The 127,357-nt window shown below is 50.0% G+C and overlaps 1 protein-coding gene across 1 annotated transcript; it reads right to left on the reverse strand.

Annotated features, from left to right (window-relative positions):
- Positions 1-1,517: 1,517 nt before the first annotated feature.
- Foxk1 (forkhead box K1) lies at positions 1,518-59,931 on the reverse strand. Its single transcript, XM_032886726.1, is given in 10 exon segments — positions 1,518-2,006; positions 3,140-3,364; positions 4,643-4,927; positions 5,011-5,177; positions 7,337-7,530; positions 9,044-9,190; positions 10,541-10,697; positions 23,545-23,730; positions 59,366-59,808; positions 59,810-59,931. Coding segments are annotated over 10 exon segments (2,163 nt in total). The 5' UTR covers positions 59,888-59,931; the 3' UTR covers positions 1,518-1,725.
- Between the last annotated feature and the right edge of the window lie 67,426 nt (positions 59,932-127,357).

The following is a 127,357-nucleotide window of genomic DNA, read 5'->3' on the forward strand; positions in this document are numbered from 1 at the left end:
CTCAGGCAACAGGCAGGAGGTCTTCAAATGCAGCTTACTTCTGGCTTGGAGCTTAGTACTACGGACATGACTGTCTGGGGAGCCGGGAAGATAGTTTAGGAGAGGAGGCGGGCACTCCGCACTGGTCCCTGATGTGTGCTGGGGACTGGTGGCTTCAACAGCAGCAGCCATACAGTGTAGCTTGGACGTAACCAACCTGATCACCTGTCTCCTCTGACTAAGGCCAAAGCCCGCTCTTCACTCACAGGGCCCTCTGGGCTCTTCCGACTGGCACCCGGCAGAGAAAGGCGGCTGGTTTTGTATCAAGGACAGGGCCTTCTCTTCTGGGGCTCTCTGTCCAAGCTGTTGCCAGTTGCCGGACCACCCTCCAGGAGGACCAGCACTGAGGCTCTGGCCGCCTAGAGGTCTCCTGTCGCACAGCCCCCATGACTGCTTCTGCAAAACCAACTCTCATTCCCACAGAGGGAAACAGTCAATGGCTCCTGCTCATGTGACCTGGTGTGGCGTATGCTAAAGTGCTGCTGGTCGCTGGTCTGGCATGCCAAGGGGGTCCTCAGCTGACACCCATGCTTTGGTTCTTGCCGCACTGTAATCAAACTTGGCACCAACTGCTGTCTGGAGACTGTCTCCTTTCCAGTGGAGAAGGGCCAGGGACCCCAGTTTCAGGTAGAAGAGCGGGTTTCCATTTTCAAACTGGACAGATCTTGGGGTTCTCAGGAAACTGAAGTGGGGGAATGGGAGGGAGAAGCCGGTGTGAGCACAGGTCCTCTGCTGCCTGCCAGGAACACAGGACACGTCCCGTGCCATCTTCTGCTGGCACAAACCATCATCCTCCCTGCTGAGCGAGTGGCTGACTGACTTCCCTTGGAGCTGGCTCAGGTCTCCTCCGATATCCGTTTGTAGCTTGCAGCTCTGGACTCGCCCAGTGCTGTGGGCACTGGCGCTGGGCTGACTTTCAACCCGAAGCACTTTGATACATCAACGTGGGAGCCGCCCATCCTTCTTGGAGTTATCGGGGACAGTGGCATGTTCAACGGGGGCTGTATGCGGGCAAGTGCCCCAGCCTGTTGTTGCTTGGCTGACTACAAAAGGGAACCTTAAAGACACGTGGCCCCTCCTGTGTGTCTCAGGTTTGAGATGAGCCCAGATTCCATATTTAGCTGAGAAAAATATTTAGGGTCCAAAGCCAAAGTAGACCTCCCTGACCCCAATTAATGCCACGACCTCTGTCGCCTTTGGGGAGAGGGTTCTGTACCCCAGCCTGTGGCTGGGAAGTTCTCGCCATTCTGTTTTTCTGGTCTATACCGGATCAGTCACAAACAGGAAGTCCGTGGACCAGCTCTCCAGGAGAGGAGCCTGGGTTTGCACTGTGCTTCTGTCCAGTCCTGGGGCTCGGGCTCTTGTTGTGGTGCTGCCTGGGATCCGTTCCTGAGGAGCTGGGCTAGACCTTCTCCCCCAAGAGCTGGGGAGAGGTGATGGCATGAGAGAGGGGTAAATAAACACACAGAACCCCCAGATTCATACAATCAAGTTGTCTGAACACGTTTATGTGTTTGTTTCAAACCATGGGAGGACAGAGATAAAAAGGAAATTGTCCGAGTGCGGCGGCCACCTGCACGAGGGCTGCAGGCAGTTGTGAGCTTTTCGACTCGGTCCTTGAATGCAGCTGCTGGCCACTAGGGCTCCTGTGGCGTGAGTTTCACTCCACCTTCCTGTAGGTGACATTCATTCGCCGGTCCCTGGGCCCTGAGGGCCGGTGGCTGCCATAGCTGTGGGCTGTGTGGTGGCTGTCCCACTGGGCTCCTCTACCCGGGACCTCTTGAGCTCGGGCTCCCCGCTGGAAGAGGCAGATGTGGTAGTGGAGATGGCTGGGGTCGGCGCAGCACTAGCTGCCACGGAGACGGCTGCTGTTGGCTCCTCAGGCCCTACCTCGCACACCCGGGTGATGACCACTGGCGTGGATGAACTCGCCTGGGCTGCCAGGAGCTGCAAGGGGCTGGTGAGGGCTGGGGTAGGAAGAAGAGGTTATTTAAGGGTCACCACTCATTGACCACTAACTGACCCGAGCAGTAAAGCCAGAGCCACAGTCCTTTCTCTGCCCGTTCCTCACACAAGCTTCTTTCCCTGCCCGCAGCAAGCTTGAGTCACACACCCAACACCCAACTGACTCAGGGCCCTTTCTCCTGCTGCCTCCGTCGCCCTGAGGATGTCCCCCTCCCCTCGTGTGCCCCTGTGATCCTAATGTTTTTATCACCTCGGTGGAATTTAGAATGGTAATGGAAACAAACCTCTGGGCATGTCTGTGAGGGGCTTCTAGATCAGGGGTCACAAAGAGGAAAGACCTATCCTGGCTGTGGTGACACCATCCTGGCTTCCTCTCCCTCTGCTTCCTGACTGCTGCCATGCCTTCCAGCCATGCTGGACTGAACCTTCAAAGTGAGAAACCCCTCTCCCTCTCTCCCTCCCTCTCTCTCCCCTCTCTCCCTCCCTCCCTCTCTCCCTCCCTCTCTCCCTCTCTCTCTCCTTCTGTCCCTCTCTCCCTCCCTTCCTTCCTTCTGTTGCTTTGGTATCTGGTATTTTATTATAGCAACAAAAAAAGTAACCACTATACCTGTGCACAAAGAAGCCCAGCCACCAACACCCACCCCGTGGGCTGCCTGACCTCCTCCTCTCCAGCCACCAGCACCCACCCCGTGGGCTGCCTGACCTCCTCCTCTCCAGCCACCAGCACCCACCCCGTGGGCTGCCTGACCTCCTCCTCTCCAGCCACCAGCACCCACCCCGTGGGCTGCCTGACCTCCTCCTCTCCAGCCACCAGCACCCACCCCGTGGGCTGCCTGACCTCCTCCTCTCCAGCCACCAGCACCCACCCCGTGGGCTGCCTGACCTCCTCCTCTCCAGCCACCAGCACCCACCCCGTGGGCTGCCTGACCTCCTCCTCTGACCTACACTGCCACCCTAACTGACATAGGGTCACCCTGCGGTGCTCTTTCTCATGCATGGTCTCAGTGCCTAGCACACAACAGGTGCACAGGACACTGAGCTGAGTGGATGGAAAAGCAGGCGCTCCCCTGAGCTGCACTGCCTCAGGGCAGGTCCCCGGTGCTGGGTTCAGGCTGAAGACAGGCTGGGGCCTCACCATAAGCATTGCCAGTCAAGCTATTCGTGGGTACAGCATGCTTCCCATTCTGAGTGACAGCCCGGACTGGAAGGTGGTGCTGCCCGATAGTCACTGGTGTAGCCGGCTGAAGGATGGTGACTGTGTGTCCAGGGACTCCTGGGGCCATCTGGCTGGCGACCGTCTGGATAACTCGGCTGGCTGCAGGGATTGTGGCAAATGCTATGGTGGGCTTCTCTTCCAAACCTGTGGGGCAGGCATCCAGTCAGAACCACGCATGGCCCCAGCCACCGAGTGCCACCAATGCTCAGCATGAGATTGGCTGAGGAGCCAGGGAATGGGGTGACACTGGGGGAGGGCTTCCCACAAAAACCCTTGGAAATAGGTTTAAGTTAACAGGGATTTAGAACATGCTGGGACTGGAGGTGGGGGACCAAGAATTTTAAGTCATCCTTGGTTACAGAGTGAGTTCAAGGTCAGTATGGGCTTCACAAGACTGTCACAAACAGCAAAAACAAAATGAAAATAAATAAAACCACAATTATACCTTCAACTATAACCAACGCAAAGCTAATCTGTCTGGTTGAGTCAGTCTGCTGTTAGGACTGCGACTGTCTCTTCTACCAAGATGTCATTTCTGCGAATGCAATGACTATTGCTCCGCTGTCCCTAGTGGTGCTGGGGACTGCATCTAAGGCTACACGCATGCTGGGTCTCTGCCACTGAGCCTCAGCCCCAGCCCCACTCCACTCCCTCTAAGTTTTTAAAGACGAAATCTAGTTAAGTGACCCAGGCTGGCCCTGAGCTGGCCTCCACCTCCCTAGGAGCTGGGAAAACAGGCCTATGCTACCAGGCCAAGCCGGTCTCCTTGATGGCGACATTAAAACACAAAGATGACACCGAAGCCGAGTACCCAGTGGGATGATGACCAGGAGATGCCACTTCCCACAAAACTGAGTGCACCACCAATGTCTACGCCATAGCTCCCTAGGACCAGAGTTTTTGGAAGTAGACAAGAGAAGCCTGCCTGTAACCTCAGCACTGCTGAGGCAAGGTGAGTCTGAAGCCAGCCCAGCCAGGGATACATATTGAGACGTTGTTTAAAAAACGAATAAACCGCCTCAGAGATAGCCCAGGGGTTAAGCTCATCCACACAGTGGCTCACAACTGTCAGCTCGAGTTTGAGGGTCTCTGAAGCCCCCTTCTGGCCTCTTCAGGCACTGTGGTACAGACACAACACACCCATACACACAAAATAATAATAAAAACAATCTTATAAATAGGTAAATTAGGACCGCATCCTGAGTGCCACCTTGGATGGAGATGACATTTAAATAAACAGCCTTGTGCCTCTGAAGGCTCTGTCAGTGAAGAAAGAACGAAGTCTGCAGAGAGAGCCCCGCTGTCCTAAACCGTCTAGGAAGACAGTAACCCAAGACCACCTCCCTGCTGGCCCAGGCTCACACTGCCTAACAGTGACGACCGTGCTGGGCCCCTGCTGGAACCCAGCTGTGGCCACATTACCTCTAGCCTCATTGCCCAGGTCCAGCACGGCTGTGCCTGCGGTGTCGTGGGAGGTCGCGGTCGAGCCTTGGCTCGCCAGGATGTACCCGTTGGCTGAGTTGGCAGAGGTGGTAACCACCCTCACCATGGTGACGGTGGGAGCCTGCTGGACCACGTGGATGGCGTGGCCTGAGGGCTGCTGTGAGGTCACTATGGAAGCTGGCATGTAGGCAACAGGCTTAGCCACTAAGTTGGAAGGTCGGGGAGGGACAGCCATAATCACCGGCTGGGCGCTGACAGGGGAGCCTGCAGGATGACAGAGAGGACAGTGATGTGGGTGGGTGGCACACAGTCTGTCACACTGTGGAGAGAATGAACCTGTGTCTCACCTGGGGCACTCTGGGAATAGCGGTACTCTGGAACAGAGGCTAACTTTGACCCCAAGTCGGGATCATGTGGAATGGGGGAGCCCTCTCGAGACAGGCACTCTGGGGTCTGCAGGCCACTGGAACGAGGGGACATCAGTCCAGGGTGGGTGGGGGAGGCTGGAGCACTCCTAAGAAGAGAAAGGGACACACCGACGTGGTACATCAGAACGGTTGAGGTGGTAAGGCACGTCCACCCCACGCCCTGTTCAACAATGAAGACACATCTTATGTCTGCCCTACATTTAATCCAATGATTCTATGAAGACAGACCACCCCACCGTCACCTCTGCCCAGCAGTTTCCAAGGTGCTCCTCACACGTCTGCCCTGTACTTCCTGGGATCTTCCCCATGTCTCCACGCCAAACTTGCAGGGGTGTCTCTCTTACCTCCCTACGGTTTTCCCTGGGATGAAGACCTAGCATTGCTATTTCCGCTCAGTGGGGAGCTGGGTAGGTAGGTAGGTGCCCGCCCCATTAAACAGGCTGAGGGGTGGAGGACCAACTGCTTCCTAGCAACCGCACACTCTGCAGCACACGCTGCCGAAAAGGTCCTGCCACCCTCCAGGAACAGCTCAGCCTACATCAGAAGAAAAAGCTCGTAGCCAGATGCGACAATGCTGGCCTGTCATCCTTGCTACTTGGAATGCAGAGGCTGGAGGATCTGAAGCTCAACGTCCGCTTGGGCTAGAGTGAGTTCAAGGCCAGTCTGGACAACGTTGACTCAGAGTGAAAAGTGAAACAAACAGGGCTGGGGTGCAGCTCCGCAGTAGGATGCCAGCCTTGTATCCTCCAGCAAGGTTCACAGCTTGTGGATCAATGGTAAAGCCCTGACTACCAGGATGAGGCTGTTGACTGAACCCCAGTACCACAAAAAACCCAGACTGTTATTGGACTACCACAGCGATGACTATGATATCTAAGAACTACCAAAGGGCAGTGTGGACAGCCATGACCACTAGCCAGGGGGCGTTGACAGGGGAGCCTGCAGGATGATGGGTGGGTGGCATGCAGTCTATCACACTGTGGAGAGACTGAACCTGGGTCTTACCTGGGACACTCTGGGAACAGGCATTCCTACCCAAGAAACCCCTCCCAAGCTCAGTGTGACACTGGGACAGAAGTACTAGGCTCTGCTCCCCTGTAGTCCTCAGAGTGCCTGCCACTTGCTGGCCACCTGACCAATGCTAGTGAGGAGTCTCTCATCTGCTGGTGACCACAGGCAAACTCAACAGCTGTCCTTAGAAGTACCGGCTCCTGTGGACTACACGTGGTCAGAAAGAACTGTCCAAATGGCCTTTACCTACCAGGCGGGTATAGCCCAGTGGAGTTGGTCTATCCAATTCTGCTGCCGCAGACAAGTTATGCTCCCAACACGGCTCCATTAATAGTAGAGGGAGCTCAAGGTCCCAATGTCAGCAGGGGAGCCTCTGGCCACTCAGTGAAAGCTCAGGTACCCTGCCCTTTGAACCAGTTATGGCTGGCTCAGCCTCCTACACACACGACAGAAGCAGCCAGCGGCCACCTCACTGACTGAATCAAGAAGCAATGAAGTCTGAGAGCTGGGCATCATGCTGGGCGTCACTGTGCGTGGCTGCACAGGCACCGCAGTACAGGCCTGCAAGGCCATCATGGATATGACAAGTTCCAGGCCAACCTGCCTGCAAAGTGAGACCTTGTCTTCAAATTAGAAAGAACCCAGCAAAGAGGGAGGGAAAGTATTGAAGGAGCCAGCGTGTCAAGGACACCACAAGGAAACCTACAGAGTCAACTAACGTAGGTGCTTAGGGGCTCACGGAGACTGAACCATCAACAGCCAGCAGCATGGACAGACCTAGCGCCCGTACACATGTAACGGATATATATGCAGCTAGGTCTTCACGCGCACTCCAGCATCAGGAGCCGGGCTGTCTCTGACTCCTGCCCACCTCTGGAGCCTTTCCCCTAACTGGGCTGCCTGGCCAAGCCTCAACAGGAGAGGATGCACCTAGTCCCGCTGCACCTAGATAACGCCAAGGTGGGCTGAGATCCACGGGAGGCCTCCCCCTCTCTGAGGTGAAAGGGAGGGGAGTATGAGAGGACATGGGGGGAGAGGGAGGGACTGGGAGGAGAGGAGGGAGGGGAAGCTGTGATCAACATGTAAAGTAAATATATAAATTAAAGAAGAGAAGGAAAGCTTAAGAGTCAGAGAGAAGCCATCCTCCAAGGAACAGAGCACGGTCCTAAGTACCGAGTCTCCCCAACTACTGGGACCCAGGGGTCTAGCCTGTAGACGGTGACAGGGAGCTTACCGTGAGGACAGAGGCCCAAAGGGGGTGCGGAAGCAGGAGACGCCTCTCTGCCTCCGCTTTCGGAATGCTTGTTCCACGAGCTTGGCTTCGGAGGCAGGGTCTATTCGCCAAAAGGAGCCCTTCCCAGGCTCCTCCTGGGACCGAGGGACTTTGATGAAGTAGCGGTTAAGAGAGAGGTTGTGTCGGATAGAGTTCTGTAGGAGACACAGAGAGACATCTGTGGGTCACAGCCACCAGGGGACAGATCTGGTGACAGCAGCAGGAACTGGTGACAGGCACCTGGCTGCAAGCAACCACTGCTGCTAGGGAATGAAACCCTTCGCTGCTCTTTGTAGAAGAAACGGACAGGTGAGTCCGGAATGGAGGAGCAGAGACAAGGCTGGCCCGGCTCAACCACATGAAAGCTGGGTATAGAAGCTCATGCCTGTCACCTCAGGGCTCGGAAGACCAAGGCGTGAGAATCATGAGTTCAAGGTCAGCCTGGGCTATACAGTGAGCCCATGGCTCAAAAAGGCTCCTTGCTAAGCTGGGGTTGTGGTTCAGTTGGGGCAGTGCTGGCCTAGCTCAAAAGAAGCCCTGGGCTCTGCCCCCGGCACCACATAAAATGGGCATGGTGAGTGTGCTCTAATGTCAGCACTCAGGAAGTAGATGCAGGAGGTTCACTGATGGCTGCACACACAGTTCAGAGTCAGCCTGGGCTACACAAGACCTTGTCTCAAAAGAAAAGAAACAAAAGACTCTCCTGGATAAGTTAGCCAGCAGAGAACACTAATTACAAAGAAAAGAATCAAATGGTTTAATCCGTGCCAATTATGTGAATGCAGGGCCTCACCGCCTCTTCGGAAGACAAAATGCACAGAAGCCGCGTGTGGACGCTGCATGTAATGGTGTGTGTGCTGCTACAGTCATGGGGTATTGTTAGACTGTGCAGGAAACACAGACACTACCAGTGACAGGCCACAGTGATGGCTCCCAGCACGAGAGGCTGAGGCAGGAGGACTGCCTAAGCTATAGTATGAGATGTTGCCTCAAAACAGCTTAAAGAAAAAAATTGCAGGCTGGAGAGATGGCTCAGTGGTTAAGAGCACTGACTGCTCTTCAAGAGGTCCTGAGTTCAATCCCAGCAACCACATGGTGGCTCACGACCATCTGTAATAGGATCTGATGCCCTCTCTTCTGCGGTGTCTGAGGACAGCGACAGTGTACTTATATATAATAAATAAATCTTTTAAAAAATTGCAATCAGGCATGGAGGGAAAGCAGTAAAACAGACCATTCACGTTAGGGCAGGATGAGGCTCAGTTGGTAGTGCACGCTTAGCATGCATGAAGCCCATCCCAGCACGGCACAATCTCGGCATGGTGGTGCACGCCTGCCGTCCTAGCACTGTGGGAACAGAAGATCATCCTTAAGAGGTTTGAGGCAGGGGTTGGGGGATTTAGCTCAGTGGTAGAGCGCTTGCCTAGCAAGTGCAAGGCCCTGTTGGTCCCCAGCTCGAAAAAAAAAAAAAAAAGAAAAAAAGAGGTTTGAGGCAAGCCTGGGCTCCATGAGACCTTTTCACAGAAATAAAATGAAGACAGCTCTGTAACGGCTCTGGTGCACACAGAAGTGCCCTGATACTGCACGTCACCTGCATACAGTCCCGGGTGTCTCCTGACTGTGGGTAAATGTGAAGCACTGAGTCTGCCCAGGCTCCCGGGGCCTCACCTGCCAGCCCTTGTCGGCAGTCCTGTAGTAAGGGTAATGTTTGGTGATGTGGGCGTAGATGCCACTTAGTGTTAGCTGCCTGTCCTGGGCCGAGGAGATGGCTTGCACGATCAGCTGCGCATAGGAGTACGGTGGCTTCGACTCGTCCTGGAAGGTAGAGTTCACATAAGACAGAGCGATGGGGGAGCAGGACAGAATCTCCCCACCCAGGCCACCCACTCCCAACGCAGACCAAAGTGGCTGCATTGAGTCACCCTGGAAGCTCGCCCGCCTCACCCACCAGCGTGCTTGTTGAACAACGAACGATGGCTGACTGCATCTGTTCCCAGCTATTGGAAGGCTGAGGCAGGGGGACCTGGATTTTGAGGTTAGCCTGTGTTATGGTTGAGGCCTTGTCTCAAAAACCCCAAACAACAACAAAAGGAATTCAGAATAGTGCCCTGACACCATGTGATACACGGCTGTACTCCCGCACCTCTGAGTGTCAGGCCGGCCTCAGCTACAGGGGTCTCTCAAAACAAGGGAAAACACAAACCGAGGGCCTGGGGAATGGCTGAGTGTACAGAGATCCTGCCATGCCAGTGAAGACCCGAGTTCGGATCCCAGCACTTGTGAAAACGGAAAGACGTGATGTCACACACTGTAATCCCCGTGACTCACTGGCCACCCTGCCTAGTGAGCGCCAGGTTCAGTGAGACCCTGCCTGAAAAGATAAGGTGGGAAAGAGTTGAGAAAGACACGGTGTGGGCCAGCACAGCTGCACATGTGTAACTGTATGTAAACAGACACAGAGGAAGCAAAGGAGAGAAAACAGGTTCCGACTCACTGAATTCTCAAGTTTCTTACTCCCCAGCACACTGCCAGCCACCAGAGGGAAGGGAACAGAGACACGCAGTTAAAGAAAATATGGCTGGTCTGGTGGCACAGGCTGGCCACTGTAACTACGAAGGAGGTGGAGGCAGGACAGCCAAGTTCAAAACCTGCCGGGGCTACTTAGTCAGACTCTGCCCCAAAATAAAAAGCAAAAAGGGTTGGCGGCATAGCGCGCTGAAGAATCACTCCTGGGTTCGATTCCCAGTGCCATCAAAAGAGGGCGGTGAGTGGGGCAGGTGGTGGCGGCGCGGCCTCTTAGTCTCTGCATCTGGGAGGCAGAGGCTCAGTGAGTTCGAGGCCAGCCTGGACAGAGCAAGTGCCGGAACAGCCAGAGTAACACAGAGAAACCTGTCTGGAAAAACGTAAAAAAGAGGGTAGGTACAAAAGAAAGACAAATGTGTCATTTTAAAGGCTGCTACTAAACTCTGAAAATGTCTCACTAGTAGTGGACGGAACAAGGAGGACCTGGGTGGGGGACAGGATTCTGGTTCGCTACAGTGACAAAGCTCACGTTTGAGAACTGACGTGAGTAGAAGGGTCCTTCAACACAGCCATGGGCTGCAACTTTGAGTGCCCCAGCTGAGCCACCCTCAGGACCCCTAACAGCGTGTCTGGGGTTCAGACCTTGGGGCTGTCCCCACCAGACGTGTCTGCCTGCTGCTCGGAGGCTGCCTTCGCGGCGAACTCTGCGGCCAGCTGAAGGTCGGAGGTCACATTCTGGACGAAGCGGTAACTGGACGACCCAGCCCCTCGAGGACTTGCTGGACAGGAGTTGGGGACACTAAAGAGAAGAAAAAACACAGTCAGTCTGTGACCCTGGGAAGAAGGACTTTGGGTGGGGACACTGTCTCCAAATCACTATGGATGATGGATGGAGGGTGTTATTTCTGCCCTACTGGCCACATCACTGGGCAACCAGCTTCAGAAACTGGAGAAATACAACCAAAGAACCCAAGAGGGGACAGACGTGCTTTACTCCCCTGAGGCCAAGGCCAAAGCTGCAGGAAGCCGAGTCCCCAGGCCAAGAGGATCCAATAAGCAAACCCAGGCTGCTCCGAGCCGTAAAGGGATGGCTAGTGAGAAAGTGACCACAAGAGGGCGCCCTAAGAACAGGCTGGATGGCTAGTAAGGCCACACAAGGGAGCTTAAAACATGCTGTGGAGGTGAAGGGGGGTGGTGGTGAGGTGGGTTCTGCTGGCTGGCAGAAAAGGAGGCACATAGAATTCTCTGCCACAGGCCATCAGCTCCTCCACCGTGACCTGCCACCGGTAATGGTAGCACAGCTGTGGGCTGTGCAGAAGAAGATACGGCCAGCACTGCCCGGAACCCAGGGTTGGGCTGGTTGGCTGATCAGCGAGCTAACTGACGAAGAGAGGTTCTAGCAGGCCTGTGAGACGGCTCAGCATGTGGAGAGGCTTGCTGCCAAAGAAGACCACCTGAGTCCAACCCCAGGGATCCACACGGTGAAAGACTGACTCCCACGGGTTGTCCTCCAACCTCCATGTGTATACTGTGGCACAGACAGACAGACACACACACACACACACCACCACCACCACCACCACCAAATAAAAATAATGTAATGTAAAGGTTAAAAATAAAAGAAACAACTTTTCCTTTAAACAGGGAAAAGTAATCAAACTCTGGAGAGGATGGGGGTCCCGTCACTGTCCTGCCCCCTGCCCCCTGCCCCTGCCCTCACGGCAGAAAACCTGTCACATCATTCCACCAACACCCATGGCTGCAAATGACAAGTGTCAGGCCACACTCTCTGGCATGGCTGCTCCCTGCCTCTCCTCAGGGAGGCCTGCACAGTGTGCCTCAGGCCTGGGATGTGACCCTCTGAGTGGCTGCTGGCTTGATTACCTCTTTCTGAGAGCTGCTCAGGACTGAGCAAGGGACAGCAAAAGCTCCCTGGGGCATGATGGGAGGATGAATTCCTCCTGGGGTCACGACCCTTCTGTAGGAAGGAGGGGCGCGCACTGCACAGAATCCTAGAGTCTCTAGTTTAAGGATTCATATTCTCTCCTTCTGAGCACCTCAGGCATCTGGTCATTTCTGAGCTTGCACAGCTCTTCCGGTGGCCTGCTGGCTTCCTCCCCGCACCTGTATTAGCAAGCTAGGAGAGGCCCTGAGAGGAGGGAAACAAAAACTTTCTCTGCTGTTCTCTTTCTTTTTAATTAAAGGGGGTCTTGATATATAGCTCAGGCTGGTCTCAAACTCACCATCCTTCTGCCTCACTCTTCTAAGCACTAGAAATATGATAGGCATGGGTCACACGCCTGGCTTGCATCTCTCTTTTCCTTGAGACAAGATCCCAGTGAGGTCTAGGATGGACTGGGATGTCTATTGTGGCCACGTGGGGATGCCCAGGCATGCACACCACACTAGTCCGAATTTAATTCTGAATCAAAAATATACACCCAAGTACAAGGTGGGGAAGCTGAGGGGATTTTACTCCAACATCCACACACTCAAAAATCAGGTTTCTCTGTGCATAGTACTCCTTTAATGTCAGCAATCAGGAGGCAGAAGCAGGCAGAGCTCTGTGAGTTCGAGACCAGCCTGAGCATAACGGTAAGAACCTAGCTTAAAACCAACCAAATGGAGATTTTTAGGAGCCAGGTTTCAAAACCAGACTTGGAGCAAAGCATGGTCAGGAGAAATGTGGCATCAGGGTGAGAGCTCATCACTGAAGAGCCACCAAGCAGTGCCGCCCTGCACCAGGCATGGCATGGTGGACCTGGGCCCATTAATGACCTCAGAGTTTACCCCAGTGACAAGAAACATCCACAAGACTGAGAAGTCACTGGGGAACACACCTCCTAGTGACAGGCCATGGCCACCCAACATGGGTGGAGGTCGGGGGCTGGGAGGGGAAGCTTGTCCTTGTGTGAAGCCAAGGAGATGGTGGAGCATCAATCCTGGGTCTATGCAGTCTCCCTGCCCGTTCTAAGGGCACAGAGAACAAGGCTGTGTCATTTTCTCCCAAGGAAGTGTCCTGTACACCTTTACTTCCAAGGGCAAGTTCCAGAGTCAAGGTCTTCGTGGCCCACAGGATGGGTTTAGGGGAAGAGTCACACAGGGTGTGGCAAAAGCCCACCTTAGAGACAGGAAAAGTCAAGACAGACCTGATGGTTGTAGGCCTGTCGTCCCAGCTACTAGGGAAGCTGAGGCAGGAGGATTATAGCTCAAGGTTGGTCTGAGATAAGAAATGAGTTCAAGTCCAGCCTGGGAGACTGAGTGAGACTCAGTCCCGTCCTGGTCCTGTTCCTACTGACCCCTGTCCTCCCCCTCAAAAAAAAAAAAAAAAAAAAAGAGTCTGAGACTGAGAATACAGTTCAGTGGCAGAGCACTTATCTAGAAGTGAGGGGCTGGGCTCTGGTCAGTGGCACAGTGTTTCTCTAGCATGTGAGCCTCTGGGCTATCACGGTATGCATTTATGTCCCCCAATACTTCCCCGACACCCCCCAGAAGGCAGCCTTAGCTGATTGAGCCTGGCTCCCGCCAGTGAGTGATCCCTGTGTACTCACTGCTGGGATGTGTGGTGAGTGCCCCCGACTGTAATGACAGTTTCCCAGCAGCTTCTGCAGGGCAGATGTGCTTCTGATCACTCTTTTCCTGACCTCAGAACAGCATGTTTTCTCAATACACCCCACTGAACCATCCTTGCAAGCAGGCTACCAGGAGAGAGCTGCGCCTGAGGCAGGGCAACCCTGATGCTGGGGCTCAGGTCTCAGCCCACTGGGACCACCGGGAGTCAGGTGGATCCCTGACCCGAGTGAGCGGATATTTACAAGGGTGAACGGCCTGTGTTTAGGAGATGGAAGCTAGAGAGTCGGAGCCTATAGATCAGCCTATTGTAGCAAGACCAACTCTGCCTTTAAAACCCAAACAAGGGGCTGGAGAGATGGCTCAGCGGTTAAGAGCACCCGACTACTCTTCCAGAGGTCCTGAGTTCAATTCCCAGCAACCACATGGTGGCTCACAACCATCTGTAAAGAGATCTGATGCCCTCTTCTGGTGTGTCTGAAGACAGCTACAGTGTACTAAATGAATAAATCTTTAAAAAAAAAACAAAAAACAAAAACCCAAACAAACCCACCTCAAAAAGCTGTCCTCACCCCCCCCCCTTACACACACACACACACACACACACAAACACACACACACACACACACACACACACACACACACACACACACACACACACGTTGTGGGCCTGGTGGTGTGCACACTTTGGAGGCAATGAGAAAGCCTGAAGGCTCTGAGTGCCTTGCAGCTCCTGGGGACTGGCCTGGCCCTGGTCCGTTCCAGCAGCAACCTTGATAATCTCATGCTGGCCCTGGGACAGCCTGGGCCACACCCTGGAACCTGGCTTGCGTGACTCCCCAGACACGCCGCCAGACACCCCTGCCTGGCTCAGGTGTCCAGGGCCCCTGACAGGCACAGGCAGCTGTTCAAACAGTCACTTCTCCTTCCTTTACTTCTCTCTTCTGTCTTTCGTTTATATAGGGGAGGGAATGTGCTAATCTTCTCTGTATTATTCCCATTTTAGAAGCGTGCCACAGAACCTAGGCCTCAGTTTATTTCTTTGGCTGAAGGAGGTCTTGAACTCCACTGCACTTCGGCATGCTACTGTGAGCAGATTTCAAACTGAGAACTCTGAAGAAGACGTACTCCACATCCCACCCCACCCCATCTACCGCTGTTCCTCAAGCCAACACCTTGACAATGTTGGTAGCAGGGCCTCTCTGGTCACTTTCTTCCAGTGCCAGCCAGTGTGGGGACCCTAGAATTGCTGGGTACAGGGGAATAGTACTGGGGGTTGAGGGTTATAGTCTGTAAGGGCTGCCAGGGCCAGGGCGTGAACCTATCACAGATGGTAAAATGCTGGCCACAGAAGTATGAAGATCTGAATTTGATGTCCAGAACCCATGTCGAAAAGCTGGGTGCGGTGGCTGGCACTTGTAATCCCGGCAAGAGGAAGGCAGAAACAGGAGGATCCCTAGGACTTACTGGCCAGCCAACCTAGACTACTTGGTGAGTTCTAGGTCAGGGAGAGCACCCTATGGACACTGGAGAGAGTTGGTACCGAAGGTTGAAGTCTGCTCCCTACACACATGGGTTTGGTCACAGGCTTGTCATGCCCGCTACTCAGGAAGCTGAAGTGCATGAAGTACACTGAGAACTGCAGTGATGTGAACTCAAGACCAGCCTACATCAAGTACTTGCCTAACGTGCTAACTCCTGGGTTCAAGTTCCAGTTCCCCAACAGTTTTTTAAGAGGGACCAAATCACCATGCTGGCTAGGTGGTCTTTTTAAAAATACCTCTCCCTTTCTCAGGAAGTAAATGAAGAATGTTCCTTAATAATTAATAATTCAGGACGGAGAAAGGCATGTATGAGTCCAGGATGAGGAGGAAGATCACTCGTGGGTCAGGAGGGCCTACCTAGAGCTAGGGCCAGGCTGGGGAGGCAGCATCCTGCCAAGAAGGGTGCAGGACACAGAGCTGAACCAAACAGAAAAGAGGAATTACAAACTCGAAGAAGGGGAAAAACGAGACACAGTACAAGGAAGGAAATGGCTGGGCCCCATAATTATGACACAGATACAATAGGAAGTGCTGACAGGAGCTGAATCAAAGATGATGTAATTTTATTGGGGAGAGGGAGGAAAAGTGAAATCCAAATGTCCCTCTAGGAAGTCCAAACATGAGAGCTAGAACCAAAGAAGAGGCAGGCAGCCACCCACACCCATGACTCAGGAGGAGACTGGCAAAGGGCAGACGATGCGGGAGAGGCCAGAGGGGTCTTGGGGGAGTCCCTCCACTGTAGGAACCACACAACCACCATTGTTTACTGCTGTGTTTGAACAAAACAAAAAGGACAGAGAAGGAAGATCTTCAGAGGCAAACAGTATAGACTTATCTTCAAGAATGTTTGTGCTGGAGAGATGGCTCAGTGGTTAAGAGCACTGATTGTTCTTCCAGAGGTCCTGAGTTCAAATCCCAGCAACCACATGGTGGTGGGATCTGGTGCCCTCTTCTGGGTGTCTGAAGACAGCTACAGTGTACTCATATATAATAAATTAAGAAATCTTAGAGAGAAGAGAGAGAGAGAGAGAGAGAGAGAGAGAGAGAGAGAGAGAGAGAGAGAGTGTGTGTGTGTGTGTGTGTGTGTGTGTGTGCTCTGTGCAGGTGATTGCAGGCAAGCCTGACAGACAACCCAAGTTCAATTCCCTGAACCTGATGGTAAAAGGGCACACCATTGTGTGTGTACATACCCACACTAATAAATACGTGTTTAAAAAAGACTATGCTCTCCTAAGGTAAGTGTCACGAGCCACTTCAGACCAAGTGGAAACACCCTAATATTAGGTACTCTTTTAAAAAAATGTGTATATGATATGTGTATATGTAATTATATATATGTATGCATTCATGTGTGCATATCCATGCTCATGTGTGTGAGTACAGGAATGTGTATGCCATAGTGCATGTGTGGAGGTCACAAGATGGCTCAGCTAGCTGGCTCATACAGTGTCTATCTTTGCGTGGGTTCTGGAGATCTGAACTCAGGGCCTCACCAATGACCACCCCAGCCCAGTGTTAGCTACTTTTATGCAGTCTTAAGACAGGAGAGGAGAGGGAGCAAGTGCCATACATTTGTGAGGTGTCTGATACTGGATCTGGGCTCTTTGGCCTCTGCCAGATCAGTTCTGTTTTTCAAAGGCTTCAACAATGGGACATCTGGAGAGGGAGGGCTGTCCAGTGCAGACACAGTGACCACACAAAATCACTCAGCAGGCTGATCAGACAGAGCCCAGGTGGTGCTACCCAGGTACGCCTCAGATGCAGCCGCTGGGATTCCAGGAGAACTGGGATGGTTCCCATCAAGCTTGACTCAAACTCAATGTTGCAGCACCCCAGGTGGCCTGAGAGGGCACACAGACAGTAGGGACAGGCCAAAGGAACATGGGAGGCCCTAAATCCTCTGGTGGGGAAACCAACAAGTTGTCAGACAAAAAAGAAATCAAGGCCTGTTGGTGCAGACGGGGACAGGAAACAGCAGACCTCAGTGTCCATAAATGCCCAGAACACTCAATGTCACCTTGAAGTTCTAATGAGAACACAGGAAGCTTAAACACCCCGAGGAAGCATCAAAGTTTGCCAGAAAGACAAGCATTCGGGAGGCTTCTTTTCCAGAGGCAAATGTGCAGAGACCTCCATGAGTACCTGAAAGCCCTAGACAGCACAGAGCCAGATACACACCGTTGCTTCCTACATCCCTACACACATGCGCGCGTGTGTGCATGCACACACACACACACACACACACACACACACACACACACACACACACACACACACACACACACACACACACTGTACTGATGGAGCACAGACTCTTGTGCATGTCAGGTTAAGTGATCCCCCATGGAGCTTCATCCAGAGCCCCAGTGCAGACTGGGTAATCGAGCCGCCCACCGGATACACTGGGCAGAGTCACTCACAGGGGAGGAGCTATGCAGCGCTGCGCTCGATTGAAAACTTGTAATTTGTTCATTTTCTGCAGTTTTCCACTTGATATTTTTGGACTGTGTGTAACTGAAAACCACAAGCAAGTGAAACTAAGGCTGGGTGTGGGGGTGGGGAGGCATGGGGCGGGGCGCGGTGGAGTGCTAGACTTCTGATGCAGACTGGGGTGCCCTCCAAACGCAAATCTCCGAGAGCACAGGAGACTGGAGCTAGCCTGTCATGAAGTAGAAGTGCACTAAAGATCCGAGATTTAAGGGGCCAGCTCTGCAGTTTGATGCGGACATTTCCTTCATTCCGGGCACTTCTGTTAACTTCTGCATCTGTGTATATGTAGGGGGAGGGGAGGGCACAGTACCGCACAACACGGATGTGGAAGACGGCAACTATAGGGACTTTGCTTTCCCCTTCCACCATGTGGCTTCTGGGACTCCAAATTCAGGTCTTCAGGCTCAGCAGCGAGCACCTTTACTCACTGAGCCATCTCACCAGCCTTTTCACCTTAATTTTGAGACAGGGTCTGTCACAAGACCGAACCCTGAGCTCCTAGTTTCAGCTAGACAGACTGGCCTCAAATTTGCAATCTTCCAGCCTCAGCCGCCAGAGTACAGGGAATACCGGCAACGCCGGGTGCGGCTACTCTCATGGCTGCTATAGCAGTTTGCTTCAGTGTAGTCCCATGGAGCCTGCTTTAGCCTGAGTACCCTCAGCAAATGATTAACCAGCTCCCTGCTTTCCTAAAAAAATCACTTGCTCTTCACAGAAAGGAAGGTCAAAACACTGCCGAAGCTGCAGTTTCTTTCAAAGAGCTCATTCATTTGCTGGGCGGAGCCCCCGGGCAGGGACAGCCCCCCTCCCCCCTGCCCCCCAAAAAACCCAAAAAACCCAACGTACTCACAACTCAAAACCACAGCGGAACAACCCGCCCTGGGAAATAAGGTGCCGCCCAGCTAAGTGAAGCCGGCCTGGTGGGGGTGGAGTGGAGGCAAAGGGACGTGGGGCAGGTACCAAGCCTTGGGATCTGCTCCATAAAGGGAGGAGTCTCAATTGGGAGGTCCCGAGCCTTCGGTGCCCAGGTTGGCCAATAGGGACCCGCTAGCAAAGCTCACCAAATTAGGCAAGCTGATCGCGCAGGGCGGGGCCCACGGCTGCGGGCTGGGAAGTCAAACCCTTTCCCCAAGCCTGCCCCACCCTGGCTCTCCCTGCCTGGGAGAGGAAGGGCAGGGCGTGTTTGTAAACATGTGGGCTCCACCCCTACATAGAAACTCAAACTGAGAAAGTCTTGGCAGGCGAATCTTCTGCGGCTGCGGGCCGCCCGGCTTTACAAAAGCTCAATGGAATTCCTCAGTGTGGAGATAAACGGATGTCAACAGAGATCTTTTGTTGCGATACTTAAAGGCCCAGGGAGTCCAGAGCAGGTCCCAAGCCACCATCAACAGCGACCACAGACCCGAGTGACCAAGGGCCCGTGGGAACTCTGAGGAGCCAAGGGCTTGCTTCCTCCCAGCAGTACCAGGAATGTGGCAGACACAAAATTGGGTCTCCAAGGAAGCACTGGGGACACTAAAGCACTGGGCAGGCGGTGGGGTGGGGTGAGGGTCTTTATGGCCACTGTGCTACCCGACCTCCTCCCAGTGTCTTAACCCGCTGGCTGCTGTGCTGTTTTTGAGAGAGCCTCACGTGGCTGGGGATGACAGGCAGCTTTGGATCCCCCAGCCACCACCTGCCCAGAGCTGGGGCTGGCATGGTGTTACCCGTGCTCGAGGGCTTCTTGGCCAGACACACTCTACCCGACCAGCCCCTCACTACTCTTTTTATCTGTACTGTTAATGAAAACACTCTATGAAGCCTGGCGTGCTAGCTTGTGCCTTTAGCCCCAGCTCTGGGGAGGCACATGCACACAGGACGATTGAGGCCAGCTTAGGTAGTGAATTCCAGAGTTAACAAAGTGAGGTCCTGTCTCAAAATCAAACAACACTAAAAATTAGCCTATTCAACCCCACAATTATGTACACTAGTACTGGATGTTGAACTGGGAGCCTTTTCTTTCTTTCTTTTTTTTTAGTTTTGAGATGAGCCTCACTATGTAGGCCTGGTGTTTCTACAACACATAATGTAGACCAGGCTGGCCTTGATGTGATCCTCTGGCCTCTGCTCCCAAGTGCTGGGACTCCAGGTGTGGGCTGCCGTGCCAGCCTGGCTAACCCAGGACCCCATCCGGGCTCCTTAAGTGCCTGTCCTACCCTGAACTCATCCCAGTCCTCCTCTTATTACAGGAGAGCAGGGTACCAATGAGTTTTGGCCCTACTCAGTAGCCCAGGCTGGCCCTGAACATATGCTTTCAGGGCTGCCCCACCTGTTCCTCATGTAAGCATCATGTGCTTGTTCAAAACCACCGGGATTTCCCATGTCAATAACAGGCTACAGTTTCCTTAACTGTTGGGGAGCCATGGCCCTGGCGGGAGGGGCTTTGTGAGGAACTTGTCTCTCGCAGGGACAGAATCTTTACCACACAAACACCTGCAATCCCAGCATTTGGGAGGCTGAGGCAGGAGAATTTCTGCAAGTTTCTGGGAAGCCTGGGTAACAATGAGTTATGAAGCAGCCTAGCTGCAGTGAGACCCTGTCTCAAAAACCAAATCAGGGCTCTGATGGTGGTGGTGGTGGTGGGAGAGGTCCCTGCCATCAAGCCCGGCTACCTGAGCTTGACTGAGCCCCAGGATCCACATGGCAGGAGCGGACCAAAGACTCCCACAGTTGTCCTCTGACCGTCACACGCCCCTCCCAACAAATGAATACATAAAGAAAGCAATATCATTTTAAAAAGAAACAACATCAGAACAAGTCACACACATGGGGCTCCCCGCTGCTCTGACCAGCCCTGAGCTCTAAGAGGAAGCCCGGAGCCACATCCAAGTTCAACACTGGGAGACAACGGATCGTGTGCACGGAATGTGGGTGTTAGGAACAGGGCAGCCCCCGGCCTGAGAAGAGGCTGGGGAAAAGCAGTCTCTGATGAAGTAACATGGCGGAAGGACAGCTAGTGGGGGCTGAGCACAGGCCCCTTGTCAACTCTCACCACTCCCTTCCCCAGGCCGCTGCCCTTACACGGCTTCTCAGCCGTGAAGACGGATGAGGCTGCTGTGATGGGACCTACCCAAAAGAGACACAACCCATCGTCCACATGTCTAGAACCATGATGGGGTTTGCGAGCTCCCAGGCTGTACCGCTCGCTGGTGTTAGGAAAGAGGACAGACAAAGGACCTGTGTACATACATTACGTGGTAGGAAACAAAGTTCACAAAGGCAAACCAAGGGAGACACACACACACACACACACACACACACACACACGCCTGTGCTCAAGTGCTCGCACTTATTCCTGCTAACACTCTTAACCAGCTTGGATTTCCACCAGGAGGAAGGACATCTTCAGATGTCATCCCTGACCTTCAACCTCCAGAACTGAAAACCAAAATCTCCCTTATATCTAAACTTAAAAAGGAGTCAACTCCAGCCAGGTATGGTGCTGCACACCTGTGATCCCAGCTTACCAAGGAAGGAGGAGCAAGAGTTTCAGGCCAGCTTGAATATCCAGAAGCTTCAGCATCAACTAACTGGGGGGCTAGGCTATGGATGTGGCTCAGTGGCAGAGCCCTAACCCAGTGTGGCGCTTGAATAAGAATGGCCCCTAGAGACAGGCTCACGTATTGGAATCCTTGGTCCAGGCGGTGCAATGTTTAGGGAAGATTAGGAAGGATGCCACTAGGCATGGGCTTCAAGGCTGCAAAGGCAACATCAGGTCCAGCTGTCCCCCATCCCCACCTCTGCCTCTGCCTGCACATCTAGCTACTGCCCCAGTGCCATGCCAGTCTGCTGCCCCTCAGCCATGACACCTGCGGAGTCACCCTCTAGGACTGTAAGCAAGCCCCTAAGTAAATTCTTTCTTATATAAGTTGCCTTGGCCATGGCGTCTCGTTACAGACAGAGAAAAGTGTCTTAGCGTCTTAGTTAGGGTTACCATTGGTACTACAAACACCATGACCAAAAAAGCAAGTTCAGGGGCTGGGGATTTAGCTCAGTGGTAGGCGCTTACCTAGGAAGCGCAAGGCCCTGGGTTGGTCCCCAGCTCGAAAAAAAAAAAAAAAAAAAAAAAAAAAAGCAAGTTCAGGCCAAAAGGGTTTACTTGGTGTACACTTTCATATTGCTGTTCACTACTGAAGGGCGTCAGGCAGGAACTCAAAGAAGGAAGGATCCTAGAGGCGGGAGCTGATGCAGAAGCCAGAGGGGTGCTGCTTACTGGCTTACTCCCCATGGCTTATTCATCCTGCTTTCTTATAGAACCCAGGACCATCAGCCTAAGGGTAGCCCCACCCACCATGGGCTGGGCCCTCCCCCATCGATCACTCATTGAGAAAATGCCTTACAGCTGGATCTCATGGAGGCATTTCCCCAACAGAGGCTCCTTCCTCTCTAATATAGTGTGTGTCAAGTTGACACAAAACCAGTCACTTGTCACACAAACATCATTACTAAGCCACAATCCTTCCTTTCTTATTCATGCCCAAGATATCACATTAAAAATAAAAACATAAATAACTTTAAAAGTCCCACTGTCGGGGCTGGGGATTTAGCTCAGTGGTAGAGCGCTTACCTAGGAAGCGCAAGGCCCTGGGTTCGGTCCCCAGCTCCGAAAAAAAAAAGAACAAAAAAAAAAAAAAAAGTCCCACTGTCTTTACAACCTCAAGCATAATCAAACTTCACTCTCTTGAAAATATTCAGTTTCTCTAAAAATCCAAAATATCTTTTTAAACTTTCAGATCAAAACTTTCAGCTGTGATCTCCTGTAAAACTAAAAAGGAAATTAAATCCCCTCTTAAAAAGGGAAGCCCCAGGACACAGTCACAACCTGAACAAAGCACAACCAACTCCAAGAGTATAAATAACTCGGTGTTTGGTTCCAGGGATCCCCATGATCTTCTGGGGTCCTCCAGGGAGCCTGGGTCACTTGTCTGAGTGCCCTCTGCACAGCCTGTCTTCTAGGCTCTGGCTGGCTTCACTTGGTGCTGCTGATCTTGGGGGTCATCCCATGGCACTGGCATCTCTAAAACTGCCGGGGTCCCTGCTGCGTGTGACTGGGCTGCACTTTCACCTCTCACAGGCTCTCTTCATGGTGCCAAGTCTCAACTTCTTTGCATGACCCCTTCAGTCCTGGGCCTTCAGCTGTCACTGAGGCTGCACCTTCACCAATGGCCTCTCCTGGCCTCTCACAGGGCCCAGCCTCAGCTGCTCTCCATGACCCCTTCACGTTTTCAAAACCAGTAGCACTGGGTGACTCTTACACAAAGTACAACCTTGGTTACCTCTGCAACACAGAAGCACTCAGTCTACTGACACAAAACCAGTCACTACACCTGGGACGCGTAAAAGTGTGGATCCCTAGCACTAGCATCAAGCATTGCCCAGGAGAAGTAGGAGGTCCCCTTTGGGGACCAAGTGAGGGTGCCTACAGGAGTGACCCGTGGCCAGGGCTCAGGGACAGCACAACTTTGGCTTTGCTGGAGAGTAACTCTCAGGTTTTGTGGGTTCCCACAGTCCTGACCCCCAAGGAGTGTACCACTCCTGTTACTGTCACGAGAGTACTGGCCACCTCTGCCATATTTACAAGGCTGGCCTGCGTCATGAGTGGGGGATGGAAGCCACAGAGCTCAGGGGCATCATGGCCCCAAACCTGACGTGTGGCACAACACTTTCAGAAGCATCACTGACACGTGAGGGGTGAACCCAGGGCTCACATAAGCACTCTACCAACTGAGCTACATCCCAGCCTATGTGCTCTGGAGACAAGGTCTCTCTCACGGAGGGGCCAGGATGTCCTTGAATGTAGCCCTGGCTGGCCATGCACTGACGAGCCCCACAGTCTTTGGAGTGCTATGTCCACAGGACTGGGCCACACACCTATTCTTCTACTTGCTTTAGGCGACCCCTAACTCACAATCTGCAACCTGGACAGGTGGTGACTCAAGGGTGACTTTCCCCTGCAGGAACCCGCTGCCCCCCTCCACTGTGCACTCAAAAGAGCCTGCTCACCTGATGGTGCCGGTAGGGGAAGGGATGGGGCTAACAAGGCTCCGGAGATCCGGCTCCGGAATGTGGATCTTCAGTGGGGAGATCTGCGGGTAGAGTGGCCGCAGTGGGGATGCTGGGGCCTCCTCTTTATGGTACAGGGATGTGAACTGGATCTTGATGGCCGTGCTCGGGAACCGGAAGGTGCATCTGTAAAGGGAGGACAGCAGCTGGTCAGGTACAAGGTCACTGGGTACAGGGACTGAAGTCCCACCACCCACAGGGCAGGGGCACCCCCATAAGCTTGCGGGGGCTCCTGCTGGCATCAGAATGGTACTCCTGAAACACTGTGGCGTCAGCTGGGTTCCCTGTGAGCAGAAGATAAATACCCCTAGACAGACACCAGGGAGACAGACACACGCCCCTGGAGCTTCCATGTGCCAGGACTGCAGAGGTGACAATGACTGTGGCTCCGACCACAGCGGCAAAGAACTAAATGGATCTTGCCCATTTGTGTGGATTTCACTCAGTCATTCATTTGTTCACTCATTCATTAATTCACCAGAAGACTAGGTCTCACTGTGTACTCCAGACTGGCCTGGAACTTGAGATCCTCCCGTCCCTGCCTCCTGAGTGCTGGGATGACAGACACATACCACCATGTTCAGTTTATGCCAAGATTTTGAAGGCAGATTCCTTCAAAGTATAAACAAATGCCACCTTACAAAAGGAGAGTGTGAGTGTGCACACAAACATATGCATGTGTGTATCTGTGTTCTTTAACTGGCTTCTCACTAAACTAAGCTTACAAGCCTAGAGCCTGGTATAGCTATTGAGTGACAGACAGACAGACAGACAGACCTGACTCTGGGCAGCAAGGGAGGTCCCTCCCATCCCAAAGATCATACCATATGCGCAGACAAGGCGGGCAACCTTCTCCATCTCTGAGGCAGGCATGATTTGCTGAGCACACCTCTTAATTTCTAACCTTGTGTGTGCCTAAGCATGTGGGCGCCAGGGGCTCGTGCTGAGCCAGACTGGCTGGCGGGCTCGCTCAGGATCTGCCTGCCTCTGTGCTCCCGCACATATGAAATAAATATATACAACGTGAAACAAAGAGAGACAAAAGAAAAAAGAATTTGAGGCCTGCATAAGGCACAGAATGAGTTCACAATAGCCTGGGGTACACAGCAAACCCCACGCTAAAGCCCACGTCCAATATCACCCCTACCCTAGCTCAGCAGCCCACAGCCCAGGAACACTTGGACTGTCACAATGGGCTTGTGTGTATGCTCGTGCATGGGGGTAGCCGCATACACGTGCGGGATGGACAGACGTCAACCTGGAATATCATTCCTCAGGCACTCCCCTCCTTATTTTAGGGAATCTAGGCTTGCGTATAGGCTAAGCTGCCTGCCAGTGAGGCTGGGGGATCTTTCTGACTCTAGCTCCCCAGGGCTGTGATCACAAGTATATGCCACCATGCCTGGCTTGTATGCGTGCATGCGTGGGTGTGTGCATGTGTGTGTGTACGCGCATGCGCCATGTGTGTTCTGAAGATCAAACCCAGGCCCGTGTGCCTACTTGTACAGCGAGCACTTTACCCACCAGGCTGTCTACCCCAGCTCCTCCATCAGCATTTGGACTTGGAATCCATCAGTCGTTTTTTCTAAGCCTTCTCGTGCCTGTGCACCATCAGTTCTACATGGAAGTGTTTACAAGCTTCTCGCACATGTCTGATGACAGCTGTGGTATCCAGAATGGGTGCCTAAGGAAGGGGCCTGACTGGGAGATGCTGGTGGGTAAGCTGAGCTGGTAACTTGAGAATGCCTGCACTGAACGAGCGGGGAGCACACAGTGCATGTGTGCATGTGTGTGTGCACACGACACACCTGCTCAACTCATGTTCTGCACGAAGGTTGTCATGGTAACAGATCTCTGGTTCTTTGCCACATGTCTCTTCCTCCCTCTCAGCCCACTGGGAACAGGGATGACACCATGCTACACCTTGCTCTGCTGGGAGTGCTCTGCAAGGAGCCTCCAGCCTGCACTTTAGAATCATCATGGTTACCAAGCAGAGCCTGTGCTGTGGCCGATGCCTGTGGTTGAGCAGGCTGTGGATGCGAAGGAGCCTGGGAACCTGGGCCGGGCTGAGCTCAGCCTGAAGAACTGCGGTGTGTGATCCTGGAGCAGTGGAAGGGTTTCCCTGGCTCACCATTTGGGTACAACAGACGGACAAACGCTCTGAGTGGGGCTTACTCTGCAGACAGGACCCACCAGAGAAAATGGGGCAGCACCACCCCTAAGTCTCGCCCACTCCTGTGCAGCGCCACGCCCTACCACAAGCCAAAGCAGCCCTTGGTGACAAACATCTTCAGGTTACTTGTTGGAACAGCTCCTGACTCACTCTCCCAAAATTCAACCCAAGGCAGCCACCCTGTCACCAGGAGCCAGTGAGGAAAGTGCCAGGCAGCTCTGTGGCTTGGCAGTGCGTCCCTAGGGCACTCAAACGGTGTCTCCCATCACACCTCTCCCCATAAGAGTCCTGCCTGTCCAGGAGCCTTGTCCGCCCACTTGTTTGATGCCGTTTCTTTCTTTGTTTTTGAGACAAGGTCTTGCTATATACAACTGGCCTGAACCTCATGGCAATCCTCCTGCTGCAGTCTTCCAAGCAGCTGTGATTTACAGATGTGAGCCACCATATCTACCTCCTATCTTGGATCCTGGGGGGGGGGGGCTGTTTGCAATTAAAGAAGGTACCCCACAGCGTCCTGACCTTCCACTCACAAAGCCTATCCTACCCTGCTGAGGTCAGAAAGCCTGTCAGGTAAGGATCCCTTCCCATCATGGAGGCAGCCTCTCAGCCCAGCTCCCACCTCGGGGAGATCTTGCTGTCCTGGGGGGTTTTATTTGTTTGTTTCATTTTTATTTATTTATTTTTAAACAGGGTCTCTCTTATAGCTTGGCTGGTTTTAGACTCACAGCAATCCTCCTGCCTTAGCCTCTTTGCTGCTGGGCTCACAAGCTTATATCACCATTCTTAGCGGAGTAGTCTTGCTAAAAGATTCTCGCCTGGGGCCTTCAATATGGCTCACAGGGCAAACAATACAAACCAAACCCAAAACAACATGCTTGCTCCTCGAATCCCACAGGATGAAGGAGAACCAGCTCCTCTAAGTTCCCCCCCACCTCTAAACGTGTGTTATGGCACTAGGGAACTGACAGGCGGAAAGAAGGTTGACTGGGTTGGCTGGGTTGGGGACAGGGCCTGTTTGCAGAGAGGAGTGGCTTCTTGGAAGTGAACAAGAACTCTATTCTAGCACCAGTCACTCAATGGGGGAGACCTAAATGACTAGCTATTCGGCTGGTAAATTATACCAAAGTTCTTGCCTGAAGGCTCAGAAGGTGAACACAGAGGTCCGCCCTGTCTGCAGGCAGGGGCTGGGCTGACTGGGGATGATGCTGTCAGGAGGTGAGAACACTGTATCTAGCGTCAGATCTCAGTGCAAGGCTGGCTTAACCATTACAGCCCTGGTTGGTGCTAGGGAGGCAGCTCAGAGGGAAGGGCACTTGCACGGCTGGCACAGAGCGCAAGTTCAAATCTCTAGAACCCACATAAAAGCAGACACTGCAACGTGTCTGTCATTCCCGTGTCCCTGTGGGGAAGAGGGGGAGTGCAGCCCAATGGCCAGAGGCATGGAGAAGTGACCGAACAGTGGGAGGAGGGGACTGGCACTGAGGCTGTCCCGATTCCCGCACACATGGCATGGTGCGCACGCCTGCAATCACATGTGGACACTGGCGCACACACAGATAAAAAACCAAACCAAATACAAACAGCCCTAGTTACTAAGGCGCTGAGTTCTCTCCAGCCCGGGCAGACATTGAGCTTTATTCAGTCCTCCTACTTCAGCCTCCCGGGTCAGCCTGGCTCCCAAGTCATTTTCAACTCCATCACTCCTGTCAGAATCCCTTATTCAGGAGGCTGAGGCAGGAGGATCAGGGCTATAGAGTGACTTCAAGACTAACCTGGACTGCAGAGAGAATTCAAGGCCAGGCTGGCCTACAGAGTAAACCTGTGGAGTAAACCTGTCTCAGAAAACAAAACAAAATTTAACCTTCCTTTTTTATTTTCTTGCTTTTTGTTGAGTCTTCTGTTTCAGAGTTTTGCCTGAGCGTATGTCTGGGTGCACTAATGTGTCTGGTGCTTCTAGAGGCCAGAAGAGAGCATTGTATTCCCTGAGACAAAGGTTATAGCCAATTGTGAGCTGCCATGTGAGTGCTGGGAACTGAACCCGGGTCCTCTGGAAGGGCAGCGGGGGTATTAACCACTGAGCCATCCCTCCTGTCTCTAACTTGTTTTTCCTCTTTGTTTTGCCGAGACAAAGTTTTTCTGTGTAGCCCTGGCTATCCCGGAACTCAATGATCTGCTCCCTCTGCCTCTCGAGGGCTGGGAATAAAGGCTGTACCACCAACCCCGGCCTTAAGTTTTTTAAAAAATAATAAAAAATGTGGCAATTGACACATCAATTTTCTAAAGCCAATGCCTTCATGAGAAGACCGGAACCTGTCCAGGGAACACGGAATCAGTGACCGACAGAGGCCTCAGGAACTAAACCAAAACCCACCTGGCTGGGGGGTTTCCAGAACCCCAGCTTTTCCTTCAAATACAAATTGGACCTGGAGGGGTGGTGCGCAACTATAATTCCAGCTCTTGAGAGGTGGAGGCAGGAGGGCCAACAGTTCAAAGGTCAGCCTCGGCTGTGGAGTCCCAGTCTCAAAAAGACAACAAAACAAAACCATCAAAGGGGATGCCAAGATGGCTCAGTAGATAAAGGTGACTGCTGCCAAGCTGGACAGCCTGAGTTTGATTCCTGGAACCCATGTTGTAGAAGGAGAAAACCCATTCTCGAAGGTTATTCTCTGACCTCTTTATGCCATGCGTGCACACACACTAAACAAACAAATATTTAAAAATCAATACAATACACACCGCTTGAGGAACTATATGTTTAGAGAAGCCCTTGTGGGAGCAAGGTGGCTAAAAAAAAAAAAACATTTTCTAGAACAATGTCACCATGTCATTTTAAACACCTCCCAGCAGCTAGACTGATCACAGTGAGTATCTTACGAAGGACTTGTAAGTGAGAAAGATCTCAGACCGTGGAAGGAAGTGCTCGGTCCCACCAAGGAATATGGCAGCAAGATTGATTTGCCACAGGCCGGATGAAATAAAGGGCGGACAATGACAAATAGGGAGCAGGCGAGAGCTGGGATCTGACGTCGTCAGGCAAACCTTGCTTGAAAAAGAGCCGAAACCCTGGGTTTGCTCTCCAGTGCTATGTACATGCTGTGTGTGGTGCATGCTGGGAATCCCAGAACTGAGGTGAGGGCAGGAGGATCAGTAGTTCAAGGTCATCCTCAGCTATGTGAATTCATTCAGGGGACACACACACACACACACACACACACACACACACACACACACAAAGTTGAGGCCCTTCCCAGGCATTGGGCCTCTGGGTGGTTACAGGTCCCCTTGCCACAGACAGGAGCCTAAGTCTCCACCAGTAAATGTCAATCAATTAATCTCTTGAAGTGACAATCAGGGAGGGGCATGGTCACGGCCTGCAGAGTGGGCATCCTGGTGGTCTCTGCTGTTACAGCCTGTCCTTCTAACATTTCCTGTAAGGAACAAATGACTCTGGAGGGGATAAGGAGCAGTGCTCGGTTACAAGCTCTCGGTCTGCTTGGGGCCAAAAGCCTTTAGACCCAGTGAGCACTGGCTGGCCCAGTTCTGTGGGGGGAGAGTCCCGAGGGCCTAGGGTTCAGTAAGAGGGAGGAAGGAGCTCTGCAGGGGGCTGGACATGTGACCAAGACTACACAGGAAGCTCCCTCCACTTCCTGTGTTCCACGGCCCTCACACGTGGCAGGGCCCTCCCCAGGAGGTCCGTTCCCAAGAGGTCAGAGGTAAAGAGGCTTTTTCCGTATGGGTGTGTGGGTGAGTGTGTGTTTGTGTGTGTGTGTGTGTGTGTGTGTGTGTGTGTGTGTGTGTGTTTGCATCAAGGAAGACCACAGCTGCATCAGGAAGTGGCTTTTTTATTTTGAGACAGAGCCTCAGGAAATCTAGGTTGGCCTTGAACTCTGAGTCTCGAGGATGACCTTGGACTCCTGGTCCACCTTCTTAGTGCTGAGATTACAGCTGTGCACCTCCATGTAAGCTTATGAAACACCGGGTTGGAACCCAGGGCTTCAGGCATGTTGGTAAGCAGGCTACCAACTATGCCAAATCCCCAGCCATGGGTAGCAGTGCTTAAGTACCAAGTCCCAAAGCGAAGAATTCGCACAACTTCTAGAGTATTCCATTTAAAATATCTTCTTTCAGCCGAGGCTGGTGAGGTGGCTCAGTGGCTAGTGTTTGCTGTGCAAGCATGAGGATGCAGAAAAGCCAGGCACGGGCCTGGGATCACAGTACTGGGTCGGTGGAAACGAAGGGACAAACCGGCCAGCTCAGGTCCCCATGAAAACACGAATGTGGAGAGTACAGAGGATACCTGATGCCAACCTGTAGTCTCTGCACATGTCCACACACATGTGCATGTGCACCCTTCATGCTTGTGCACACAACACAGAAGGCAACCCATTTTGCCAGAACTCCTGAAAGATGAATCGAGGTTCCTGTGGCCATGGGTGCCATGGTGTCCTGGTGCTGAGTCAGGACATGTGAGGGTTCGGGAAGACTAGAACCAGAGGGACCTATGCGTCAAGAGTGATGACAATGCAGTCTCAGATCAGGGGGAACAAGAGTCCTCCTGGGTGCAGGCTCTGGGATGGGGTCACAACCCCCAGCTACTGGTCTCCGGCGGTCGGCAGCTGGCTCTTCTACTGAGATAGTAGAAGTCTATGCCAGCCCTCCCTAGAACACCACATCACCCAGCTGACCAGAGGCAGGCAAAGAAAGCATCGGCAAATGAAAGGCCTGCTGAGCAAACATGGAGGCCCAAGCTCAGTTCCTAAAACCCACCACATAAAGTGCGAGGAAGAAACTGGCCTCTGACCTCCACATGTGTGCTGTGGCACGCGAGTGCGCACACACACACACACACACACACACAGGGGAGGACGGGGAGATCGGCCCAGCGGTTTTACACACACACACACACACACACACACACACACACACACACACACACACACACACACACACACACAACACACACACACAACACACACACACACCACACACAACACACACACAACACACACACACACACACACACACACACACACACACACACACACACACACACACCGGAGGACGGGGAGATCGGCCCAGCGGTTTTACCCTGGCAGGTCACTGGGACACAATGGAGCTCACTCTGGTGTGAGGCGTCTTGTGCCACTTTCCTGGGGGATTTGTGCTCACACCAAGCAGCTTCACTCTTGTTACCCAGGCGACTGGCAGGCCCTGGGCATCTGTGGCTTTTTTTTTTATTTTAGCAGGTGTCCCCTCTCACCCCCACCCCCTTGTCCCCTGGAAGGGAAACTCCTCCAGAGAGATGCTCTCAGGAATGTTTACAAAACTGCAGGAGGGGGTGGCACCCTGAAGGTCAAAGGCTGGCATGGTGGTCTGTGCCTGCCTCTGCCTCCAAGTGCTGGGATCAAAGGTGTGCGCCATCACGCCGGCTTCATACATGTAATACAGTACCTAACCCAAGCGCCCAACACACACGAATGCAGGCTAACCTAGAATGAACATGGGAAGGTTTAGTGGGCTCAGTTAACATCTGGTAGACAGAGAGAATCTGGTTCCAGCTACACTGTGGCAGCCTCAATCCTTCCACGCAGATCTGAGACTCAGATCCAGGTCTCAGGAGGGCTCAAAGAACCCTGTGACAACAGAGCATTCCAGCTAATGTCCCCTCACTGAAGCATGGCTGCCTCACGGAGCAGCTTCCTCGAGAGGAGGATGAGCCACGGTGGCAGAGCCTGGCCTTTGCCCTCCGTCCTCAGCACGGAATGAAGTCAAGTGCATTGTGTTCTACAACAATTACCAAAATCAAGGGTCTTTTTAGCAAACCTTGAATTCATATAATAATAATAGTTCAAAATTAGTATTTAGTTGGGCCTCATGGTGCAGGCTGGTCATTCCAAGTACTTGGGATTCTGAAAAGGGAGAATGGTCAATTCCAAGCGGTCAATTCCAAGGGCTGCCTGGGCTTCCAGCTGTTGAGTTTAAGGGCAGCCTGTGTGAAGTGAGATCTTATCTCAGAACAAAAGATGGAGGGGAGGGAGAGGCTGGCCAATTACACAGAGCTTACACAGGCACACGAGAAGCCTCCAGTTCAACCTTCAGTCCTATAAAAGCAAAACTAATATCTGCTAATATTTGAATGTAATATCTGATGTAAACACACACACATGTTCTTGGAACCCCGTGGTTGTATTTCCTAGGTAAACATGTATTTCAGAATATTGCAGAAAAAGCCACTACTCTTGTAAAGCCAAGTCACCAGAGAGGGGACTAGGACAAAGTATCAGTGAAACCCTGAATGGAGGAGCTGGGGCAGAGACAGGCTTTCTCCATTCTGGCAACTTCCACAGGCCTGGGACCAATCTATCCAACTTGGCTCAGGAAACCCTTTCGGGAGCTGAAGGTAGGGCCAGGAAGGGCCTCCCGGAAAGGGCCAGGCATCTTCCACACACAACCAGCCCAGAGGGCAGCCAGTGGCTGAGCCTGTCAGTCTTCAATGAGAGCAGCGTTTCCTGGAACAGTGATGTTGCAGGCCGGCCATGTGACAGCCTCAGCCTTTACCTCAGCATCCCAGGCCAGACGCAGCCCTTGGCTGGAGACTCCTGCTATCTCCCTGTGTCCCATCTAAAGAGCAACAAGGCTCTGTCATTTCAAAAACAGCAGCTCCATTGGTCCAAACAAGGCAGAGCCTCCTAGTGCACTTCCTCTCTGCAGCCCTGGGCCAGCCAAGCTTGCCTTCCTAATAAGGAGAGGCCAACCAGGCCTAACACACTATCCAGAGCCCGACTTGGCTTGGCCCAGCCCAGCCCAGCCTGGGAGCTGCAACCCAGGTGGGTGGGACAGGGCCGGCTATGACGGGCAGCTCCCAGGCTTACAGCCCCACCCAGTCCTATCTGGCATCAGTAGGTACAGTTGGCTAAGTCCACAGCATGGAAGAAGTTGAGGCCAGGAAGCAGAGAGAGCAACCGTGTTCCTGGGAGGCGGCATCACCCCGCTGGCGGAGGTCCACCGACAATAAGGAAATGAGTTGCCCTTCGTGGAAACAAATCTCATCCCTTTGCTGCACACCAGCAGAGGCAGGACCTGCCGATCTTGGGTGAGCTAAAGCTTCCGAGGCCATGTGTATATGTGCACATGTATGTGCGTGGTGTGTGCACATGTGTGTGCAAAAGACGAGAGGGGAATAATGAGTGTCCTGCTCCATCTCTCACCTTCTTATTCCCAGGACACAGGGTCTCTCACAGAACCTGCAGCTAGGCTAGCAGCCACGGCCCACATGGCTGGGGCACAGGGACAGGCAACCAGGCCTAGCTTTTACACTGGAGGGTGCAGAGGACTCAAATACAGTTCCCCACTGAGCCACCTCCCCAGGCCCAAGATCTCCTTTTGATTCCGCCTCAGTGAAGAGCAGGAACGGAGTCTGCAGTCTCCGCGTGCTCCTCGGCAAGGGGGAAAGCAGCAGCCAACTTCCATCACGTTCCAGCTTTCCACAGAGGGAAACTGAGTCAGAGACAGCAAATGCTCACATAAAAGCCAGGGGGAAGCTGTCTGTATGCCTGTGGCCAGCATTTGGGAGGTAGAGGCAGGAGGAGCAGATGCTTAAAGTCATCCTTTGACAACACAGCAAGTTCAAGGTCAGCCTGGGCTACATGAGACCCTGTCTGAAAAAAGAAAACATAAACTCACAAGTCCTAAGAGACCGCACACTACTTCTGCCAAGTCCCGCCATCCAGTCCCGCCCTGACTCTTATGCTCGGCCTTTCTGGTTCTTTTTTCTTCTTGTCATACTGCACCCACATGTGTGTTAATTTACATGTATGAATATGCTGATGAGATACAGCACATGACAGAGAGCATGAAATTCTGAAAGTCTGTGGCCTTGATTAAGGGTCCATATTCTGAGTCCATTCATTTACCTGCCAATGTCTTCAATTTTATTTTCCTTGAGAGAAGAAGAGTATTCCAGTGTGTTTGTGTGTCTAGCAGATTTCATTATCCAGTCATCTCCTGATGGACAACTATGTTGGGTCCAGCTCTTTGCTATCGCGAACAAAGCAGCAAAAAACATGGGTTACGATTTCTCTGTGGTGGAGTGTGAAGGTCTCTGGGTACATGCCCAGCAGTGAGAAAGCTGGTGCTAATTTTTAAAGGAACCTCCAAATTGATTTCCACTGTGCTGCACTCATTTCACCCCCACCAAATATGAATTGTTAAGAAAGGTTCACGGTGTCACTTAATGGTTAATGACAGCTGAAAGTGTGAAAGTAGGACTAAAGCCTTATAATCTAGCCATGGTGTACATCCGTAAGCAGGCTAGGAGGAGGCAGGGAGCTTTACCTCCTCATGGGCTAAGCGGGGACCTTGGCAGATTCTGGTGCGGCTGTCCAGCATGGGCACCTGCTATGGCAGCAACGATAACCAGGCCGGCTCAGGCTACAATAAACCACACACAACAGACACAGACAAACTTCACAGCAGTGGCCAGGCGCCAACCAGCACGCAGGGCAGAAGCAAGAGACAGCAAGGGAACCGCAGTGGCTGGTGTGTGGGGAGCTCCATCTCTCCAACGCTTTGTCTTACTTTGACCCCGCACCTCGAGGGACCCTGTGCCCAGCTGGCTTGATTGATAATAAAGAATTGTCATACAGCCAATGGCTGGGCAGAACGATGGAGGCGGGACTTTTAGATTGCAGGGTTGACAGGGCCGTGCGAGAGAGAGGGCGGACACAAAGAATCAACAAGAAGGATAAAACCTAAAGGCCCACCAGCATGGAAGAATCCCAGAGAGTGCCCTCATGGCCATTTCCCCAGTTGGCTCTTGAGTAGCAGAGATGAAATAGAGATTTTAAAAGATGTTTGCTCAGGAATACCAGAGGGGAGTGTTTGCCAGCTGCAGGGAGGTTTAGAAGTGCCCGGCCATTGAGTTAGTCAAAGTATATCAAAATAAGCCTCTGTGTGTGTGTGTGTGTGTGCGCGCGCGCGCACGCGTTTTTCATTCAAGAATCCAGAGAGCTCTTGGGTGGGTGCACGCATTCGACCAGCCAGGAGCCAAAGCGGTTTAACTAATTCACCACTACACATCTCTACCTCTCCTGTCCCAACACAGCTCAGCCCAAGCTAGGCCTGGGGGGTGGATGCCCATCTTCCCAGTGACCCAGGAAATTGATACAGGAGGACAGAAAGAAAGCTGAAGGTCCGGGTTGGGGATTTAGCTCAGTGGTAGAGCGCTTGCCTAGCGGCGCAAGGCCTTGGGTTGGTCCCCAGCAAAAAAAAAAGAAAAAAAAAAAAAAAAAAAAAAAAAAAGAAAGCTGAAGGTCTGCCTGGGCTACAGTGCAAGTTCAAGGCCAGCCTCAGCAGTCTTAGTGATACCCTGCCTCAAAATGAAAGGTGAGGAGAATGCTGGGGGTGTAACTCACAGCAGCACAGAGTTTGCTAGAATCCTCAGTGAGGGCTGGGGGCGTGGCTCAGTGGTAGAGCCTCTGCCTAGAATCCCCCAGTGAGGGGCGGGGGGTGTGGCTCAGTGGTAGAGCCCCTGCCTAGAATCCCCCAGTGAGGGGCTGGGGGTGTGGCTCAGTGGTAGAGCCCCTGCCTAGAATCCCCCAGTGAGGGGCTGGGGAGTGGCTCAGTGGTAGAGCCCCTGCCTAGAATCCCCCAGGGAGGGGCTGGGGATGACTCAGCAGCACAGCTTGCCTGGCGTCTAGGAGGCCCTGGGTTCAGTCCTTAGGACTATAGACAAATAACCTCTGCAGACCATCAGCAGGCTGGGAAGGTGTGCCCAGTTAGGAAGCTTTGGAGGATTCAGTGTCTGTGCAGGGTCACAGGTGGAGCGTCCCCTTGGATGGAGAGCACAGAGTGAGGCGCAGAGACTAGCTGTGGGGTCCCAGGGAAGCACGCAGCAGGATGAAGCAGGTCATCAAGATGGCTGCCGGTGCATAACACCCAATAGGGTCCAAAGTCTTGGGCATCAGATAGCGCCCTTCATCCTTCCAAGGAGGAAGAAAGAACTTGGAAAAACGAGAGGTGGCCAGTACACCAGGCCCACTGGCAAGGCCAAGGATGGAGCCTCAAGGTAGCCACTGTGAATTCTGCAGATCTCTGAGATGCAACACCGGGGGAGATATGCACGCAAATGCATGGAATCTGTAAGGACAACTTTTAAATCTCAGTGAAGAACTAGGAAGACCTGTGGGGAATCTTACAATCAGACAATTATGGTGACCTGACATATGACCCCAAGTAGAATGAACAGCTCGGAGGAGACCTGGGAGTGTGGCTCAGTGGTAAGGGCACTCACCTAGCATGGGAGAGCCTTGGGTTCCCAAACCACCGAAAGCAAAACACAAAACTGCAAGGTTGCTGAGCACATAGGGAGGCGTTCAGCCAGGCCTAATGACCTGCGCTCGGTCCCTAAGTCACCCAGTGGAAGGAGAGCCAATGCCCTCAGGCTGTCCTCTCACTGCACATATACACTGAGGCATGTGTACATCTGTGAGATAAATGAACGCTGAAAAGAAGGGGAAAGGGGGGAGGGGGAGGAGGAGGAACTAAAGAAAAGAAACTGAAAGTGAGTGCCAAGAGCCCAGAGGGACTTAGCCCCAGGGACCTGCCATTCACAGTCAGATCTCAGCAGAACAGAAAGGAGGGAAAAGCAGTCAAAGAAATGGTGGCTAAAAACTTTCCAAAGCTGACCACAGCGACAGAAAAGGCCGACCTACAGACAGAAGACCGTAAGTGGATAAACCCCAAATGACCCAGGCAAGGAGGACAACTCCAAGCCATCCTGGGCCTGTGGCTTTAGGAGGTGCCTGTGGGCTGATGTCAGTCACTCCGTCAGCCACTCAAGAAGCAGAGAACGAAAGCTGCGGCTGAGTTCTGTTCTCATCCCGCCTGGAGCCTATGGAATGATGCCGCCCATAGTCACTGCAGGAACTCCCCTGTGGACAAGCCTGGTCTGTTTCCATGGTGATTCTATTGTCCTAGTTTAATTTGTTTTGTTTTGTTTTTTTTTTAGGGTCTCCTGTAGCTTAGGCTGGTCTTTAACTCTCCATATAGCCAAGAATGATGTTACAATCCTGACCCTCATGACCACCTCCCAAGCGCTGAGATGACCTACATGTACCAACACGGGTTTAAGTGGTGAGGGACTGGGAATTCCAGGCAAGCCCTCTACCAACTGAGCCCAGCCCCGGCCCTCCAGGGCTTCTAAATCCCACTCCACTGACATCCAAGATTAACCATCTAGATTCCAGGTCACTTTCAGACATGGGGCTGGCACCCAGTCCAGCACCACCCACCCCAAGGCCATCTACCTCCACACCCACTCACACCTCCCGCAGGCGTACGGCTGCCTGCCGATGACTGGCTCTCCATGGGGAAGGTGGGAAGCCGGAATCTGATTCTCTGAGGAAGGCAAGTGGGATGAAGTGAGAAGAAGCCTGTACTGTTTATGCACGGCTTCAGACCGAGGGGAGGGTGACAGAGTCAGAAAGTGCCCTGGCTGCTGCATGTGAGGTCTGCCTACTGAACACTCCACAGCCAGGCAGGCAAGCTGGAAGGCCTGAAATCCCAGCACCTAAAAGACAAGGCTGGAGAACGCTGGCCAACCTGGGCTCCAGGGTATGGCCTTACCTCAAAGCAAAATGGAGGCCCTCAAGTGGGCTTAGGGGATAAAAAACACTTGTTATACAAACCTGGTGACTTGGGTTCTGTCCTGGAACTCAACAGAAGAGGAGAGACTCAACCGACTCCAGAAAGCTGTCCTCTGAACCCCTACCCTCAAGTGATGATGATGATAAAATTAAAAACCTCTCAAGCCAAAAGCACATTGCTAGGAGACAGTTCCATCAGTCACGTGAGCACAAGTACCCAAGACCCTCAGAACTCTTAAAAAGAACTTAGGTGCAGCAGGCTCATGCCTGTAATCCCAGCCCTGGAGACAGGAGGGTTCCTGGGATTTGCTAGCTAGCCAGCCTCGGTGAACATGCGAGTCTCAGGTTTGGTAGAACCCCACCCCTCCCCGAAAAGGCAGAGGACCGGGAGAGGTCTGAACAGTCAAGAGTGCTCAAGGCTCCTGAGACAGCCCAAGTACAGCTCCTGGTACCCAGGTCAGACGACTCACAACCACCTGTAATTACAGCTATGGGGGAACTGACATCTTTTTGGGGCCTCCATGAGCACCAGGCAGACACAGTGTACAGACACACATGCAGGGGAAACAACTGTACACATAAAACAAAACGAAATGAAATAAACTGAAATGGCCAGCTTCAGAAGAAAGGACAGCGGCCATGAGACTGCCTCTCTAGCTGAGTGATCCTGGTGTCACTAAAATCAATGTGTGTGATTGGGGTGACTGGGGGTTGGAGGGAGGGAGAAAAACTGACTAGCCCAGGCTGCCTTCAAACTCACAATCTCCTGCCTCATCCTCCTCTGTCAACCACTGGGAGGACAGGTGTGTGCCGTGGCGCCTGGCTCCCTGCTCTAGTTCTTCTCTATCTTAGTTTTTCCATACAGTACCGGGGGGGGGGGGCTGTACACAACAGAACAGAGATAGCCTTTCTCACTGGCTGTGCTGAGACGTGCATGCAATCCCAGCGTTGGAGGCTGAGACAAGAGGACTGCAGTGAATCTGAGCACAGGGCTATCTAGTGACTTCCAGGGTAGCATGGGCTACAAATGAGACTCTGGCTCAATGCAGGGGAATGGCTCAATGGACGAAGTGACTGCTGCCAGGCCTGATGACCTGAGTCTGATTCTCGGGTCCCATATGGTAGGAGGAGGAAGCTGTGTTCTAATCTCCATCCACAGTGTGGTATACATAGCCCTGCCACAAATGCTCAACAGCCTGTGAGACGGTGGCGCCCACCATTAGTCCCAGCACTGGAGTGGCAGAGGCAGGCAGATCTCTGAGTTTGAGGTCAGCCTGGTCTATAGGAGTTCCAAGACAGCCAGGGATACACAGAGAAACCCTGTCTCAAAAAACAATAAACAACAAACAAACTATACACATTCAACAAAATAAGAAACTGTGTTTTTAAGAACCCCACATGGACTAGAGGCAGGGTCACTAGTAGGACTCAGTTTGCTAGGCAAGCCAGAGGACCTCAGTTTGGATTCAAGCACCCACATAAAATGCTGGGCAAGGCCATGACCTGTGGCTGGAACCCCAGCACTGCAGGAGGCAGAGGCAGGGGCATGGCTGGACTTCCTAACTCCCAGTCTAGTGAGAGACCCTGTCTCAAAGCAATGACCAAAGATGCTATGGCAGGGTACCCAAGGTCCTTCTCTGGCCTCTGTGAATGTACTCACATGTACGCTCACACCCCTGTGTGCCTGTCCACACTCACATGTACACTCACACTCCACTCTGTGTGCCTGTCCACACACACATGTACACTCACACTCCACTCTGTGTGCTGTCCACACTCACATGTACACTCATATTCTTGTGTGCCTGTCCACACTCACATGTACACATACACCAGGCACAGAGACGTAAAATAAAATATAAAGTAAGACAAAAAGAAACTCTGTTTTCATTACTTTAAAGTTACCAAATTAACTGTATGGTGGTTACTTTTCCCTGTCCCTAGGGGCGGGGGAGATGGAGGAGGAGGGTATCTGGGACAACCCACAGCAGGCAAAGCGCTCAGCACACAGGCATTAGGATCAGAGTTTAGGTCCTTGACATCTGAAGTCAACGCCAAGCGTGGCAGCCCAAGCCTGCAGTGGCAGTGCTGGAGACAGAGACAGGAGCCCTTGGGCTCACGGGCCAGCTACTCTACCCTACCCCGCAAGTTCCAGGGCACTGGGCGAGCCAGGCAAGCACTGTACCAACTCAGGTCCATCCAAAAGGGCCCGGTTCTGTTTTTCTGAGGCTGGGTCTCACTCTGTAGACAGGGTGGTGTTGTACCTGTGACCATACTGCCTCGGCCATCTGAGTCCCAGGATGAAGGCATGTGCCTGCCAGTTTGTCTCTAAAGAGCAGCTCTCATCCCCTTGACATAAACAGAACAACAGAAAGGAAGAAGCCACCTGCCACACTCCCAAAGCTGCAGCAGGGCTGGCAGTAACCTGACCCCAGCTGTTTGTACAGGGTTTAATCATCAATGGATCTGAAGGTCTACACAGTGCGAAGTCCCCAACCTGATAGCAACGGGAAAGGGCAGCTGGCCCTGGGGTGGATGGCTCCTCTCACCTAGGAGAGACCAGAACACTCTCAACACCACAGCAACCAACCAGGGACTCGGGAGACAATCTTACTCTTTTTCCAAGTTGGGCCTGGTGGCAGAGGCTGGTAATTCTCTGTTTTCAACTACACTAGAGCCCAGGAGCTCTGAGGCAGGAGGATCACTTGGTACAATGCTGGCCCAGCATGCACCAAGCCCTGCGTCCCACACATCTCCTGTGAAGCCCCACCACCACCACTCCCCCCACAACACCCCACAGGACTGTACAGATTGAGTGTGGTAGCTCACGCCTATGAGGCCGGCAAAATTTGGGTTATACTTGGCTATTGTGAGTCTGAGGCCAGATCCCAAAATAAGGGTGAGAGGGGGACTGGTGAGATGGCCCAGTGGGAGAAGATGCTCCCCACCAAGCCTGACAACCTGAGTTCAGTCCCCTAGTCCACACGGTGGAAGGAGAGAACCAACTCCTGAAAGTTTTCCTGACGTCTGCATCTGACATCTGCCACACGCACCCACCCCAATCCCTCAACACAGGATGACGAATGAATGAATGAATGAACGAATGAAAAACCAAGCCAGGAGTGACACAGAGCCACTGTCCCACAAGCCCCAGGCTGTAGAAAGAAAGCCAAGCTGTGGACCTGCTAGGACGCCATTTGTGGCCTCAACCTGTGTGTGCACAGTGACCTGGACCCTCCTTCACGGCAGTCAGGCAGCTCTGCCCATGGCCCCTCGGTTTCCTCCTCCTAGAAGCATGGTGGGTGCCTCTGCTGTAGCACAAAGCACACCCAGCAGGGCCCTGGTAGGGCTGCTTTCTCTGAAGGAGAGGCAGCGGTATGGTTTGGGGGCTAAGGTTCCTGTCATCAAAGCTGATGACCTGAACTCCATCCCCAGCACCCAGATGGCAGAAGGAGAGAACGACTCCCACAGGGTGTCCTCTGACGGCTACGTATGTGCTGTGTTACGTGCACACGCAAACACACAGTAAACAAATGGAATGTTCAAAGAAATTAAATACTCCATTCCTAACTCAAGGACTCATTGAAAGAGAACCTGAAGTCAGATTCAGGGTGTTTATGGACAGACAGACAGACAGGCATGAAGACCCAGGCTCACGAGAAACAGCAGCTGCCTCTTGCTCAGAGGGATCAAGCTTAAGGGTGACGGAGCTTCAGTCCTAGGTCAGCACTCAACCACAGCCCTTGACACATTTCAGAACTGTAACCTCCTAACTCCTCCCACTGGGAAACAAAGACTTCTGAACGTGTGCTGCTTTCTCTTTATTGTGCTTCAATGACATAGCTACCGGCTGGCCTCAGAGTTATTACGTAGTCCAGGCTAGTCTTAAATCTGAGATACTCTTCCGCTTCCCCAGTGCGAGGAGGTGGGGTGGGGTGGGGTGGGGGTGGGGATTACAGACCTGCCTACCAGGCATGCCCCAGTGTAACCTAGTTTTAGAGTCAGTCAGTTTAACCGGGCCTCTCCCGAGGGAGCTGCTTTCTTCCAGGTCTATTCTGCCTTGGGGCAGACGGCTCACACCAGCAGCCACGGATAAGATTTGATCAAAGGCAGGGGAAGCCTCCAGTCCTCCAGAGAGAGAAGAGCAGCTGGCTAGAGATGTTTACAAAGCAGCAGGGGACTCCAGCTTAGAGACCTCTACACCGGCCCAGATAAGAACCCAAACAAAACAAAGGAGCCTCTGATCGCAGGAGGCATTTGTAAGGGCCTTTATTTGGTTTAAACCTCTGCTCTCCTACTGCACCAACAGCGCACTCCTGGGAATGACAGCTGGTCCCAGAGGGGACCTCTTGGCCTCTGCTGGTCTCCCTGTACCCAAATTTAGAAGAGGCCTGCGCCTGAGAACCAGTCCCAAGCCACAGCTCTGCAATCTTAGTAAGACAGGATGCCACTCGGGGCCGAGTGGCCTAGACAGATCCGAGGTGGGTGAGATGGCTCAGCCAGATGAGTGAACAATCCAACGTGACTCTCCAAATTGTCCTCTGATCTCTATACCCTAGTTATGGTGGCCCTCCCCTCCCCAGACAGTAAGTAAATAAAATGTAAACATAAAATAGTTTTCTTTATTTTGAGAGACAAGAAGAATCGGGAAAGAAGCTGGCAGAAAAGGCACAAGGAATAAATGGATACCCAGCTGGGGTGATGCCCTGTGTGGGAGGCTGAGGCAGGAGGATTGCAGTCAGTTGGAGGCTAGCTTGGGCTAAATGAGACCCTGTAGCCGAGAAAAGAACTCCTTTTTCAACAGCTGTCAGGCTATTTCCCTCTCCTGCATGTACCTAGGTTTCTAAATAAATTTTAATACTTTGAAGGAGCAATTACCCATTTGGGGGAACAGGGCCATAAAGCAGATTAATAATGCTGAATAATCGCTTGGGGAGGAGCTGGCTCCCTCCTCTGGATACACTGAACTGCTTTAACCGTTATGTAAATCGCATCCTTGGTCCTGGGATTTATCCCTGATGGCCCATTAGTCCGGATGGTTTGCTCTGCAATAAAAACAGCTCCAGGAGTCCACAGGGCTACTTAGAGGAGCCTGAGGGATGAGGACCAAGAGTTCAAGGCCAGTCTGAGCAACTTAATAAAATCCTATCTCAAAATAGTACAAGGGCTGGGAGCTGGGGGCATGGCTCAGTGGTAGAGCCCCTGCCTAGAATCCTCCAATGGGAAGCTGGGGGCGTGGCTCAAGGGTAGGGTACTGGCCTGGAATCCCCTCCCACCCCATTAATACTGGTGTGAAAAACCCTAGCCAGAGACCAGTGCCCACCCCTAGTTCCTCCAAATGTTCAATACAGCTGAGGACCCTCCTGTCCCTTAGCATCTGTTCCTACCTCCCTAAGTGGTCTTGAACAAAGTGGGTACCTGGACATCACAGCCCAGAAGATCATGACTCCCCCAAAGCCTATCAGGTCCTAACCTGCTCCAGTCTTGCAGTATCACATCTCCTAGAGACCCCAGGTCTCCACGTGGCGTCTCCGCGGGCGGAGGCAGAAAGCCGGTAGGTGTGTTTTAAATGTCAAGCGAGTTTGCTGGCCTCTGAAGCAGCCTACTTACTACCTCGGCAACTCCTCCCCACACACAGAAGCACAGGGGTGGATGCCACTGTCTTCCTTCCAAAGAGCAGCAGGAGGACAGGGGCCAGGTATGGTGGCACTTCTTATGATCCCGGCATGGGGTGGGGGCTGAGGCAGGAGGATTATGAGATGTTCAAGGACAGCCTGGGCTATACAAGGAGACATTGTTGAAAAACAGAAAAACAGAACAGTGTGGAGGGATGCAGTTCAGTGATAAAATTGTGTGTTTAGCACTAGGTTCAGTCACAAGCAATGCACACGCATGCGCACACACACAACTCAAATGTTTGTGACTCAGTGGGTAGAGGTGCCTGCTGCCAAGACTGACACCCTAGTGTGAGCCCTAGGTCTCACACGGTGGGAGGAGGGAACTGACACCAGTAAGTTGTCCTCTGACTTCCACACGCTCGTCCCCCCATCCCCACAAGAGTTAATTAATTGATTAATTGATTAATTAAATGTAAAACAACAAAACCAAAAAAGCACAAGGGAACCAAACCCAGCCACACTCAGACTGGCCAGGAGAGTCAATGACTTGTGGGGATGCAGAGTGACTGAGGGGACAGTCCCAGGGAAGGGTATGGACTGCTCCCCCAGCCCCACCCCCCTGCACAGCACTCTAGCTGCTCCTGGACACAGGGCGGGCTGCCAACACTCTACCACCGCCGTGACGCTGCCTCGGAAACAACCGTTTTGCTCTCTGCTGAGGGCTGCGTTGGCTGAGCCAGTGTGAGGGGTTGTAGTTGGTGAGAAGGGAATCACAGAAACAGATTGTGTGTGTGTGTGTGTGTGTGTGTGTGTGTGTGTGTGTGTGTGAGAATGGTGTGATTTGAACTCAAGGCCTTATGCATGCTAGGTAGACACTCTACCACCGAGCCACGCCCCTGACCTTGGCACTCTCTTCTGATGCCTTTACCGACGGCTCAGGATGGTGACTAAAATCTCAGTCGAAGTACCACTTCCTTAAAGATGCCTACCCTATCCACCCTGAAATCCCTATAAAGAGCACGTGGTATTCCCTGTCCCGGGAGCACAGGCTGGGGAGGACTCAGCTGTCCATGTGCTGTGCCTACTTGGGGGTGGAGTGCGTGCTGGGAGGAGGAGAACAGGAAGGTTTCAGTGTCTGCTCAGTCAGTTCCTACAGAGAGGTATCTGGGGGCCGCCACACTCAGAAGATGGAGACAAAGGACTCTGAGTCTGACCTGGAAGAGGGCAGATGGTCTCAACCCCAGAAGACGCAGGCCTGCGACGTCAAGATGGCTCGGCTGGTAGGGGTGCTGGCTATGCCACTTGAGCTGTATCCCCGAAACTCACATAGGGTGGAAGGAAAACCGTCTGCAAGACCATCCTTGATTCCCAGATGTACACCATGGCACAGCCAGGCCCCCACACACAGGCAGACAGTCGAACGCAGGAAGGCACTCTGTAGCACCTGCCTTCTGCCTCCATTCCTCAGTCCCACAAATCCAGGAAGCCTTGAAAAGCTCTTCAAGAGAGTCAAGGGTAAGCCCACGACTGTCTTCTCAACTTCTCTGCACTCTTAAGTCCCCGCTCCAGAAATGCCAGGAAGGAACCAGCCTCTGTGGCTTTGAAATGCTTCCAGGCCAGCAGGGAACTTGGAGAGGCCCATCCCATCCTCCAAGTAGTCCAAAACTCTGACCCAACCCGGGACAGACACCTTGTCAGCTGACTGGTGGTCTCCCATGGGGACACATGGACGTGGCTCCATGTCCCTTACTCTAGACCAGCACGCACAGAGCTCAGCTCCTGGTTCATTACAACAAGGCTGGCCAGAGTGTATACCAGACACCGACCCTTCATAGCAGGTGCCGTGCCCATTCTACAGATGGAGAAATTGAGGTTCTGAGGTTAGGATACCTGCCCCAGTTTACCCACCTAAGCCAAATCCTTCTATTTATCCATCCTTCTATTCCTTTTCCCTTCCTTTCCTTTTGTCACAGGGTGTCACGTATGCCAGGCTGGCCTTGAACTATGTTGATGAAGATGAGCTGATCCTCCTGTCTTCACCGCCCAAGTGCTGGGATAGCAGCAGCATGCTCTCAGCCCAGCTGCGACTGACCCCAGAGCCTACTGCACACTAGACAGGCTCTCTACGAACTAAACTGCATCTTCAGCCCACAGACTTTTTAATTTCCCCATTTTTTTAACTTGTTTGTTTTAACTGTACATAGCCCAGGCTCTGCCTCTAACCTCCGGAAGCCTGGGATTATGGGCATGCACCACCACGACACCTGGGCTGAGTCTGGATTGTTTTTGGTTTTTTGGAGATATGGTCTTGCTACACCTGGCTCTGGCTGGTCTGGTGCACACTGAGCCATCCAAGTTGGCCTCCAACCCAGGATCCCTTTCCTTCCTAGATGTTCCCTGATCGGCGGGGCTTTGCAAACATTAAGGGAAGCCAGTGGGGTTATGAATGCCTGTAATCTCAGAACTTGGGATCAGGACGTCAAGGACAGCCTTGGGTTACAATGGGGTCTGAGGGCAGCCTAGACTACCAGACCATCCATGCCTGGAAGGAAGGAAGGAAGGAAGGAAGGAAGGAAGGAAGGAAGGAAGGAAGGAAGGAAGGAAGGAAGGAAGGAAGGAAGTTTAAAGGAAAGGGAGGAAGCTAAGTGATTAACCTCTTCTACACTCAGCCCTCCCCTTCTTGCTTACTTCCCTGTCAGTGAGGATTTGCAAAGCATCAGCCGTGTACCACATATGCCAGCATACACACACACACACACACACACACACACACACACACACACACACACACACACACACTTACTCACTCACTCACTCAGGTTAATAAAGTGACCGAGACAACCTTGGTCCTGAAGCAGTGCCCAGGCTTAACTGTGCATCAGATGCATATATCAGATGTAAAGTATCACTAGGTTTGGTAGCTTCCATGGGACCTAACCAAGGGCTCCCTGAGGGACATGGCTACCAAGACAGGGTCGTCTTGCTATATAATAGTCCTGACTGGCCTTTAACTCTGCCCTCAGCAATCCTTCTGCCTTGACTTTGTGAGTAGCTGGGGCATCGGATGTGTTACACTCTAACTGACTAGGAAGCAAGCCTTTTGTTTGTTGGCTTTCTCTTTTTCCTTTTTCTTTCTTTTTTTCCTTTTTTTTTTTTTTTTTTTTTTTTTTTTTTTTTTTTTTTTGAGACATGGCTCCATGTAGCCAAGGCTGGGCCTCAGCTCACTCTGTAGCTAAGGGTAACCCCTTCATTCGGATCCTCCTGTTTTCATATACCCAGTGCTGGGACTATTATTACCTGCACGTGTCACCAAGCAGGTTTTAAGAAGTCCTTTTTAAACAATTAATTTATTAATTCTCCCCCCGCAACCTTTATGTATGTAGAGGTGGAGGAGTGTTAGTTGTGGGTACATGTGTTCTACGTGGAGGTCCAAGGACAATCTTTGGGTGCTGTTCTGGATACTCTCCCATTCTGAGAGGTCTGCTGGGGTTACAGACCCCCTACTGCATCCAACACAAAGGGATCTGAACCTGGGTGTTGGTGGACACAGGAAGTGCCTTTATCCACTGAGCCTTCTCTCCCGAGCCCAGGAAGCAGATTTGCAGCCATGAAATATGCACTTGCTGTGGAATGCCTCCATGCATCCCTCTTGTTGCAACTGACTGAGAGAAAGGAGTCCCTTAACCTAGGCTCTTTACCCAAAGAGATTTCCAAGCTCTAGCCCATCCAACCAGAACAAGGAAAGAAACAGTGGAAGAAAGAGACAAAATATCATTGTTTGCACAAAAGGCTAGGATACATGCAGCAGTCTGTAAAACTGTTACTAGAAGCAAGTAAATGAGCCTAGACAGATACAAACTATCATGCACTGGGCCAGCGTCACTTATTAACTACAAAAGAAGACACAGTAACTGCTTGGCAGAAAGCAAAGCGTTCCGCAGTCAGGAACCGACTCCACCGCTATCAGCCACATCTGGAGGTGTGCGGTCCTTTCCTTCCTAGCAAGATGCTAGGCCTGACTCTAAGCTGCACTTTTATCGATTCAGACAAAAATTGAAACTGTGTTCCTTGAACAATCCCATAAAATATCTGGTTTGTTTTCTTTTTTTGTCATGGTCAATAAAGATTAAAGGGTTGAGGATCTGTTGTGGGTGCCAGGCACTCAAGGATATGACAGTAAGTACCACACTTAGCCAAGCCCAGTGCTGCAGGCCCGATATCCCTGGAGCACAAGAGGGGCCATTTGGTTGTATGTCTCCTGGCTAGGGTTTGAAAGGTCCTGAGGTTCAAACCTTAGCACTACAAATAAATGAATGAACAAATTCATCCCCCCCCTCTCAGTTTTGGGCTAGGTTCGAGTCAGGGTCGGAAAACTCTAAAAGATGTTACTGGGACATTTGAAAGAACTGGCGTATGGTGGTGGATGGGCTCACCAGGCCCCACTCCTCCCTGAGATCTGTACAGTTATTGGTGGCTTGTTGGGGCACACTGTCTTCAGTGGTGCCACCTTTGATTGGCAAGGCAGCCATGCTCTTGTGACCCTTCATGCATGCTCATATAAAAACCCCAAGGAGACGCACCGGACCACTACAAATCAAAAACTAAAGAGCTGAAAGCCAAAGGCAGAGGAGGGGAGATCCTGAGAGGTGGAAGATGGAGAGAGAGGAAAATGGAGTCAATATGGCCAGATTGTATTATATGCATTGTGAAGATGTTGTAATGACACCCATCGCCCTGTACAGTTGATACTTGCCAATAAAACAGCCTAAAAGATTGCTATACACACCACTGGGTCACAGGTTCCTACCGAGATTCAATTTGTCCAAGTTCTATAAGAAATTCTTACAGAAATTTTGTTGCAATATTAAGGGGTGGGGGAGGCATCAGATACAGAATGCCTGACTGTGAACACCCAGGAAACATGTGAGGACACAAGACCCCGAATGGAGGAGCCCTGGCAGGTGACTCAAGGGAGTGATGGACACTCCTTGTCCTATACCTGACTCCATGGTCGCTGATGTTTTCAAGCTCAAGTCTTTCAGAATAAACTAGCATTGTAACATACCAAAGGGATACGCAAGTGCCTAGCTTTTCTCTACCTGAATTTGAATCATCTATAAAGCGACAAGAAATGTGTACACAAGATGTCACAGAGAGTAACCTGGTACCTGCTACCAAGCCTGATAACCAGACATCAATCCCTGGGACCCACAGACAGAAGGAGAGAAGTGATCCTGAAAGCTGTCCTTGGACACACACACACACACACACACACACACACACACACACACACACACACACACAGACACAGACGAACATGCACATACATGCACACACATTCCTCTGCTAACACACTAAACTAAATATAGTCATAAGAAAAGAATGTTTTTAACAAGACACGATGAAGGAAAGAAAAAGATGCATTCATATTCCCAAACCAATACAGGAAGCATTATGTGTAAGTGCGACAAGAGAACTGGAAGCAGTGTTTAAAGAGAGCTGGCACTTCCAGGCTTTTGAGTCTCAGTAAAATGTCCTGGCTGGAAGGAAAATGACTGGTGATAGGGGTGGAGTCGGGAGCAGCGGGGGTGGGGCCAGGAGCAGAACCTAAAAGCTGCTCCTAGGCCACAGGCCATCTCAGCTAAACAACCTTAGCCAGTCCAGAAACCCGAAGGCAGTGTGCAATGATAAAACTGTTTGCCTGTTTTAAACGGGGTGTGTGTGTGTGTGTGTGTGTGTGTGTGTGTGTGTGTGTGTGTGTGTGTGTGTCACTCCGTAGCCCAGGCTAGCCTCAAATGCACATCCCCCTACTTCAGCTTTCTAAGGACTGGCATTACAGGAAGGTGCTACCACGCCTGTCTTTAAAACTTTATTTACAAACAGAGGCAGCTGGCAGGCTTTGGCCTGCAGCTGGCTACCCTGATCTCAGATAGACTCACAGTCATGAGTAGAAGTGAGATCGGCTGGCTGCCTCTGGCCACTCTTCCTTCTGTCGGCCACCAGCCATGCAGATTCTGCTGAACTGCATAGGGCAAGCCGGGGCTGGTGCAATCTCCAGATGCAGCAAGCCTCTGACCTCAAAGAGACTCTTAGGCAACAGCCGGTACTCACCCCAACACCTGCTCACCTGCCCACGACTTGTGGCTAGCGAGCTAGAAGCAAGGGCACCATGAAAGCTTGTCAGGCATCTAGGCATGGTGGCTACACACCTATAACCCAACACTTGGAAGACCGATAAGGGAAGATTATGAGTTCAAGGCCAGCCTGATCTACATAGAGAGAACCTACCTAAAAACTAAGCACATCACACCAAACCCACCAACAGTCTGTTACGCGAATACGCCTGCTATGGAAGGCTGACAGGAACAGGCGAACACACAACAGCAGCCGCCTGCCTAGCAAGGAACCTTAGCATCTGCAAAGAAGAGGTGCTAAGGAGCTGGACTCAAGGAGATGCCCAGGAGCAACAGTGACATCATCACAAAAAACAATTCCTGGCGAGAGAGATGACTCAGTGGGTAAAGTGACGGCCATGCAAGGGTGAGGATCTGAGTTCAAATCCCCAGAACCCACCTAAAGCCAGACACGGATAGGTGTCTAATTCCAGACTCCTCTGGGGAAATGGGAGGTCAAGACAGAAGGATCCTCTGCTGTGACATGGATAAACCGGGGCTGTGCTCAGTAGCCAGGGGACCTGTGGCCCTGAAGGGCACTGTAGCTCAATAAAGCTACAGTAGAGAAAGTTCTGGATTCCCCACGGCATCCCTGCCTACCCGATCTAAGGGTAGGTGAACCAGGGAAAATATGTCTACTCTGTAATTTATAGAGAAAAAAATACTCAAAAAGGGAAGCTGAACTTTGGTCCACAGTCTATGTGCTGGGACCAAGCTGGGGAGCCACACGCTTGGCTGAAGGGCTGAATCCAGAGGCGGCTGGATACCCCTGGGCGCTTCTGGGGGAAGGAAACTCACTTCCAACCTGTAAGGCAGACTGGATCTGAGCCTTTCCGGGACAGAGGGAGGGAGGAACCCCCTGGCTTCTGCGTGGCTCCCTTTCCTGCACCTTGTGGCAAGGTGCTGGCCGGTGGCTTCCAGCCTGCCCCTGCTCCACCTGCCTGAGCTCCAGAGAGCTGCTAAGTTCACAAATCACTTTGAACCACTGCCTTCCAGCCAAGACCCCTTGGTAACATAAAGAGACTCCTCATGTGTCACACCGCCATTGCGTGTCACATGGTGGAGGTGACACTCCCAAGAGAGCTTTCTTGTCAGGGCACCCTGTGCCGCCTAGAAGTCTGATTAATCTGCTGCCCAGGACCTGGAGGCAACTGCAGTCAGTGTCCATCACAAGAACCATGCAGGATCACACAGAGAAGACCACTCCGGCTAGACACAAGGAGTTCAGTGCTGAAGACTAAAGCCAGCATCTTTTATATGGTAGGCACATGCTCTCCCACTGAGCCACACCCCAGCCCCTCATTGGGGGATTCTAGGCAGATGCTCTACCACTGGACCACACTACCAGCCCCTCACTGGGGGATTCTAGCCAGGGGCTCTACCACTGAGCCTCACTCCAGCCCCTCACTGGGGGATTCTAAGCAGGGGCTATACCACTGAGCCACGCCCCTAGCCCCCAGGGTAGGCTTAATTGAGTCTGAGGTCAGCTCAGGTAACATGTGGCCCCTGGAGCCCATCTCAGAAAGAACAACAAAAGCTGTGTTTATCAAAGAGCTTGTTCCTATTAAGATCTACATTTTTACAAAATCATGTGTTGTTGGCCTCATGGAGACTGAATTTATGCAAGGGACCTAGGGTGAAATAGCCTTTTCTTTGTTCAGTCAGACCCTCAGTCCTGGTGAGGTCGCCATCACTCTGGCGTATGGTGTTATAAAACCACATGTGGGCATGGTGGAGGGAGTGATTCCCAATGTGAGCTATACAGTGGGGTAGGTAATGTGGCCACTGACCACCACAGGCCCACAGCTTTGGCTCGGGTCTGCATTGCAGTGAACCCTGAAGAAGGTGCTTATCAAGTCCTGCCTGGTGAGAGATCAAAGTCAGGGGCAGGCACTACCATCGGACCATCCGGCCATCTGACCATCCGGCAATCCGGCCATCGGCTATCTGGCCATCTGACTATCGGGCAAGCCCCTCATTCCCTTCGCAGACTGAGCGTCGAAGCAGCTGTGACTCTAGCTGGCGTACATTATGTTAGACACCATGGGGCTTACGCTAAATCTGCAATAACTGGGCTGCTGAGAAGGCTCTGGAGGTTACAACAAAAACAAAAAAACAAAAACCATGCTCACCTTGCAAGCCTCTTGACCTGAGCTCTCTTGCTAGGAGCCAGGGTGGAAGGAAGCAGGGATCCTGAACCATCCTCCGACCTCCACACGTGTGCTGTGGCGACACACACACACACACACACACACACACACACACACACACAGAGGCACGCACAGAGGCATATACTCACACACATACAATAATAAATAAAATAAATTTTAAAAGGCCTCAAACTGACAACACGATTTAAACAGCACAATGGGTCTTACTAGGAATCGGAGGCTTCATTGAGACTGGATCATCTATGTAGCCCAGGCTGGCCCACTGGTCCATAACTCAAGACCCTCCTCCTTCAACTACCCAAGTGACCAGGCCATGTTCTACCACATCTGGCCAAATCCAGGTTTTTGGTTTGGTGTGGTTGGGGGATGTGATGTGTGTTCTGGGAAAAGGTCTTTTGTTTGTTTGAAACAAAGCTTCCCGGAGCTTGTGTCGGCTTCACACTTGCTATATAGCCCTCCTCCACGTCTGCAGTGCTGGGTTACAGGACCCTGTACTCTGCACCAGCTTCCTGCTCCCACAAGTGCACCCACTCCCTCTGGCTCGCTCCCTCTCCTCAACTCCCCACCCCCAATTAGCTGGCAACGTTCAGCCGGGAAGCTAGAAACTTAGGAGAAATGATGCTTTAAAAATGACGACATAGTCTCCAAGCCAGTTACAGCAGGGCCCATTTCCAGGGAATCAAAGTAAAAGCATTTTTTTTCTATAATCCTCTCATTTTAATATGAAATGCCTTAAATGCAGGGTAATTATGGAAATGAGGCATGGCTGCAATTTGAGTTGCCATTAATTTAGCAAGTTTATCCCCCGACATTCACGAGATGCAAAAACAACAAATACGATCACTGGTCTCCAAACCCCACCTCCTCTGCTTTCATTTCTGCTTTTTAAAGCAGAGCCCAGTCTTTTTCCAAAAGCATCAAATATGGCCCCGTTATGTCCCTACGTGGTCTATATCTGCTCAAAAGCTTCCGTACGCTCAGTACAAACTCAGTTAAGTTGCATTACAAGACCAACGACATCCTTCCTATGGACCGAAAATTATATACCACATAATTACTGTAAGTTACAGAGACAGACAGACAGCTATGAACTGTTGGCTGTGGTGGTGTGCATCTGTGATCCCAGCAGTAGAGAGGTGGAGGATCAGCTCAAAGTCATCCTCGGCCACAGAGGAAAATGGAGGCCAGCCTGGCCTTCATGAGATCCCATCTTATCAAGAGAGAATTTATAAAACTCTTGCTCCTTAGCCCAGGAGTCTTCAGTGCACACTGAATAGATTACGTTTTTAGCACAGATTTGTAGTGCCAGCTCCCAATTGACTACAAACATCTCTGCAAACCTTTTTGTTTGGGTATTTTGGAGAGGAGACAGGGTCTCCTGACCTGGCGCTCACTATGAGGCTAAGACTGGCTGGGAACGCCCGACCCTGCCTCTGCCCACCAGGCCGCAGGTGTGCGCCATCACACCTGCTTTACACAGCCCTGAGAAGGAAGTGGGGCTTTGATTGAGCTGGGCCCTAGGCCCCCACAGACCTTCTGAAAGGAACTTTGTAACCAGAGCACAGTGTAGCAGAACTGACAAGCCTGACGCCCAGCAGCAGGAAGTCTTTCCCTAGCAGCCCGCTGCATTGCAACTCCTGACCCCAGGATTGCCGGGGTAACAGCTCTCCCTCCCTGCCTCCCAGCATGCTGCACTCCAGCCCTCCTCCACCAAACCCAAGTCACCCAGCCACTCCTGTGGATCTTCACTCCACGGCCCTGGGACCAGTGGGACCGTCCCCGCTCCCAGGTGGCTGGCCTCTGCTGCCCTCCTAGTCTCCTTCCTTCTGGGTTATGCCAGGTCGCCTCCAGGCAGACACCGGATAAACGAAACCCCAGTCCCCACATGGTCCAGCTGTGGCTCCTGGTAAGAGTCAGAGAAGATACCCTTTCTTCTAGCAACCGGCAAGATAAAGCAGTGCTGTGCGCCGACATCCATTCCTAACAAACCTGCGGTCACCCAGCGGCTCCCTGGGGGTCTAGGAGGCCCCAGGGTGGGAGACTGCAGGGAAAGAGGGATGCTGTGGTCAACCTGGTGAAGCTAGGCAGTGAGGAGAAGTCCAAGGAACTGTCTGTCTTCCTGGAGGCAGGCGTTTTCAAACGGATTTCAACATGTCCAGCTGCTAAGTAGTTGCTCAATGACTTAACTAATTGACTACGGTCACCTGACCAGCTGGAAACGGCAAAGAGCTGTCAAGTATCTTTTCATAGGGCTGAAGCAAGTCTTTGGGTAGCAAAGTGGCCATGACAACTGGTTATATTTTACCAGGATGTGAGTCTAATTTGCTGTGATCTGTAACATCTGTCCTCCCTGAGGCAAAGCCCCTCAGTCCCTCTGACAGTCCGCCCCTCTGCTGTATGTGTGTGTGTGTGTGTGTGTGTGTGTGTGTGTGTGTGTCTCCCTTTCCCACACATACACACAGACTTGCCCTATGCACACAAAATCTAATCTGATAGACAGTTTTGTCTCCTGATAGCCATACCAAATACCAGTAAGAGGCGGTTCAGACCAAACAGAAAAGATAACAATCAAACTGAAATTCGATCCGATCTCTGTGGCCTACACCCATTTGCAGGTACGATAAAGGGAAGGTCTGCTAGTGTCTCCAGATTCAGTCTTAGGAGAAACTGTGGCACCTGCTGGGGACAAATGAACCTGATCTTTCAATGCATCACTCAGCGAGTGAGAGTGAGATGCATGGAGAGTAGACTTGTGTCCTCCGGGGCTAGGGTGGCTTAGTGGGGACACTGCTTACTGGATAAGCACAAGGACCTGAGTTCAATCCGGAAAGACTTAGGAAACACCGGGGTGGGCTTGTGATTTCAGTGCATAGATCAGAGAGAGGGGAGGGTCCCTAGGACCAACAGCCAGCTGAGCTAGCGTAATTGATGAGCTTCAGAATCCAGGTTCTGTGAGAGACCCTGTCCAACAAAAGAGGAGGGGGAGGGGAGGGGAGGAGGGGAAGAGAAGAATGACATGCAAATCCTAAGGAACAACACTGAAGGTTGGTCTGTCCCCATTACTCATACACATGTGCACGTGTACCCCCATATACAGGTGCACGGACACACACGCACACAAGAGACAGAAGGCAGAGAAGCCCATGACTTTGATTCTAGTCACTCCAGAGTGAGGAATCAGACCATCATGGGGCAGTGGAGTTCTGAGTGGGCACTGCCAGCGGGAGAATTCACTGTTCACTTCTTAGGTGACCTTTCTCTTCTCTAAAGGGATCCTTACCTTTCCCAGGCAACTCCACACCTATGATTTGCTTCTAGACTGAGCAGAACTGGGGAGGAAGATACAGGCTGGCTGTAAGACAGCAACCGTGGATTCCCGGTGCGGAAGTTCAGTACTCAGTGTTTGTATTTTTACTTTGTTTCTTCAGAACTGGGGAGCCAATCTGATCCCTTCCTGAGCCTAAGCAGAGGACTCCAGAACAAACGCTCTCCTGCTGCTGCAAATGCATCTTTCAAGTTTAACAATCAATCTCAACATAAATAGTAAAAGCAAACATAGAGACACCGCCACCAACACACACACATGCGCACACACGCGCGCGCGCGCACACGCACACACACACACACACACACACACACACACACACACACACACACACGAGCGCGCGCATGCGTGTATGCACACTGAGGTCCACCCAAGGAGGAGGCTGAATCAAACCCAAAACACAAATATGATCTGGTGATGCAGGCCTATCATCCCAGATACTCTGCAAAAAGACGCAGGAAATTCAAAGTTCAAGGCCAGCCTGGATAATCTAGTAAGAAGCTGTCATAAAATAAGAAATGAAGAGGGCTGGAGCGTGTGGCCCAGTGGTAGAGCCCCTGCCTAGAATCCCCCACTGAGGGGCTGGGGTATGGCTCAGTGGTAGAGCCCCTGCCTAGAATCCCTCAGTGAGGGGCTGGGGTGTGGCTCAGTGGTAGAGCCCCTGCCTAGAATCCCCCAGTGAGGGGCTGGGGTGTGGCTCAGTGGTAGAGCCCCTGCCCAGAATCCCCCAGTGAGGGGCTGGGGCGTGGCTCAGTGGTAGAGCCCCTGCCTAGAATCCCCCAGTGAGGGGCTGGGATGTGGCTCAGTGGTAGAGCCTCTGCCTAGAGGAGCAGTGAGGGGCTGGGGGCATGGCTCAGTGTTTACTTAGCACATGCACAGCCCTAGGTTTGGACCTCAGTTCCACAGAGGCATACTCCCTGTGTGCCTGGCAGCTCTGGGTGGTTCTCCACCCAAGGATCACACACAACATACCAAGACCAGCTTGTCAGGAGACATGTTCCCTAACACCAATAACTGAAAGTCCTGAAGGTTGGAAAGGATATGCATCCAGCACGCTCCTGTGTGGGAAATGCCTAGGAGAGTGTGCGGTGTGTACAAATGTCATCCATATATAGATGGCTGTCACTGTCAGCTATCCTGAGGGTGGCGTAGAAGGCAGCTGAGGACTGGGGCTGCTTTGGGAATCAGTGTAGGCGCTCACAAGGGACAAACCTGCCAAGCATGGTTAAGTCAACAGAACCGGGGGTTGGGGATTTAGCTCAGTGGTAAAGCGCTTGCCTAGGAAGCGCAAGGCCCTGGGTTCGGTCCCCAGCTCCGGAAAAAAAAAACGGGAAAAAAAAAAAAAAGTCAACAGAACCGGAATGCAATGGTTGAATTTGCTGTTATGGTATGCACCCCCACACTTGGCCCTGTAACCTCAAATATTAGTGTTAAAACTGGCTAACAAAACAAGAGACAGGCACAGGACACTGCCATTATTTCCAAGTCACAGGAAAAAAAAAATTGTGTCTCAGAGCCAGAGAGAGGGCTCTGGCAGCCTTAGGACCCGACCTCAGTGCCCAACACCCAAGCAAACGCTGGGTGCCCTGCTGCACTCCAGTAACCTCAGTGCTGCAGAGCTGAGACAGGAGATTTCCAGGACTTGCTAGCCAGCCAGTCTAGCCAAACTGGCAGGTTTCGGGATCAGTAAGGATCCTGTCTCACACAATGGGGTGGGGAGTAATAAAGATCATATTGAAGGTCGCCCTCTGAACCCAACATGTATGCATGCTCTGGCCTGCCCCACATACACACATGCATGCATGCACACACACAGAGCACACTCACACACAGGCACTCATGTGCACACACTCACACACACACACAGGCACTCATGTGCACACACACACACACAGGCACTCATGTGCACACACTCACACACACACACACAGGCACTCATGTGCACACACACACCACACACACACACACACACACACACAGAGCACAGGGCATTCTGTACCCATGTAAAGGGTTTCGGGACTAAGCGGTTAAGTCATTCCCTGCCAGCTAAGCCACCATGCTCAGACACGCAGCCACTATACATGCCAGCTCCTGAGAGACAGATTTCCAGGCACTGCACACACCGACATCACTTAAAAAATACCAGCGTCGGCCTACTCAGGAGACAAACAAGAACACTAAGGGTTGAAACTTTGTTCACAGGGGGGAAGACAATTCTGTGTGAAAGAAAGCCTTGTCTTTAAAAGGCAGTGAGCAGGGCTGGGCAGATGGATCAATGAGTAAGAACATTTGCCCCACAGCAGGAGGATGTCAGTTTGAATCCCCAGCACCCAAGTAAAAAGCCAGGTGTGGTTTCCTGCTGCTACAACCCCAGTGCTGTAGGGGTGGAGACAGGAGGATGACTGGGGCTTCCTGGCTGCCGACCCAGCTCCAGGTTCAATCTAACTCTTCCTCAGGGAATAAGAGAAGAGTTGGTCAGAGCAGGACCTCAGTGGCCTCTTTCTCTGGCTCCTGCGTGTGCACCTCCGTCCCCAACAATAATAATGAGGCAGGAGTGGCTGGGACAAGAACCCTGAGAAGAGAACTATGGATTGAGAACAAGTTGAGTTTCAGGAAAGAGCCCCTAAGGAGGTCTGTCAATTTCTCCATTTCTCAGGCCCAGGAATGCATTTAATGACCTACTAACTGTCCCTCCAAGAAATCTGCCCTTTTTCTCCCTTTCCGTGATGGGGGCGGATCCCAGAGACCTGCAGGAGCTACAGAAGCGCTCTCCCACCCAGCTACATTCACAGCCCCAGTGCACTTCACAAGGACACAGGGAAATGAAGGTCGAATTCCCTCTCACACCCTAATAGGATGAGTCACTGTTGGGGTTCAAAGTTATTCAGTACGGAATCTATAACATGTCTGGATCCTGGGAAGGCAGACATACAAAGCAAGTACTCCAGACCTGGGAATGACCCCAGCAAAGACTCCACACTAACGGTGCTTGTAAATGTTGAGTAATGAGTCGGACACACTCACACCTGACTGTGAACCTTGTCAAAGGAACACCAGTGAGCGTTAGAAGCAATTACCGAATAGAAAAAGAAACTGCTGGGAGGAAGTAATTAACACAGCTTTCTCCTAGTACCTAGGATCTTAAAGTCCTGCGCCCCTGAGGGTGACAAGGGCCTGGGAGTAATGGGAGCTTGGAGGAGGGGAAGGAAGGCACGTGTTGAAATGCCACAGGGCATTGTCCTGGGAACTGGGCCAAATGAGGGACGGACCTGTGTTTCCCACCATGTTCTGGAGGTAAACTGAGGCACGGCACTAAGCCTCTGCTTCCAGACATGTCTTTAAAGCATAGACGGCCCCCTACCCCCAGCCCCCAAGGCAGCTCAGCATATAGCCCTGCACCACATACCTCCCAGGTAACACCCTCCCAGGTAGGAGTGGGACAACTCATCAGTCCTTCCTTCCACGTCTAAGCCAAGAGTGAATACTGGGTCCTGACCTATGGCGTCAGAGACAGGAGCATACCTAGCATTGTTCAGACCAGCAAAGGTCAGAAGTGACCCTGGGGGTTCTGGCTAAATGGAGTCAGGGCTGACTACGATGGGCTAGAGAAGTGTGGTGCTAGTTCAGGCTGGGTGGTATCTCATGGCGCTGGCCAGGGTTTAGGTCAGGGTGTGAACATGGAGGAGTGGGGAGTGTTTCAGAGCTGGGAGGGTCTGGAGTTGACCCAGAGCTGGTAAAGATGGAGATCGGGGTGAGCTGATGGTCTCAAACCATCCCAAGTCAGAGATGACCTCTGGTGACTTGGCAGTGTGAGATAAGTGTTGGGGTGGCCCAAGGGCCTTCAAGTTAAGTAAAGTCAGGGGCAACTACTTCTGACTGGTAACATGGGGGTCATGGGCGACCCCAGGTATTGAGACCAGGTAGGATCAGGGATAACCCGTGTTCAGAAAGGGTTGGGAGATCATGGGCAACCAGCTCCAACATGGGAGGGATGGAAAACTTATGGGGTAGGGGAGTGTGTGTGTGTGCGCGCGTGTGTGTGTGTGTGTGTGTGTGTACACATATGAGGGCGGGTTTAGCGTGGACCCAAGTGTTCTGGCCTGTCCATGCTCAGGGTGACAGGATTTCAGTCTGAGCAGGGTCTGTGTTTGGCCCTACCAATCAGTCGGGACCATCCAGGGACCAGAACCCAATTAGTTAACTGGGGAGTCAGGGTTAGTTGGGTCGTAATTAAGATCAGGATAACCACGGGGTCAGAGCCAAGTGAAGGTCGAGATCTCCGGTAACTTACGGATCAGGCTTAGCAGGGCCGGGTGGGAGAGAGATCAGTGTAACCAGGGGTCAGAACTAGGTGGGATCAAGACTGGGAGATGGCTAGGGAGTCAGAGCGGGATAGAGTCGAGATTAGAGGGGCTAGGGCCTGGCAGGATCGAGATGGTGGAGGGAGTGACCAGGGGTTAGGACCCGATCAGAACGAGAAGAGATTTGGGAAACGACTCAGGGGCAAGGCCAAGCTGAGGCGAGTTCAGGCTGGGCAGGGTCAAGATCAGAGGGTGACAAGAGGCCAAGCTACGCGGGATGGAGGAGGTCGGAGGATATTCAGGGGGTTCAGGTCAGGTCCGGAGAAGGGTGACCCGGAGGTGGCGAGGTACTCACTGTTGGGGCAGCTGCAGGGCGGGCGCTCCGCGCCTCTGGAAGGCCCCGTCCACGAAGACGCCGTTCTTGCCGAGACAGCGAAGATAGAAGTGAGGCTCCTGGAAGCTGAGCTGCAGGTGGCGCCGGGAAATGAAGCTCGACAGGCCCATGTTCAGGTCCACCGAGCCCTGAGACGAATTGCGGCCGATGGTGACGCTGGGTTGCCGCATCAGAAACTCGAACTCCCGACCCTCCAGGCGCGCCAGAGCCGGCCCGGGGCTCTGGCGCACGGAGGCAGCGGCGGCGGCCACCAGGGCGGGCGCGGTGGCGGTGGCAGTGGCGGCGGTGGAGGGCACCGGCTCGGGGCCCGGTACGGCGGGCAGCGCGGGCGGCCCCGGCGGAGGTTGCGCCGGCGGCGGCGGGGACGCTGTGGCCGGGAAGGCGGCGGCCGCGGGCCGCGGGCACATACAGCACGGGGCTGCAGGGAGCCGAGCGCAGCGCCAGCAGGGCGCGGGCGCCGCTGTCCTCGCCGACTTCGGCCATGTTCGCGCAGCTCCGAGCGGCTCCGGTGGCGGCCGAGGCGGCGCGGGGCGGGGCGGGGCGGCGCGCGCGGAAACCCGGGCTGGATTGCAGCGCGGAGCGGAGCCAGGACGCTGCAGGACCCTCACGCTGCGCGCGCAGCTTCCACTCGAGGTGGGCGGGTGCAGAGAGGCATAGAGCCCCTCCAGCCCCTGAAGTGCGTGGGATGGTGCTTGGTCCTATCAAGTTTTTAGAGGTGTCCTATTGGGACTGGAGTTTCAAGTCTAAGGATGGTCTCTGCGTCTTGCTGATCGCTTCTGCATGGCTGCTTTTTCTGTGCTATGCTTTATTTTTTTGAAGGTGGGGTGTATAATGTTGCAAATTGCATTTTATTCATTCATGTATTTACTTGTGGTTCTTCACCACGTGTTTTGTGTGTGTGTGTGTGTGTGTGTGTGTGTGTGTGTGTGTGTGTGTGTGGTCAGAGCAGACAGTTTTCAGGAGTCTATTCTCTCTTACCTTGTGGGTTCTGAGGACGAAATTCAGGTCGACAAGCACCTTTACTTACTGAACCATCTTGATTGTTTTGAGATCCTGTCTCATACCAAGGCTGACCTGGTTCTGAATACCTAGACCAGGCTGGCCTCAAATTCATAATCTTCCTGTCAGGCCTCCTGAGTGTAGCTATTAACGTGTGTGCCAGCAAGCCTAGCCCTTTAAATTAATTAATTAATTCATTTTTTTTTTAGACAGGGTCTATGTATGTATGCATGTATGCTGTGTAGTCCAGACTGGCTTCCAATTGATGACCAACCTGGTTCAGGCTCCCCACTTCTGGCTGGAGTCATAGCTGTGCACCACAACTGGTTCCCCTTGTTCCTTTTAAGTTTTGCTGGTTCCTAGGAACTATGGACACCCTGGAGATGAACCGTAGTCAAAAACATTTAAATGGTGAACTTGGCACCATGTGAATCCCTTGAGAACTTAAGGTCCTGCACGGTATGCTAATTCACTCAAGTCTTCCCCTAGGACCAGAGTACATTAACTTTCGGAAGCGCGCGTGTGGGGAACGCACACTTACCCCACACACACGATGTTTCACATTTAATAACGACTATGAAGGAGCTGGTGCAGTTGGTAAAGTGCCAGGAGTGGAGAGTTCATTCCTCAGCACGGACTTCTAAACCCATTGAGAGCTTCTATCATCCCAGCGCTTTGGGTAAAAGGTTGACAGCTAGATCCCTGAAGCTCATTGGCCAGCCTGCCTAGCCAATCAGAGAGCTCCACGTTCTTAGTGAAACACTTTCAAAACAAAAACAAAAACACTAATAAAACTGGGAGAAAGGAGTACACAATTGTTCGCTCGCTCGTGTGCATGCACATGCACCGGCACGCACAGACACACACGTGCAAACTCACACACAAAAGAATTTTTTAAAATAATGATTGGGAAAAGAAACAGACGCAGGTCCTGCCCTCAGTGAGCTTCAGGATGATACACACATGAATTAGTGTAATGGCCACTGTAGTGGTCACTGTAATGCTCGCAGCCATGCTGGGTGTGTGTTGACAGGGTGCATTCTAGGGTGAATGGCATAGTGTCCTGAGGGGGGGGGGCGGGTAGAAAGGAGGTTTGGCCTGCTTTCAATCCTTCACTTCCCTACTTATCCATTCTGGACCTAAGCCTATCACCGTAATAGAGCAGCGGTTTTCAATCTTCCTTACACTGGGACCCTTTAATATACTTTTTCATGTTGTGGTGACCCCCAACCGTAAAATGATTTCCGTTGCTATTTCTAACTGTAATTTTGCTGCTTTTATACATTATGATGTAATATCGGATATGCTGGATTTCTAATAAGCAAGTTCTCTGCGGGGTCGCGACCCATAGGTTGAGAAACATATTTTGTGTTTTACACTATCTAAATAAGTGTTTTTGAGAGGTGGGGGCAGAATCTTTTTTTTTTTTTTTTTTAAATTTAGGTTTGGCTTTTGTTGTGGCTTGGTATGTTTTTTATTTTGTTGTTTGGGTTTTTTTTGTTTTTTTGTTTTTTTGTTTTTTTGTTTTTGAGACCAGGTCTCTTGAAGCCTAGGCTAGCCTCCAGCTTGCTGTATAGCTGAAGTTGAACTCCCAATCCTCCTGGCTTCATCTTCAAATGCTAGAATTATGAGTGTGAGCCACCATGCCCTGCTCTGGTTTTCAGTTTCTCAGCACAACAGTTGAGTCCAAGGCCCCGTGCCTTCAAGTGCTTTGGGCAACTGAGGTATGCTCCACCTCTTTAAAAATATTATTATATTTTATTTATTAGGTAGAGGTCAGAGAGCAACTCTCCTTCCACCATTTGGGGCTTGGGGAATAAGACTTCAGTCCTACTTTGGTAGAAGCATCCTTATCCACCACAGCGTCATTCACAGACAGGTTTCACCTAGTTCTCTAGAATGGACTTATTCTTTTTTTTTTTTTTTTTTCTTTTCTTTTTTCGGAGCTGGGGACCGAACCCAGGGCCTTGCGCTTGCTAGGCAAGCGCTCTACCACTGAGCTAACTCCCCAACCCGACTGGACTTATTCTTATACTGCAAGCCAGACAAACCTTAAACCTGAGATCATCCCACCTCGGCCTATAGGGTATCTGGGTGAGAGCTCATGCCTGAGCCACCAGACCCGGCACAGGTACATACTCTTTGAGAAACTGTGGCAAAAGGACCTGATTTGGGGGGTGTGGGCAGTGGTGGTAGGTTGAGGGTCCTCTTCCCTAAATGAGGATACTTGAACCGAAGTCCAGAGAGTGAGCTGGCACTGGCTGGGGCTGAAGGCCAAGTGTGGGAGGGCAACTTCCAGCCAAGGAATGTGCATGGCAAACACCGGAAGTACCGGAAGTACTGTGCCCAGGAGGGATGGACGCGAGGTCACTGAGGTGGGAAAGAGTAACGGAGTCATCTGAATGATAAGCGAAAAGACCACGTTGGACTCTTGTGGATCTGTGTGGACCCCCCAAAACCATCAGAAGCGCACCCATGTGTTTGTAATGGAGTCACCCACGGTGCCATGGAGCGTGGCTAAACTAGGGGTCAGAGTGACCATAGATGGCTGATTTGGAAGCTGCTAGACCAGATAAAGCAGACTTAAGGAGAAAGATGGAGGAGAGCCAAGGGGTCTCGGAAATATGACACACACACACACACACACACACACACACACACACTTACTTTAAATTCAATATGAGACAGGTTAGTGGCACACACCTGTGATCCCATTGTTCAGTAATCAGAGGCAGGATAGTCTCCCAGGAATACAAGGTCACCAGGCCATCAACAACAAAGTGGTGGGGAGGGAGCCTGGGCAGCAAACTGCTTGTGGTGAAAGTGTGAAGACCTGAGTTTAAGCCCTAGAACCCTGCAGAGAGAAAAGGGCCTACTGGGGTGGGGAGTGGAGGGGAAGTGGGGGAGGGTGGTGGAAGTAGGGGGGGGCGCAGGGCAGGGGATGTACTTATAATCCCAGTGGTGGGATGGTGGAGACAGGAGGATTCCCTATTGGCCAGTCTAGCCCAATAGAGAAGATACTGTCTCAATGGAGGTGGATGTCATACCTAAGAGTGAGCGCTCTCTCTCTCTCTCTCTCTCTCTCTCTCTCTCTCTCTCTCTCTCTCTCTCTCTCTCTCTCTCGCTTGCTCGCTCTCAAATACATGCAGATGTATACATGCACACATGCATGAGAACATCCATTAGTATTACCATCAGACACAGAATGCTATTTCTGGGCATATCCAAAGGAAATGGCAGCAAGGCGTTCAGGAGATCTTTCCGTAGCTGTTCTCTCTAGTATAAAATATGATTATAAAATATTCATGGCAGTTTACCTCATAATAGTTAGAATGAGGATGTCCCTAAACCTCTAGGTCTACTACTGAGTGCTAGCATTGCAGGCATGCACCACAGTACACAATTTATGCAGGGCTGGGGATCAAACCTACGGCCTCATGCATACTAAACAAGCACTCTGCAAACTGAGCCACATTCCCAGCTCCTACAGCTCCACTTATATGAGGCCTAAAGAGCAGTTATATTCAAGAGAATAGTGTTTCCGTGGGGACAGAACTTCATTTTAGAAGGCTAGAAGGTTCTAGAGATGGACGGCGATGGTGGCTGCACAGTACTTTTTGTTGTTGTTTGCTTGCTTGCTGGCTCTCTTTAAGACAGCGTCTTACACTGTACCCCAGGCTAGTCTGGGATTCCTCTTATAGCTCAGGCTGGCCTTGGATTCACGGTAAATCCTTGTGCCTCAGCCTCCCTGGTGCTGGAATTACAAGCCACTGTGCCTGATGTTTGCAGAACAATGTGAACTTAGAATTTGTACGTGTGTGGGAGGGTGATGTATATACACCCGCATGTGCAGATATGCCCTGCCAGAGTTCATGGGAAGAGGTAGAGGACACTGGGGGTCCTGCACTGTCGCTCTCAGCTGTAGCTCCTTGACACACAGAACTTGGAGCTGGCTTGGTGGCTAACAAGCCCCAGCAATCTCCTGCCCCAGTCCCCATAGTATTGGGTGACAAGTGTGTGTCCAACCATGCTCAGATTTGGTGCTGGGGATTTGAACTCAGGTTCCTATGCTTGTAAACAGCGATGAGCTCTTACCCAATGAGCCACCTATCTAGTCCCGATGTGGATGTCCTGTGCCACTAAAACATGCTGAAAAGTGGCCAGTGTGACATGTTTCTGTAGATTTTACACCAACATAACTGAACCAGACTAGGCCAGAGAGGACAGGAGGGTTTCATTTAGGTCCTGTAAGGCTTTGGGGACTGGATGTGGTGGTGTACGTCTACCACCCTGGTATTTGGAAAGCAGAGGCAGGAGGATGGCTAAAAGTTCAAATCCAGACTGGTCTGGTACACAGGACAATTTAGGATTAGGATCTGAGCCTTAATAACAGAAAGAGGTAAAGCAGGAAGGAAGAGAAAGTAAATATCCTTCCTCTCTCCTTTCCTTCCTTCCTTCCCTCCTTCCTTCCTTCCTTCCCTCCTTCCTTTCTCCTCTTTCTCAGCCCAGAAGGAAGAAATGGCATAGTAATGATATCAGGAGCTCGCACAGCCAGCTCACCCTGACCTTGGCAAGTCTAGACATCTATTCAATTGTCTGCAGTTCCTTTTTCCTTAAGCAGTAATTCATTGGCTATATTGACAGCTACCATAGAGAGGCAAGAAAAGAGCCGGTTTGAAAAAGGGCCCTCGAACAATGGAAATGTGGGAAGCTGAATTCTTCTCTCTATCCCTTCAGGTCCAGAGGACCTGCTTAAGCTGTCTCACAAAGCTTGCACTCTATAAAAGAAAAGAGAAAAAGCTCGCTGCCAATAAAAAAAGGCCGTACAATGCCCAGCACCTTACCTTCAGAGAAACTGTCAGAGCTCACAGCGGGATCCAAAAGAAGCAGACCTGACTCCAGCCCAAGAGCCAGCCACAAGAAAGCTTCACTGAGGGGCAGATGATATTATTTATTTTTACTTTTGCGTCTCTGAGACAGAATATCAGGTACCCCAGGCTGGCTTCACCCTCACTCTGTAGCCAAGAAGGCCCCCGAGCTTTCCATCCTCCTGCCTCCACTCCTGGGGGAGGGAGGGGGAGGATTACAGCCATGCAGCACCACACCCAGTTTATGAGGTGCTAGGGCTGGAACCTGGAGCCTTAATGTACGCTAAGCAAGTACTCTGCCCGCTAAGCTACATCCCAGCCCAGGAGATGTTTGAGGATGGGTCAAAGACGTAGTAAATAGCTAGAGAAACCATCCATTTAAAACAAAACCGAACAGAAACAGAACAAATCCCATCTAAGGACACGAACAAGGCATGTCTTTGAGGGAGATATCTGGGGAAGAAGCAAGCATTCAAGGTAGCTAGGGAGGTGGCTCAGCTGGGAAAAGGGCTTGGTGTGCAAGCTTGGTGTGCAAGCTTGTGGATCCCTAGGGGGCACATTAAAAAGCCTGATGTGCTTTAGTTAGTGTGTCTTTAATCTCAGAGTTCCTAGTAAGCTGGGAGGTAGAGACAGGTGAACTGGCCAGTAATGTGCAGACCTACCAGGAAGCAGCAGAAATGAGAGAACGACCTTTCTTCCCAGGGGAGAAGGAAAGAATCAACTCCAGAAAAAACTGTCCTCTGGACCCCACACATGTGCTATGACATGTGGGCACACAGGAGCACACTCTAGAAATAGCTACAATAATTTTTTTTAAATCATATGAAAAGATTGTGCTGGAGAGAGGGCCCAGTGGTTAGAGCACTGGCTGCTCTTCCACAGGACGGAGTTTGATTCCTTAGTTCCCACATGGCTCCCAGACTCATCTCAAACTCCAGTCTCAGGGGATCCAAAGCCCTCTTCTGGCCTTCTCAGGCACTGCATGCACAGGGTGCACAGACACACAGAGAGCCAAAATTCTCAGATATATAAAAGAAAAGAAAACAGAAAGTATTGGAGATGCTTAAGAGCGTTAGGGAGCAAATTAAAATGGCAATGAGCATTGCTGCACATCTCTGCACCTGGCTTTCCCAATCCCAGAACTGACATCACTCAAGGGGGGGGCATAAGGATGGGGAGTAACTGGAACTCTCCCAGGGTGCTGATGCAGGGCACAGAGGCAGAGTCTTTTTGAAAGCAGCTTCACAGCTCCTTGTGAACTGCAGCTGAAGACTGCGGAGCTAGTGAGGAAGAGGGTTTTCTGTGCAAACTTGAAGACCTGCGTTTCCCTGGTACTCATTTCAAAAGTTGGGTGTGGCCATGCTTACACCCTTAATCCCAGTGCTGCCAGGGCAGAGGTAGGAGAATCTTGGGGATCGATGGCTGCCAGCCTAGCTCCAGATTCAGTGAGAGACCCTGTCTCGAGGGAGTAAGGTGGAGTGTGACAGAACAGGGCATACTTTTCTGACCTCCATGTATCCACATACACACACACACCTTCACACATATTGCCATATAGCATACACACATAACACACACACACACACACACACACACACCACCACCACCACCACCACCACCACCACCACCACCACCTTCACCACCAACAGCAATAGTAACAGCAGCACACATGTTTCAAGATATTTGTATTCCCCAAACAAAAATTTATATCGAAGCCTGGTGTGGTGCCAGAGGCCTGCGATCTCAGCTACTTAGGAGGCTGAGGCAGAAGATTTGAAGCCAGACTGAGTAACTTAGCAAAAATCTATCTCGAAAAAATTAAAAAAGGTAAAAAGTGGTAGAGCCCCTGCCTAGAATCCCCCAGTGAGGGGCTGGGGTGTGACTTGGTGGTAGAGCCCCTGCCTAGAATCCCCCAGTGAGGGGCTGGGGGCGTGGCTCAGTGGTAGAGCCCCTGCCTAGAATCCCCAGTGAGGAGCTGGGGGTGTGGCTCAGTGGTAGAGCCCCTGCCTAGAATCCCCCAGTGAGGGGCTGGGGTGTGGCTCAGTGGTAGAGCCCCTGCCTAGAATCCCCCAGTGAGGGGCTGGGGCGTGGCTCAGTGTTAGAGCCCCTGCCTAGAATCCCCCAGTGAGGGGCTGGGGGTGTGGCTCAGTGGTAGAGCCCCTGCCTAGAATCCCCCAGTGAGGGGCTGGGGTGTGGCTTGGTGGTGGGTTTCTTGCTCTGCTTGTGCTCTGTCAGAAACAAAAAAGAAAGAAAGAAAGAAAGAAAGAAAGAAAGAAAGAAAGAAAGAAAGAGAGAGAGAGAAAGCAAGCAAGCTTACATAGACAAGGTGACCTGCAGGTGGAGAGTACAATCACTATTCATAATCCCCCAAACAGGAAGCAGCCCAACCCAGCCACATCTGAACAGGAGGATGGATAACAAAGTGTAGCACCATGGTATGCAGTGGATCAGACTGCAGCAGCTATAGTTCCACAGAACTCCAGAACCACATAGGTGAATCCCACGGGCGCCCTGTGTGGTTCTGTGACCTTCAGGAAGAAGCACGACGATAGGGACTGAAAGGAATGGGAGGTGGCAGCTGGTGGTCTAGGAACAAGCTGACCACAAAGTGACATTTACAAACTGGCTGGTGGGGGCAGAAAGGTAATTATAATGGCAGTTTTTAGGCCTCTGTGTAGTCCTTAAAAGGAGAACAGGGCTGGAGATTTAACTCTGTGGCAAAAGGTCTCAAGTTCAAATCCCAGCCCTACAAACACCCTCCTACACATGGACAGAAGAACAGACAAATGGGGGTGGGGGGAGCACTTTGTACTAAAGAATTTTTCTGGCACTGGGCTGTGTCTCAATGGTAGAGTTCTTGTCTGGCACCCATGAAGCCCGGGTTCCATCCCCAGCATGGCATAAACCAGGCCTGGTGGGCCAAGCTTGGTCAGGAGAATCAGAACATTTTTAGCTACATAAAATTCTGTCTGAAATAAAGAAGGGGGGCAGGGAGGAAGGAGAAAGGAAGGAAGGGGGTAAGAGAAAAAAAAAGCCACCTCAACTAACTTTACCAAAGTCTCACCTTCGTTTAATATTTCTTTTCAGTATCTGGAGAGTTTGTTTGTGTTGGCAAACCTCAAACCAGGCTTTCGAGCTATGCTATGACGTTCAGATGTCACTAGCCACAAAGCACTGCTTAAAATGACATTGTCATTAAAATAGAATAAAAGTACAGTGCTGTTTTTGCATGGCACGAGTCACCCTTCAAATGCCCAGTAGATACCTGGGATGAGAGGCCGCATGGTCTGTAGGAATAAAAAGGACTCTGTCAAGGCACAAAGTTCCACTGGACTGTGTGATCCCTATCCCCCCCACCCCAACACACCCCCCTCCTTCCGTGTTTTCTTCCTTTCCCTCCTCCTTTTCTCAGTCTCTTTTCTTCCTATTTTTTGGGGGGGGCAAAGTCTGGTATAGCCTAGGCTAATCTCCAACTTGCTATGTAGCATAGGATACCCTTGAACCTCTGATTCTCTTGCCTCTGCTTCCGAAGTGCGGAGACCTCAGGCTTGCCCACTCTACAATTTAGATCAAACCCAGTGGCTAGGCAAGTATTTGACAAACTGAGTCACATCCTGCCCATCCCCTCACCCCGCCCCCTGCTTCTCTTGAGACAGGGTCTCACTGTGGGGCCTGGCTGGTCTGGAACTCACGAGGTAGAGCAGGCTGGCTTCGACCTGACGTAAATCTGCTTCCCTCGCGCAGGGATTAAAGGCACGTAGTCACGTATTATGCCTGGCTCTCCTCATTGTTTCTGTCTGCAATGGCGGGCTGGCGCTCAGGAGCTTTCTGTCTCTGTGTTGCAAAGCTGCTTCTTTGGAATGGACAAAACGCACAAGAGTGGCACCATTCCCCCACACACACACACACACACACACACGTACCCCCCCTCCCCCGCCCCAGCACCACCTTTCCCTGATGGAGGTTATGCAAGCAGTGAATAGGCTCCAGGTGGGGCAGTGGGGGTAGGGTACTCTCCAGTGGTGTAGCTACCTGTAGCTTACAATGGGAGCCCAGGGGTGGGCTGGGGTGCTTCTTCCATGATGTGGCTACCCGAGTCACCCAGACTTTTACAAGGACTCATGTTTCTGTGAGACCCCCATCCCCTTACCCAAGCTTCCTGAGAGGGTCCCTTTTGTCACCCAAGCGTCTATGAGGAACCCTTTATCCAGGCTCCTGTGAGGGACTCCGGTGAACTCATTGTCTCACTGAGGTTGACTTGAATGACATGCTTTTGATTTTGTCGTCAGTGCCCTATCCAGTGTGCTTAGTGATCCGTTCAAGACTTCCTGGGGAAAGTCGTGCCGTGTGACTTGCCACCTACGAGTGTTTCTGGTCCTCATACTTGTGAGGCAAGTTTATCCACCGACCTGTCTTCCCAGCCTCATTTTTGGATCTTTGAGACATAGAATGGGCAGTCCTGAGTTCTGGGATTACATGTATGTGGCACCACATGTATGGTTTTTTCATATGTGCATTTGTGAATGAGTGTGTATGTATGTATGTATGTATGTATGTATGTATGTATGTATGTATGTGTTGCTAGGGATGGGACCCAGACCCTAGTGCATGCTAGACAAACATTCTGCTAATGAGCTGCACCCCCAGCTCGAGCACCCCATGTTTAGAAGCTGCCATTCCACACACTCACCCTACAAAGCATGGGGAGCTGAGGCCAAGCTTCTGCCTTTTCCTGTCTGGTAGATGTCAGGCCGTGCTGTTATTGTGCCCTTTTCAGAACCTTCTGGAATGTTTTGATTGCTTCCTGTCTGTTCAGGGAGACCCTAGGATGCCCTTTCACACCCAGACCAGGACTAGTGTGTTTCTGCAAAAGGAAGAGACCAAGTGTGTGTGTATATGTGTGTGTGTGTGTGTGTGTGTGTGTGTGTGAGAGAGAGTGGGGGGGGGAATAGCCCCTTCAGGAACGCTTTCTTACCTATCAGAGAACAGCGTGAGCATCGAGGAATTCCTCCCATCCAGCCTGTTTCCGTGCGCCTGCTCACTTGCTTTCATGTATGGTTACCTATAGCCAGTCTTTGGCTAGTTTGTGGGTTCTTCTTTTTTGCACCCTTCCCCCACCCCCTTTCTTTCACCCTTTTAACCTCCTAACACTAGATAAGAGAGAGAGAGAAAAAAGGATAGAGGGGAAAGGAAAGAGATCCTTGAATAAAGTCAGAGGTCGGAAGGAGTGGTGTTATCATTACTGTTAGACTACTTTCTCCCGATTGGCATTGAGTTCCTTGTGGCAAGTTTGACATTTGTCATAGGGTATCTAATTTCTTCCTCTTCCTTCTTTGTACATGACTACTTAGTAAACAGGGACCAACAGCAAACGCAAACAACAGCCTACCCTGCCTCTCAGAGCCCTAGTACTTATATACTCTCTGAAAAGTCCCAGGAATTCCAAATGTCACACAATCACAGAAACTATTGCAGCTGGCAAAGCCACACTTTTGCTAGAGCACGAGGCAAATCATAGTCAGCTGCTTTGAAGCAGCCCCATCTCCCACACCTGGGATTAAAATAAAAACATATACTTACATTTCTCTCTCTCTCTCTCTCTCTCTCTGTGTGTGTGTGTGTGTGTGTGTGTGTGTGTGTGTGTGTGTGGTGTGAGTGTGGTGTGTGTGTGTTTAAACAAAACAAAATTCCAAAATCGTTCCTGCAGTTGCCCTGTGATTTAGAACATTAAAAATGTGGTTTTGAGGGGTTGGGGATTTGGCTCAGTGGTAGAGCGCTTGCCTAGGAAGCGCAAGGTCCTGGGTTCGGTCCCCAGCCCCGAAAAAAAAAAATGTGGTTTTGAAACACTGGCTCAAGAGAAGAGATGTTTTTGTCTCCAACACACAGGAAACATGTTCAAACCAAGGCATGAAGGGAAAACACCCTTGTCAGAATATGTTGGAACTCAGAGAAAGAGAAAACTGTGTGCCGATATTTTTGTGTGACCGTTATCTTCAAAATTCCCTTTTCCCTTCTCTCTGCCTTCAATTTCTGAACTCTCCTTACCATGCAAAGCTTCATGCACCTTCCCCCTCTCCCCATGCATGTGCTCCTGTGGTTGGATCCCCTGCAGCTGGCTGCTGTGAGCCACATGATGGGGGGCTGGGAATTGAACTTGGGTCCTCTGCAAGAGTAGTGCCTGCTCTTGATCACTGATCCATTTCTCCAGCCCTCCTTTCTTTTTTTTTCCTTCTCCCTTTTGAGACTTGGTCTTGATCTGTGTCACAGGCTAGCCTCAGACTCTCAAGCCTGACACCTGCCTTTCCATTCTAAGTGTTGGGAGAGCAGGGATATGTGACCACACCAAGATCTCCAGCTATGGTAGCACACTCCTTTAGTCCCAGCAAGGTGGGGGGTGTGTGTGCACAGGTAGGTGGAGCTCTGAGTTTGAGGCAGCTTGGTCTACAGAGTGAGTTCCAGGCCAGGCAAGGCTACGTAGTGAGACCCTGTTTTAAAAAATCAAGTAGGTTCTTTCTTCCCTTCCTTCAAGAAGGGGTATCATGGCTATCCTTGGGTCCCCTCCTCCTGCCTCTACTTCCCACAGACTAGGATTACAAGCACGGTACACAGTCCAGTCCCTGAAATTATTAAGCAGTAAACATTTATCATCTCATAGTCCCTCTGGGTCGGGGATTCAGGATGATCTTGGCAGGTGGGTCTGGCAATGAGTTGAATCAAGATGTTGGTCAGAACTCTTCACTTCTGGCAAAGAAGTTTGCCAGAACCTGGAGGCCCTGCCTGCAGGGTATCACCCCGAAACTCTGTGTGGTTTTTTTTTCCAGGAGGCTGCATGATCTCTCCATGTGACTGATTGAGCTTCCCAGTGACAGCTGGCAGATGCCACAGTGAGAAATGTGAGGGAGAGTGAAGAGAGAGACTGTAGAGATGGCTCAGTGGGTAAAGCACTTGTTATGCAAGTATGAGGACCTGAGTTTGAATTCCCAGAATATCCATAAAGCCAGGTGTGCCTGTAACCCCAGAGTTGGTTCATTGAAAGAAGAGGTGAGGCAGGAGCCTCCCAAGAAGCTTGAAGGCCAGCCATCCTGGCATACGCACCAGTGAGCAACAAAGAGACTTTTTGTCTCGAGTAAAGTGAAAAGTGAGAACCAGTGCCCTAAGTTGTCCCCTGACTTCCACAACCATGCCATGTATGGCCACCCTTGTATACAAAAACACACACACACACACACACACACACACACACACACACACACACACACACATATATATATATCTCACATGTGCACACACACATCCATACACACATGTATACATATCACACACATGTACACACACATCCATAAACACATGTGTACACATCACATACACACATCCACACACACGTGCACAAATAAATATCTCTATATATATCACACACACACACATATATATATCTCACATGTGCACACACACATCCATACATACATGTATACATATCACACACATACACACACATCCATACACACATGTGTACACATCACATACACACATCCATACACATGTGCACAAATAAATATCTCTATATACATCACACACACACACACACACACACACACACACACACACACACACACGACAGGGTTGACAGAGAGAGATTTAAATAACCTGGTCATCCAGCTTGGCAACTTCCTTTGTCCACTGAGCCATCTCCACATCTTGCCAGCCCTGCTCCTTTTAATAAGCTTTCCCTGTAAGGATGTTTGCCTGCCTGTTGTATCTTAACCCTACGTGCGTGCAATGCCTGTTGAAGCCAGGAGAGGGCATTGGATCCCCTGGAACTGTAGTTAAAGATAGCCGTGGGTGCCAGGACTCACATCTACTGCTTTCAATCACCGAGCCATCTCTCTTCCCATCTATCTCTAAGGGGCAGCACAGTTGCAAGTCAGTGAGAGTTTTTTGTGCTGATCCATGATACTGTCTTGTTCACCTCTTGGTTTGTGTTTTAACAGAGCAGGATCTGAGAGACTTCTGCTTGCTTCTTCCTGTTGTATATATTCCCACTTTGGGGTGGGGAATCAAATGGATCCAGTGCCGATTATATTCTGTACTTTGTCTCCTTTTGGTTTTCCGAGGCAGGGTCTTGTGTAGCTCAGACTAGCTTTGAACTTGTGATGCAGCTTAAGGATGTGTGTGGGATCTTCCTGCCCCCACACCCTGAGTGCTGGGATTATGAGTTCCTGTCAGCTTGCCTGATTTACAGGTGCTGGGGATCGAACTGGGGAATTTATGTATGGCAAGCAAGTGCTCTACCAACCAAGGCACAGCCACAGCACAGCCTCCCTGTTTGCTTGACCGCCCCGCCCCCCTACACACTGTGGCTTCTTAGTTTAAACCATCTCCGACTCCAGCTCTGGGAGGCGAAGACGGGGAAGGCAACCCAGAACGGTGGATGGCTGGACGATGTTCTGGTTTTGAGCCATGGAAACCAAGCCCAGCCAACTTAAACAAAAAGGGAATTCATTGGCCTGATACTGGGGAGTCTCAGAACAGAAGAGCCAACATCCAGGTTCTGGAAGAGGCCGGAGCCAGGGTTGCTGTGAAATTTTTAGCAGCAATTCCCACAGCTGGCCGCTGAGGACGCCCTTCTGGGATTAATCAGTTCTGCGGTTTCCTTTCCTTGCATCAGTTTCTAGGGGAGACAGGCTGCTTATCTCAGTGGAGGTTCCGAGCCCAGACCCCTCCAAAGGTGGAAGGTGGACAGGCTCCTTGGCACGCAGCCCCTCCAGGCTACACGCAGAGCGCTGGCCGGGCCTCAAAACAAAGTCTGGTTGCTGTTAGCAGAAGGGGGAGGGAGTGCTGAACAGGCAAAAAGCAAAGACTGGCCACAGCCTTGTTCTCACTAGATTCCCTTGGTGACCTGTGGAGAGCTGGGGCACTGTCTTTTGTCATTTCTAAGACTGTCACCTTCGTCTCTTAAAACCTTTAGTGGTGGGAGCATTTCAAATACACAAAGATCCAGGTGTAGTGGCTCATGTCTGGAGTCAGTACACGGAGATGTGAAGGTAGGGGCATCGGGGGAATTCAAGGTTTTCTGCCCGTCTGTGTGCTGCATGAGACCTCGTCTCAAACAAACACACAAAAGGAGTAAGGACTAGAGTGGCTTAACCTGGTTCACGTGAGCCATGCACCACTGGGACCTGAGTTCAGACTCCCAGTATGCACAAGAAAGCCAGGTATATGTGGTGCGCAACTATGCCCAGCACTATCCAGCACGTCTGGAGGGAAGGGACAGGCAGATCCCTGGAGTTAACCGACCAGCGTCCTTGTAGGATGATAAGCACCAGGCTCCAAGAGCAACTGTGTATCAAAAAGCGAGGCAGAATGTCAATGACACTGGATACTGATCTGTGGCCTTCACACCTGTGCATGAACCCACCCCCACCCCCCATGCTCACAGACATCACACACATATGTGCCAGAGAGCCACCAAGACGGCTCAGTGGTATAAGCACTTCCAGTGCAAGCCTAATGACCTGAATTCTGTCTCCACAACCCACATAAGTGAGAAAGGACAGATGAGTCTTTTGCAGGAAGAGTTTTCTTTTTTTTTTTTTTTTTTCCTTCGGAGCTGGGGACCGAACCCAGGGCCTTGCGCTTCCTAGGCAAGCGCTCTACCACTGAGCTAAATCCCCAACCCAGGAAGAGTTTTCTAAATGGAGGAGCCGTCTCCCCAACCCCTCCACTTCATTTGAAACAATGTCTCGCTGAACCCGGAGCTTCACTAATCGACAAGACTAGCTGGCCAGAGAGCCCATCTGTAACCCCACCTGGGGTTTTAAGCACGTGCTACCTTGCCTGGTTTTCACTTGGGTGCCGGGGATGGAACTCAGTTCCTCATGCTTGTATGTCAGCACTTTACCCACTGAGCCACGCCCCCAGCCCCTATTGGCTGCTTTCTAAGAACAACATTTCGGGAGCTCATTCATGTTGCATGTGTTAGCAATTAATCCATTTTGTTGCCGAGAACATTTTGCTGAGTGAATATTCTTCAGTTTAAGAAGCTGTGCTTTTTACAAGTTCATACCTATGCGAGGCACTTTAATCTCACCCCTGATAAGCCTCTGTTCCCCGTCCCTCTACCACTTTTATTTCTTCTTTCTGTTATTTTATGTTGGCTCAGTGCATTTAATTAGCATTGCTGGGGGGTTAGTTGCTTCAGCAAAGGCAACTTACTATGGCTACACCACAGAGGAATGCGCCCTCATCCCCAGCCCCTGCCCTACCTCCTGCCCTACCCAGCCCCAGACCATAGCTCCTGAGGGGAGAGTGGGCCCCAGAGCCCTTCCCCCATCTTGTTCAGGTCTTATGCAAGAAACCACAGCTGCTTCAAGTTTGTGAGTCCAACAGTCATGTCCGGAAAGTGTTCTCACAGCCGTCTTCTTGCAGCTTCCAGGGGATCTGGCCCCAGAGCTTCCTGGTGATTCTCCCGTCTTTGTCCCTCATGTCACCTCAGGGATGCAGGGATCACAGATGCACACGGAGGGGCTGCATCCAGCTCTTCAGGTGGTTCGGAGCATCAACTTCAGATTTCCCGGCTTACACGTGAGGTTTTTTTTGTTTTTTTTTTTTTTTGTTTGTTTGTTTGTTTTGTTTTTTTTTTTAGCTGCAGAACCATCTCCCTGGCCCTCCTCAGGCTTCTAAACCATCCGACTGCCATTGATGGACACGTGGGTCGCTTTCCAACACCGGCTTCGTGAGTCAGGCCTCGGAGCCTTCCGCATGTGTTTCTATTTCTCGATAGCAGACTCCTCGGGTGGAATTGCCAGGTTACACACAAAGTATATGCCTGACATTAAAGAAATAACTGGACTGTTTTCCCCAGTGACTGCCAGCTGTGACAGCGTCGTCGGCCGTGGAGGACCAACATTCTCTTAACCCCTTTGAGTCTAGTTCTCTTCCATTTCCACCCTCCCCGCACCCCTTACAATTTATTTAAGAAACTGGGTCGTTTGCTCATTAGAGTTTCCCACAGTCTGATTGCGGTGATTATGTTCCAGCATCTGCTGCTATAAAAAAGATTTCTGGAAACTTACTCAGACCTAGGCACACATGAAAATAAAACAAAATAAAAGCAGGTTTAGTAAAAGGAAATCGGATAACTTGTAAATAGTCACCGAGAACACTAGAATTAATCTGTGAGTAAAATCAGCACACAATGTAAGTCCCAAAGTCTCCAGACAAGTCCAGATGTTATTCTGAGCCCAAACAAAGAGAGGGAAAACCTCCAAAACCAGATTCCTTGTTCCTAACAGAAAAACACCATGAGCTCTGCCTGCCAGAGTGGGCCTGGAATCCTTCTCACCACTGGGGAGGATCAGGAGTTCAAAGTCATCCTCTGCTACATACTGACTTCCAGACCAGCCTGGGCTACGCAGCTGACCATTGTGTTAGCAAAAAACCAAGCAGAACTGGACGAGATGAATCCACAACTTTCGTGCGGAGTATTTGTCCCACAGTTTATTTTTTCTTTTTTAAGATTTATTTTATTACATATAAGTACACTGTAGCTGTCTTCAGACACACTAGAAGAGGGCATTACTACAGACGGTTGTGAGCCACCATGTGGTTGTTGGCATTTGAACTCAGGACCTCTGGAAGAGCAGTCAGTGCTCTTAACCACTGAGCCATCCCTCCAGCCCACGTCCCACAGGTTATTAATACACAGGTTTCTGTTTCAATATCTTTCTTTTTTTATATCCACTGTGTCTTTTATTTCTGCATAAAAGAAAGGCACTGCATAAGAGCCAATGTTTGGGCCAGCATGATGGCTCTTTGGTTAAAGGTGCTTGCCTCGAAGTCTGAAGATGTGAGTTCGATCCGTTGGCCCCACATGCTGGAAGATAATCAACTCCCAAAAGTTGTCCTCTGGCCCCCACACGTGAAGCAGGTCACAGCCTCCATAAATAAATAAAATGTAATAAAATACAATAATTTAAAAAAGAGCAATTTTTTATCCCATTCCAGGGGTGGTGATGCACATCAGTAATCCCAGCCCTTGGAAGGTTATAGCAGGAGGATCCAGAGGTCAAGGCTAGCCTAAACACCAAGTAAGTTCCAGGCCAGCCTGGGCTACAAAATAAAACTGAGGCCAGCTTTAGTTTCATAACTTCATAAGGATCTCTCTCTCTCTCTCTCTCTCTCTCTCTCTCTCTCTCTCTCTCTCTCTCATTCATTTTCTTGGGGTTGGAGAGGTTAAGTGGGTTAAGGACACTGACTGCTCTTCTAGAGGGCACAGGTTCAATTCCCAGCAACAACTATCTGTAACTCCCAAGATTTGATGACCTCGCCCAGACTTACATGTAGGCAAAACACCAATAAATATAAAATAAAAAAGATTCGTTTTCTTTTTGTGTGTGTGTATGTATGTATGTATGTATGTATGTATGTATGTATGTATGTATGTATGTATGTTTCTGTGCACATGAGTGCAGAGTCCAGAGAAGCCAGAGGAGGAGGATGGATCTGCTGAAGTGATAGGCAGGTGTGAGCTGCCCAGCGTGGGCTCTAGGAACCAAACTCAGGTCCTCTGTAAAAGCAGCAAGTGCTTTTAGCCACTGAGTTATCTTTCCAGCTTGAAACCCTATTTCAAACAAAACAAAACAAACAAACAACAACAACAACCAAGGTACCTGAGTTCCTTAAAACACATTGTTGGTTCAGGTCTATATGTCCCACCAGAAGCTAAATGACTGCAATATTTTGCATGCATAGCAATGATTAAAAGCTGTGGGGTTCATCAGGCTAAGAGGCCCAGGATACAGGTACGTTCTCTGCAATCTTGTTACAGGGCCCCTGAAATATGGACTTGGCTCCCAGTGGGCACCCAGAAAAGATTTGTGGATTGTATGCCTGAGAATGAATTTATTAGTCTTCATGCGAAATGTAGGATTTCCCTTTCTTTCTTCCCTTTTTGTGCATTTACTTACATCTGTGTGTGTGTGTGATGTGGTGTGTGTGTGTGTGATGGTCGGTGTATGTGTGCGTGTACGTACTGTGGTATGTGTGTGTAGTGGTGTATGTATGTGTGGTGTGTGTGTCATGGTGTGTATGTAGCATGGTGTGTGTGTGTGTGTGTGTATACATGTACTGTGGTATGTGGGTGGAGTGGTATATGTGTATATGTGTGTATAGAGTAGTATATGTATGTATGGTATGTGTGCGTGTAGTGGTATATGTGTGTGTGTATGTATAGGTGTGTTATGGTATGGTATGGTATATGTGTATGTGTGTGGCATGTTGTGTGTGAGTGGTATGTGTGTGGTGTGTGTGTATGTATGCATGTGCATGTGTTTGTGTGTGCAAGTTTGGTTTTAGCATCCACATGGGGTGACTCACAGTTGTTTAGAGCTCCAGCTTCAGGGGGATCTAACGCCCTCTTCTGGCCACCAGGACTACCTGTATTCACAAAACTACGTACACACCCTGTGCATAATTAAATTGTTTCCATTTTGTAAGTGGATATTTTATCTACATTTAAGTCTATGGACTGCGTGTGAAGTTCTGCAGAGGCCAGAAGAGGGCGAAACACATCTTGCGGCTGGAGCTGCAGCCAGTTGTGAGCCACCATGTTGGGTGCTGGAGAAGGAGAGGGAGAGGGAGAGGGAGAGGGAGAGGGAGCAACCCATTGTACTAATTGTTTTCAGTACTGGAACCCACAGCACAAGTGCTCTATCTACCACTGAGCCATACCCCAGCCCCTCACAGGGGGATTCTAGGCAGGGGCTCTACCACTGAGCCACACCCCAGCCCCTCACAGGGGGATTCTAGGCAGGGGCTCTACCACTGAGCCACGCCCCAGCCCCTTACTGGGGGATTCTAGGCAGAGGCTCTACCACTGAGCCACACCCCAGTCCCTCCTGAGGGATTCTAGGCAGGGGTTCTACCACTGAGCTATATCTCTAGCACATTTCTTATTTTTCATTTTGACACAGGATCTCACTAAATTACCTAGCCTGGTCTTGAAAATGTTCTGTGGCCCAGACAGGTCTTGAACTTGCGATCAACTCTCCTGCCTCAACATCCCGTGACTCTGTAATCAAAGGCCTATGACCATAGTTCTTTTTTTTTTTTTTTTTTTTTTTGGAGCTGGGGACCGAACCCAGGGCCTTGCGCTTCCTAGGCAAGCGCTCTACCACTGAGCTAAATCCCCAACCCCATGACCATAGTTCTTTGTGGCTTGTTGCTTTGTGGTACACACAGAGGATCACAGAAGTCTATCTTTGGGGTACATTTGCTCATGTGCTGGTTGTAGAGACTCTGAGGCTAGACACCTAGGGTTCCCGTGGTTCCCCCACCCACACGACCATGAATGAGTTCCTTTGTGTTTCTGAGTACCCCAGATTCCCAATCTTATGTAATCTCCCAGAGTTATGATGTCATGTGACTATGAAGCTTAAGTATTCCTTGTGTGTGTAAGCAAGTTCCCAATAATCATGTTACTTATTCATTCAAAACCCTAATAACTGTTGTCCTACTAGGCACTATTCTCCAGGAATGACAGCTTGTGCCAGCACTTGGGAGGCTGAGGCAGGGGAATCCTGAGTTCAAGACCATCATTGACTAACAGCAAATCTGAGGCTAGCCTGGGCTACAAAGAGATCCTATGTCAAAACAGCAACAACAGTAAACAACAGTAATAATAATAATAATAATAATAATAATAATAATAATAATAGTCAAATGTGATTAGTCAGCATTTATCTCAAACCATTTAAACTAAAACTATAACCGAAACTTATGTTTGAGAGCAATGGGAAGGGCAGCTAGTAGCTGAGTGGGTTAAAGGGGCTTGCCACCAAACCAGACAGCTTGAGTTTGAAGGAGAGAACCAATTCCCACAAGCTGTCCTCAGACCTCTACATGTGTCCCTGGGCATGCATGCTCCCACCACTAAATAAAATAAATTAAAAATACAATAAAAATTCTAAATAAATTAAACAGAGAAAAAAGAGCAGGACCCAAGGGAGTGAGATGAGAAAGCTTCCGAACTGGAAACTCCAGAAAAGAAAGCTTAAAGACAGGGGGAAGATAAAGTTGGGATCTAAAAGATTCTATGCTGAGGGTAACAACATCCCTTTCTTACTGCTTCCTTTTGTATTTTTGAGACAGAGTCTTACCATGTGGCCCAGGCTGGCCTTGAACCTGAAGCCTCAGCTCCCTCCCCCACCCCGAGTGTTGGGATTACAGATGTGCACCACCACCCCTGTAGAACTATTACCCCATTTCGGAGCAAGCAGAAAGCCCACAGAGCTGCCCACTTCTGGGAAGAAATGTGTCGCCCTGGGAAGGAAGTGGAATTCGAGATGGCCTGCCCTCCAGCCTGGCTTCTGGCCACTTAGAAGCAGCATAGCTGTGTCAAACAGGCGGAGCGCTGGGATAATTGGAAACAGATGAGGTACGGCAGCGGCTTCTTTCGACTGCTCCTTGCGAAATGTAACAGCCGTGTGGTGTGGGAGAGCCGTGCTAGGCAGCCGCGGCTTGCCAAGGATGTCTTGTACCTATGGGTCACATTGTTTTCCTGCTGTGGGAAGCATAGTGTGCTTCAAGGGAGAAGGAACCAGGCTGGCTATGTGTCTCATAGGTTTAATATAAGATCACATCTGTATGACGCCATTTCACATCCCTTTTGGGGGGGTAGGGGGGTCCAAGCACACAAGTGTGTGTGTACATGGACATAGACAGAGACCTCATCTGGGAAGGGGGACCTCAGTGGAGAGAATGCCTCCATTAGTTGGCCTGTGGGCAAGCCTGTGGGGGCCTTTTCTTTTCTTTTTCTTTTTGAGACAATTGTCACCCTTTCAAGCTCTGGCTATCATGGAATTCTCTTACAGACCGGTCTGGCCTCAAATTCAGAGACCTGCCCTGTTCCCAAGGTGCTGGGATCCAAGGTATCTACCACCACACCTTGCTACCATCTTCTCGATTAATGAGCGATATGGGAGGGGATGCCAGCCCTGGGTAGGTGGTCTTGCCATGAGGAACAAGACATCAAGCAGTGTTCCTCCATGATCCCTGCTCCTCCATGATCCCTGCTTCCGTTCCTGCCTCCAACTCTTGCCCGGATTTCTCTCCATAATAGACTGTGAGCTATACACCAACTAAACCATTTCCTCCCTGACTTGTTTTTGGTGATGCAGTTTTGTCACAGCGAGAGAAAGAAAACTAGCATACTTGGCAGCAAGCCCCATTCTCTGTGATATAGAAGTAACAGGCACCATGTGGCTTTTCTATGCAGGTGCTGGGGATTCAAACTCAAGACCTTGTGCTTGTGTAGTAAGTACTCTTACCCACTGAGCCACCTCCCAAGCCCTGTGACCTTCTTTTAAAATGTTTGTCAACACCATGAAACTAAAACAACTGTTGATTTAGGGGGGTTGCATGGGGCATTAGTAGGGCTGGAACTCATAATTCTGTGCATCCTAGGCAACCGCTACCAAGCATACTCCCCCAGCTCTAGTTGTCAAAGCAAGAGGGAGCTAACATACAGATTCACTGGATCTGAAGTCTCCCTACCCAGCTTTTCCTGACAACATTGTGTAGCTTTTTCCTCTGATTGAATTCTCTCATAGAGAAAAGCTAGGGGAGAAGGCTTGGAAAACTCACAGGAAACTTGTGTAACTCAGGAAGCTCAAGAAACTTACAGCACTCAAGAGAAAAGCTAGGGGAGAAGGCTTGGAAAACTCACAGGAAACTTGTGTAACTCAGGAAGCTCAAGAAACTTACAGCACTCACAAGGCTCCTTCCTGTGGTTAGGTAAGTAGTAAAGAACTATGAGGGAGAAAAGGCTCTTCAGTGGAGCTGTCTGCAAGTTGCATAGGGGGCTCCAGGCATGCAGTTTCTGAGTCACCCATGCTAGGGTAGATACAGCTGTCTTTCCTTGAGTCTCCCATGCTCCTGTGAGGAATTCCAGGAATTCATTGGTTCCCCCATGAGACTTTGGTGAAACTGATTCTTTGGTCTGTTATCGTGCCTCCCTAGAAAAAGTCACACAAGACACATTACTAGTCCCACTTAGTTGAGCACATCAGACCCTCAGATACACAGATCATTCACCTGCAGACATTGATGCTCCTTCCTAGCTTGCCAGAAACAAATTACTATTCAAATGACAAATACAGGAATCATGTCCCAAGGAATGGTCAGTGGTGGCTGGAGCTGCAATGGAACCCAGCCCGTCCTTTTCCCTAATTAACAGAACTTTAATTTCATCCAGAGTTGTAAAGGGCTCAGCCAGAAGACCATTCCAGGGCTGGAGAGATGGCTCACCTGGTAAGGGTACTTCCTGCTTTTGCAGAGGACTGAGCCATATCCCCAGCTCTGTAAAGGGGAAGTTTTTGGTTGTACATTGGGCGTTGCAGTGAGATGGAGCAGACAGTGTTCTTTAGGTATGGATGGCAGGAGTGGACAAAGTGAAGAAGTGAGAAAATTGGAATTAAGGAACCTGGAAGTCATGCAGGGAAAGGGAGGTTGGCTCCTGCTGACAGTTGTCAGGGGCAACGATGGGATTGTTTCCCCCAACATATAGAAAAATGGCAGGCAAGCTTTAGTCACTGCTATGGAAAGGAACTGAGGAGACAAAGGTAAAGTTTTGTGAGGAGCACAAATTTGGAGGGACAGGAAACAGGTGGAGGAGAATCAAAGGGCGGAAACAGGAAACAGAAAGGCCTTTTCCACTGGGAAGACCAGAGAGAGTTAAGTGGCTGAGCAAACACAAGGAGTGTAAGAAGTCAGCTTGGCCCCAGGAGCACAAAAGAACAGAACAGAACAGCCGAGAGGTGATGACCTACTAATCAGCACGATTCCGACTCTCTGCACGGGACAAATCACCTAGAGGGCATTTGTGGAGCTTTCCTTAGTGTTCTTGCCACACAAGTGAAGTGATGTTTGATTTTGTCTGTTCCACACTTGGGGGTGTGGGTGTGCTCCTGTGCATACATAGGTGTGCATGTAGGGGTCAGAGGGACAATTGGTAAGAATTGGTTTTTTTCCTTCCTTCCTTCAGGTCTCAGGGATCAAACTCAGGTGGTCAGGCCTGGCTTTGAGCTGGCCCACCGTTCTGAATCTTGTGTTTAGAAGAGGGTCTCTCCGTGTCTTACGATGTGTGGAGTTCAGTTCTTAGATGGCTTAATTCTCATGGTCACTTAGCCGACCGCACCTGCCTAGTGTCCATCAAGGTTCCCTTGGTTCCCCATCTGTTTCACTGTTTTGTTTTTAACTCCCGGGGTCTAGAAATACATCTCATTCTGCTTCTCGAAGATGCTTATGGTTTGCGTTGTTTTAGAATAGCTTTGCAACTGTAGGCTATTTTCATGTTCATTTTATAAAGTATTTATAAAATCCAGAATTTGGCCTGATTTCCTATGTTGTTGTTGTTGCTGTTGTTGTTGTTGTTGTTGTAACTGCTGTTGTTTCTTTCTCTGTGTAACTCTGGCTGTCTCGGAACTTATTGTGTAGACCAGGCATCCGCCAGCCTCTGCCTCTGGAGTGCAGGGATTAAAGGAACCTGCCTGGCTATTACTGCTGTTGTTATCTGGCGATGCTGAGGATAGAATGTGGGTCCTGCGCTTGCCAGTCAAGCACTCTGCCCTTAGTGAAATTATTTGAAGAACTGGAAGACTGCTCCTTGTTGGTGACAGTGTGCTATGGAAGGAAACCCATCTTCTGTTACTTCTTGGGTTTAATTTTCAGTTTTTGTTGCAGAACTTCCATGAAAGATTTTTTACAAATTATTTCTTTTATTGTGTTGTGCACACAGGCTCACACGTGTGTGTGGGTGCACATGTGTATAGAAGTCTTTGGGCACTTGAGGGTGTGTGTGTGTGTGTGGATGCTGGAGGTCACTTTCAGTCAGATGTGGTCCCTCAGGAGCTGTCCACCTCGTTTTTTTTTTTTAATATATATATATATATATACATACATACATACATACATACATACATATATATATATATATATATATATATATATATATATATATATATATATATAGCATGGATCTCATTACAGATGGTTGTGAGCCACCATGTGGTTGCTGGGATTTGAACTCAGGGCCTTCTAGAAGAGCAGTCAGTGCTCCTAACCACTGAGCCATCTCTCCAGCCCCTCCACTTCGGTTTTGAGGCAGGCTCTCTCACTGGGTCCTGGCACTTGCTTAGGTGAGCCTAGTTGGCCAGTGAACCCCAGGGATCCACCTGTGAGCTCACTGTGAACCAAACACCTAAGGGAACAGCCTCGGGGAGGAAAGACTGATTTGGGTTCGCAGTTTGAAGGGCCCTGTCTGTGGTTGACTAGTTGCAGGCACTTAACAGAATGTCACGGTGGAGAGAGCATGTGGTAGGGGAGCTTCTTGGCCTCACAGTGGTCAGGAAGCAGAGCTGAGCCCCAGCATCCTTCTCTCTTCCTGACTGGATGCTGTGTGAGCAACTGCCTCCTGCTGCCATGCCTTCCCCGCTATGGTGGACTGTAACATCCTACCGTGGGTCAGAACGAGCCTTTACAAGCCTAGGTGAGTCTTTCAGGGTAAAAGTAGTGTGTGTGTGTGTGTGTGTGTGTGTGTGTGTCTGTGTGTGTGTGTGTGTGTGTGTGTGTATGTGTGTGTGTGTGTGTGTGTGTGTGTGTGTGTGTATGTGTGTGTGTGTGTGTGTGTGTATGTGTGTGTGTGTGTGTGTGTGTGTGTGTGTGTGTGTGTGTGTGTGTGTGTGTGTGTGTGTGTGTATGTGTGTGTGTGTGTGTGTGTGTGTGTGTGTGTGTGTGTGTGTGTGTATGTGTGTGTGTGTGTGTGTGTGTGTGTGTGTGTGTGTGTGTGTGTGTGTGTGTGTGTGTGTGTGTGTGTGTGTGTGTGTGTGTGTGTGTGTGTGTGTGTATGTGTGTGTGTGTGTGTGTGTGTGTGTGTGTGTGTGTGTGTGTGTGTGTGTGTGTGTGTGTGTGTGTGTGTGTGTATGTGTGTATGTGTGTGTGTGTGTGTGTGTGTGTGTGTGTGTGTGTGTGTGTGTGTGTGTGTGTGTGTGTGTGTGTGTGTGTGTGTAATATAACTGATATGTATAATGTGTGGATCCTGTCACTTGCTTAGGCTAGGCTAGAATGGCTGGCCAGCAAGCCCTGTGGATTCACCCATCTCCACCTGCCCAATGCTAAGATTGTTCTTTCAAAAAAAAAAAATGTGTGGGAGTTAGCTCAGTGGTAGAGCGCTTCTGCGCAAGGCCCTGGGTTCAGTCCCCAGCTCCAAAAAAAAAAAAAAAAAAAAAAAAAAAAAAAAAAAAAAATGTGAGTGCTGGGGAGATCAAGCTCAGGTCCTCATGCCTGCATAGTGAGCACTTCAGTGATTCTTCTCTAACAGAGCAACGTACAGAGCCCTAGGAATAGCAGGTGTGAAGGAGCAGTGGAAGGAGCAATGTCTTCAGATGGGTGTACAGGCACAAAATGAGGAGACTGAAAAAAACTCTGAAGCCGGTACATTTCTCTTTCTGGTACACTGATGTTTGGGGAAGTGGGCAGTCACACCCATGTCTTGTGTAGTCACTCAGAAGGCCTGAAGTCATGTGATGCTGCCAGCCTGCTCTGAGACGCGGCCTTACCGACAGGTACCGGTGAGGAGAGGGCCTTATTAAAGACGGTTGTTGCCAAGCAACCGCTGGGATGTCAAGGATGGGATAAAAGCTTAAGTGGGGAAGAACAGCGTTTGAGAACCATTCTGCTTTTTGTGAAACTTCACTTGAAAACACTCTGCTCCTCTCAGTGAGAATCAGTGCGTGTCCACTGGAGAAAACTAGGAGAGTGGATGTCAGTAGGGGACTTTGGGATGGGTGTGGCAGGGGGTTCACCTGCTGTTTGACCTAGCATAGACCATTCGCACACCTAGGTTGGTCAATTTGTGCGCCAACTCCACAGCCCAGATTAGCTGGTTTCTGAGTATAATTGGAGGGTCTTTCTAGAATTGATCAGTGTTCAGAAATATCTTATTTGTTCTTTGAGTGTTTTATATATGCACCAGGGATGATGGGTCATGCCTTTAGTCCCAGTACTTGGGAGACAGAGGCAGTAGATATTGGTGAGTTCAAGGCCAGCCTGGGCTACATAGTGAGTTCCAGGCCAGGCAGCAACACATAGTCAGAGCCTGTTTCCAAAACAAAGTATCATGTGCACACACATATACAATATATGTTAATCCTCTCCACTCCACGTCTCCAACAGCTCCCCAACACCTCCACCTTCCTCCTCCCCACCTTCACCCATTCCTTCATGCCCCTTCCTTGTTTTTGTGTAACCCACTGTGGTGGTTTGAATACGAATGGTCCCCATAGGTTCATATATTTGAATGCTCAGTCATCTGGAATGGCACTGCTCAGGAAGGATTAGGAGGCGTGGCCTTGTTGGAGGAAGTGTGCCACTGGGAGGTGGACTTTGAGGGTTCAAAAGCCCAAGCCAGGTCCACCAGCTCTCTCTTCCTACTGCCTGAAAATCCAGATGTAGAACTCTTGGCTTACTTCTCCAGTGCCATGTCTGCCTGGGTGGCACCCTGCCATGATGATAATGGATTAACCCTCCAGAGCTGTAAGCAAGTCCCCAGTTACATGCTTTCTTTTATAAGAGAAAATCTTGGTTATGGTGTCTCTTCGCAGCAACAGAACTCACGGACTAACTTAGCGTTGCCAACGGGAAAGCTCTTGGTGGAAGCCGGCACAGGAGTGCAACAGCCACGTCACGCCAGGAGACGACGGTTTATGCTCTCCTCATTCTTTCTGCCTTCTCATCTCTGATGCTCCCTGAGCCTTTAGGAGGTTGATACGGATGTGCCATTTACGGAGGAGAACTCGACAGTCACTCTCAGTGTTTGAACCAGTTCCGACTCTGCATCGACAGCAGCCCACTGCAGAGAGGGGCTTCCTTCCCTGGCCGCACCTGACAGCGGAACCCACCTCTGATACACTGGATTAGCTACTTTTCTATTGCTGCGATAAAACACGTGACCAGGGCAACTTACAGAAGGAAGAACTTATTTGCCTTACAGTCCCAGAGGGACAATGGTGCGTCACAGTGGGGGGACAGTAGCAGCAGGCAGCAGACCTGACCTCTGGGACAGATGCTGAGGCTTCCTTTCTTTAATAGCAAGCAGGAAGCAGAGATCCCACGCATGATGACACACTACCTCCATCACGGCCACACCTCCTGAGCTTCCCTAAACAGCACCATTAGTTGGCGAATCAAGTTTTCAAACACCTGACACTGTTGGGGACCATCATCCAAACAATAGGTATAAATGTAAATATTTAGAAGGCAGTTTGACAACATTATCTACTTTGAAAAACAACAGTAAGGGCTTCTTCCTAGGGCCTGTGATCTCCCTAGCCATGGCTTTTAGACTTTCCCCTCCTCTTCCTCTTCCTTCTTCATTTCTTCTTCTTGTTCTTGTTCTTGTTCTTGTTCTTCTTGTTCTTCTTCTTCTTCTTCTTCTTCTTCTTCTTCTTCTTCTTCTTCTTCTTCTTCTTCTTGTTCTTCTTCTTCTTCTTGTTCTTCTTCTTCTTCTTCTTCTTCTTCTTCTTCTTCTTCTTCTTCTTCTTCTTCTTCTTGTTCTTCTTCTTCTTCTTCTTCTTCTTCTTCTTCTTCTTCTTCTTCTTCTTCTTCTTCTTCTTCTTCTTGTTCTTCTTCTTCTTCTTCTTGTTCTTCTTCTTCTTCTTCTTCTTCTTCTTCTTCTTCTTCTTCTTCTTCTTCTTCTTCTTCTTCTTCTTCTTCTTCTTCTTCTTCTTCTCCCTTCCTCCTCCTCCTCCTCCTCCTCCTCCTCCTCCTTCTTTTTTTTTGTTGTTGTTGTATATCCCTGGCTGTCCTAATATTAGCTTTGTAGACCAGGTTGGCCTCGAATTCCACAGAGATCCACCTGCCTCTGCCTCCTGAGTTCTGGGAATAAAGCTGTGTGGCCCCACCCCCACCCAGCTGCTTTCGGCCATTCTTAAAGCATCACTGATGGGCAGGAGACTGTGTAACCAGCCCAACCTCACCAAGTGGATGTTTCCCATGCAAGCCACTGAAGGCTTCACTGCGGTTGGCAGGTCGAGAAAGGATGAGGCGTCCTCTGAACGCAGGCCTCCAGCTTTGTTGTCATGGTTGGTTTGTAAATTACTTTATTTTCCTAGTGTGCATGTGTGTGCATGTTTGTGTGTGTGCGTGCACACAGGCATGCCATTGTGGACAGAGGAAGACATTGCATATATCCCTCCATTGCTTCTCACATTCTTATTATTTGGTTTAATCTTTATTTTATGTATTTATTTTGTGTATGTGCGTGTGGGTACTGGTGCCCGCAGAAGCCAGAAGAGGGCACTGGAGTCTCTGCAGCTGGAGTTACCCCATGTGGGTGCTGGGAACAGAACTCTGGTCCTCTGACAGCAGCAAGCGGTCCTAACTGCTGAGCCATCTTCTCGGCCCTTTATCTTTGAAAATGTCTTTCGGGCTGGAGAGATGACTCAGAGGTTAAGAGCACTGACTGCTCTTCCAGAGGTCCTGAGTTCAATTCCCAGCAACCACATGATGGCTCACAACCATCTGTAATGGGCTCTGATGCCCTCTTCTGGTGTGTCTGAAGACAGTGACAGTGTACTCACCTTTAGAAAATAAGTTGATTAATTAAAAGAAAAAGAAAAGGTCTTTCCCTGAACCTGGCCTTTGCCATGTTGGTTAGCCTGGCTGACCAGCTTGTCTGTCTCTACTTCCTCAGTGCTGGGATCACAGACACATGCTCTGTCCCCGACTTTGCACACTGGTGCTCGAGATCTGACTTCAGTTCTTCATACTCGCACAGTGAGCTCTTTACTGACTGAGCCACTTCCTCAGCCCCTGCTGTTGTTTTTCAGATAGGATCTGCCTCAGACTCACAATCCTCCCCAGGGGCTGGGCTCTTAGGTGTGTGTCCCCCTTGCATCCTGTCGAGGCATCCTTGCTTATTCTGGGTCGTCTAGGCCCTGGTTTGTGGGCCTCAGACTCAGTTTGGAACTACCCCATGGGCTTCTCAGGGCCTTGCAACTGGAGGATGTGGGACTTTCCAGTCTCCACAGTCATTCGAGGCAACCTAATAAGCCTCTTCCTACCTCTCTTTCAATCATCATCACCACCACCACCACCACCATCACCATCATCATCATCCTTATCAGCATCAGCATCGAACATGCCATAGCTTGTGTGTGGAAGTCACGGATAACTTTGTAGGATTGTTTCTCTTCTTCCGCCTTTAGGTGGGTCTGGGGATTGAACTCAGGTCATTAGCCTTGCTAGACAAGCACCTTTACTGGCTAGCCACCACCCCACCACCCCATTGTCTCATGTGGCCTGGACTGGCCTAGACTTCATTATGTAGCCAAGGATGACCTTGATGCTTCCGGTCTCATCTCCTGATCCTACATGCTCTATCTCTCTGTATGTCCCACCTATTGTCATTCAAATAATGAGGACAATATTTGTATAATAGTACAAACACACATGTATGGGTTTATGTGTGAGATAGATATTTTCTTTTGTGATAAAAAAGAAAATATTCACAGAGCTCATGCTAACCTTGAGATCCCTAAGGAGTTGAGAATAGCCTTGAACTCCTGATCTTCCTTCCTCCACCTCCCAGGTGCTGGGATTTTACAAGTGCACAGAGGAACCAGGCAGTAAATAGAACCTTCACACCTAATGAGTGAAACAAAGCTGGTAACTCCCACAGTGGTAGGGTGGCCAATGTCAGGCCAGCGCTGGAATCAACAGAAGCCAGTGGCTGTGTCTGAAGTCAGTTTGTCTGCATTTGATTTACCTGTTTACAGATTCACTGTGAGGGCTGAGAGGTGAAAGCAGGTCTATAAAACTATGATAGACAAAGAGCGCTTTCAAGCAAGCCAAGGGCCAGCCTGAGGGGGGCTGAGCAGCCATAACCTTGTTGGCTCATGAGACTATCAAAGACTTCTTCGGAGAATCCCATTATAAAGGAGAGACACACTGGGAAAGAAGGGACTTGGCCCAGGAATCAGCATAGCTGAGAAACGTTCAGGGCAAAAGCCCAGCTCTCCTTTCTTCTCCAATCTCAGCCTCCTGGGGCAAGATGAAAGGAATGAGCTGTGGTTGGCTTCCTTGCTAAAAGGAAAATGGTGGTGGTGGGGTGGAGAGCTGGCTCAGCAGTTAAGAGCCAGAGAGCACTTACTGCTCTTGCAGAGGACCGAAGCCCACACTGCAGGCTTACAGCTCCCTTCCAAATCTAGCAGCTCCAATCCCCTCTTCTGGACTCTGCAGGCCCTGTCCTCAGATGCACAAACACACATGTAGACATTAACATAGATACACAAATTAAAAATCAAACTAAAAGACAGAGAAGACACTGGATGTTGGCCTCTGGTTTCCACACCCATACGCAGACGTACACCTCCTTATTTCTCTACAAACCCACAGAAGCCAAACATAACATTTATTGCCCACCAAACAATACAACATTCCTTATCAGTTAACGCTGAGCTCTGGGGGGAGGTGGAGACAAACTGTGACTTACAGTCACGTCCGAAGAAGGAAGGAAGGAATGGAATTTTTTTTTTAACTTAATTTTCTTTTTTTATCTTTCTCTAAAAATTTGTTCTCTTCTTCGTTTCTTTAGGGAGTGAGATTTTTGTTTCTCTTTTTTGCCTATGCTCTCATTGTGTAGCTTAAGGAAAAAAAAAATCATTCAATCCGGTCTTTTTTTGATTTCTAAAAAGACAAGGGAGGGGTTGTGAGGGCCCTCCCTCACGCACACTGCTTTCCTAGAGTTCGCAGGGCTTTTGATCACGTCCGTCCGCCTCCCCCGCCCCCCTTCCGTCCTTCCGTCCAGCCAGGCTTCTCTTGTGTGTTTGTATGAGTCTAGGAGGCCCAAGCATCTATGTGGTTGGCAGAAAGAGGGATTTGTAGGCTGAAATCTTTCTGCTAGGGTCTCTGCAAAGCTCTTCCTGCTTAGAAAAGAGGTTTTTGTGTGTCTCCCCTTTTTTTTTTTTTTTTTGTGGCCTCTGAGGCACGGGGGTGGGGGCGGGGGCGGGAGTGATTAATAGAAGGCTACCTCAAGATTTCAATAGGGCCACAGCGTGAGCTCCCAGGGCCGGCAGGGCCTTTGTTCTGCAGAATTCTGCGATAAGGCCTTCGTGGCTGCCTGCTTGCAACCCGGGGTCCTCATTCTGTCTGTGCCAGGCCAATCTCACGACCTGAGCTGCTTGGGAAGGTCGGGGCTGGAGCAGGAGCACCGCCATTCTGGATTTCTTTTGTGAGACCCCGCAGAGGGGAGATCATGTGTGAGGGTGGGGCTGGTCACCATGAGAGTCCTGGGGAAAGGGGACAGGCAGCTCCTTCCCTGGGATTCTGTGATAGAAGTGTGCCAGGAAAGACGAAGGCCTATGAATGGGACACAAGACACAGGGCTCCCACCACTGCTAACCTTCAGACAGGGTATGAGGTCGGCCTAATACCACAACAGAAGCTTTCGGGGACTTCCGGGCTCATGGGAAGTGGTGAGACTGGATGGTATTAGACAGCAAGGGAGACATTAGTCAGCAGGTGGGATGGGTTCCTCCTGGGTGTAAACTGTGCTTCTTGGAGGTTAAACAAAGGCCACTAGAAGGTTATTATAGTCCCTGAAATCAAGGATCAAATGGAATTTTTTTTTTTTTTTTTTTTTTTTTTTAAATTTTGTGGTGCTGAGGATTGAACCCAGGGCTTCTGGCAAGCCAGGCAGGTGCTCTCTACTGAGCTACGCCCCCAGCCCCTCTTGGGGGGTTCTAGGTAGGGGCTCTACCACTGAGCCGCACCCCAGCCCCTCACTGGGGATTCTAGCAGGGGTTCTACCACTGAGCCACATTCCCAGCCCTCACTGGGGGATTCTAGGCAGGGGCTCTACCACTGAGCCACACTCCCAGCTCTCACTTGGAAATTCCAAGTGGTTACACACTACTAAGGACCTTCAACCCAATTCTATTTTACTTTTCATTTGAGACAAGTCACACTAAGTTACCTGGGCAGGCCTTGAACTCCTTCTGTCACCCAGGCAGACCTCGAACTTGCTGTCCTGTTCTATCAACCTTTTCTTATAGAATCTGGGACCACTAGCGGAAGGATAGCAGCACCCACAATGGGCTGGGCCCTCCCTCATCAATCACTAAGAACCCTTGCCTGCAGCCTGAGGCATTTTCTCAATCGACGCCCTGTCTACACTCCAGCTCAGTGCCAAGCCGAAAGAAAATAAGCCAACACACATGAAATACAAACCAATGTCTCATGAACTTTTTCAGGTGAGACTGTCTCGATCTGGAACTTGCCAATTACGCTAGGTTGACCAGCCAGGCAGCCCTAAGGACCTACTTGTTCCTTCTGCCTAGCTCTGGGGTTATAAGCATGATTCACAACACCAGGAAGCTTTTAAAAGGAAGGCTCTGGGAATTGAACTCAGGTCCTCAACCTTGTAAGGTAAGCATTTTATCAACTCCTTAGCCCAAAATTTGCACACCAATCAGTGTGGGAGTTTGACCAGCTCTGTTCCAACCTGATCCATTTATCTCTCCTTTAAAAGAATCTGATGGGGGTTGGGGATTTAGCACAGTGGGAGAGCGCTTGCCGAGCAAGCACAAGGCCCTGGGTTCGGCCCCCAGCTCCAAAAAAAAAAACACAAAAAAAAAAAAAAAAAAAAAAGAATCTGGTGGTTCTCTGCTCCTGGGAGGTTACCATGTTGATTAGTTGATTAGGTTACCATGTGGATACCTGGCGGAATTCCTGGACTCAAGTGATCTTCCTGCCTCAGCCTCCAGAGTAGCTGGTGTGTACCACTGAGCCTGGCTTTAAATTTTGCATCCTGAAGCCCCGACTCGCAGTTTACTATACGAGTAAATTTGGAGATAGGGTCTCTATAGAAGTGACTCAGGGAAGATGATGTCACTAGAGTGACTTAATTCAATTTGCCTGATATAAGGAGAGGATTGGGAGGCAGAGGTGACCTTGTGAGGACAAAGGGAGAAAACAGCAAGTGCCAGCCCAAGGGACAGGCTTCATTGGGGCCAACTCTTCGGACAACAAGACATCCAGCCTACATAACCGGAAGAGAATGATATCTTTGGTATTGATCACAGTGTCCCTGTGGTCCACACTGCCTGCTGAGAGCATTCTGTGGATTAAGTGGAACACTGGGGCCAGTGCAGGGAGATCTCATGGGATTCAACCATGACAAAATGCCAGCCATGGTGCCACTCCCATTCAGGACCCAAAGTGGAATCATCTGATTCCCAGTGGAATTAGAGGAACTTTGTAGTGTTATATGACAGATTTTCCCCCCCTTGGGAGATATAACACACACACATATGCATGCATGCCCACTCACCCCAGAAAGGGAGTCCACAACAGACCAAATCAAAGGCCATATCAATCTGGTGAACCAATGAGTTTTTATTAGGGTCACTTACAGGAGCAGGATGCCCGAAACGCTGATGTCATCACTGACAACTCATGCCCTCTAGGAGAAGAAAGGCAGGCAGCTCCACCTTCTGAGAAATTGTTGCAGTCTCTCCTCAAGCAGCTGTTTCCTGCTGCTATAAAGCTGAGGACCGGCCTTTCACAACCTTCTAGCTTGCCATTTTCCCAGACATGGGACACTGTTTCACCCATGCAATCTCAGGAGCCTCTACCTCCCTCCTGGAGAAAGCTATAGATCAGAGCACACCAGGGCACGCCAATCGTGATATAAGCGAGACAGAGGTGACTATGGAGTTGAAGAAGGGAAGCTGGGTGTAGCAGCAGATACCTCTAATTCCACTCGCCAGGAAGCAGAGGTAAGAGGATTGTGAGTCTGAGGACAGCCTAGGCTACATAGCAAGATCTGTGTTCAAACACCAAGGTTTGGGGATGGTCAGCCAAGACCTGAGTCTCAGGGAGAGAGGGTATCCCACCCACTCCATGTTACTCAATCAAGGTCAACACCAGGCCCTTCTCTGGTTACAAGGATGTCACAGAACTAGCCCATACTTCAGAATAGGCCACGTAAAGTTACAACTGGGAATGTATTTTATTTTGAGACATGGCATCATACAGGTTGGCCTCTCTTGCTAGGTAGCCAAGGATAACCTTGTACTTTGGATCCTCCTGCCTCAGCCTCCCAAGTGCTGAATGCTTAAGCCGGAATACTTATTTCTTTAGATGTCAAATCTATTTAGAACAGGGTACAAAGGGCCGGTGAGAAGGCTCAAGTGGGTAAAGGTGCCTGCTGACCGGTCTTACATGGTAGATGGAGAGAACCGACTGAATAAGTTGTCTTCTGACCTCCACAATAATTAATAAATGTTTAAAATATTATTCTAATATGTTTAAGTGCATGTTTAAGGCAGTAACTTAGCCAGTAGGCTATTTAACAATCAGCATTGGGGGTTTGGACAGCAGCTCGAGTCTCATAAACACCATCTCGAAGACTAAGTGCTGTAATAAAGCGCCAGTAATGTTTTAATAACTTCCTCTTTGAACCGTTCATTTATGATTGAATGTATCCTAAGTGTGGAACAGACTACTGCCTGGGCCTTCGGGACCCCAACCCGCAGAATGAGTGCTCCTCCATCCAGTCCTCCCTCCATCCATCCCTGGCAAAGTACGTCTTTCCCCGAGGCCCCGCCCCTCTCAGTAGCTGCCACACATGTGACCGCGGCCCACTATTTCCTCTCCCCGCGTGGGTCAGGCAACGGCGTGCAGGCTCAGCCGGGACACCGGAAGACGCCTGATGCGGCCATCCGAGCATGCGCGGAGGGCAGCCGGCACCACCAGGGGGCACTGCGGATTCCGTGGGGGAGGGGCGCGCCGCCGCGCGGGACCACGTGCGCACCACGTGGCGCCCGGCAGTCCGGGGGCCGTGGCAGGGTCGCCCAGGCAGCCATCCCACAGCCCGCGTGGGTGGCGGAAGCCGTTCTCTCCGTCTGCGCCCCCTTGCCCACTGACTTCTGACCCCCAACTCCACTGACTTAGGGTTACCCCCTCGCTGCCGGTCGCGCGGTGTGTTTATAAACAGAACTCCCGGTGGGAGCAAAACCGCGGATCGCTGGATTCAGACCCAGGGGAACGGAGTCTCCGCGCATGCGCACCGACGGATACAAGGCGCATGCGCAGAGGCTCGGTAGCGCGGGTGCCTGTCTCCGCCTAGTGCGTCGGTGCGCAGGGCCGGTGACTCTTCTGGGAAGTGGGGCCGGGAATGGGGCACATTAGCCAGGATCCTGCCTAACTTCTTTGACCTTAGTGTCTCCAGTGGACGCTGCGAACCTTGCAGCCGAGAACCCTGAAGAATCCGATCAGTAGTACAGCACGAGGAACGACGCTATGTTACATGTGTTTTATTTCAGAGGTGGGAGGGAATTAACACCGTACGATGAGCCTTGAGGACGTTGTGCAAAAAAAAAAAAAAAAAAGTGGCACACAACTGTAATCTCAGCAGCTCCTGATGCTGAGGCAGGATGACGAGACCAGCCATATCCTGCGAGAGCCTGCTTATATGAGGTTCCTGGAATAGTAAAAGTCATAGAAAGTAGAAAAGAGACCGCAGGGATTAGGGAGGAGAAAATGAAAGTGTTTAACACCTGCGGGGTACCTTCTTCGGAAGTTAGGAGTTCTGGGAATGGGTGTTGGCGTTGGTTGAACAGTGTGAATGTGCTTTCTGCCACAGACTCTGTTCAGAAACGGCTAAGGTGGCTTAGTGGACACAGGGCTTCCTTAGTATGCACCCCAAGACTGCATAAAGCAGGCGGTGCATTTCCCAGCCTTTGAGGGGATGGAAGCAGAAGGGTCATAAGTTAAAGGCTAGATTGGACTATAGCAAAAGAAAGACATTGTGAAGTGTCTTGCACGGATTTCATAGGTCAAGTCAGGTCTTGTGCGCTGGGAAAAGGACAGTGTGCATTCTTTCTGTGTGCTAAGTGGCTGACAATGTCTGACACTTTGTGACTTCCTCCAGCCCTAACCAGCCCCTATTAGATTCAGCCCCTATTAGATTCGTCTCATACATCCCCAACACTAGCCTGGGGCGGCAACTACCCTTCTCCGTCTTCTCTGGTATGTGTCCATTTTATAAACCTGTGTCCCTAGTTACCAAACACTGGGTGTCATACAGGGAGGCAGATGACCCACACAGGTAAGGAGTCTGCCCCGCATGGACTTTCTACTCTAGTTGAGGGCATTGTTGATGAAGACAGTAAAATGTCAAGTGGCAACTGTTGGAAGAAAGGATGGTTTTACTATAACTTTTTTTTTTTTCCCCCGGAGCTGAGGACCGAACCCAGGGCTTTGTGCTTGCTAGGCAAGCGCTCTACCACTGAGCTAAATCCCCAACCCGAAAGGGTGGTTTTAATTAAGGTTTTATTCATTCATTTTGTGTGTGTATGCCTTCCCGAGAAGGTATTCTGTCTCCATTAAACATTAAGTTTAATTTCTTTCTCTAGTCCTTGGTACCTACCATTCCTATGAGTGAGTGTGTGTGTGTGTGTGTGTCTGTGTGTGTGTGTGTCTGTGTGTGTGTGTGTCTGTGTATCTGTGTATCTGTGTGTATATGGGGACATATGTATCACAATGCAGGAGTAGAGGTCAGAGGAAAACTCAGACAGGTCAGTTCTCCCCTCCCACCAAGTAGATCCCAGGCATTGAACTTGGGTCGTCAGAGTCCCTATGTGTTGAGAGTCTCACTAGCCTGTGATCTAACCTAGATCCAGGAGATGGTAAAGAATTTGCTGAACCTGTTCCCTTGCGCTGACACCAGTGTTCATGTGTCACAAGGAGGCAGCTGAGGGAGGGCTGGAGTTTTCCCTTGGGGTTACCATGGAGAGAGAAAACAACCAGTATACAAAGCTGCAGGGCTGCGATCACCTGGCGAGTCTTGAGGCCCAGGAAGAAGGTCAAGTGGAAGGGCACGTGAGGGAGGGGTGGTGGCTCGATGTGAGGGCGGAGAGGCATGCCTTATGTGACAAATCATCCTGATGCATGTAATGGGAGCATTGAATCAGGAGCTCCTGTTTGCGATGGCTGGCCAGCCAGTGACTTTTTCAGTCTCCCAATGTCCAGCTGTATTTTACTTGGGGGCTGGGAATTGAACTTGGGTCCTCATGTTTGAACAATAAGCCTTTTATTAAATGAGCCAACTCCCCAGCTCCTTTCTCTGCTTTCGGTTTTGAGACAGGATCTCACTGAGATGCCCAGCCTGGGCCTTGAATTTGTGCTATAGGACAGGCAGGCCTCAACCACTCCAAAGCTGGGACGAGTGTGGGCCTAACTTTATTTATGTTATTAATGGTTATATTTGCAGCATCATGGGAAGGCCCTGGCTTCCTCCAGCACTCAGGAAATGCTTGAGGGGTGATTGCACGAGGAACACATTCCACAGTGAACCCGTATATTCTTCTTTCTTTTCTTTTCCCTCTTCTCCTCCTCCTCTTCCTCTTCTTCTCCTCCTCCTCCTTCTCCTCCTCCGACACACCAGAAGAGGGCATCGGATCCCATTACAGATGGTTGTGAGCCACCGTGTGGTTGCTGGGATTTGAACTCAGGACTTCTGGAAGAGCAGCCAGTTCTAACCACTGAGCCATCTCTCTGGCTCAGGCTCAGTCTTCTTAACAGCAGCTTGCAGAGCACATGCAAGGAGCTTTGTAGAAGTTCCCAGAGATTTCTTTTTTTTTTTTTTTTTTTTTTTTTTTTTTTTTTGGGCTGGGACCGAACCCAGGGCCTTAGCTTCCTAGGCAAGCGCTCTACCACTGAGCCAAATCCCCAACCCCAATTCCCAGAGATTTCTACAGCATCCCTCAGACCCATTTTACAGAGAGGAACTAGAGGCTTGGGGAGAAAGCCAGGTTCCTAACCATGGGTTGGGTTTGTTGTGATCTGAGAGTCACTTCACAAACCACGAGAACAGCAGTCTCAATCAGACAGGGATGGTTTATTGAATGCAAACCCTAATACTGATCAGAATAGGGAAGTAGCTCGGAATTCCCTGAACTATGACCCCAATTATCTTTTTCTGTCAGCTTATAAAGGAAAAAGAACACAATGAACTCATATGCAGGTGTAGGAAATGCTGCCTGGTGGTCAGCTCTGACTCCAACCATTTTAGACATAACAGTTCATAGTCACCTTCAATTTGAGGGGTCCTATGTAAATCTTTGTGGGATTTCTGAAGAGTAACACACCTCAGAACCTACAGAACACAACAGGGTCTGTGGTCAGCATGACCCTGCTCTGAGTCCAGTTATTTTTCCGTGTCAATAATCTGGCAGGCAGATTAGAGCAACGATATGGAATGGCTGGCAGGCATGGAACAAAATGGCTACGGCTGTGTTGCACTCAGGGGTGCACTCTGGGGTGGGAATAGGGAGGGGAAACAGACTTCAACAAGTTTGGGTTTCACTGACGTCAACTCTCAGTCTCTCTCTGCCAAACCAGTCACAAGTCTGAGGTACTGCCCAGGTGTGATGAATTGTCAAAACAGACCACATATCCACAGGTGGCTGAGTGACCTCGTGTGACAGATGACAAAAAGGGTCAGGATAAAAAACTGGGGTTGTGGCTGTAGCTCAGTTGGTCGAGTGCTTGACTAGCATGCAGAAAGCCTTGGGATCCATCTCCAATCCTGTTCGATCTGATGCATGCCTGTAATTTCAACGCTTGGGAGGTAGAAGCAGGAGGATCAGCAGTTCACAGCCATGTCGAATACACAGCCAAGGACGTCAGCCTGGGGTGTATGACCAGAAGGAGCAGGGCGTAGGAGTGGCTCACCGCAGGTGTTGGGACCTCGGAGATGGCTCAGTTGGTAAACTCTGAGAGCCCAAGCGCAATCCTGGAACCTACAGAAAAATACCAGGCGTGTTGGTGCAGGCTCGGAATCCTAGTCCTGGGAGAAAGGTGGCAGCAGGCTCCTGTGGCTCACTGGCCAGCTGGTTGGGCCAGCCTTACTGATGAGCTCCAGGCAGTGAGACTCTCTCAAAACACAAGCGGGCAGTCCTGAGGCACAAAAGGCAACGCTGACCTCCGCCTTCCAGAGGAGACCATCTCTCTGTTCTCCCAAAATAAGTTTTAGAAATTCTGAACATACTATGAATTGACATGGGGAAAGACTAAGTTTTTCACGAATAAGATGTCCGATGAAGATGTCCCCTTTTCAGCTGTGCAGTGGTGGTGATAGGCCTTTAATCCCAGCACTCCGGAGGCAGAGGCTAGCCTGGTCTACAGAGCAAATTCCAGGACACCCAAGGCCACACAGAAATACCCTGTCTCAAAAAAAAAAACAAAAACAAAAACAAAAACAAAAACAAAAAAAAACAAAAACAAAACAAAACAAAACAAAAAAAAGGAAGAGAAAAAAGAAAAGAAAGGTCTCCATATCAGGCGATGTCACGTGACGTTACCCACCTAGTCGCTTTTTCCCACGGCAAGAAGATTGTTTGCAAGCCCGAGATCCTGTAATTATTTGTTTGGCTGAACATGTCACACAAGATCTTTGTGGTACACGTATGATGAGGGAGCTGGGACTCAGCCAAGTACGGGGCTCTGTTGGCAAGGGGACAAGTCACATGAAACAGGGTGACAGCCAGGAACTGCTCCTGTGGGATTCTGGGACTCTCCACCTGGTTGGCAGGTGTCATAACAGCACAAGCCTCACACAAGCTACTTTGGAGGCTGAGAAGGAAGAAAACAGCCTGAGATGTGTAGTGTGAACGTGCCTCAAAACAAAACAAACCAAATAACAAAATCAGAGTCTGGGGTCGTACAGGTTCCTGTACTAAGCTGGCAAGCTAGGTTGAACCAGTAAGCAATGGGTTCAAGTGAGAGACCTCATCTCAGTAGATTGTGTGGAAAGTGACTGAGGAAGATACGTCTTAATTTGCTTCCAATGGCTATGATAAGACACCACGAACATGTTTGTGCATATCACATGTATTAAGCCAATATTTACCCTTTCTTTCCTCTATCCTGTTACATTGATTGAGAGAGTACCGGGGGTGATCATATTGAAGTTATGAGACACTAACAGATTAAGCATTCCTCAAAAGACATTGCCACCTAAAATACACAACATGTTTGCAGTTGTGTGGGGGATAGTCATAGCATGTTAGGCATGACCTGGTTATTGTCTCCACTGGGAAATTAACCACAACATAGGAGATGTGACTGTGGGTCAGGTTGACAAGGGGCAGACTTGGGATGGCTAATCTTGGTTGTCAACTTGACTACGTATGGAATCAAGTGAAACCCAAGCTCCTGGGCTCCTATGAGGGATTTTCTTGATCTGACTATTTGAAGCAGGAAGACCCACCATAAATCTGGGCCATGCCTTCTGATGATAGCCCACATATAAGGGCTTTATTTTTGCCCCACTCTCTGTGACAAAGTTCAAGTTAAAAGTGAGCGTCTACTTCTATTGGACCTGTTCCTTCTGACCTCTCCTCAGATGGTTCCACAGACCCTGGACAACAAGAAAAGAGGCAACTCTAAGACCGGACAAACATCCCCATACCCATTTGTCTAGGTTTCCTAGAGACACGTTGCCCCAAACAAGCATGAAGCAGTCAGAGATCACGACGAACCCTATTCCTGCTCCACCATCTCCTCTAATTTTTCTCTTTTAATTAAACCAAAATGGGGGAATGTTAGCATTCTGTCTAAGCTCCACCCGCACAGTTACCTGGCAACAGCCAGGCTTGCCTGACACTATGAAAGGGGCTGCTTGCTCCCTCCTCACTCCCTTGCTCCCCCTTGTTCTCTCTTGCTCCCTCTTTCCCTCTTCCTTTTATTCTTTAACCCCTTTATTTCCCTTATCCCCCCATTTCCCAACCCCCTTCTCTCCATGTGCTCATGGCCGGCCTCTAATCTTCTATTTCTCTACTTCTCTCTCTTCCTCTACCCCTACTACTCTCTTAACTCTTCTTCCCATGCCCTGAATAAACTCTATTCTACACTTAAAAATAGAAAGAGGGCTGGAGAGATGGCTCAGTGGTTAAGAGCACTGACTGCTCTTCCAGAGGTCCTGAGTTCAAATCCCAGCAACCATATGGTGGCTCACAACCATCTGTAATGAGATCTGATGCCCTCTTCTGGTGTGTATGAAGATAGCTATAGTGTACACGCATAAATAAAATAAATAAATCTTTTAAAAAAAGAAAGAAAGAGAAATAAATAAAGAAAGAAAAAGAGAGCGTCTAGAAAGATCTTGGGTATATTAACACCACTCAGGAATGGATTCTGTGGACTCATTACCTTGTCTTACAAAACAGGTTGGGAAGGATGGTAGGCCTGGCTCCGGCAGCACACAGTTTGCTACACAAGTGTGAGAGCTGAATTCGGATCCCTAGAGTGGACAGTAAAAAGCTAAGCCAGGTGTTACGTGCCTATAATCCCAGTGGCGTGAGATGAGAAGAGGCTTCCTCAAAGCCAGTGAGCCATCTGGCCTGGCTCCAAGTACCTGCCCAACGAAAGACACCATCTCGAGCAAAAAGGCAGGGGTTGCTTGAGGACCAACAATCAAAGTTGTCCTGTGACCGCTATTCCCGACACACACACACACACACACACACACACACACACACACACACACACACACACACATATTTCTTTCATGATGTGAGCTTTGCAAAGAAGCCTGGTAGTCAACAGAAAACTACAGGGTGATAAGATTGGTTAATTCATGGTGAATTTACTTGGTGGGGTGGGGGCTGGAGAGATGGCTCAGCAGTTAAGAGCACTTCCTGATCTTCCGGAGGACCCAGGTTCAGTTCACAGCACCCACATGGTGGTTCCCAACCATCTATAATCCTAGGTCCCAGGGATCTGAGGCCATAAATCCTGGCCTCCACAGGCATCATGCATATGTTTAAGAAAATCAGAAGGGCTGGAAAGATGGCTCAGCCATAAAGACTGCATCCTGTGCTTTCAGAGGACCTGAATTTGGCTCCTAGCACCCTAATCAAGCAGTTAACCTTTTATAACTCTGGTTTCAGAGATCTAGTGCCACCTTCTGGCTTCTGTGGGTACTGCACACATGTTCATAACCCCATATAGACATAGAACCTTAAAAAAAAATAGAGGCAAGACTTCCATCAGGGTAGCCTACCTTGTTTTTTTGTTTGTTTGTTTGTTTTTGTTTGTTTTTTTAAGATTTATTTATTTTATGTATGTGACTATACTGCCACTCTCTTCAGACACACCAGAAGAGGGCATCAGATCTCATTACAGATGGTTGTGAGCCACCATGTGGTTGCTGGGAATTGAACTCAGGACCTCTGGAAGAGCAATCAGTGCTCTTAACCGCTGAGCCATCTCTCCGGCCCGCCTACCTTGTTTTTTGAGATGGAGTCTTTAGTTTGCCAAACAGGCTGCATGGCTAGACAGTCTTGGGGATCTGCCAGGTGGCGGCTGCATGATATTAGACGTGGCTTTAAGTGGGTTCTGTGGGTTGGAATTCAGGTATGAAGCTTGCATAGCAAGCATTTTATCTGCTAAGCCACCTTTTGAGCCATGCAAATTTTCCTGAATCATTTATTTATTTTCTTTGTAGATGTGGAAAGACCCCCAAAGTCTCAGAATGAAATTGAGGACTTAGGTTGGTTAAGAAGCCTGACCCACTTTTAATTTTGTTTGTAAACTTTTTAAAAAAATTTATTTTGTTCATTTGCTTTTTGAAATAGACTCTTACTAAGTAGCCCTGGATGACCTGGAACTCTTATATACCAGGCTGGCCACAGAGATCTGCTTGTCCCTGTCTCCCGAGTGCTGGGATTTAAGGCATGTGCTGCTAAGCCTTACTTCTGACCCACATTGTAACCATCAGGAGGAGTGTCTAAGACATCCAGGGTACTGTCCTTAGAAACCCCAGATTCTTGTTATTTTAAATTTTCATTTCGTTTTGTGCACAGTGTATGCATCTGTCCACATCTGTGTGCTTTTGTATGTGTATGTTAGTGTTTGTGTGTGCTTTTGTATGTGTATGTTAGTGTTTGCTTTTGTGTGTGTGTGTGTGTGTGTGTGTGTGTGTGTGTAGACTTAAAGCCAATGTTAATGTCTTCTTCAATCACTCTTTATCTCATTCTTTGAGACAGAGTCTCTCTTTGAATCTAGCTCTTTGACTCAGCTAAGGATCTTTGTGACTCACTTTCCCAGTGCTGAAATTCCAGCCACACCCCACTGCATCCAGGTTTGTTTTGAGGTGGGGTGGGGGTGGGGTGCTGACAGAGATCTGAACTCAGGTCCTTGTGCTCACATGACCTGCACTTTACCCATTTTACCCAGCCATTCCCCCAACTCCGTGCCTTTTGTTGTTCCTGCTTCAAAAGGCAGGAATCGCTGAGGAGCTGACATTGAACTGAGTCTTGCTTCGGCCTCTCTCTTGCTGGGATTACAGGTGTGCTCCACCATAACTAGCTTGGATGCATAAATATTCGAATCATCTTGGTGTCATATTTTCAGGCTATGTGTTGCAGGGAGAAATGTAGAGGCTAGGAGATTTGACAGACAGCGAGGGCATCTGATGAAATGTGTGGCAAGAAGTAGAGGGGCAGGCTTTCTCTGGCTGCAGAGAAAACAGTAAGACACACACGACTTCCTTCATAAGCAGGGCATTCCTGAAAAGAGGCTAAGAAAGCTATGGCCGCCAGCGTTCCTGCAGGGGACGGGGGTCGGGTGGGGGGTGGGGTGGGGTAGAGTGGGTGGGGGTGGGGGCGTGTTGCTGGGTTCTGATGTGCGCCTTCTGAATTGTGTTCTATGTGTGTGTGTTTCCCATGCTACAGGACGGAAAGCATGAGTTGTAAGTAGGCTCACCTCATCAAACCTTCTCTTTTTATTCTTTTATTTTAGTCAGGGTCTTATGCAGTTAAGGGCTGACCTCAAACTCACTGGGTAGCTGTGGGTGCCTTTGAACTTTTGATCCTTCCCACCTTTCAAGTGTTCGGATCACAGGTGTGAGCCGCTCTGCCAAGTCGGAGACTGCATTTCTAGCAAGCTCTCTGATGTTACTGATGCTGCCTGAATGACACATCGTGCATCTAGAATAGTAAACATCTTCCAGTGCTGGTGCCAGCACTGATCCTGATGCTGATGCCAGAGTGCGTTCCAGGGTAGCCAAGACAGTGGCAGTGGTCCTGGTTCTGGCGGTGGTCCTGATGCTGGTGCTGGTCTTGATGTTGGCAGTGGTCCTGATGCTGGCAGTGGTCCTGATGCTGGCACTTACACTGTTAGTGATACTGCTGTTGCTGCTGCTGCTCCTGATACTGGCATGGATCCTGAAGTTCCTGGTGCTTGGACTACTGCCCTAAACTTATGTTGCTGTAATACATACCATAACCAAAAGAAACACGGGGAGGAGAGGGTTTATTTCACCTTAAAGGTATTACTAGTCTATTAGTGAGGAGAGCCAGGGCAAGAACTAACGCAGGGCAGAGTTCCAGTAGGGAAGGAACTTGGAGCAGAAACTCTGGAGGAACCTAGGCTCACATACAGCTACCTTTCTTCTCCCCTCCTCCTCCTCCTCTTCCTCTCCCTTCTCTGTCTCTTACTCCTCGTCCTCTGTCTCTTCTTCCTCCTTCTCCTGACAAGATTTCTTTGTGTAGTCCTGGCTACCCTGGAACGCACTCTTTAGACCAGGCTGTCCTTGAACTCGAGATCTACCTGCTTCTGCTTCCCAAGAGTTGGGATTAAAGGTGCATTACCACCATCTGGATCAGTTACCTTTCTTACATAGCCCACCCTGTTTGGGGGTGATACCACAGTGGGCTGGACCCTCCTATATCAGATTGTCTCACAAACATGCTTACCAGCCAATCTGATTGAGGCAATCCCCCAGTTTAGACTCCTCCTGATGACTCTGGGCTGTGTCAAGTGGACTACTGAAGCTACTTATAACTACCCTTTGGCCATCAAGACCCCGCCACAGCATATACAGGCCATATCAGTAGCATACGGAAATCTGCTGAAATCTGCTGAAGTCCTGCACTGAGATCCAGGTGATACAGGATATCCAATGCTTGCTTCCTGCATAGTGGGTGAGGCTTCCCTCTGACTTAGCCTGGGTGTCTCCTCAGCTCTTAGCACATAAGACTAGTTATGAGTGGGCACCTGGGCTTCCGTCCCTGGCGGCTTTGACAGGTGGCGTTTCCCTTCATTTTGCTATTGCAAGTGAAGACAGAATAGTTATAAGCCATGGTTGTCTGTCTATAAGCTAATGGTTGTCTCCATCCAGAGCATGGTCAGGACCACAATGCCCCACCCCTGTAAGCTGAGTCTGCAACAGCTTTGCCTGCTCTGAAGAGGCTCTAGTGTCCTAGAGGGAGCAAAGCAGGACCCCTCAGCAGCTCCTTTCTGGGTCCCACCCTGGCCAACTGCAGCCCCCTAGGCAGCTGGCCTGCATCCTCTAGGCCACTGCCCTGACCTCCCTCTCCCAGGGTAGACAGAAGGAAGATCCTGAGCAGGGCCTGTCCTGAGGGATTCTGTAAGCACAGCTTGGATGGATGAGTTTGTGGGCTGGAGAGGGAGAACACTCATTTAATCATTTGATCAACGGGGATCAACACGTATCGATTGCCTCCTGTTGTGTGACAGGCAGCTTGCTAAGTGCTGGGGACACGGAATCAATGCAGAAAACAAATGGTGACTAAGCATTGCCCAAATATGTGAGGTCACCATTAAGAACTACCCAAGGGCGGAGAGCGGATCTGAGGAAGCTTTTCTTTTCCCTTTTCCTTTTTCTTTAATGACAAGGTTTTGCTCTGTAGTCCAGGCTGGCCTCAAACACACACCAATTTTTCTTCCTCAGCCCCTTCAGGGATGGGATTTCAGGTGTGGGTAATCCCTTGGCTGAGGGGTGGATTATTTTTTAAAAAAATATTTTTAATTGTGTATGTGTTTGTGGAGTATGTGCTCTTGGTGTGCATAGAGGCTAGAAGAGGTCATCTTTATATATATAATTTTATTTTTTTAATATTTTTTATTTAATTGAGTACACTGCAGCTGTCTTCAGACACACCAGAAGAGGGCATCAGGTTCCATTACAGATGATTGTGAGCCACCATGTGGTTGCTGGGAATTGAACTCAGGACTTCAGGAAGAGCAGTCAGTGCTCTTAACTGCTGAGCCATCTCTCCAGTCCCAGAGGTCGTCTTCTTTGATGATGATGAGTTGTCAGATGCTCAAGCCAGGCCCAGTGTCTCACACTCTCCCTCCCTCCTCCATTCCTCTCCCCATTCCTCCCTTCCTCCCCTTTTGCTTCAGAGCAAGCACAGCTACTGCAGACTCAGCTTACAGGGGTGGGGCATTGTGGCCCATGTTCTGGATCTGGATGGAGACAACCATTAGCTTATAGACAGACAACCATTAGCTTATAGACAGACAACCATTAGCTTATAGACAGACAACCATTAACTTATATACAGACAACTGTTAGCTTATAGACAGACAACCGTTAGCTTATAGACAGACAACCGTTAGCTTATACACAGAGTTCATATTCTCCCGACTAGAGTTGCAGAGACTTGTGAGCTGTCTACTGTGGGTGCTGGGAACCAAGCTCAGGTTCTCTAAAAGAGCAGCAAGTACTCTTAACCACTGAGTCATCACTCCAGTTGCAGGATGGTTTTAAATGAGAGATGTGTGTGTGTGTGTATGTATGTGTGTGTGTGTGTGTATGTGTGTGTGTGTTTGTGTGTGTATGTGTGTGTGTGTTTGTGTGTGTATGTGTGTGTTTGTGTGTGTATGTGTGCACGAGCACGCTCATACCTTCATGTGTGTTCAGGTGCATAAGTATGTGTGGCTGCATGTCTATATGTGTGAATGTGCATATGCATGTGGAGGCCAGAAGACAACCTTATGTGTCATTTCTCGGAAGCCATTCACTCTTTTGAGGTGGAGTCTTGTGGTGATTTGAATGAAAATGGCCCCCAAAGGGAGTGGCACTATTAGGAGGTGTGGCCTTGTTGGAGGAAGTAAGTCTCACTCTCTTCCTACTGTCTGCTGATCTGGATGTAGAACTGTTAGCTCATTCACCAGTACTATGTCTGCCCACACACTGACATACTTCCTGTAGAAGTTAGGCCTGGTTCTTCTTCCCAGCACCATACTCCCAGAAATACCATTCAGACTCAAAGTATATTTACAAATACTTTGGCCATATAGCTAGGCTTTTCTCTGACTAGATCATAAATTAAAATAAACCCATTTATTCTAACCTACATTCTGCCCTGTAGCTGGTTACCTGTGCTTAGATATCACGTGGCTGTCTTGTCATGCCTTCCTGGCTGAATCTCCCACCCGGCGCTATCCCAGAATCCTTTCTGCCTACAGGATGTCCCACCTCCTATTTTCTGTCTAAGCTATAGGCCATCAAATTTATTATTGACAGGCGCCACATCCATAAAGACACAGTATATTTTTCTACAATTTCCTGCCATGACAACAATGGACTGAATCTCTGAAACTATAAGCCAGCCCAATGAAATGTTTTTCTTTGTAAGAGTTGCTGGGCTCTCATCACAGCAACAGAAACCCTAGGGCAGGTCTCTCACTGGTGAAGTAGGCTGGGCTGACTGGCCTTTGAGCCCTAGGGATCCTCTAGTTGACACACCGTTCCCCTTAAGAACATTTGGATTACAGATAAAAGCCACCACATCTGACTTTTCTGTGAGCTCTGAGGATTTGAACTTGGGTCCTCCTCACACTTGTGCCACTCATTCATCTTCTGGATCTATTTATATATTAAAAATTAAAATTACATTAATTTATTTAGTGTGTGCATGTGTGTGTGTGCGCACGTGCGTGTGTGCACACTTATGCCTGAATGAATATGCCATTGTATACATGTGGAGGCCTGAGGATATTGTAGGAATTGGTTCTCTCTTTTTTCCATGTGAGCATCATGGATTGAATGCACACTGTCAAACATGAAGGCAGGTGCCTTAACTATTTTAATGGCCCCTTATTTAGTATTTTTTTGACACAGTCTCATGTAGTGCAGGCTGGCCTCGAACTAGAGATGTAGCTAGAGATGACCTTGAATAGATCCTCATGCCTTCCTCTCCTGAGTGTGGGGATTAAAGAGTGCACAATCAAACCACCTGATTTTATGCAGTGCTGGGGATGGAACCCAGGGCTTTGTGCAAGCTAGGCAAGGGTTCTCCCAACTAAGTCACATCTCCAGCCGCCATTGCTACTTAACATTCAATTAAAGAACTTCAGAGAAGTTACAGTGTTTATTCTCCCCTCTCTCTCTGTCTCTCTTTGTCTGTCTGTCTCTCTCTTCCCTCTCTGTCTCTCTGTCTCTATCTGTCTCTCTGTCTCTTTCTCTCGGTCTCTCTGTCTCTTTCTCTCTGTCTGTCTGTCTGTCTCTCTCTCTCTCTGTGTATGTGTGTGTGTGTGTGTGTGTGTGTGTGTGTGTGTGTGTGTGTGTGTGTGTGAGAGAGAGAGAGAGAGAGAGAGAGAGAGAGAGAGAGAGAGAGGATGCACATGTGCTGTGGCCTGCATGTGGCTCTCAGAGACTAACTTGAAGGACTTGCGTCTCTCTCTCTCCCTCCATGAGCAGTTGTTAGACGTGGTGAGCACCTTTAAGAGCTGAGCGCTTCGGGGTTGGGGATTTAGCTCAGTGGTAGAGCGCTTGCCTAGCAAGCGCAAGGCCCTGGGTTCGGTCCCCAGCTCCGAAAAAAAGAAAAAAGAAAAAAGAAAAAGAAAAAAAAAGAGCTGAGTGCTTCACCAATCGTATTTTAAGTTTGAGATAGGTATTGATATGTAGCCCACACTGGCCTTGAACTCACAATCACCCTACTTCCATCTTCCCAGCCCTTGGATAACAGGTGTGTGTCCGGACACCTGGTCCTTCCTTACTTTTGAGGTCAGAGCTCCAAGTAGCTGTGAACAGTGTCCACAGAGGTTCTCACGCATTCCTCAAGCTCCCCGTGCTCCAGTCAATCCAGAGTCCTCTACCTGATTAATAGCATTAATCTTTCGTTAGCTTCCTTTCTCGCCTTGTCTTACCTTATGTGTGTTTTGTAAGTACTTGTCTTCAGAGGGTTTTATTGCTTTGAAGAGACACCATGACCACGGCAACTCTTTTTTTTTTTTTTTTTTTTTTTTTTTTTTTTTTTTTGGAGCTGGGGACCGAACCCAGGGCCTTGCGCTTGCTAGGCAAGTGCTCTACCACTGAGCTAAATCCCCAACCCCAGACCACGGCAACTCTTAAAACTAAAAGCATTTAGTTGGTGCCAGTGCTTCCAAATTCAGGGGTTTAGTCCACTGTCCCCCCTCCCCCCCTTTCTTTTCCTGCAGGATCCTATATATCCTAGGCTGCCCTCAAATATGTTAAGTGTCTGAGGACTACCTTGAACTTCTGATCCTCCTGTCTCCATGTCTTCAGGGCGAGGATTATAGGCCTATGCCACCATGCCTGGCTTCAAAAGAGAGAAAGTTTTAATGACTCGGAATGGACATTTTTCTCTACCTTTTACTTCAAGCATTCATTGAATTGTTTGTATGCATTCGCACATGTTCCTTGGAGGGCAAATGGGGTGTTGGGGGAGAACTTGTGGGAGAAGTTCTTTTCTTCCACAGTGTGGCACCTAAGGGATGGACACAAGCTGTCAGGCTTTGTGACACACAAGCTTTAGAGAAGTCTCCTGCCTCCAACTCCAGGAACACAAGGATTACAGATGCGTGCACTGCCATGTCCGGCTTTTTATGTGGTCCCCGGGCATCTGAACTCATATCTTCAGGTTCCCATAACGAATGCTTCACCTAGGAGCCATCTCCACAGCTGCAGACTGTGGACTTGGAGAATGACAGCCCAGATGGACGTGCTAGGGTTCTAGATGGTTCTGCCGCATTTTATTTTCTACCAAACCTGATAGCAGGAGGTGAACAGGTCTGTAGTACTTCCTGCTCTCTGCTCGGGGTGGACGGCAGTGCTGGGATCGATGTTGGGGATCTATATGAGTGGGTGGGGTGGGTGGACGCCAGGGAGCCCCCACAGTGTCCAGTTCAGCAGAAGGGGGAGCATCTGATCGAGAACGCACACCCACTACTCCTGGTTAAGAGACAAAAGGAAAGCCTCTCTTTGGAATCAGGACAGAGCAAAGAGCGGAGCGTGTATAGCCTCCCAGCAGAGACTTCTAAAAGGAGTAGTCCAGGTCCGTATGTCCTTCCTCTTTGTAGCTCAGCTTCCAGGCAAGGGTGTGGTTTGCCTTCAACACTGATTATAAGCACAGGCACTCAGGGGACATGTCCTATGATCCAGACGGCTCCTTCTCCTCCTCTCCTCCTCCTCTTTTTCTCTTCTTCCTCTTCCTCCTTCCTTCCCTTCTCTTTATTTTCCCCTTCTTCTGACTCCCTGAGGATAGTTTTGGTGGTTTCTTCTCCTCCCCCTTCCTTTTCTTCTTCTTCCTTCTCCTGATCCTTCTCATCAATCTCTCTTCTCTCTGTACAGCTGTACACACCCTATACATATATGCAGAAGCCAGAGGAGGACATTACGTCTCCCCCATCATTCTCTGCCTTAATGCCTTGGGACGGGGTCTGTCTCTGAGTCAGAAACTCTCCATTTTGGATAGACTGGTTAGCCAGGGAGCTCCTGAGAGCCACCCATCTCCAGCCCCATTGCTGGGAGATAGCGTTCCCGGCCACGCCCTGCTTTACTTCATGGCCAGCTTTTTTTTTTTTTTTTTTTTTTTTTTTTTTTTGGAGCTGAGGACCAACAGGGCCTTGTGCTTCCTAGGCAAGCGCTCTACCACTGAGCTAAATCCCCAACCCCATGGCCAGCTTTTTAAGTGGGTGCTGCGGATGTGAACTCAGGCCCTCAAGCTTTGTACAACAAGGACTCTGACCCGCTGAGCCATCTCTTAACCCCCAGTTTTGGATAAATTCTTTAATATTAATGTTTTTATTTGTGTATATGTGTGTGTGCACACATATATTTAGGGGTCTCTACAGAAGCCAGAAGAGGGTGTTGGATTCCTGGGAGCTGGAGTTTCAGGCGGTTGTGATCTGCCCAACATGCGTGCGGGAGACCACACTTGGGTTTCTTTTTTTTTAAAGATTTATTTATTTTATGTATGTGAATACACTATAGCTATCTTCAGACACACCGGAAGAGGGCATCAGATCTCATTACAGATGGTTGTGAGCCACCATGTGGTTGCTGGGACTTGAACTCAGGACCTTTGGAAGAACAGCTAGTGCTCTTAACCACTGAGCCATCTCTCCAGCCCTACACTTGGGTTTCTACAAGAGCGGTGTGTGCTCAAGCATCTCTCCAGCCCCTGCTTCTTAACTCTTGAAATACGATAGCTTTGTCCATTTTCTTCTCTCTGTCTGTGCCTGTCTCTTTCTCCAGGACCCCAGACACACTAGGCCAGTGCCTCTGTCTCAGTTGGTGTATGGCTTCCATCCTCACAGCGGTTATGAGGATGCTGCAGTGCCAGCCATCAAATAAGCATCCAAGGGGGTCCAGGAGGGGCCTCGGCAACACCATTCTTTTCCTAGCTGCCACTCTTCTGTTTGCTTCCAATAGCGAGTGGGGATGGCAAGACTCCTCCTCTGTTGCATGTAGCATCTACCAGAAGGTCCAGGGCTCCCTACAGGTACCCAGGTGCAAGTGCTTGCAAGGGGAGCTAAAAAGTGAGTAGTGAGTGGGTAGGTCTGGGGAGCGGAAGGGGCGGGGCCTCTTCCTAGCTAGTGCCGGCTGAGAACCACTAGCCTATGCCTTTAGTAAAACGTTCTACAGAGCAATTAGGATAAAGCAAGTCAGACAGACTAGAAAGGATAACGAATCCAGCACTAGTGCTGAGCATTGTTGATCAGAGCAAGGGGGGGTCACACCTGCCCATCTCCTACAAGTCACGCCCCCTCACCAAGCCGCGGGCCTCGCTGGGCCGGTGAGTCTAGACAAAGGCTTTGGTGAGATCTTAGGCACCATGATGGTGAAGATGAGGACGACTATTATATGGGAGGTGGCAGTCAGCCGTTCTTCACCACCTAAGGACAATTACACTCTGTGGGAGAGCCAATGGCTCGTGTCCACAGTCACCTCACAGGCATCTGCAGAAATCCTCCCTTCAGCATGGTACATTTCAATGGCCGCTCAGTTGGGCCGCCAGCCATAGCTCAGCGTGATCCCTGCTGCTCACACAGCACAGTGGCTTTCCTGTGTCCCCCACATGCTGCAATCCCACTGAGACGTGACGGCAAGAGCTTGTCTATTTCTATCTTATGCTGCCAGGGAAGAGAGGACAAAGAGGTTAGACCTCTCACAGGGTTGGGTGACCTCCAACTACTTTGAGAAAAGGAACTACCAGAGGGTGTGGGGCTCTGCTGACCCCCAAGTACAGCTGCGGGCACCCCTGGATGGGTAGTGGCATACAGGCAATGGATGGGGTAGGAGTGGCACCAGTCCCATTGAATGTGTGACCTCAAAGTTGCTCCCTGTATTAGTCAGGGTTCTCTAGAGTCACAGAACTTATGGGTAGTCTCTATATAGCCAGGGAATTGGTCGATGAATTACAGTCTGTAGTCCACCTCCCCAGCAATGGTCAGCAGCAGCTACGAATGGAAGTCCAAGGATTTAGCAGTTGCTCAGTCCCACAAGGCAAGCAGGCAAAAGAGAGAGAATCTTCCTTCTTCCTGATGTAGGTCTCCAGCAGAAAATGTGTCCCAGATTAAAGGTGTGTACCACCACGCCTGGATCTGGGACTTGCTTTGTCCCAGATGACCTTGAACTCAGAGATCTCCTTGCCTTAGTCTTCCGGGATTCATAGCCACTATGCCTCAAGATCTCCATGCTGAGATCCAGGTCAGAAACTTGTATCTCCCAGCCTCAAGATCAGGGTCAAAGGTGAGCCTTCCAATTCTGGATTATAGTTCATTCCAGATATAGTCAAGCTGACAGCCAGGAATAGCCACTACACCCCTCAACCTGTTTCTCCAGGTGGAATGTGGGTATAATGGGGGCTACTTTTCTTGGCTGTGGCAATACTTGATAAATGCCACTTAAGGAAGAGGGGGTTGTTTTGGCCCAGTTTGAGAGCTGTCTTTCACGGTGAGTCATGGAAGCAGGTATATGAGGCAACTGGCATCCACAGTCAGGAAGCAGAGAGAGAGAGAGAGAGATGGATGCTGGTCTTCAGCCTGCTTTTGTTTTTTTTTTTTTTTCTGCTCAGTTCAGAGTCCCAGCCCATGGCATCGTGCTGCCCACATTCAGGGTGGAGCTTCCCACACCAGTTAAGCCTCCCCGGAAAAACCCTGACAGACACCCCAGTGTCTCTTATGTGATTCTGAGTCTCATTATGTCAACAGTGAGGATTAACTACCACAAAAGGAAACAGCAGGAGATTCCTGCTTGGGACACCCATGTCCCATCCACCTCCTCCCCCAACCCCATGGTGTCTTTGCCCATTGCTGTGGGCCATTTGGAATTGGCCATTTGTGAGGTCTCAATGACACCTTTGTTGAAAATGTGGGAAAGGTGTGGTCAAGGGTGACCTCCAAGTGTCCTGTCTTTACGTGGCTCTTTTGTTGTCTGGCTTTGTATGGCCCTACTATGTGTTTATATTGTGGTGATTCGCATGGCTTCCACCAGCCTTAGTGGTGGGTGTATTGATTGACTATGTGCACTGGGTCATTGTAGTGCTTATGACGAGCTCTGCCTTTCATGTGCTAGGCCATAAGCTATGTGTGGTGCTTAAAGAAAAGAGTTTCCAGTGCTAGCAAGGACTTCCTTTCTTAGCTGTTATTGTCCTGGTCTTGGGACACAGGGAGGATCATTGAGGTTTGATCTAGTGTAATGCTAAGTGGGCGGGACGCGCAGACCGGGAGTCTGCAGTAGCCCCTGGGACCCCGCCCCTAAGTTATTTCTGATTGGTCAATAAAGAGGCCGGCAGCCAATCACTGGGCAGAAGAGACATAGGTGGGGTTTAGGGTTCCCAGGCTTGGGGTCGGAGGAGAACCATGAGAAGAGGAAGAAGGTACAGGAGGAGGAAAGAGAAGCCGTCATGAGCTGGGCGAACCATAAAAAGGAGGCCCTGAGGGCTGGCCAATGGGAGTTAAGAGCAGCCGCGATGAAACCTAGTAAGTAATAACTTGGAGTTTTCAATAGGAAAGTAGATTCTAATAACATAGAGTCAGTCTGTCTCACCAGTACCCCAAGATTCAACTTCAGGCTGTTCCATTATGACTCCACAGACTTCCTCCTCCATCCCTCACCCTGCGGACCTCACAATTTTCCATTCTCACAATTTTAGAATGTTATATAAATGGTGTAATACAGAGTGTGACCCCTTTGAGACTTGCTTTCTTTGCATTCTGTGCAACCCCCTGTCAACTATGAAAGTTACTGTGTGTATCACGGTCTGTTCTTTCCAGTGCTAAGCAGCATTCATTCCTGGCGCGATGGTACAATTTGAATGGAGGGCATTGGGTCATTTCTAGTTCTTGACTATTCTGAACAAAGTCCCTCTGAATATCGTGTGTGTGTGTGTGTGTGTGTGTGTGTGTGTGTGTGTGCGTGTGTGTGTGTGTGTGTGCTATCTCAATGGGTTTAATTAGGATGACTGCTTTCAGAAGCCTGTTCCGGTTTTAGAGTGAAGCTGACTATTACAGTGTGAAACATAGGCCTATGTGTTTCCACATGTTTCCCAGCAGGTGGCGCTGTTTGGGAAGGTCGTGTGCTCTGTGAGAGGTTGTATGATCACCGGGGACAGGATTTGAGGATTACAGTTCTACAGACTTACAGATTACAGCTCTACAGAGGATTACAGACTCTACTTCCAATCCTGTCTCTGCTCCTGGTTCTGCTAAGATGTGAGGAGTCCCAGCTTCCTGCTCCTACTTCCATGGAGCCACCCCTGGTCTTGTCAGTTCATCTGTCCCCAAATTATAATACATAGGCTTAGCCACATGTTTCCCCAGTTAGCCCCAGTCCCTGCCATACCCAATTGCTTTCCCCCCACACGACTGTTGCCAATGGTGATAGAAAACCCAATGTGTGATGCTGACATAGTGGCCATTTATTTAGGACTCTTAGTTACACCCCCTGCCTAATGCCTAGGACAGTTACTAGTGACTGTCAACGTGGCAGATCTTGACTCACCTAGGAGACATATCTATCCGAGAGGGATTTTCTAGATTAGGTTAACTGAGGTGGGATGATCTGCCCTAAATGTGGGTGACACCATCCCAGGGCTGCAGTCCTGGACTGAAAGTGAGCTGAGCACTAATATTTCTCTCTCTCTGCTTCTTGACTGTGGATGCAGTGCGAGCAGCCACCACACACTCCCACCGTCCTGCCTTCCCACCATGATGGACTGTGTACCCTCAAACTGTGAGCCAGACTAAGCCTTTGCCTCCTTAAGTTACCTTGGTTACCAGAATCACAGAAGCAGCTGATACAGTGTTGCAGGCATGCACAGTTGTGATCACAGCTTGGACACTAACAAGGTGTAGTGGGAATTTTCTTTTCTTTCTTTCTTTTTTCAAAAAACCCAACCATTTATTTATTTATTATGGATACAGTGTTCTGCCTGCATATATACCTGCACACCAGAAGAGGGTGGAGATCCCATCACAGACGGTTGTGAGCCACTATGTGGTTGCTGGGAATTGAACTCAGGATGTCTGGAAGAGCGGTCAGTGCTCTCAACTTCTGAGCCGCCTCTTTAGCCCTTGGTTTCTTTAAAAACGTAGAAATGCTGTGTGAGCGTTTTGTTTTAGTCCCAGGTGTGTGGGACATGGGGCTGCTTCAGACTGTCCACAGCAGCTATGATTTGTCCTGTGCTCTGGCAGAGGCGTGTTTCTACCGGGTTAAGATAGTAACGTTTGGAATTCTGGGGACTCTTCAGAAGGTTTATAAATGCCCTGAGAGAGGTAGCGGCTGCTGCTAGCTGTTAAGCTGGTTGCTGGTTTCCGGTTGGCTGCTGCTGGTTGCTGTTTGGTAGAAGAAACTGGGCTTGCCCCAAGGAAGCAGGAAGTAGTCTAACGAGATCAACACTCCCTTGCCTTTCTAACCTTTTTTTCTTTCCTATCTACTGTTGAGAGGTTGGAAAGGAGAAGGGTGGAGAAGGGTGGGAGGGATAAGAACTCAATAAAAGGGGTTGGGTAGCTTAGCTCAGTGGTAGAGCACTTGCCTAGCAAGCACAAGGCTCTGGGTTCGGTCCCCAGCTTCGAAAAAAAGAAAAGAAAAAAAAAAAAGAACTCAATAAAATAGCTCAAATCTGGCTACAACAGGGGTCTTGAACTCCAGCTGATCATGGTGGTCTACTTTCATTTCTGTCACTTTGAAGAAATTGTCTCATAATAAAAGCAATTTAAAGGATAGCGGGGTTTATTTTAGCCCACGATTGCAGGTTACAGTCCATCACAGTAGACGAATCAAGGCAGGAGAGAGAAATGACTGTGTGCTTGCTTGTTTGCACTCAGTACAGTCTCCATAGTCTCACACAGCTGGGGATCTGTCCAGGGGGCGGTGCCTAGTGCCACCCACGTGATTCAGACGGCTGGGGCTGGAGAGGTGAGCAGTGACTAAGAGCACACACTGTTCTTTCAGAGGAACCGAATTTGTTTCCAGGACCCACATCAGATGCTGGCAATTGCCTGCACCTCCTTCTTATCCAATGCCCTCTTCTGCCCTCCTCAGGTGCTGCAGCCACGTGCAGAAACCCACACGTGGATACACATATCTAAAAATAAAAATCCTTGGGGTTGGGGATTTAGCTCAGTGGTAGAGCGCTTGCCTAGCAGGCGCAAGGCCCTGGGTTTGGTCCCCAGCTCCGAAAAAAAGAAAAAAAAAATCCTTAGTAACAACAACAACAACAACAAAAGGCAAGTCACCACAAACATGTCCACAAGCCAACCTGATCCAGACACTTCCTCATAGAGGCTCTTTTTCAGGGTTCTCAACCTATAGGTCGCGACCCCCTTGGTGGTTGTCTTAGGCTTTCATTGTTGTGAACAGATACCATGACCAAGGCAACTCTTATAGGGGACAACATTTAATTGGGGCTGCCTTACAGGTTCAGCGGCTCAGTCCATTATCATCATGGCAGGAAGCATGGCAGTGTCCAGGCTGGCATGGAGCTGGAGAAGGAGCTGAGACCTCTACATCTTGTTCCGAAGGCAAACAGGAGAAGATTGCTGTCTTCCAGGCAGCTAAGAGGAGGGTCTCAAAGCCCACCTCTACAGTGACACACTTCCTCCAACAAGGCTACACCTCCTAATAGTGCCACTCCCTAGGCCAAGCTTATTCGAACCACCACAGAGATCAAATGACCCTTTCACAGGGGTTACGAAAGACCATTGGAAAACACAGATATTTACATTATGATTAATAACAGTAGCAAAGTTACAGTTATGAAGTAGCAATGGGATTAATTTTACAGTTGGGGAGGGAGTCACCACAGCATGGGGAACTGTATTAAAGGATGACAGCATTAGGAAGGTTGAGAACTGATAAGCTATTTCTCCACCAATGAAATGAGCCGATTCAAGCCAGATTAGATTACATTAAATACAGGTTTATTGGGAAGCTGCTCTCAGGTGATTTCTCTGGCTAGAGACTAGGAAAGTCACCATGGGGAGAGAGAAGGGGGAGGGGGAAGGGAAGAGAGAAAGGGTGTGGGGTTGGGGGAGGGAGAGAGAGAGAGAGAGAGAGAGAGAGAGAGAGAGAGAGAGAGAGAGAGAGAGAGAGAGAGAGAGAGAGAACAAGAGAGACCAAAATGTCTGGTGAGGATTCCCATATCCTTTGTGGAGGAGAGGGAAAAGTCATGTGACCAGATTCTATGAGATCACATGATCACAAGGCATGCTTGCTCTTGTCCCACCCAGAGGGGTGGAGTTTTCATGAGCTGTTAGACCACTCATGGCAAAGCCCAAGAGAAGGTGGATGGCGGAAAATATGGGGCTCCCATCCTCCTGTGTACCTAGATGCTGCTGGGGACCATGAGTAGTTGGGAATGGGGGGAAGAGTGTGGGAGGGAGGGGCGTTAGACCTGCGATAAGCCTGGGGCTTACGCGGGGGGGCAGGGGGGGGCGGCTGGGGATTTAGCTCAGTGGTAGAGCGCTTGCCTAGGAAGTGCAAAGGCCCTGGGTTGGTCCCCAGCTCCGAAAAAAAAGAACCAAAAAAAAAAAAAAAAAAAAAAAAGTACAGAGGGAACTCTTTTGCAGGAAGGGATGCTCATTGTGTAAACACTTAGGGCCTCTAGATACGTCATTGGCATGGAGAACTCTAGGCTCTATGCTACATGACCAGTTGTCACGATTCTTTTTGTGGGTGTCACGGTCCTGCGCCCCGGGACAGTAATCTGGTCTGGAGCTAGTCCAAACTCCCGCCCAGCTTGGCTATGAGTTTTATTGGGGTTCTGAACTTTGTTATTACCTTATCAGTTCTTCTGACTGGTGGCGTGGTCCACTGCCCCGCAGGTGTGAGTGGTAGAGCTTCCAGAACTTGCTCAGAAAGAACTTGGTGTCCCCAGATATCAATCAAGGCAGGGGTGGCAGTATGAGGTTGCGAGGCTGAGGCAAACATTCCACGCCTGCCTGTCACTTGATTCTAAATGGAACTGGTTAGCATCAGTGCTATTTGCTTAGTTAGGTGTTTTTTTTTTTTTTTTTTTTTAAACTAGGGGTTAAGTCAACTAATCATAAAGAATCACTTTATCAACATTGAATGAGAAAGCCAAAAGTTAGAGGGTAAGGGGGAGGGGCTAGGATGTGGCTCAGTGGTAGAGCCCCTCCCTAGAATCCCCCAGTGAGGGGCTGGGGCATGGCTTAGTGGTAGAGCCCCTGCCTAGAATCCCCCAGTGAGGGGCTGGGGGCGTGGCTCAGTGGTAGAGCCCCTGCCTAGAATCCCCCAGTGAGGGGCTGGGGGCGTGGCTCAGTGGTAGAGCCCCTGCCTAGAATCCCCCAGTGAGGGGCTGGGGTGTGGTTCAGTGGTAGAGCCCCTGCCTAGCATGTGTGGTGGGTCCCTACTTTAAGTCTCCAGTGCTGAGCCAACAGCAATAATAATGAAATTGAGAATGGTTCTCAGAATGTCGAGTTGAGTCATACAGTCTCCACATGGACCGTCCCCCAGTGTGGACATTGTCATTAGCATCGTCATTTAGAGATATCTTAGAGAAGAACAACTGAAGCTCGAAGGTAGACAGTTTTCCTGAGTTCAGAATAATTGCAAAACTCAAGCTTTGAGTTCCTCTCTTCAGCTGCCCAAATGCTATTGGTTTGAAGTCAGAATCCCTTGGGCTGGAGAGATTGCCCAGTGGTTAAAGCATTTGCTGTAAACATTTGAGGACTGAACCCCAGAACCCACATAAAATCCTGGTGGGTTTGATGGTCCATCTATAACCCAGTCTAACAAGGTGAAGACAGGAGATCTCAAAGCAAGCTGTTGAGGGAGATTAGCCATGTGAGGGAGCTCTGGGTTTGAGTGAGACCCCGCCTCATAGGATAAGGGGAAAGAGGGATTGATGGAGGACTGTTCCTACCATCAGCCCTGGGCTGCCAGGTGCACGTACACAGGGGCTGCCTACCGTGTTTTGATTTTTCAAGACAGGGTTTTAATGATCAGTCACACAGAGATTGGACAGACAATTTAGAGACACGATAAACACAAGAGAGTGGGCGACAAATACCACAGCTAGTTTTTTTTTTTTTTTTTTTTCAAACTAACCATTTTTTTCCTTTGAGTCCATGTAGGAATTCTTCAGCCCAATTCAGCAGGAAGCAGTTTTATGAAGACCATCATCCTGGTCCTTTAAGTTGGGGTGGATAGGTTTGATCATTTGATGTGTCATTGTTGTTATCATCTAGGATGGAAGGTTATTATGGTCATAATCAGAAGCTGATAGAAATTTAAGGTCATTTTGTTTGAGTTATTGTCTATCGATAGAAATTTAAGTTTTTTATTAGACTGTCGCTTCACTATTCTACTCACAAGCCACTTATTTAAAATGTGATGGTTTTTACAGTTCCTTCTACTCTGTGAAGGTTGTTAATGTTAGAGAAAAGGACAATTCTTTTTTTTTTTTTTGGTTTTTTTTTTCGGAGCTGGGGACCGAACCCAGGGCCTTGTGCTTCCTAGGCAAGCACTCTACCACTGAGCTAAATCCCCAACCCCGAAAAGGACAATTCTTAAACAGAAAGGGGGATATGAAGTGGAAACTTCTGGTTTGTTTGTTTGGAAAGTCAGTGATGTCAAATGATGGTTTGCTGAAGCACACACATGAAAGACTGTTTTCCTGAAGCAGACAGACACAGGTGGGAGGATGCTTTGATACAGCAAACACGTAAAAGGACCCACGATGAAGGCGTCTAAGTATGACCCCACAGACAGTGGGAATGAGACAGGGTTTCTCTGTGCAGCCCTGGATGTCCTGGAACTCTTTTTGTAGATCAAACTGGCCTCAAACTCACAGAGATCCACCTGCCTCTGCCCCCTGAGTACTGTGTCACCGTGCCTGGTGGTGCTGGCTAGTTTTATGTCAACTTGATATACGTTAAAGTTATCGAAGAAAAGGGAGCCTCAATTGAGAAAACATCTCTGTAAGATGTAGCCAAGCTTGGACACTTTCTTAATTAGTGGTTGATGGAGGAGAGCCCAGATCACCACAGATGGTGTAACCCTTGGGCTGATGGTCCTGGGTTCTATAAGAAAGCAGGCTGAGTAAGCCATGGGGAGCAAGCCAGTGAGCAGCACCCCTCCACGGCCTCTGCATCAGCTCCTGCCTCCAGGTTCTAACCAGGTTGACTTCTGCCTTGGTTTTACTCATTGGACTGTTCCCTTCCCATGGTTTCAGCAACAGTAACCCTAAGACTACCTGTGCACATGAACACCTACATCCATGTGTGCACCCTGCGTACATACAACCATGAAACACAAAATGATGCATTTGAACACACAAACATGTACAGCACACACACATACACACACATACACACATACACAATACACACACACACACGTACACACATACACACACATACACATACATATACACCTACCTCCACATGTGCACCCTGCATGCATACAACCACAAAACACAAAATGATGCATCTGAACACACAAACATGCACAACACACACACATAACACACACATGTACACACATACACATACACACACATATACACATACACACATACACACACATACACACACATACACATGCATACACACACACATACACACATACACATACACACACATATACACATACATACACACACATACACACACATACACACGCATACACACACACGTACACACACACATACACACACACACACACACATGTACACGCATACACACGCATACACACGCGTACACACACGTACACACACACACACACACACACACACACACACACACACCCCTGAAAGATAGAAAGAGAGAGAAAAAAAAGCTGAACCCTGTAAATTAAGAAGTTTGGGTTTATAGCTACGAAAGTGTTAGTGCCAGACCTGGATTCCCCCGCATCTTTTTGGGATCATTTTGGATGCCGTGGGTTTTGAGACACCCACAGGCGGGGCTTTTACAGCCTGATGCCTTTCACAAGATTCTGGGACTCGATGCTGCACACCTGGAGGTGGGGATCCCTGATCCGATTAGATTTTCTCCACCTAGCCTTGGTACTGAGTTCTAGATTTGGAGGTTGCAAGATTCAGTTGGGTTGGGCCAATCTGTCCGTCCAGCGTCTAGGATGGGGCTGTCTCCTGTCTGGAGCCATCGGTCTGAAACCAGCAGACGCCAGCGGCCTTGCTGAGCATGCCTGGCTTTTTAAAGTTATCCCCTGGTTGGGGTGTCTCAGCTCCTCTGGGGTTCCAGCTACGGCAGAGAGGTGTCCTGGCCTGCACTCCTGGCAGAATAGGTTTCGTCTTGCCCTGACTTGGAAGGCTTAACCAGAATCTTCCAGGCTCTCCGTGCCTGCCTGAAGACTTTGCAGGGGTGTGGTGAGGGTCAGATTAGCTATTCGTGAGAAAGTGCTTAGGAAGGATTAGATGTAAACTCAGGGTGTGTGCGTGCGTGCGTGCGTGCGTGCGTGCGTGCGTGCGTGCGTGTGTGTGTAGAAAGGAGGGCAGCCTTCAGTGCTACTCTTCAGGAACTACCCACCACTTTTTGAGGCAGGTTCTCTTCCCAGCCGGGAGCTCACAAGTACTTCCGGCCAGTGAGCACCATGGATCTTCCTGCTTCCGCTTTCCTGGCTCAGCTATGCCCACCATTTTTACATGGGCTCTGGAGAAGATCCCGTTCTCATGCATGTGAGCCAAGCACTTTATGGACTGAGACATCTTCCCAGCTCTGCAAACACAGTTCTGTGATTATATGTGTGGAAAAGCAAAGTATGGGGTGGCAGTGGGGGAAGGTGTGGGGGAGGGGAGGCGTGGGCGGGAGAGGGGTAGTGCTGCTGGGAAGGTGCCTCATTTTTATATCTGGAGAGGTAGCCAGAGCCAAATGCTTGTCTCTTCCCAGCTTCTCCGCTGGCTTTGCAGGGACTGGCTGGTTGAGGGTGTGGCTTAACTCTGACATTTTGGCTCTGGGCTGTTTGTACAGGAGCCGCGAATTGAAGGCATCTGCCAGCTGGATGAAATGAAAGCTTTACTTAGGCCTCAGGAAGGTGATCATTTGTATTATGTGGGAATAGATGTTTGTGAGAATGAGAGATTTTCCTCTCAAGAAAAATAAAGATGGGCAGATGAGTCAGCCAGCAAAGGCACTAACCGCCAAGCCTGAGGGCTTGAGTTTGATTCCTGGGACCCACAGTGGAAGGACAGAACCGATTCTCCTGAAAGCGGTTCTCTGATCCCCCAACTAAAACCTTGGCACGCCTTTGTCCGTGAACGCACACAGAGTAAATTTTTAAAATGTGATAAGGGGTTGGAGGGACGGCTCAGTGGTTAAGGCCTGGGTTAGATTCTAGAGGGCCTGAGTTCCCAGCACCCACATGGTACCTCACAGCAGTGTGTAACCCTGTTCTAAGGGATCCAACACACACACTGTTCACACGCCTGCCATGGTCCATGCACGGCGGTCAGAGGACAGTTGGGGGATGTGAGTTCTTTCCTTCCACCATGTGTGTCTCTGGGATAGAACTCAGGCCATCCAGAGAGATCAGTGCCAGGGAATGTTCCAGAGATCAATGCAAAAGGACCAGACTTACGGTTAGATGAAGGGCATGTGTTGCGTATGTATGGTGTGTGTGTGTGTGTGTGTGTGTGTGTGTGTGTGCGCGCGTTTGTGTGTATTTTACAGCAAGAGAATGGCCTATGCAAAGACCCAGGGAGGTCAGGGAGGTTTGGGGCACAAAGGGCTGTTGGTGGAACATTAGCGTCAGGCTGCAAGACGGTTGCTGAGGATCATGGGAGCCTCTGATTGCTCCACCTTCAATCCTTCTTACCCTCAAACTCACCATCTCAATACCTCTATTATGTTTCTAAAATGTCCTGTGACAGGAAGATGGCTCAGAGGTTTAGAGCACTTGCTGCTCTAAACCAGGCCTCCATTTTCCTCACTGAATCGGTGGCTCCTAACGGTCTCTAACTGTGGTTCCGGGGGATCCGACCCTCTCTGGACCTCCAGAGGCATCGGGCACACACGATATACACAGACATATGTGCAGGCAAAACACACAACACACACAGTACACATGAAAACACACATATATCACACACATAACACACACACACACACACACACACACACACACACACACACACGCACACGAAATCCAAAAGCCCTTTCTTTTAAAAATTTGTCACCACCGTGCAAGTTTGCTTGTGTCTTCAATAATGACAAAACGACATGTACAACAACAACCAATTGTTTAAAATAAATGTCTTTATAGTCTATTATCAGTAAATATTGGCAAAATGTATGGCAAGCGGAAAATGCTCAAAAGTCCGGACATAACCACACTATCCTCCTATTGGCAGGGAGATGGAGCTCTCTATTCTCAAACACAGTGGCAAACTTCCCCTTCACCAGAGGGTTTCGCCGGCCAATAAAAACCAGAAGAGCTGGCCCGGATCAGCACTTAAATAGCAGTCAGAAAGATGGGCAGGACCTGTCCCTGGCATCATGTATCTGTCCACTGATTGCTACCATGATTCTGAGAAACCATCAGCCAGCACTCAGTAGCCATTGCACCCAGCCTTGCCACACGACCGGGGTGTATGGTTCTGGTCTGGGAGGGGCTGTCTCCAGCCCCTGCCTCTTTGCTGTTAAAAGTATGATGTAATCAGGTTCAAAATCCCTTTCTGAAAGACTGGGGCCTTTACCTTGCTCTAACAAGAGGCTCTGGGCTCGGATCCCAGCATTGCGTGATCCAGGCATGATGGTACATGTTCAGGTACAGCGAGAGGGATGGATAAGGTGTTTGCAGTGGGCATAGGGACGCCTACTGGAGCCATGCAGTAGAAGCCAGCTGCCATACTCCCTCAGACTCCAGAGGGTTTTTTTTTTTTTAAGCACTGATGTGGTCAGCCCATATAAAACCTTGTTTGAAGGAGCGCCATGGCTGCTCAAATTAGATGGAACACAAGTACACCCACCCAGAACCTGCTGGAAGGAGGCCAAGGCTGTCTCCCTGGAGTTGGAGTTACAGGTAGTTGTGAGCCACCTGAGGTGGGTGCTGGGAACTGAGCCAAGGTCCCCTGGGAGATCTAACTCACTAACCACTGAGCCATCTCTCCAGGGGTCTTTGTTGATGACCCAGTGACTTTCCTTAAGCTGCATCTAGGAGCATGGAAGAGGGGTTGTTAACAGGAGTGTGATGGGTAATTGACCAGTGTTACTACTGAAGAGGCCTTCTGCAGCCACCGTTAGCTACCTATACAAACTCAGAAGTGCAGATTCCCATGAGACCCTTTCCCCAACCCCCATCAGCTGTAGTCCCTCTTCTTTCCAGTGGATGTTGATGGGCTCAATCTTGTGCAGGTGTTCATAACCATTGAACACTGAATGGATTCTGTGGGATAGGAACTGCATGTGAGTACAAAGCTGGACTGGCATTACCAACAGGATTAAAGAAGCAGGAAAGACTCAAATGCAGCTGCAACTTGGGGAGACAGATGCAACCCGGGAGCTCTCTGCATGACTTGCAGGGTCTGAAACCCTCCTCTCCCCAGCATGGCTGACTACAGGGCTTCTAGAGCCTTGGGGGGAGGGTTCCTGGGAATCTTAGACTTTTTACCCTCCTCTGCTTCTCCTTGGAGGAGATGCTTGAGTTCTGTGGTGATTGCTCTGTGACATGGGCACAGTGTGTTTTGTGGCAATGTCTGACAGAGAGGAGGAACATCGGACAAATCCAAAAACCCAGAGGGCCTACAAGAATCATCATGTTGCCATGCTTTCTGGCTTGGACTAAGTTATCTGAGTTGGTGCCGGGGTAGACACTGCCCTAGAACCTCCTAGGGGAGGTGACTGGGGGCGGGGATGGACACACCATGGGGTTGTATTTTAATACTCAGAGCGATCCCATAATTCCGTGCAGGTAAAACACAGTACACTTACCACATTCTCAGTTCTGGTTAATTTCCATGCCAGCAGCCAGCACACTGCACCAAGCTCATGTCTAGGTATTTTTCCATCTGGAAAAATCCTTTTTCTTTCCCTAAGTACCTTGCAGGGATATAAAAATGGCTGCATAAATACCCTTTTATACATCAGACAGAGAATAAAGAGAAGCATTGCCAAAATAGAAGATATTCTTCACACTGGAGGATTGTAAAATCTGTGATCAGGGAACTGGGAATCAAAGTGTTCTGCGGCAGCCACACCGGTGAATCTCTTGGAGATGAAACACTCTGAAAGAGTGGAATAATTAGAGAACCGAGGCTGTTAGGGAAAGAGAGGGAACGCTACATTGAGGGAAAAGCAGAAGAAAAATTGGTGAACAGAGAAAGTGGGAAATGAAACAGGAGAGAACAGTTTGTGCCCATTCTCTATTATACCAGCAGCGTATGAAATGGGTGCGAAATGAAAAGGGGGCTTTGAAAAGGAAAGGAGATGTGACAGTTTTAATTGTCAATTCGGTCCATTCTACAATCATTTGAGTAAGAACATCTCAATGAGGAATTGTCTAGATCAGGTTGGCCTATGGGCATGAGTATGGGGCGTAGTCTTGATTGTTAATTGATGTGGGAGGACCCAGCCTACTTTGGGCGACACCATTCCCTAGACAGGGCATCACAAACTGTCTGGAGTGGAGAAAGTGAGCTGAGAGCAAGCAGCAGACAAGAATCCATGTTTATTCCCTTTGCTTTTGATTGTAGATGGAATGTTTTAAGTTCTTGCCTTGACTTCCCCAGGGTAGTGGACCATAACATGGAATTTTTTTTTTTTTAAGATTTATTCATTTATTATATATGAGTACACTGTAGCTGTCTTCAGATACACCAGAAGAGGGCATTGGATCTCTTTACAGATGGTTCTGAGCTACCATGTGGTTGCTGGGAATTGAACTCAGGACCTCTGGAAGAGCAGTCGGGTGCTCTTAACCGCTGAACCATCTCTCCAGCCCCATAACATGGAATTTTAAGCTGAATAAACCTTGTCGCCTGTACCCTGGACTGCCCTCTGTCCAACCCTACTTGCCCTTGGGAGTTGGGGGTGAGGTGCCGTAGAATCAACAGCACAGACTCTAGGAGCAGGCGAGAAATGCAGCAGCAAGCTTGTTTGAACACTGCTGCAAGCCCCTTTAATGCTTCCACTCATGCCCCATTGGTCCCAAGAAAGCATCTCTTCTAAACACCAGTTCTTGATTGGCTGGCATTGTCTGTGTCAGCAATCCTTGGTCTCTCAGGCAGTCATCAATTAGGTCTTCCTGCAGGAGATGCCTTTGTGGCTGTGCAGCCCCACTGTTTCTGCAGAGACAGCCGTGCTGTTCCTCCTATACACCCCCCCCTTTTTCTATGTTGCCTTTAGTCAGGGTGGCTTTTAGTTTTAGTGTGTGTGTGTGTATCACATGTATTCACTACATGTGTGCAGTGCCTGTCGGTGGAGGCCAGAAGAGGATATTGGATCTCCTAGAGCTGTAGTTGCAGATGGTTGTGAACTGCCCGGTGTAGGT

This window comes from Rattus rattus, chromosome 16 (genome assembly GCF_011064425.1).
Source record: "Rattus rattus isolate New Zealand chromosome 16, Rrattus_CSIRO_v1, whole genome shotgun sequence".
In the NCBI taxonomy this organism is placed as follows: Eukaryota; Metazoa; Chordata; class Mammalia; order Rodentia; family Muridae; genus Rattus; species Rattus rattus.